This window comes from Capricornis sumatraensis, chromosome 2 (genome assembly GCF_032405125.1).
Source record: "Capricornis sumatraensis isolate serow.1 chromosome 2, serow.2, whole genome shotgun sequence".
NCBI classification, from domain to species: domain Eukaryota; kingdom Metazoa; phylum Chordata; class Mammalia; order Artiodactyla; family Bovidae; genus Capricornis; species Capricornis sumatraensis.
Genome location: NC_091070.1, coordinates 160,269,837 through 160,414,015, shown reverse-complemented (window position 1 = coordinate 160,414,015; position 144,179 = coordinate 160,269,837). Strand labels below are relative to the sequence as shown.

At 35.8% G+C, this 144,179-nt stretch overlaps 1 protein-coding gene across 1 annotated transcript; it reads left to right on the top strand.

Moving 5' to 3' along the window:
- Positions 1-59,911: 59,911 nt before the first annotated feature.
- Positions 59,912-143,150, top strand: PRKACB (protein kinase cAMP-activated catalytic subunit beta). The gene is made up of 10 exons (XM_068963144.1): positions 59,912-60,095; positions 97,495-97,556; positions 99,676-99,804; positions 111,932-112,030; positions 113,028-113,110; positions 116,296-116,422; positions 117,329-117,424; positions 119,944-120,066; positions 132,496-132,660; positions 142,851-143,150. Exons 1-10 carry the CDS (start codon positions 59,912-59,914, stop codon positions 142,974-142,976), a joined length of 1,194 nt encoding a protein of 397 aa, XP_068819245.1. The 3' UTR covers positions 142,977-143,150.
- The last annotated feature ends 1,029 nt before the right edge of the window (positions 143,151-144,179 follow it).

The following is a 144,179-nucleotide window of genomic DNA, read 5'->3' as shown; positions in this document are numbered from 1 at the left end:
CAGTCCATGGGGTCGAAGAGTCTGACACAACTGAGCAACTAACACACTTCTAATGCTATTTACTCAACTTTCTGTGCAGGTATGGTGAAATATCACACCCACAACACAAAACTAAATGTGACTGGAAGGATGTGACATTATTGCGACGTTGTTGCATGCTGACGCAAACCTTACACCTAGTCCAAATCCTCCTCTACAATTTTTATATTACTTGGATTTAGTGGAAACCCAGAAAATGATATAATGAATTTCCCCAAGAAATAAACTCATTATGCCTGGATCTTTTCAAGTCAAGGGGATTTAAATGGAGAGAAAGCAATTTACCATAACATCCACATAACACTATGGATGAAAAGTCATACTTTGGAGCCCCATTACAGAGGTTCAAATCCTGCTTCCACAATATACTAGCTGTGTAATCTAGGGCATACTGCTTAACATATGTGTGCATCAGTTTGTTCATAAGTGAAATCATGATAATAAGACTCCATCTGTAGAGTTTTTAAGGATCCAATGAGTTGCTATCTGCATGGTAGTACTTGGAATACAGTACATGATATAAACCTTTGATAAATTAACAGAACTAGTTATTAGAAATAGTGGGAAGAACTTACTGAGAAATTTCTACAGTTACCACTCTGCTTTTGTCACTAATGAAAGCTATTTTAAAAAATTCTGAGAGATTTCCAATGCTGACTTTGAAATCTACAAGTATCCACTAAATATCTACTGTGCCTGGTGTCTTGGGGACACAAAATAAATTTATGTAGTCTCTGTGCCTCCGGAAGTTATTCTACACTAAATTTAGAATAAGGACTTGCCTGGTGATAGAATAAATGCTCACAGCGCAAAGTTCAAAGAAATATGCAACAGAAAACACTGGAGTGCCACATAAATTACTTGGTTACTATTCACAATTCAAGCGCTCTAAGATGTATACTAAGGAAAACGCCACTAGCAATTGGGAATACATTTATTATGACATCTACACAGACAGCTGCTAAATACAATGACTCACATCAAAAGACATTCTGCAGAAACAGCAATACTTTCCGTTTTTTCCGCCTGGGGTATCTGACAAAACCTGAGAGCAATCCCGCGAAACCACAGCGGATAAAAGTTGCACGGGAAACATCGAAGGGATAGTGACCGACGACCTAAAGAACCGGGAGGAAAACGTGGTGGGCTGGGCGAATACCTGGATCTGGGACGCAAAGAGAGGCTCCGAACCACGATCGGAATTAGGGACGAGGCTGTTCCCCTGGCTTGATACTGATCAGTCCACAAAGCCCGGAGGCGAGAACCAAGGGGTTTTCCCTCCTGTGCCATCTCCTCCCAGACCATGCGATCCTCTCGGACCGGTGGGGCTGTGGGGCCACGGAAGCTTCTGAGCGAGGAGCCGCCGCGATGCGAGGCACAAACAATGCAACCCAAACCGCTTTAAGGCCTCCTGCGGCCCCGCTCCAGGGCATGACCAACGCCACTCTAAGAGACGACAGGTTCCTGAAAGCTAACGGTCCCTACGCTGCCTCCCATTATCTCCGGGATGGGCATCCGAGAGTAAGCCCGGGCCACCACATCCCAGCCCCATGGGCCGCTGAGGTGTCAGCCCGGGTTACCCGGGGCCGAGACTCCCCTCAGCCCGTCGCCCGCGTCCCAGGCCGGCACGTCACTTCCGGCGCGCGCGCCCGCTGGCGAAGAGGGACAGGGTCCCGGGCCCGGGTGCGCGACTGCCCGGGGGCGCGCAGGGGGGGCGGGGCGGGGGAAGGGGGAGTGTCTGCCCGCCGCCGCCGCCACCGCCGCTGCCGCCGGGGCTGAGTTCGCTGAAGCCCTGGCTTCAGAACCTGCCCAGTCTTCCCGCCCGCATTCTGGGCGCCAGTCCCGGGGGCACTGACTGTTGTGACCGGTGTAGAAGCGGGAGCTGCCTTTGCCTGTGGAGCAGCGGGGACGGTGCCAGCCCCGCTTCCCTTCCCTCAACCCTTCCTCCCATCGCCCCAGTCATGGGGAACGCGGCGACCGCCAAGAAAGGCAGCGAGGTGGAGAGCGGTGAGTCAAGGGCCGGGTCTGGGGGCCCGCTGGGCGGGCTGACGCGGGGTCGGAGCCCGGAGGCCGCAGGCATGGTCCAGGCCTCAGCGGCCGCCGGGAACCACTCAAGGGGGCCCTGGGGACCAGCTGCCTTCCTCCTCCACTCCCTCCCCCCAGCTCCGGCGAGAGAGCTGAGCGTCGAGGGCCGGATGGAGAGGGCGAAGGAGGAGAGAGGTCCCCGTGACTCCCTTTTACACTAGAGTGGGGGGACTCCCAAGCTTAGACGCTTCCCCAAATATGGTCGGGATAAAGAAGTCTCTTGGACCATCCCAAGCTCTCTCCTTCCCCGCCGCCCGCCCCCGTCCCCCGCTTTGGGAGCCACAGGTAGTGTTGTCTCTTTTCCCTCCATCACTTGGGTCTAACCCAATTTTATCATCAGGTCAGGGACTGTTGCTCTGCTTCTCCGCAGGTGAGGTTAATCCTAAATGGGTAACTGTTTTAGAGATCCTCCATCTCTTCAGGTTAGGAGTTGAAAATAGAGTGAGCCGCAACTTTTCCCATTAGAGAAAAAAAGCAGGACAGATTTGCCTTGTCTTAAGACATTCAAAAATTTGCTACAATGTCTGTAAAACATTTCAGACAACTCGGACTGTTACTCCGAGTTGAAGTGCTTCCAGAATACCGTGGATTTCTTCTGAGTGCTGCAAGTGCAGGCACTCTGCACTTTACTGTATGGCCATAAGATTTTGTTTATTTATCTCTCAGTCTGTCTATTAGTCAGTCAGTAAATCTGGATGGTTTTTGCCTTTGCCCGGTACAACTCAGATCTTATAATTCAGAATGAACAGATAACAAGTATTTGTTTTGTTACTAGGAGTAAATGACATGTAAGCACTTGAGGCAATGCCAGATGAATAGGGGATACCTGATGATTTATTCCAATTTGTGTAAACAGTGTCTTTTAATGTTTCCGTGTTTGTAATGTGTTTTAAGTTAATTTCTAATTTAGTCTCCCTCCCACCCCAATATCAGGGCTTCCCTTATGGCTCAGCTGGTAAAGAATCCGCCTGCAATGCGGGAGACCTGGGTTCGATTCCTGGGTTGGGAAGATCCCCTGGAGAAGGGAAAGGCTACCCACTTCAGTATTCTGGCCTGGAGAATTCCATGGACCCTAAAGTCCATGGTGTTGCAGAGTCAGACCCAACTGATAGACTTTCACTTCACTTCACTTCCCCCATGTCAGTAAAGCAGGATCCATTTGGAAAGATCTAGTCATTCACTTTGTTTAATATAAATAGTTAGGTCAAATTATGTGGTTTGTGTTTCACCAATAAGGTTTTGGTGTTAATTTTCAGGAGCTCCAGAAAAGTTCAATGTCTTCAATATGTGAGATGGACATTTAAAAAAAAAAACAATGTAGAGGTGGAACTTCAGTGGTCTTTTTTCTTATAATTGCACAAATGTAGCAACTGTATAGAAAGTATTAAAAATGAGGGAAGTGTAAAGAATTGTTTCTGCCTTTTGTCATTTTCCTAATTTGAAGTTCTGTTAACATAAAGATGGAGAAGGCAATGGCACCCCACTCTAGTACTCTTGCCTGGAAAATCCCATGGATGGAGGAGCCTGGTAGGCTCCAGTTCATGGGGTCTCTGGGAGTCGGGCACAACTGAGCGACTTCACTTTTACTTTTCACTTTCATGCATTGGGGAAGGAAATGGCAACCCACTCCAGTATTCTTGCCTGGAGAATCCCAGGGACAGAGGAGCCTAGTGGGCTGCCGTCTGTGGGGTCTCACAGAGTCGGACACGACTGAAGCGACTTAGCAGCAGCAGCAACATAAAGATAAAATATGTACTAATGTATTACAAAGTGTGCTTGATAATTGAATCATATCAGTGATTTTTTTATTAACAAGTACTGGCCTGTACAGTGTTTATATTTTTAATAGTAATAGTAGACTCTTTTGTGATCTATATATTTCCATTATTAAGGTTATCAAACAAATTCTCCCCTAGACATTTGAAGCTTCTAGCTATGAGATAATCTTAGAATATTTACTGGAAACAGAATGGAAACTTTAAAAATGCTTGAGTAAATTATTTCATAAGCTTTAACTGTTAGTGACAGCCTAGTTCTTAAGTATGTTAGCCAGCTTTTTATAGAAGTTTATTTATGGAAACTGAAGGTCATTATAGTAGTTTGAATACATATTTTGAAGTGATAAGAGAAAATAACTGTCTCACTGGACAATCATTTGAAATGTCACATGTTGATTAGTTTGTAATTTCATTTGGAGCAATGTTATCATGTTGCTGCTGGTCTACCGTGGTGAACAAAGACATTTTTATCTATATATCTTAATATTTAATGAAAGAATAACTTATACCATTATATAGCTAACTGATTTGTATAGTTTTCTAAAAATTACTTTTGAAAATATATGGCTTTCAAAATTTGAATGTAGTTATTTAAACTTCAACATATGCCTTTCAGACTTTGAATGTAGTTATTTAAACCTGGCGGGCTGTCGTCCACAGGGCAGAGGGTAGGACACGACTGAGCGACTGAACTGAATTTAAACTTCAACCAATATATAAAAGTGTAAGCTTTTAGAAACGTAAGTGGTCCTAGAGATCAGCCTATGTAATCATTCCTTTTCAAAGAGAACTTGACCTCTGAAGAAGCAGGAGCTGAGATCATACTGTTAGTTATATCAGAGTAAGGAATTGAATCTGGTCCCCTGACTCTATTCTGCATCACTAACTAATCAAGTAACAAATATTTTCAAAGTGTCTACCAGGTGTATTAGTTTCATATGGAGACCCTGTAAGTAAAAGCTCAAGAAGTTTTACTATCTAATGTGAAAGAGAAAATGTACATATAAAAGTTAACTGAAAAGCAAAATATGACAAATGCTAACATTATGGAATATGAGATTAAAACTCGGAAAACTACCAATAGGAAAATGTTTGATTTGAAATGATTTAAAAATATCAGGTCAGATAGGATTTGAGGTTTGGCTCATGCCTTATACAGGTGACTCTGGACCTTAGTTCTAAAAATATTCCAGAACAATGAAGTTGGGCATAAAAATATTTGAGCAGGGTCTTAGTTAGCTTGGACCATCTGGTGCTTATGTTGTACTGTACTGAAGTCTGTACTCCAGTGCTTGCTGTTCTGCACTCAGTCATGTCCAACTCTTTGTGACCCCATGGGCTGTAGGCCACCAGACTCCTCTGTCCATGGAATTTTCCAGGCAAGAATACTGGAGTGGGTTGCTGTTTCCTTCTCCAGGTGATCTTCTCGACCCGGGGATTGAATGCATGTCTCTTTTGTGTCTTCCCCATTAGCAGGCAGATTCTTTACCACCGTGCTAGCTGGGAAGCCCAACATCAAGTTGGGTACCTATTCTACTGTGGTAAACTGGGAAATTGTATTGAGATGTCTTAAAACTTAATGAAAGAGCAACTCTTACATACCTGCTTGTTTTATATATTTAAAAAAAAATTACTCATAAATATCAGTCAGTTCAGTCACTCAGTTGTGTCCAGCTCTTTGTGACCCAATGGACTGTAGCACACCAGGCTTCCCTGTCCATCACCAACTCCTGGAGCTTGGTCAAACACATGTCCATCGAATCAGTGATGCCATCCAACTGTTTCATCCTGTCATCCCCTTCTCCTAAATATAGTAAATAAATATAGGAGTCTTCTCATAAATATAGGGGTCTCAAAATTTGAATGTAATTATTTAAACCTCAGCTAATAGGCAGAAGTATAAATTTTAGAAAGCTAAGTGAACATATAATTCTCTGAGAAATTTTAAACTTGTCATTCAAATTGTTTCACTTATCCTGTCTTTCACTTTATTCACAGTCCCCAACATAAAAATCATGTCACCTATTTTAACCTGAAAGTTTTTTCTTAATTTCATGAAAAAAAAACCAAACCACACACACACAGTGGATTTCCGTTCCCCTTGCATGTTCCCTGTGGGTTCTGTGTATAACACTGTCAGAACCATGGTGCTGAGGCCTGTGGTTACAGTGTTGGTAGAGGTTTGGATGCACATTCTTCTGTGACTGCAAGTGGTAGAGCCACCAGTGTTCATACAATGATTTTTATTTTTATGTTTTCCAGAGTGTTTCTCTGTCTTAAGAACTTTTGAAGATGAATGGAAGCTAAAGAAAGTCACCCATTAGTAGACTAGGTTCAACCAAAATGCAGGTTTCATAAAAACTAGCATTTTTAAAGGGTTTACTATGTGCCAGATTCTGTTAAGTTTGCATGCATAATTTTCTTAATCTTTTCAGCTATGTAACATAGTTCAGTTATGCTCCATTTTATATTATAGATGAGAAAAAGGAGGCTCAGAGAGCCTAAATGACTTGCCTAAGGTTGCACAGCTAGTTCAGTGAAAGGGTAACATTTGAACTAAGCAGATTAACCTTAGAACCTGAAATCCTAACCACTGTGCAAACACCCTCTGTATGCAACAGAAAAGCTTATTCTGAGACACACAGAATAGTTTAGACTTCACTTTAATCAGTATTATTATAGGAAATTTTGGTTGTTTTCAATAGTGACTATTTGGATATCTTAAATGAAAGTTTTTTTTTTTTTTCTTGTGCTGTCTTCTAGATTCAATTTCTATAAATTGAGGATGAAGGATTAAATTACCTTGAAAGTCTTTTCAGATTTAATATGGTATAATTTCAGAGTCAGCCATAGAAAATTGATTTTATATACTTAAACCTTCATTAATATTTGTATTTAATTTTTTATTCTCATTCATATATGTATAGTTTCCCTGTCTGTGAAATAGCCAATTGAAAAATTACTTTTTGAACTTGTACTGCCATTTTAAAAGTATTTGGAAATTTGTATTTTATACCATGGTTTGCATAGTTTGGCACTATCCAATCAGACTTTCTGCTGTGATAGAAATGTTCCTATCTACATTGTCTTCTGTGGTTGCCACTAGCTGCCTGCAGCTATTGAGCACTTGAAATGTAACCAGGGAAACTGAGAAACTGAATTTTTAACTTACATGCAGCAGTTAGTGTTTGATATATTGGACAGCACAGGTTTAGAGCATAGCATAGTTTAGAGCATGGTGGTGGTGGTGATTTAGTCACTAAGTTGTGTCCGACTCTTGCGACCCCATGGACTATAGCCTGCCGGGTCCTCTATCCATGGGATTCTCCAGGCAAGAATACTGGAGTAGATTGCATTTCCTTCTCCAAGTTTAGAGCATAGCATGTAATAAAAACACCAACCTATCTTTCCATCATCTTTGTAATTTGTAGATCCTCACAAGTGTTCATAGATGACAAAATGCTGTATTTATCTTTTCTTGTACTAGAAATTGACTTATTTTTTCAGTTTTTCATCTGAATAAGCATTTACAAACCTAGTGAACATATTATTATAGTTTAGTAATTTGTATATAATCTGTAGAGTTAGATACAAAGTTAATTTCCTTATTGGACTCTACTAGAATTAGAATTTTTTTTAGTTTTTAATACTGGAACTCAGTGAATATATTTCAATGAAAGTTTTTATAGCTTTGAATAAGAACAAATTTAATGATCTCATATCTTATTCATGTCTTTAAACTTTCAGTTATTTTTTAAAGGAAAATTAGTAACATTCCATTTTGATATATTCTCAGAAGAATTTTGAAATAGTCTTCATTAGTTTAAAAAATAAAAAAAATCAAAACAATCACACTATTTGGATGATAAATACATTTTATTAATATCACATTCAGTTTCATGATTCTGTGATTCAATTTTGTGCAGATTATTTACTGTATAAAATTACCTCCTGTTCAGGAGCCATTTTTCCCATTCTCCTGGTCAGTGTCCTGCACTTAGGATATTGTTGCTTTTCATTGCCAGCAACAGGATAATTAGAGCCATGAAAGCTAGTTTAGAAAAGTAAGCCATGGCTGAGTGGCAGAAGCAGCACATGAAAAGATCCTAGGTAATTTAGCATATAGGTATTAAGATTCTTTCAGATAGTGTATGCTAAGTTACTTCAGTCATGTCCCACTCTTTGTGACCCTGTGGGCTGTAGCCTGCCAGGCTCCTCTGACCAGAGGATTCTCTAGGCAAGAATACTGGAATGGGTTGCCGTGCCCTCCTCCGGGGGTTGGAAAGGGATTGAACCTGCGTCTTTTACCTCTCCTGCATTGGCAGGTGGGTTCTTTCCCACTAGCCCCAGCTGGGAAGCCCAGATAGTCAGGAGTTGACCATAAATCATTCTGATATTCCATTAAATTAATAAAATAAGTAATTAGTATATTTATAAAATTGTCTGTATATTTATGTGATAATAAATGCTAGTACACATATATGTCCAAATTTCCTCAAAGGAATAAATCTTAGGTTTTTAATGGGGAAAGAAAAAAAAACAACTACGTTAAATAGAAAAATGTGGTATTTATGGGAGGTAAATATACCTAGGTCAGTACCATATTATATTGAGTATTTTTCTTAATTTAAAAAATATTCCTTCAAGAGTATGTTCTCTTGTTTTTTTCTTTGTTCATTCAGTCATGCTTTCATTTATTCATTCTAACATATTGAACGCCTAAAACGTGACAGACTTCATGCAAGTCTGTGGGAAAAAAGATTGAATAGGACCCAGTACCTGCTCCAGAATGCCCGTATTTTGGAAGAGGGAGACAGACATGTCAACAACTTAATATAAAAAACCTGTTAAAAATGGCTTCTTGAGTTCACTGGGGGAACCAGTAGAAAGTATAGTCATTTCCACTGATGTGGGTGGGGGATGAAGTCCAAAAAGGACTTCAAAGAAGAGGTGAGCCCTGGGTTGAGCATTGAAAACGGTAAATGTTCAACAGTAGAATTACAGGAAGAAGTGTGTTCTGAGAAGATGGAACACACAGAGTGAGCAAAGATCCAGAGGGTTGAAACAGCATGACATATTCCAGGAAGAAAGTAAGTTGTTCATTATGACTAAAAAGGACGGGGTTGGTGGTAGGGAAGAGGGGAGATTGTACAATGAAAGATGAGACTCAAGAAATGGACAGAGTCTGAATTTCATCCTATGGGATAAAACTATCAAAGCTATTGTGGACTCTGAAATAAGAGAAAGATATGATGAAATTTGGATTTTAGAGAGATTACTTAGATGGTGATGTGAAGATGGCATATGGAACAAGTGAAGTGGAGGCAGGAAATCTATTAGAAGACTCTCTCTCTCAAGTGAGGGACTTTGAGGGTCTGGATCAAGATGGTAAAGGTAGGGATACAGGAAGGACCTAAAATGTCAGAAATTTGGAAACTAAAAATGAGCAGACTATGCTTTACTGATTGCATTTGGGAAATGAGGTAAAGGAGGGATTGGGAATAACTCCCAAGTTTTTAGCTTCTTTGCCTTGGTGGGTGGGTTGTGATGCCATTAATGGAGTCAGGAAATGAACATAAGGGAAGGAACAGATTTGGGGGGGGGGTGCATGTTGAACTTAGGGTGCCTATGGTATTTCTGAGAAATGATATCTGATTGGTTATTTCATATGTGGATTGTCTATAATTCTCTCAACTATGGGGGAAAAATGACCTTGGATGATCGGACGCTCTTTTCCACATTGCATCTCAGTTTGCTCCCTTCTAAGGCTAGCTGTTTAGAATCTATAGAACTATGTATGACATCTGATGTAGCTTCTATAAATTAAGAACTGTAGCCACTAAAAGTTTAGCTTTTTTTGTTTGTTTTGAAAAAAGTAAAAGCCAGAGCACTGATGAGAACAGTGTAACTTTTAAAGAAACAAAATTAAAGTCAGATAAAATGTGTTACTTTCATTATTAAAGTATGCATCCTGTAAGCTATTGAGCTTTGTAGAGTCATGTGGAGTAGCAGGAAAACATGTAAAATATTGTACCAACATATATTGTACTAAGTATCAATATTCTTCTCCTAGAGATCTTTAAAATAGATATTAAAAACTTAAAGTGTGATTTAGTAGTAAGAGTGTGAACTCAGAATAAGAAAAATCTAAATTCTATTTTCTAATTCTTTCCATTAGTTCACTTTAGATAAGTGTTTTAATACCTCCAAGCTGTACTATAAAATTAAGAAGGACAAATTTGTTAGAGAGGTTATGGTCTTTTCTGGCCTTATAGTTCAGTGATTTCCATACATGTTTATTAAAAGAAAGAAGGTTTATTTTTAAAGTAGCAAGACTTGAGAATTAAAGACTATCACAAAACTATGTGGGTAAATTGGCAAATGAGCCTTAGTGTAAGCAAATATACAGTAATATATTTGGGAGAAATTTTTTGATCCGTACTTAAAGAATTATAGTTTCTGAATTTTGGCCTAAGAAACAAATTTTGAATCACTGTATTGATCTTTGAAGATATTCTCATGTTCTACTGTAGGTAAAGAGACCATCTAAATATTGGTCATCAGGGGAGTAGATTCAAAACAAGACATAAAACATTCTATTCTTAGTGAAAAACCCTTAGCATGTTATGTGTAGTATTGATGTTTTGTGTATAGCAGAAGCTATACACAAAAGTTAAAATCAGGGACAGCTAATAGGAGCAAGAGAATTGAACGTCTATTGTTTGAGGATAAACTGAAAAACAAAACAAAACAAACCTGGAACTCTTTATTCTGTAATAGGTCTACATGATTGAAGTATATAAACCAAATGTATAGGTAGAGAAAATTGTTCACCTGAATTTAAAACACTAGAACTTACAAGCAAGCTATTCCTCAAAACTTATAAAAGCTAGTTGTATAGCAATAAAAGAAGTATAGTGAAACCTTCATAAACTTGGCTTAGAGAATAAATATATTTAACTGATTATTTGTGTTTAAAGGTAAAAGCATTTGTTTTGATAAATTCAGCTAGTATCTTTAGTAACTTAAAAATTGCTGGAAAACATTGATGCTTTTTTTACTTTTTTTCTTTTTTTGTAGATTTTGTAACCCTTTCAGTCCCTTACAGCTTCAAAAATGCTCATTAATAGTAACAAATAGCCCTCTTTCTTGTTAATATTGAGGTTTGCAAATAATAAATTATTTCCCCTGATATGAAGATGTAACTTAAATTGCTCAAATAAAAATGAGATATAGATTAAATTTTTATATTTTAATGTATTATAATTCATCTCTTCATTTATATATTTTTTTATTTTGGAGGAGGGTCATGAAGGAGATAGAGAGTTGCCTTCTTGTTGCTCATAGTATAGTGCAAGCTTTAAATAAGTAAATGTACAAACATGAGAATTTTGTTGGAAGTACAGTATAGGGTATTTCCTGTGGTAATTATTTGGTTGTTCAGTTTTTGATTATAATATAAATAGATTCAGTAATGTTCTGTATCTTTGTGGATAGTTTTCTGAACTAAATTTGGGACTCCTTTAGAGAAATGAACTAATTGACAGTTCACAGTGAGGGCCGATTCTGTGGTACATTTGCCATTAGGACTGCCTCTCAAAATCCAGTGTAAATTCCCTATCTTTAGCTGACTTGCTATTAAAAGGTATAAAGTCCCAGGCTTTATGGCCATTGTTTTAAGGTTGTATTCCCTGTTGCCTACTGTTCGTATAATGTTAACTTTTCAATGACTTCAAACTTTTGTTTTCTAGTAAAACAACTGTTGAATCTAAACCTGTAAGTCCTTGCCAAATCTGTATTATCCATCTGGACCTTGACTCAAAAAATTAAAGATATTGTGTTGAGATCTCATTATTTTGGGGTCCTACTTAATAAGTATTCAATTTCTGTACCACTTATTCGATTAGAAGACTATAGAGCATCAGCAGACCACTGTGGTATGTTAGCCACAAAATTGAGAGAACATGTTTGTACAGATGTTACTTAGCTTCTTTTGTAAGAGTCGGTTCTGTTTATAATTTAGCTCCTCCTATCCTAGCTCAGCTTGCTAGATGTATCATGGATAGTAAGTAGTCAAGCTGGAATTTGAACCTAGGCAGTGTGGCTCTAGAATCTGTGTTCTTAACCACCATGTCATATTAGGTACTTCATTAAAAATTTATAAATGCTTTAGTTATCTCTTTCATAATAATCTTACCAGTGCTAGAAAACTCAGTCCTATATCAGCAATGGTTCTGCCAGAGAAACATTGTTAATAGGCTATATGCTAAGTCACTTCAGTCGTGTCCGAATCTGTGTGACACCATAGACGGCAGCCCACCAGGCTCCCCCGTCCCTGGGATTCTCCAAGCAAGAACACTGGAGTGGGCTGCCATTTCCTTCTACAGTGTATGAAAGTGAAAAGTGAAAGTGAAGTTGCTCAATCGTGTCCGACTCTTGGCGACCCCATGGACTGCAGCCTACCGGGCTCCTCTGTCCATGGGATTTTCCAGGCAAGAGTACTGGAGTGGGGTGCCATTGCCTTCTCCAATAGGCTATATATTAAGAGCTATATTGCAAGTTGGGGGCTGGCTGGGCAAGTCTGAAATCCATGGGGTAGATTGTCAGGAAGAGCATGCTGAACTTTCAGATATAGGCTGAAGCTGCAGTCCACAGGCTGACTTCAGGGAGGCTTCAGTTCTGCTCTTCCAAGACCTTTCAGTTGATTGAATCAGACCCAGTCAGTTTATGTATGATAATCTTCTTTACTTCAAGTGACCTGATTATGGACTTCTCATCACATCTACAAAATACCTTCACAGCAACACATAGATTAGTGTTTGATTGAGTATCTGAAGACTGTACCCTAGCCAGATTTATCTCAGACATCTTTTTCTTTTTTAACCCTGAGCTAGAGGGTGGGGGAAGCTTTTCATTTTCCTAAGCCAGAAATGGAACTTTCTATTTTATTGTCGATCTTCATTTATTTATTAATCACTCTTGGACCTCCTCAACATCAGTGCCCCCAGTCCCCCTTAATATTACCACAGCTAAAGATTTCAAGTGTTTTGCTAGAGAAGGCATTTATATGAACCATGTTATCTTTAAAGTAAAATTTAAAAAAATAAACAGGAGTCTCAAAATAAAAGGCAGAGAAAGATTGAACCAGAAAACTGATAGTGAGATTAGTTACTATATTTGAGCATAAAATTTAGCACTTTTTACATGGCAAGGGAGTTACACAGTATAGAACCTCTTTTGAATTCACTGAAATTCTAACAGGAACTCAGTGTTGAATTCTAACAGAAATTTAATCTATCAAAAAACAAGGAGCTTTGGTCTACATAATTCAAAAATTAACTATTGTTTAATAAAAGAAATCTGTCTAGAATCCTAGATGCAAGAAGGAGGGTTTCAGAAAGTTGCCTGCAGTTATTACTACTTTGGGGGGAGTAATTCTTTTTTGGGGGTAATAATAATAGTGTAGTACTTTTATAATGTGCCAGACACTGTCATAAGTGCTTTAATCCCATTTATTTTATTTGATCCACCTTACAGCCCAAGGTGGTCTGTAATTTCATTAACACCATTTGCAGGTGAAGAAACTGAAGCAGTTAAGTAATTTGCCCAATAGCATATACACTGGGATTCAAATTCAAGTAGTCTTTGCCTGCTCAGTCACTTCAGTTGTGTCTGACTCTTAATAATCCTATGTAGCCTGCCAGGTTCCTCTGTCCATGGGATTCTCCAGGCAAGAATATTGAAGTGGGTTGCCGTGCCCTCCTCCAGGGGATCTTCCTGACTCAGGGATTGAACCCATATCTCTTATGTCTCCTGCATTGGCAGGTGGGTTCTTTACTACTAGTGCCACTTGGGAAGGCCAAGTAGTCTTTAGAACCTGCAATTTTAACCATTACCTAATCTGCCATCTATGGTATACATTGTACTTTTTTCATTTTTATGTCATGAATTTTCCCATATAGTCTGATGTTATTCTGTAGGGAATTTTTAACATTCAGTGTGTTAAATTTATTAAAATAATAACATTTATAGAACTAATTTTTTAACTCTTCAATAGTAACCATTCTCCCTACTTCCAATAGCATTGATTAGTTTTGGTTACTTTATAAATGTAATCATACAGTGAGTAATCTTTTGTGTCTGATTCATCCCTACTGTTGAGTATAATTAGAAACTGTCCATTCTCTTGGCTGTATTATATTCTGTTGTTTGAGTATATCACAATTTACTCATTCTATTGTTGCTATATGTTAAGTTTCTATTTGAAGGCTATTGTAATGGTGCTCCTCTAAACATTCTGGTACATGTATACAGGTGAACATATGTATGAATTTCTATTGAGTATATTCAGTTTTAATAAATATGGTTAATAGTTTTCTGAAGTTGTGGTGCCAGTTTGCATTTCTGTCAGCATTGTATGAGCCTTCTCATGTTCTACAATCTCAACAACTTTGGGGTTTTCTTTCCTTTTTTACTTTAGCAAAATCCTTGTGTTCATTGTATGATTATGTACTATCTTTTTAAAAAGGCAACTCCTGTTGTTGGGCATTTAAGTTGTTTTCATCTTTTTTGAAAAGTGTTGAGACTAATATTATTGTAGATTTATTTTTTAAGACTTTTTATTTTTTTTGATATATGTTTTCTATGCACATAAACGTACAAAACCATGAGGGTTTGTTCCATTGAAATATAAGAATGTTACTATAACTTTTAGATTTTTAGTTACTCAGCATGAAATAGCATCTCATACTTTTAAGTTGATTTTATTGCTAACCAAAGTTGAACTTTATTTTTTTTAGTAATTTTTGTATTTTTAATGAGTAACCGACTCGATGGACGTGAGTCTGAGTGAACTCCAGGAGATGGTGATGAACAGGGAGGCCTGGCGTGCTGCGATTCATGGGGTCGCAAAGAGTCGGACACGACTGAGCGACTGAACTGAACTGAACTGAGCTGAATGAGTAACCTGTGGTTATATTTCAGTTGAAATATTTGAGTGTCTTATTATTAACCTTTTTCTGGCTCTGTGTTATAAACTTTTCCTATTTATCTTTCAGCTTTACAAAAATTTAAATTTTTATGTAATCAAAAGTATGTTTTACAGTTTTTAACTTTGGTATCATGCTTTAAAAGACCTACTCATATTTTCGACTATTCCACTCTCTTCTTCCCCTTTATGTATGTATATGTGTACACATGTACATGTATTTGTACTGTAAACATATATATGTATATTCAAGTTTTACCATTTGAAAAATAATATGAAAATGTAAACTTTCTTCCTCTATGCTGTATTCTCTCGTTTTTATCAAATCAAAACCAAACTTTTTAGTAGGCTGATTTCACAGTTTCTACCTTCTTTCCTTTTATACTTCAAATCCTAAGGTTGCTCTCTATTCCTGCCTGCTTTGGCAAGTATCATCAGTAATCCTCTTTTTGACCTTTTTCCTTTAGTTTCTCTGTTCTGCAGTGTTTCCCCAGTGAGTCATCCACTCAAGTTACTTCAGGTACTGCCACTTCCTATTGCTGTCTTTGTGCTAGTAGATATCTTTCTTCAGTTCTCCAGTCATGTTTAATTTTTACTTGGCTATGTGACCGGGAAAGTCAAGTTGAGGAAATTATCTTTTCCCTAAATCTGTATCCCCTATTTTGGTGAAAATGGAGAAATAAGTCATGTAAGCCAGAAATCTGGGAGTCATTTTAGATTGTTTCCTTTTCCTTTTCCCCTACCTCTCATTGGTGACTGGGTCTTGTCAGTGATTTGTCCTCTTATTTCTCCTTATAGTGCTCCTATCTTAGTTCAGTTCTTTATCATCCCTTTCCAGGATATCTAAAAAAATATTTGCTTCATCAATCTCCTTACCTTTGGTTTTCTTATGTGTACATGTGCATTTGTGCTAAGTTGTGTCTGATTCTTTGTGACCCTATGTACTGAAGGCTGCCATACTTCTCTGTCCGTGGAATTTTTCAGGCAAGAATACTGGAATGAGTCACCATTTCCTCCTCCAAGGGATCTTCCCTACCCAGGGATCGAGCCCTCATCTTTTGTTGCATCTCCTGCATTGACAGGTGGATTCTTTACCACTGTGCCACCTGGGGAGCCCTCAGTTTTCTTAGCTATCTCCCAAATCTGTTCTGGTTGCTCCCTACTTAAGTCATTTTTATTTTACTCCATTGAATGTACAATAGAATCTATTCTTAGCATGGCATGTAATGCCTGTCATAATTTGACCCTTGTATCTTGTTTGACTTCCTTCGTATCACTTCTTATAGCACATTTTAAGATACAATAAGACATTGTTATTAGTATGATTACCTTGGCATTGTTACTGACTTTAACACCCAGAGCTGTAGTATTTAGAAACATACCCCAAATGCAAAATGATTGTTTTGCTAGCTAATGTTTATTAATATATTACAAATAATTAGTTTGAGCAAATCAAATCAGTCTACTATGGGAAAAATGTATTGGGTTAATTCAAAACTAAAGCAAAATAATTTTGTCTGCTATTTCTTGCTTAAGATTATATTAATATCTCCCATTAGTATGGATTATTGAAAATTTACTGTGCCAAATATCTTCTTCCATTGTCTGATTTTATATAAACCTCTCAAAAGAGAATTGTGCATGTCTCAGATGGTAAAGAATCTGCCTGCAATGCAGGAGACCTGGGTTCGATCCCTGAGTTGGGAAGATCCCCTGGAGAAGGGAATGACAGCCCACTCCAGTATTCTTGCCTGGAGAATTCTGTGGAGAGAGGAGCCTCTCAAAGGAATTAACCAAAGATATAAATAGTACCTATACATAGTTACTGATTTCCTGAAAATTAAAAAATGCCCTTTTTAAGTTATAATTTCTGAAATTCACCCTGTTATTTTTCTTTTATAAGACCTTTACCCATACTGTTTCTTGTCTGAAAGTCTTTTTTTCTCTTTTCCTTTCACCTTATTAACTCTTTATCACATCCTTCATATTTTATTTCAATTATTATGCTTTCAGGAAGATGTTCTCTGATTTTCCCACACTAGATTAAGGTCTCCTGTTATATATTTTCATGGAATCATGCCATTTTTTTTAATAGTACAATTTTCCCCACTAAATTATAATGTCAGTTTTTGCTGTTGACTGAAATCTATCACATGGTGATATGCTCAGCACACAGTAGAGACTCAAGAAATATTTGGTGAATAGATGAATACAGTTTCTTGATAGACAGAAGAGGATAAACTGACAGTGTTTTTTTCTGAGAGATGCTTGTTTTTAATATAGTCATAACAATCGGTATATCTAAAAATTACTGTAAAAATATATACCGATCCTATAGACTGATGTGCCAACTGATGCTTATAGTTTTTATTTTATATTTATTTCCAATATAAGATTGGAGAGATAGCCATCAAAATCCTTCTACTGGGTGGTAGAGAAGACTAATTATGTTCCTTGAAATAATTATATCTTTGTAGTTGAATCTGCCTGCAATGCAGGAGACCCTGGTTTGGTTCCTGGGTTGGGAAGATCCCCTGCAGAAGGGAAAGGCCACTCACTCCAGTATTATGGCCTGGAGAATTCCATGGACTGTATAATCCATGGTTGCAAAGAGTCAGACATGACTGAGCCACTTTCACTTTTACTTGAACTTCAGGCCTGGTTTACTTGTTATATTAGAAGCAATGTCTTAACAAGAAACTAATATTGCAAGTGAGTCTTGTGAGCTTGACTCAAAAACAGAAGATCAAATGGAGATTTATTTTGCAGAATTGAGAATATAGTGGTGTAGCAATGAATATCCATTGATGGCATTGCCATCAGATTGGAGGTTGAGTATCTGTTTCATAATAGACAGTATATTCAGTGCTTCTTGTTGTTCAGTCACAAAGTTGTGTCTGACTCTTTGCTACCTCAGGGACTGTAACACACCAGGCTCCTTTGTCCTCCACTGTTACCTGGACTTTGCTCAGATTCATGTCCATTGAGTCTGTGATGCCATCTAACCATCTCATTCTCTGCTGTCCCCTTCTCCTTTGGCCTTCAATCTTTTCTGCCATCAGGGTCTTTTCCAGTGAGTCAGCTCTTTGCATCAGGTGACCAAAGTGTTGGAGCTTCAGCTTCAGCAACAGTCCTTCCAATGAATATTCAGGGTTGACTTCCTTTAGGATTGAGTGGTTTGATTTCCTTGCAGTCCAAGGGACTCTCAAGAGTACTCTCCAATACCAAAGTTTGAAAGCATCAGTTCTTTGGTGCTCAGCCTTCTTCTTCACATCTGTATATGACTACTGGAAAAACCATAGCTTTGAATATACAGACCTTTGTCAGCAAAGTGATGTCTCTGGTTTTTAATATGCTGTCTTAGGTTTGTCATAGCTTTCCTTCCAAGGAGCAAGAGTCTTTTAATTTCATCAGCCACCACCCACAAGGATTTTGGAGCCCAAGAAAATAAAATCTGTCACTGCTTCCACTTTTTCTCCTTTTATTTTCCATGAAGTGATGGGGCTAGATACCATGAGCATAGGTTTTTTTGGATGTTGAGTTTCAAGCCAGCATTTTCACTCTCCTCTTTCACCCTCATCAAGAGGCTCTTTAGTTCCTCTGCATTTTCTGTCTTTAGAGTGGTATCTGCATATTTGTGGTTGTTAATATTTCTCCTGGCAATCTTGATTCTAACTTGTGTTTTATCCAGCCTGGCATTTTGTATCCATATACTCTGCTTGTAAGTTAAATAAGTACAGTAACAATATACAGGCTTGCCAAACACCTTTCCCAGTTTTGAGCCTGTCAATTCTGTGTCCGATTCTAACCGTTGCTTCTTGACTTGCATGCAGGTTTCTCAAGAAACCAGTTAAAGTGGTCTGGTTTTCCCATCTCTTCAAGAATTTTCCATAGTTCGTTGTGATCCGTACAGTCAAAGTCTCCAGCATAGTCCATGAAGTAGAAGTAGATATTTTTCTGGAACTCCCTTGCTTTCTCCATAATCCAGCAAATGTTGGCAATTTGATCTTTGGTCCTTCTGCCTCTTCGAAACCCAGCTTGTACATCTGGAAGTTCTCACTTCATATACTGCTGAAGTCTAGCTTGAAGGATTTTAAATATAACCTTGCTAGCATGTGAAATGAGTGCAATTGTACAATAGTTTGGCATTGTCCTTCTTTGGGATTGGAATGAAAACTGGACCTTTTCCAGTTCTGTGGCCACTGTTGAGTTTTCCAAATTTTCTGACATATTGAGTATAGCACATCTTTTAGGATTTTAAATAGCTCAGCTGGAATTCCATCATTTTTGAGATTGTACCTAAATATTGCATTTTGGACCCTTTTGTTGACTATGAGGGCTACTCTTCTTCTAAGGGATCCCTGCCCACAGTAGTAGATACGGTGGTCATCTGAATTAAATTCACCCATTCCTATTTATTTTAGTTCACTGATTCCTAAGATGTTGATGTTCAATTGTGCCCTCTCCTGCTTGACCACATCCAGTTTACCTTGATTCATGGACCTAACATTCCAGGTTCCTATGGAATGTTGTTCTTTATAGCATCAGACTTTCACCAGATGCATCCACTATTGAGCATCATTTCTGCTTTGGCCCAGCCACTTCATTCTTTCTGGAGCTATTAGTAATTGCCCTCTGCTCTTCCCCAGTAGCATATTGGACACCTTCTGACCTGGGGTGGGGGGCAATCTTCCAGTGTCATATCTTTCGGCCTTTTCATACTGTCCATGGGGTTCTCCAGGCAAGAATATTGGAGTGGGTTGCCTTTTCCTCCTTCAGTGGACCGCATTTTGTCAGAACTCTTCACTAGGACGCATCTTAGGTGGCCTTGCATCGTATGGCTCATAGCTTCATTGAGTTATGCAAGCCCCTTTGCCATGACGCAGCTGTGATCCATGAAGGGGGTCTTAAATGCATTGCTTCTCAATTGTGACTTACCTCCTTTAGTGCCTGCCTTAATCTGATGTTGTTTCCCTAACCATTCTATACTCTACCCATTTAATGAATTCCTTTTTTTTTTCTTAAAATACTAATATCAGTTTTTATGTTGTTGTTTGCTTTTGTTTTTTTAACAACCTGACTAGTACATGTCCAAAAGTAGCCTTATTCATTTGTCCTCCCAGGAAAGGAGTTAGAGGTCTTATTTGTATGCATATTTCATAGGACTTCCGGGGCAACAATGAAATGTACTCTTAGCATAGATAGTTAAGTTCTTAGTCACAGGAATCAAGGAGCATAAGACTGTAATTGATAGTAGTTGGGAGAAATGTTTTGCATAGAACTCTGAAAGATGTTACTCCAAATTTCTTAAGAGATTGAGAGGAAATATTTTTAATGCATAAAACTGACAGGGTTAATATCCAGAATAAAAATCATTTTATAAGTCAACAAAAAGATATATAAATGAAAGAAAAATACAGTAAAGGATATGAATAGGTACATTACTGAAGATGAAATCAGTTGATCAATTGACATATGAAAGGTATTTGACTTCAGTATTAATCAGTGAAGTGTGATTTAAAATGAGATGTCTTTTTTCATTCATCAGGTTAGCAGAGATGAACAGGTCACACAGTATTATGTACAGCAAGCATGTTGAGTGTAAACTGAACTAGCCCCTCCTGAGATGATATGGTTCTAACTATTACAACTGAAAATGGGTATAAACAATAATCCAGGAATTCCTCTTTTCAGTATCTTCTTGATGGAAACACTTACACATGTACAAAAATAAATTTGTATTTTTAATAAAGACAAGTATTGGCAAAAGTGTGAAGAAATTGGATCCTCATCCACTTCCAGTGGAAATGTAAGATGGTGCAGCCACTTTGGAAACTGTTTATCAGTTTCTCAAAATGTTAAGCACCAAATTACCATACCTAGCAGTTTTTACTCTTAGAAATTTATCCAGGAGATTTAAAAACATATGTCTACCCAACAACTTGTACATGAATGTTCATAGCAGCGTTATTTGTAATAGCCATGAAGTGGAAACAACTGGTGAAGCAGAATGTGGTGTATCTGTACAATGGAATGCTTTCAGCAAGAAAACTTAGCAAAGTATATCACATGCTACTACATGGATGAACCTCAGAAACATTATGCTAGGTGGAAGAAGTGAGACACAAAAGACTGTGTATTGTATAATTTTGTTTATATGAAAGTGAAAAAATCTATAGAGATAGAAAGTAGGATAGTGGTTGCTCAGGGCATGTGGTGGAAATGGAGAATGACTGCAAATGGGCATGAGGTTCCTTTTGGGGTGATGGATATCTAAAATTTAGTAGTGGAGTTGGTTGTACAACTATAAGTTTACTTTAAAAACCCCACTGAATGTACACTTCAGTTCAGTTCAGTCTCTCAGTCGTGTCCGACTCTTTGCGACCCTATGGATTGCAGCACGCCAGACCTCCCTGTCCATCACCAACTCCTGGAGTTCACTCAGACTTGCTTCCATCGAGTCAGTGATGCCATCCAGCCATCTCATCCTCTGTCGTCCCCTTCCTCTCCTGCCCCCAATCCCTCCCAGCATCAAAGTCTTTTCCAGTGAGTCAACTCTTCGCATGAGGTGGCCAAAGTACTGGAGTTTCAGCTTTAGCATCATTCCTTCCAAAGAAATCCCAGGGTTGATCTCCTTTCAGAATGGATTGGTTGGATCTCCTTGCAGTCCAAGGGACTCTCAAGAGTCTTCTCCAGCACCACAGTTCACTGGTTAATTTATGGTATGTAAATTATATCTCATTAAAACTGTTAAAAATTATTACTAGCTGAGGACTTTATAAACATTATAACCTAAGATGGTAGGCAAACACTTGCATGAAGGATTGTGGAAAAAATCAAGAACAGAGGTATAGCATGTCTTTTATTAGGAGAAATAAAATGAGAAACAGAGGGAAGAGATGAGGGGGAGAGGAAGATAGAGAGAGGAGAGGGAAGAGGAGAGGGAAGAGGGAAGAATACAAATGTTCCGTACACTTTGTTTGTAACAATGGAAACTGAATAACCTGAAGGCATCAATAGAGAAACAGCTAAGTAAAATATGATGCATTTGAAATAAGTAACTTGCAAAAAGTTATGCAGATCATGATACCATTCAGGTGTATTAGAAATTAGTATATATGATATTTATGGAAATTACATATGTAAAAATATAAAAAAAGAAACTTTAAGGCTACAAAAAAATTTAGAATAGCGGTTGCTTCTAAGGAGCAGAGCAGGAGAATTAGGATAGGGTGGAAATCAAGAGGGCCTTTAGTACTGTAATAATCTAATTTCTAAATAAATACTACAATCAAAATAGTATTTTTTACAGTATAAACAGAAAAAATTGACTTTAAGCAAATATTCTAAAATATAAATAGCAGTGTTTCTGGATAGTCAAAACTGTGGTTTTTGCAGTAGTCATGTAGAGATGTGAAAGTTGGACCATAATGAAGACTGAGTACTGAAGAACTGATGCTGTGTAATTATGCTGGAGAAGACTCTTGAGAATTCCTTGGACTGCAGGGAGATCAAACTAGTCAGCACGAAAGGAAATCAACCCTGAATATTCATTGGAAGAACTGATGCTGAAGCTCCAGTACTTTGGCCATTTGATGTGAAGAGCTGACTCATTGGAAAAGACCCTGATTCTCAGAAAGATTGAGGAGAGAAGAAGGTGGCAGAGGATGAGATGGTTGGATAGTATCACCAAGTCAAAGCACATGAATTTGAGTGAATTCCTGGAGATAGTGGAGGACAGAGGAGCCTGCTTTGCTACAGTCCATGAGATCACAAAGAGTTGGGCACAACAACTGAGCAACATTTCTGGATGGTGGAAATAAGGATGAGGTGAGAACTAAATCTAAGAAACAAATATAAAAGAGCATCCTTCTTTTTAATTAGCTATTGTAGAGCTGTAGAAAAATACTGAAAATGTAAAAGTGAAAAAAAAGTCTGAGAAGTGGCACTGATAACCCCGCAAGCCCAAACACAGGCAACCTGAGGAGGAGGAGGAGGAGCAGAGCAACAGCTTACCGTCAAGGTCAATGAGTCTTGGGACAGAACATCATTTCAGTCAATCGCTCAGTCGTGTCTGACGCTTTGTGACCCCATGAACCGCAGCACTCCAGGCCTCCCTGTCCATCACCAACTCCTGGAGTCTACCCAAACCCATGTCCGTTGAGTCACTGATGCCATCCAACCATCTCATCCTCTGTTGTCCCCTTCTCCTCCTGCCCTCAATCTTTCCCAGCATTAGGGTCTTTTCAAATGAGTCAGCTCTTTGCATCAGGTGGCCAAAGTATTGGAGTTTCAGCTTCAACATCAGTCCTTCCAGTGAACACCCAGGACTGATCTTTAGGATGGACTGGTCGGATCTCCTTGCAGTCCAAGGGACTCTCAGGAGTCTTCTCCAACACCACAGTTCCAAAGCATCAATTCTTCAGTGCTCAGCTTTCTTTATAGTCCAACTCTAACATCCATACATGACCACTGGAAAAACCATAACCTTGACTAGACGGACCTTTGTTGACAAAGTAATGTCTCTGCTTTTTAATATAATGTCTAGGTTGGTCATAACTTTCCTTCCAAGGAGTAAGTGTCTTTTAATTTCATGGCTGCAATCACCATCTGCAGTGATTTTGGAGCCCCACAAAATAAAGTCTCTCACTGTTTCCCCTGAAGAGATGGGACCAGATGCCATGATCTTAGTTTTCTGAATGTTGAGCTTTAAGCCAACTTTTTCACTCTCCTCTTTCACTTTCATCAAGAGGCTCTTTAGTTCTTCTTCACTTTCTGCCATAAGGGTGGTGACATCTGCATATCTGAGGTTATTGATATTTCTCCCATCAATCTTCATTCCAACTTGTGCTTCCTTCAGCCCAGCATTTCTCATGATGTACTCTGCATATAAGTTAAATAAGCAGGGTGACTCCTTTTCCTATTTGGAGCCAGTCTGTTGTTTCATGTCCAGTTCTAACTGTTGCTTCTTGACTTGCATACAGGTTTCTCAAGAGGCAGGTCAGGTGGTCTGATATTCCCATCTCTTTCAGAATTTTCCACAGTATATTGTGATCCACACAGTCAAAGGCTTTAGCATAGTCAATAAACCAGAAGTAGATGTTTTTCTGGAAGTCTCTTCCTTTTTCCATGATCCAGCGGATGTTGGCAATTTGATCTCTGGTTCCTCTGCCTTTTCTAAAACCAGGTTGAACATTTGGAAGTTCACGGTTCACGTATTGCTGAAGCCTGGCTTGGAGAATTTTAAGCATCACTTTATTAGCGTGTGAGATGAGTGCAATTGTGTGGTAGTTTAAGCGTTCTTTGGCATTGCCTTTCTTTGGGATTGGAATGAAAACTGACTCTTTCCATTTACCACAGCAGGAGAACCTAGGATTCTTTCTGGAAACAGAGGGAATTTAGGGATCATGGTATTTTATTGGCAAGGGCCATTATAATCCATAGTATAATACTTTGAACATTTATAGCCACATGTGACACACTCGCCATTCTCCTGTATTTTTTATTCAGCAATAATCTTGCTTATAAAATTTGATAGTGTTTTTCAAATCACTGTAACATTATTCACTTTTTCAGTTCAGGAAGTTTGGGAACTTGCTTCTCATTACCTAGCTGCTCTTAAAATGAGTTTATATATAGAAAATTGTTGATTTTTGTAAGAGTGGGATAATCAAAAAATTATACTTATTTTCATAATATGTATTAAATGAGTGTCTTTCAATTGCAAGAAGCAGAAACCAATTCAAACTGATTGAAACAAAGAATATTCTAAAGTAATTTGAAAGTTCAGAAGATAATCTGGCTTTAGGTATTGCAGAATATAGGACCTCAAATGATTCTATTAGATTTATCTGTCTCCCTGATTTTTTATATGGTATAGTATTGATAGAATTTTGTTCATGGGCAGAAGCTGGATGTCATGGAATCACTGTTTCTGGGAAACCTTATTTTCATGACCATGATTGCCATCAGAAAAATACAAAAAAGGGTTCCATTTCTACCTTCCAAATATCTTAGAAGGACATCTAGTGGGAAAAATACTATTTGCTTCCCAAACTTTAGGAATAGGAAGTCCAGGAGGTATATTTTATAGCCTTTCAACCTCTCCTACTATTATCAATGGAAGATAGAAAAAAGCTTATCCATTTTATAGCTTTTCAGCCTTGTCTGAATGGAAAGTATGTTACATGAGCCAGTTTGCAGCATGTAATAAAGTCCACTTTGCTGTTTATCACCTTACATATACCCTTCTACTGACATTCCCATACATAATGGCAATTGCAATATGCTACATCTAACTTAATGTTACTTTGCCAATGAAAGTCCATCTGGTCAAAGCTATGGTTTTTTTCTTAGGAGGGAGAGAGTTAAAATTCCATCAATTCTTGTGTCAGTCTCTGGATGATACTCATCTCAGTTAGCCATGATATCACTGTAATTTTCTCCTGCCCTGTGCTACATTGTAAAGTCTACCACCTCTATCATAACTTACATAAAATTACTCAGGAAAGGGGAGAAGGATATTAATGTGTTAGATATATGCACATACACATATACATACACATAGCAGAGCAAGGTGGTATTTATAAGTAGCTGTTACTGTCCTTGTTATTCTGTCTAGAAATTGGGATGGGGGTGTGTGTGTGTAAATATATATATATATGTAACATCTTCACAGCACCTTCATTGTTATTCCCTCTGCCAGCATATAAAGTAGCAGGGGTTCTGTTTCAAGATAGTTGTTCAAAATTGTAATTCAGACCATCATTCTTGAGTTATTGACACCTTGATAGTGTTTCCTATAGTGGATTGTGAAGTATCCTAGCCTTTTCGCCACTCAGTATAGAAATTATAAGAATGTACTCCCACAAGATCTCCTGGGTTCCAGTCTTGTTCTTTCCTGCATACCTTTTGTAGCAGGAATGTATATCTTACAGATAACCAAAACTAAATACCTAAACAAAAATAATAACTCCCTTTTTTTTGCCTCTTCTCTTTAAGAAATACAAAAATTGTAACAAAGCATAATGTTGTAATTTAATTGTTCCACTTTCTTTCTTGGTGGCACATAAAATAATGAGTCTTACAATGGTAGTCTTAGATTCAGTGAAATAAATGTGAGGTCTGCCGCTCTCAGCTCTATTCCAGTGGTTCCCACATCTGTGTCTTCTGGTTGAAGAAGCACCACCACCATATACTGGTGACTGACATTTCTTTTGTATATGAGTTGTAAGATTTCAGGAAACTTCAGGTTTTCTTGGCGGTAATTTTAAGTTTGAACTAACAGTGTGTGTTTATCATTTTTTTCTTTGGTGTCCTTATGGTACTGGCTATTGGGGGTTTTTTGTATCTCCATCATTGTTAGAATTTTGTGTCAAATCAGCAAGAAACTTAAAAATATTTCATTCTGTTTGTTAATTTGATTATGAAATAATCCAGGTGCGTAATCATTATTTTACTTAGAATTAAAAAAAAATAATTTAGTTCTTTTGTTTGATCTAGAAAATTTTTATGATTTACTTTTCTAAATAAGAATAATTTTTATTTATTCAAAGGTCTTTTTCATCTTCTATTATGTGTGTATATTCCATTATGTTTTATCTAAGTTTTATCTTTTTTACGGAGAAGGCAGTGGCACCCCACTCTAGTAGCAGTATCTTTTTTAAAAAATACATTAATTTAAAGATTAAAAAAGCCAAGGTACTTTTCAAATATGTTCAAATCATGAGTCTGTAATTTCTTTTTTTATTGAAAAATTCTCAAATTTCTTCCCGATTGCAGCTAGAATGACATATTCCTATCTCAGTTTTACTTTAGCTAAGTCTCTAAAATGCTTTCAGCCATTCCTGACATAATAGGAAGTATAAAAGAGGGATGGTTGGAATGAAGAGAACAGTTTGAACAGATTGTAGTTAAAATATCTTTGCAAATTTTACAAAATCATATATCTTTGTGAACACAATACTAGTCTCTCTCCTAGGGTGTTAGAATTTCCTCTGCACCTGAGGGTTTCTGAATTTTACGCTTCTTTAGCTTCACAGTATACCTGCTGTGGATCTTAGGTTTTAGCTCTGTTGCAGGAAGGGGGACCCCTTCCAGGGCCTGGAAGTGGGCTCTTGTCTAACACTCGGAAATGAATTGTCCAAGGAGACACATGTACTGACCATGCAAAAGGCTTTGTTGGGAAGGGGAGCCAGGCAGACAGCAGTAGGGTAAGGGAACCCAGGAGAACTGCGGAGACTGTCTCAGGTTCCGTGGTGATGGGATTAGCTTCCGAGTTGTCTTTGGCCAATCATTCTGACTCAGAGTCCTTCCTGGTAGCACACACATTGCTCCACCAAGATAGATCCCAGCGAGAAGGATTCTGGGAGGTGGTTGGACATGTGGTGTTCCCTTTTGACCTTTCCTGAACCCTTCCGGTTGGTGGTGGCTTATTAGTTCCATGTTCCTTACCAGGACCTCGTGTTGTGAAACAACTCATGCAAATGGTTACTATGATGTCTGGCCAGGGTGGGTGGTTTCAGTCAGTGTACTTCCCCTAACAGTTCCCTTTATGAGGGAATGCCTCTCCTCTGCTTGACCACTTATGACTGCCTTCCTCACCCTCCTTTTTCTGAGATCCAAAAGACAGAGATGCATTTTCCCTGCCATTGCAAAGGGAGTTCTGACAAGTCGTTAGTCACCACTGGGCTTAGGTGGCTTCATCCACCATTAAGTATCTACATTTAATACATTTGGTGAGTCCCTGTAACAGCCCCTAACTACTGTCAACTCTTGAGAATGTCAAATCTTTGAGTGGTTCCCTCGAAGCACCTCATTTGATTTGAGGTGAAGGTGAAACACCTTTTCTCCTAAATGATGTTGCCTGTCTCACAACTTAATCAACTACAGTTGTCTCCCAGACTCTTCAGCATCTATCTGTGATGTAAATTGGCTAATGTTAACATATCTGGTTTTATGATCTGTTAGTTTGTAAGTAGCCTAGTCCTTAATTGAGAGGAATTAGTACCTATTGTTTTGTGCTCTGTTTGAGGGCTGGTCACCTGATGGAAAAATAAAGAAAACAGATTGATATCTCAGGTATCTGCTTCACTGCTTTTAGCCTTCTGTTTTCTCCTTGAGACCCTGCTTATGTGTTCTAGGTCCTACGATAAGTACCATGACAACGGTAAACAGTCTAGTGCATGTGTGTTTAGTTGCTCAGTTGTGTCCGACTCTCTGCAGCCCCATGAACTGTAGGCTGCCAGGCTCCTCTGTCCATGGGATTTCCAAGGCAAGAATACTGGAGCAAGTTTCCATTTCCTACTCCAGGGCTCTTCCCAACCCAGGGATTGAACCCATATCTTTTGTGTCTCCTGCAGTAGCGGGTGGATTGTTTACCACTGGCTCCACCTAGGAAACCCTTTGTGAACATTCAAATACAATATGAAGAATAATGTGGTTCACCTGCCATATGTTAAACCATAGTGCTTAAACCCCATTTTAAAAACCCAGTGTAAAAACAACTGTTTTATTTGAAGTTTTATGAGATTTTACAGATTTCACTTTTCCACATTGACTTAAAAATAATCATAACCTAAAAGTTAAAAGTTATGTCTTATTTGGTGGGAATTTTTAGGACTTCAAGCCTGGGAGAAAGCATCTCAAGTAACCCTGAGAGAACTGCTCTCAGGAGGCAAGGGGAGGAGCCCGATTATATGAAAGTTTTACAACAAAGAGCAGGTAGTCTGAGCATCAAAAGATTATTGTTAATTAAAAAAAAAACAGATAGCCCTAAAAGGAATTTAGCACTTTTCTATGTATGGGAAGATTCAAGAGTCTGGGCTCGCAGAAATCACTCCTTTTATGTTTCTCAGTTATCCTGGGGCCAATGTCCTGTCTTTTTCACATCCTGAGCTTCCTTGGGGCTCACCATAGGGAGTGGCTGAAGTCTGAAGGCTGCAAGATCACAGGTATTATTCTCCTTCCTGTGTGCCCCAGGGCCCACCAGGCCACACTGGAGGCCTGCAAGCGTTGATAACTATGACATCCTTGCTTACTGATGCAAGAAATATTCCATTTCTTAGCAGCTATTAGTAACTATGATTGAACTTATGAAATTAAATATATTACATAATAAAACATTTAGTAGTAGTTCTTCATCAGATTGTTAGTGAATTCAGATGTGATATTGGAATAATATGGGTGATTTTGAAAGTCAAAGTCGCTCAGTTGTGTCTGACTCTTTGCGACCCCATGGACTGTACAGTCCATGAAATTCTCCAGGTCAGAATGCTGGAGTGGGTAGCTTTTCCCTTCTCCAGGGGATCTTCCCCAACCCAGGGATTGAACCCAGGTTTCCCACATTGCAGGCAGATTCTTTACCAGCTGAGCCACATGGAAAGCATGGGTTACTTTGGAGGGCTTCATTTTTCCATAGTGTGAAAATAGGGAAAACCTATCAAGGGGGGAGAATGAGGATTCATTTCTAATATGGTTGTCTAAGTGGGAGATTTATAGTTTGCTTTCTATACATGAAATAATACTTTTGCATATATCTAGTACATAAAATTCTTACTTATATAACGATCTAAAATTGTGATTTTTGTGTACTGTTAAAACCTAAGATAATGACAACAAAAGATTTTTCTGGATTTGTATGTGAGCGTAAGTGGCCTCATTCTGCCACCTTCTGGCTAACTCCATGTCCTATAGTGCTATGAATTTAGTGTCATCTAACTAACTGTTTCTGTTGTGGCTGGCATCGGATCATCTATTTGGGGACCCCGAGATTTCAGTTATAGTCTAGTTAAGCTGTAACATGGTTCTTGTGCTTTAGGCTCATGTTTATTTCTTAATTCTAAAACGTCAGAGATTATTGAAATAGGGTACCGCATGATGATGTGTTGGGTTATTTCCTCTAACATTATATATTTACAACTACTATTGCTTTTCCATCGATATTAAAACTACATCAAGTTTGTTAGATGTTTCTCATGGTCAAAATAAGAAAAATATTTGGAGAATGAGAGAGAAATCAAAGTTGCTGAAATTGCTGCAAAGTTCTTATAGAGAAACTAATGTCACATTCAGTAATCACTTATCAAAGTTCTAAAAGGAAAAATGTGTGTGTTAATGAAATCTTGGTATTTTATACACTAGGTTTTATGACTCTAAAGTCTACTTTCATTTATTCCAAAAGATTTCGGTAAAGGCTTAAAACTTAAAAATGTAATTCATTTTTTTAAAGTATGATATTCTTCCTGGGGGAAGGTAGGAAGTAAGAATTAATATAGAAGATTGCAGTCTTGTCACTTTTTACAACCTGCTTTACCTCTCTGTACCTCTGGGAAATTAAATAATAAGACTCAGTTAGAGGTGAGTTGTGAGGAATAAATGTTATTTCGTATAAAGTGCTTGAGAACAATACCTAACATACTAAAAGTTAACATAATCAACAATTTTACAACATTCAGAATATATTACATATTTTATATAATTTATAAGTAAATAGATTCCAAAATATCCTAGACAGTAAATTTTGTATTTTCCTATAGTTTTATAGCCAATATTTTTTAAAAATAGAAAAATTGAAGATAGTGGAAATAGCGTAGAAATATATGTGATGTACTGTAGCCTAATGAAGGCCCTCTATTTCCATGTACAGGGCTTCTCAAGGTAAAGAACCTTCCTGCCAATGCAGGAGACAAAAGCAACTCACATTTGATCCCTGGGTCAGAAAGATCCCCTGGAGGAGGGCATGGCAACCCACTCCAGTATTCTTGCCTGGAGAATCCCATAGACAGAGGAGCCTGGTTGGCCACAGTCCATAGGGCTGCAAAGAGTCAGACATGACTGAAGCGAATTAGCACGCACACATGCATTTCCATGTACAACTCATCTTTGACTTGAGAAACCTAAAATTGTCCCCAAAAGAGATATGGTGCTCTAAAAATTTAATCAATTCAAAAACATTTATTATGTGGTTACTATTGTATTAGATTCTAGAAGTAGAAAATTATGGAAGAATCTCATAAAAGAGAAGTATAAGCATATAATTATTGTACAATGTGTGATACAATAATGTGGGTGTTAATACACTTTAGGAGGAGCTAGAATAGAGGAAGTAACATTTAAATAGACTTTAAGTAACAGCTGAGAATTTGGTGGGAAAAAATCATCTTACATAAATAAAACTTTTAGGTTGATTTTTTTTTTGAGTACTGATTTTTCTGTACATTCTAAAATTTCAAAATAGTGCTACTTTACTTGGGGCTTCCAGGTGGCTCACTGGTAAAGAATCTGCATGCTAATGCAGAAGACACAGGTTCGATCCCAGGGTTGGGAAAATCCCCTGGAGAAGGAAATGACAATCCATTCCAGTATCTTGCCTTGGAAATCCTATGGACAGAAGAGCCTGGCAGGCTATAGTCCATGAGATCTCAAAAGAGTCAAGCACATCCTAGTGACTTAAAAACTATACTAAAATGGCTTTTCATATCCACATTCCCTCAAGAGTGAAGTTTTCAAGTATTTGTATTTTAATAGGGAAGACTGGACTTCCATCATAGTAATTCTAGGTAAAGATGAACTGTATTTTTCTGGGCAGACATTTGCGGTGTTGCTCTCTGAGCCAGTAGCTCCCTCCATTCACTCCCTGTTCTTGGAGCCAGACCTACCATGCTGGCAGTCAGGTGCTTAAGGCCTAGAACTTGCCCTTGTCTACACTGATGAGGACACTCATGTGGGTGAAAAGAGTGACTCCATTTGAATAGTGGTGGTGGGAGTTGAGAGGATAATTTTCATCTTTGTTTCTGTTCCAGGTATTTAGAAAGTCCTTAAGAGGAAATTTAGATATGCGGCTGCCTGTACTTTATCTTGGGTAATGTGTCAGTAGTGGTCAATGGTAAAGTGCTAATCACCATGAAGAACTAAAGGGCTAGAGGGAGAGAGTACCTGTCAACCATGATTGGAAGTTTTATATTTTCATACTTCATATAGTTTGGTACTCTGGAAATAGAATCCCACTTTTGCCATCCTTGTCACCTCATTACATTTAGATCTGGTATTTTCTATTGCTGCCATAACAAATTACCATAAATTTAAAAGTTAAAAGCAATACCCATTTTATTATCTCACAAGTCTATAAGTCAGAATTCTGACAGGCTCTTATCTGGGGTTTCTGGGGAAGAATCCACTTCCAAGCTCATTCATATTTTGGCATAATTCAGTTTCTAGTGATTATAGGATCAAGGTCTCTGTTTCTTTGCTCTGTGTCACCTTGGGACTGCCCTTATCTCCTAGAGGCCTCTCTCTGGTCTTTACACATGGACCCTAATATTTTAGAACCAGGAGTGGTGCAGTGAATCATTTTCATCCATGGAATCTGGCAATTTCTTGCCTAGGCTCTTTTCTGCTTCAAGCTGGAGAAAGTTCTCCACTTTTAAGAGCATATGTGATTAGATTGGGCCCACCTAGATAATCCACCAGGATCTATTTTAAAGTGATTCATTAGTAACCTTAACTGTACCTGCAGCATTTCTTTAGCCATGTATTGTAGCATATTTACAGGTTCCAGGCAATAGATAAGACAAGTTGGGGGAGAGGAGGGGATTTTTGCATATCATAAGTCTGTTAGCTTTCAAGTATGGTTTTTGAACCAAATTGGAGATTGTTTATGTAAATGCACAGAGTTAAGGAAAGGGTAAGAAATGTTCTCAAGAAATGGATGTTAATTTGGTACTATTATTGTTGAGATATAAACTGATAAAATGGAGCTAATTGGAGATCTGTTGAAGATTCCCAAAGGTCCTGGATTAATATGCTAGGAGTTGGGATATTTTAGGCCATGGGAAGTCAATTTGAGTTTGTTTTCCTTGGGAATGACATGGAATCATGTATGACAAATATGATGAGAATCAGATCTAAGATGTTGGGAGTTTGGAGAGAAGAGGAAGTACAGAGAGACTGACCTTTGGAATGCATGTCAGACTCACAGTCACCTTGAAAGGAGGATCTATTTAGTAGTTAAAAGTAAAATTATTTCCCTGAATAACCAGAAATGTAGAACGGTTGATAACAGATATGCTGTCAGTTCAGTTCAGTTCAGTTCAGTCGCTGAGTCGTGTCTGATTCTTTGCGACCCCATGAATCGCAGCACGCCAGGCCTCCCTGTCCATCACCAACTCCCAGAGTTCACTCAGATGCGCATCCATCGAGTCAGTGATGCTGTAGGTATAATAAAACTTAGAAAACAATGATGTATTCTAGACTCATATCCTGCTCTCTTTTTGGAATCTCCAATTTGATGTCTAATAAATGTGTTTAACAAAATCTTTCTTTATTAGAACATCCTTCCAACCTCTTCCTTCTTCACCCTTCCTCCTCTTAGTAATCGGCATCACTGTTTACCCAGATACTCAAGCCAAAAACATAGGTAATATTTTTTGATAACGTCCTTTTATTCATTCCATCTATCAGCAAATCCCCTCATTACTCCAAAATATATATAAAATGTGTCCATTTTTCTCTCTCCCACCAGTATCTCAGTTCAAGTGGCTATCTCTTATTTGGACTGTTAACAGTACTCTCAGTGGTTTTCTCTGCATCTACTCTTCCTCTCAACTTAGGCTGTTTCACAGTCCATTCTCAGCCCAGTAGCTATACTGTTTCTGCCTCATTTTTCTTTAAAAATATTTAATTCATTGTTCCTTCTGCCTGATGTACTCTTTTTCCATCTTCCCTCAACTTTCTCCTTTTAATAATACTTCAGATCTTACAATGCAAAAATGTCATGTTATTCTGACATTTCTTCTCTTATTTTCTTTTTTATGTTTCTTAATGTGAAAAAGAGAGTAAATGGGGAGAATATAGTGTGTCATTCTTGCCTTTATTCATATATTTTTATCTTCTTGAATTACACTTTTTACTTTTTCTGGCCTATCTAAATTCTACCTGTTCTCCGAGACCCTTCTCAAATTTCATGTATTCCATTGCATTTTCCTCAATACCTAGTATATACGGAACTTACCTTTCTAAAGAAAGCTCCTTTCTTTGTGGAGCTTTAAAGTTTCCTTAGTCCTTTAAAGCCCCTTAAATTGAACATACTAATGGTCAGGGGTGTTAGAGTTCTAAAATTATCAAACTTTATATTTGCTATAATGTCTTCCATACAAATCTAGTGGCTGGAGTTCCTTGATATGTCAGAAGTTATTTCACAAATTTGTTGGTTTTAGTGTATCATTAGAGTTACTTTGTTAAAAATTATTCAAGAACAAATGTTTAATTATCCCTAGTATATTACTAGTGTACTGTATCTGACTGTGATATAAGTGAAAATTTTGTGGTTTTTTCTTATATTTGATAGCCATACGCAGCAAATTTAGTCCCTGTTGGACTCTGACTCTTGAAGATATTTTAATAACACACTGAGTTGTCTGTATTGGCTGTTTTTATCCGGAGATTTATTAGTTTTCAAAGTACTTCCAGTGAAAGCATTTTGTGTTTTGAATAAAACATAAAATTTGCTATTTTTATATCATAGAATTGTATTAAAGATAAATATATATCACTGAGAGTTTTTATTTTAAGAAAACTGATTTGCAAAGTTTTTCATTATGCAAACAAAAGGCTTTGCCCAGAACTGTTGAGAATCTAATCTATTTTTCATTAAAATTATTTTCATAACATAGGTGCCTTCTAAAAAGCATGATTTTAGAAAGGATGTCTTGATATATAAGGATGTATTAGACAGTATGGGACACAGAAAATTGACACCTCTCATATTTTAAGAGCAATTCGTTTGCCAACAAACGTCTGTCTAGTCAAGGCTATGGTTTTTCCAGTAGTCATGTAGGGATGTGAGAGTTGGACCATAAAGAAAGCTGAAGAATTGATGTTTAACTGTGGTGTTGGAGAAGACTCTTGAGAGTCCCTTGGACTGCAAGGAGGTCCAACCAGTCCATCCTAAAGGAAATCAGTCCTGAATGTTCATTGGATGGACTGATGTTGAAGCTGAAACTCCAATACTTTGGCCACCTGATGTGAAGAGCTGACTCATTTGAAAAGACCCTGATGCTGGGAAAGATTGAGGGCAGGAGGAGAAGGGGATGACAGACGATGAGATGGTTGGATGGCATCACCAACTCAATGGAAATGAGTTTGAGTAAACTCCGGGAGTTGGTGATGGACAGGGAGGCCTGGTGTTTTGCGGTCCATGGGGTCACAAAGAGTCGGACACGACTGAGTGACTGAACTGAACTGAACCGATTGTCTTGATGTCATTGGACAGTGTTCTGTCCAGACTGCCTAAATTGACTGCTATGGCACACCAACCGCTTTCTTATTTGTTGTTGTTCAGTTGATAAATCATGTCTGAATCTTTGCGAGCCCCAAAGATTGCATGCAGCATGCCAGGCTTCCCTGTACTCCACTATGTCCTGGAGTTTGTTCAAACTTATGTCCACTGAATCAGTAATGCTATCCAACCATCTCATCTTTTGCCACCATCTTGTCTTTTTGCCTTCAAATCTTTCCCAGCATCAGGGTCTTTTCCAATAAGCTGGCCAAGCATTGGAGCTTCAACTGCAGCATTAGTCCCTCCAATGAGTATTCAGGGTTGATTTTTTTTAGGATTGACTGGTTTGATCTCCTTGCTGTCCAAGGGACTCTCAAGAGTCTTCTCTAGCACCACATTTCGAAAGCATCGGTTCTTCGGCACTCTGCCAACTGTCACATCTCTACATGACTACTGGAAAAACCATAGCTTTGACTAGACAGACCTTTGTTGGCAAAGTAATGTCTCTGCTTTTTTATATGCTGTCTAGGTTTGTTATATTTTTGCTTCCAAGAAGCAAGCATCTTCTAATTTCATGGCTGCAGACCATCCTCAGTGATTTTGGAGCCCAAGAAAATAGTCTGTCACTGTTTCCATTGTTTCCCCATCTATTTGCCTTGAAGTGGTGGAACTGGATTCCATGATCTTAGTTTTCTGAATGTTGAGTTTTAAGCTGACTTTTTCACTCTCCTTTTTCTCTCTCATCAAGAGGTTCTTTAATTCCTCTTTATTTTCATTACAATATTACAACACAATAGTTTCAAAAAAACCTTACTTGTACATTTTGGTGTTTGAATGCTTCCAGCATCTAGACATTAAAAGATGATACTAAAATATACTTTGACCTTCCTTAATCAGGTATAAGTAAATAATTGCCATATATTATAAACCAAATATGTTAATGTAATACCAGTCTGTATTTTTATAATATTACAAAACCATTTCACTTACATCATCTTATTTGAGTCACACATAAAACCAATGATATAGTCAGATAAGGTATTAATGATCTTGTTTTGGTGAAGAGGAAACCAAGAATTGTAGAAAAAACTGACTAGTTTAAAATGTCATAAACCCATCTCTCAGCAAACATAACAAATCCTAGGTTCTTTAAAATACTCAACGTGAAAGGAGCCAGTTAATTCATAGAAATAACTAATCCTGGTCTCCATAGTTCTTCCCATCTATAGTATTCTCTTCAAATATTCTATTCAGAATGCTTACAAAAAGTAATATCTATCAGCGGTTTTAAAAAATATTATCAAGATGTTTATGGTTATTCAGTGATTAAGTGGATAATCAGTGCAGATAATAAGATTTTCAACATCTTTTTTCCTGTATCCTTTGATCCTGGGTATTTAATCAAATATGTTTTGTTATTATGTTTGTTTCTATTTCTAGTACAGATGGACCCCTGACTTATGATAGTTTGACTTATTAATTTTTCAGCTTTGTGATGGTGTAAAAGCATTCACTAGAAACTGTACTTCCAAGTTTTCATATTTTCCCAGCATGGCAATATGCAAATACATATGCGAATACAATACTCTGTCATCATGCTGGCCACCAGCAAGCTGCAGCTCCCAATCAGCCACACTATTGTGAGGGAAAACAACTGATGCACTTACATCTATTTTGTGCCCATATAACCATTCTGTTTTTTACTTTCAATACCATATTCAAGAAATTACCTGAGATATTCAATACTTTACTATACAGCAGGCTTTGTGTTAGATGGTTTTGCTTAACTCTAAGTAAATGTAAGTATTCTGAGCACCTTTAAGGTAGGCTAGACTAAGCTATGATGGTTGGTAGGATAAGTGTATTGAATGCATTTTCAGCTTACAGTGGGTTTATTGCAGTGTAACCCTAGTTAGTTGAGGAAGATCTATTATAAAATTCTATTGTAAAATTTAAGTGATTTTAATGTCATTTAATAGTTTATTTAATTATTTAATAAGTCAAGCCTTGACTCAAACATATGGCTTGATGAAATCACAGGTTTAAATAAATCATAATGTGCAGTAAGTCCTGAAAATAATTCCAATGGGAAATTCAAAAATAAGTTTATATTTAAAATATAATAGTTTAAAATTCTTTTCACCAGAAGCATAAACTAGTAACGGCTCACAGAGTTCTGGCCTATGGATATCTCAGGAACTGTGCCTCCATAAAATTCTGAATGTTTCTATTGCCCAGTTCTGTCTAATAAAACTTTCTCAGATGATGAAAACGTTCTATATCTACATTATTTAAAAGGCAACCACTAATCAAATACGGCTATTCAGCATTTGATGTATAACTAGTGTAATTGAAAACTAGAGTTCAATTTTGTTGAATTTTGGTGAATTTTAATTTAGACAGCCACTTGTTGTGACTACCATATTGGACAGTGTATTCTAGACTCAAAAGTCTGAATAAAGTAGTTTAAAATCTTGAAAAAGAAATTATAGAATATTTCTCTTTTAATGTAAAAAATATGCTTTTTGAGCAATTATATGTTCTTATATTAATATTTCAAGATTCATATAATGTGGATTGTAGATTCAAATGTGGAATCAAATCCTCATTTGATGTGGATTAGTAAAATACTATCTTTGTGTCTTGTACTAATTTATCTTATTGCTTACCATTTAGCAAGATTATAAACTTCTTTAGATTGTTACACACTGAGATTAATGTGCTATTTTTAGGTGTTATGGGTAGCTTAAGAATGAAAATATGGAGTATGACCATGAAATTTTGTTTATTTTTTTAAATTTGTTAATTTTAATTGGAGGCTAATTACTTTACAATATTGTAGTGGTTTTTGCCATACATTGACATGAATCAGCCATGGGTGTACATGTGTTCCACATCCTGAATCCCCCTCCCACCTCCCTCCTCATCCCATCCCTCTGGGTCATCCCAGTGCACCAGCCCTGAGCACCCTGTCTCATGCATCGAACCTAGACTGACGATCCATTTCACATATGATGATATACATGTTTCAATGCTATTCACTCAGATCATCCCACCCTCACCCTCTCCCACAGAATCCAAAAGACTATTGTATACTTCTGTGTCTCCTTCGCTGTCCTGCCTATAGAGTTATCATTACCATCTTTCTAAATTCCATATATATGTGTTAGTATACTGCATTAGTGTTTTTCTTCCTGGCTTACTTCACTCTGTATAATAGGCTCCAGTTTCATCCACCTCATTAGAACTGATTCAAATGTATTCTTTTTAATGGCTGAGTAATACTCCATTGTGTATATGTACCACAGCTTTCTTATCCATTTGTCTGCCAATGGACATCTAGGTTGCTTCCATGTCCTGGCTGTTGTAAACAGTGCTGTGATGAACACTGGGGTACATGTGTCACTTTTGATTCTGGTTTCCTCGGTGTGTATGCCCAGCAGTGGGATTGCTGGGTCATATGGCAGTTCTGTTTCCAGTTTTTTAAGGAATCTCCACACTGTTCTCCATAGTGGCTGTACTAGTTTGCATTCCCACCAACTGTGTAAGAGGGTTCCCTTTTCTCCACACCCTCTCCAGCATTTTAATTGTTTGTAGATTTTTGGATAGCAGCCATTCTGACCAGCGTGAGATGGTACCTCATTGTGGTTTTGATTTGCATTTCTCTGATAATGAGTGATGTTGAGCATCTTTTCATGTGTTTGTTAGCCATGTGCATGTCTTCCTTGGAGAAATGTCTGTTTAGTTCTTTGGCCCATTTTTTGATTGGGTCATTTATTTTTCTGGAATTGAGCTGCAGGAGTTGCTTGTATATTTTTGTGATTAATTCTTTGCCAGTTGCTTCATTTGCTATTATTTTCTCCCATTCCGAAGGCTGTATTTTCACCTTGCTTATAGTTTCCTTCATTGTGCAAAAGCTTTTAAGTTTAATTAGGTCCCATTTGTTTATTTTTGCTTTTATTTCCATTACTCTTGGAGGTGGGTCATAGAGGATCCTGCTGTGATTTATGTCAGAGAGTGTTTTGCCTGTTTCCTCTAGGAGTTTTATAGTTTCTGGTCTTTTGTTTAGATCTTTAATCCATTTTGAGTTTATTTTTGTGTATGGTGTTAGAAACTGTTCTAGTTTCACTCTTTTACAAGTGGTTGGCCAGTTTTCCCAGCACCACTTGTTAAAGAGATTGTCTTTTCTCCAGAAATTTTGTTCATATATTTGAAATGTATCAATTTTCCAGGCATGTAAGTTAATTCCATATTAATAATGGTACCATCTTTGTTATTAGTAAATTTTATATGCTATATTTTTCAAAGAAATGTATGCATTTCACTTTTTTGTCACATGAAGTACAGTAGCAAAATACTACAGTGTTATTGTGGGTTTATTTAGAGAATATATTTGTTAATTTTACACTGATCAAGGTGGAGCATATTGAAAGTTCAATTGTATCCTTTACCTTTTTTATTTATAAATTACTATTAAAATGAAAAGTGGTGAAATTGCATGCTAGTTCCAATTTAAGTGGTATAAGCATATATAACCCTGTCTATCCTACTGATTACATCTAAAATCATTGAACATAACATGTTGTGTAGTTATGGGAAGATGAAAATAGTAGTAAGCAGATGGGAATGGAAATCCAAATTTGAAGAAAGTTACAGTAGTGAATTTCCTTGTTTTTCTGTTTCCTCTCACATATTGCTGTTTAGATTAAAGGTAGACTGCATCTCAGAACTGAAGCTTTTTCAGGAAGTAACATGTGAGGAAAAATGTTTTTTCCATATCCTGTCTCTAAGTAACACTGCACTCCTGTGGCAGTGGTGGGAACAACAGCCACTGTACAGCTGCCTAAAGCTGAGAGAGAATGAGATGACAGAGAATTAGTATAGAAGGTCCGAAGAATTTTTTAAATGTAAATAACAGAAAATCAATAATTTTAAAAGAGCAGAGCTTTAGAAACTGTGGGACAATAGAAAAATATTTAATATACATGTTACTTGGTGACTGAAAGATATGCACAACCTATAAGTTTAGAATTATGTCTTATTTGGCAGACAAAACTGAGGACTTAAATCGGGGACAAGGCTCTCAGATAGCTCTGAGAGACTGCTCTGTAGAGGTAAGGGAGGAGCCAGGACATATAAGAATTTTTGCAACAAAGAACAGGCAGTAGGAACATCAAAAGATTACTGTCAATTAAAGAAAACCAGGCATCCCTAGTTAATCATCTAGTGCTTTTCTATGTATGTGAAGATGAAAAGTCTGGGCTTATTAAATCATTCCTTTGATATACACCTCAGCTATCTGGGGCCTGTGCTGTCTTCTCAGGGTTCACCACTGGAGGGTGGTTATAATGGCTCATGGCTTGGTGGCAGGCATCTTGTTTCCATCTGAGTTTCCTCAGGGCTCACTGGAGGGGCAGCTAGATGTGATGGCTTGATGGCTGCAATATCCTTTGTGTACTGAGGTGGCAGGCAAAATTTTTTCGTTGACACATTAAAATTATAGTAGGAGAGGAAAAAGATTAATGCAGAAAAAAATGAAGAAATATGTCTTAAAATTCCCCAAATTTGGCAAAACATAATTTACAAATTTAAGAAGCTCAAGAAAATCACACCCAAATACATCGTAATTAAGTTACTAAAACTGAGGATAATTTTTCACCAGAAGTTTTGCTCTAAAAGAAATGGTAGAGGAAGTTATTCAGGCAGAAGAGAAATGCTACCAGAGAAAAATTTGGAACTTCATGAAAGAACAAGGAGCAACAGAAATGGTAAATATCTGGATAAATGTAACAGACTGTTCTTCTCTTGGGTTGATTAAAATATGATGGTTGAAATAAAAAATTGTACTGTCTTATGGGATTTGATTTAGGTCATACCTAAATGGTCTAGTGGTTTTCCCTACTTTCTTCAATTTAAGTCTGAATTTGTCAATGAGGAGCTCATGATCTGAGCCACAGTCAGCTCCTGGTCTTGTTTTTGCTGACTGTATAGAGCTTCTCCATCTTTAGCTGCAAAGAATATAATCAGTCTGATTTTGGGGTAGACCATCTGGTGATGTCCATGTGTAGAGTCTTCTCTTGTGTTGTTGGAAGAGGGTGTTTGCTATGACCAGTGTGTTCTCTTGGCAAAACTCTATTAGCCTTTGCCCTGCTTCATTCCATATTCCAAGGCAAAATTTGCCTGTTACTCCAGGTGTTTCTTGACTTCCTACTTTTGCATTCCAGTCCCCTATAATGAAAAGGACCTCTTTTTGGGGTGTTAGTTCTAAAAGGTCTTATAGGTCTTCATAGAACCATTCAACTTCAGCTTCTTCAGCCTTACTGGTTGGGGCACAGACTTGGATAACTGTGATATTGAATGGTTTGCCTTGGACTCGAACAGAGATCATTCTGTCATTTTTGAGATTGCATCCCAGTACTGCATTTCATACTCTTTTGTTGACCATGATGGCTACTCCATTTCTTCTAAGGGATTCCTGCCCACAGTAGTAGATATAATTGTGAAAGTGCTGCACTCAATATGCCAGCAAATTTGGAAAACTCAGCAGTGGCCACAGGACTGGAAAAGGTCAGTTTTCATTCCAATCACAAAGAAAGGCAATGCCAAAGAATGTTCAAATGACCGGACAGTTGGCACTCATCTCACACGCTAGTAAAGTAATGCTCAAAATTCTCCAAGCCAGGCTTCAGCAATACATGAACCGTGAACTTCCAGATGTTCAAGCTTGTTTTAGAAAAGGCAGAGGAACCAGAGATCAAATTGCCAACATCCGCTGGATCATGGAAAAAGCAAGAGAATTCCAGAAAAACATCTATTTCTGCTTTTACTGACTATGCCAAAGTCTTTGACTGTGTGGATCACAATAAACTGTGGAAAATTTCTGAGAGGTGGGAATACCAGACCACCTGACCTGCCTCTTGAGAAACCTATATGCAGGTCAGGGAGCAACAGTTAGAAGTGGGCATGGAACAATAGACTGGTTCCAAATAGGAAAAGGAGTACGTCAAGGCTGTATACTGTCACCCTGCTTATTTAACTTATATGCAGAGTACATCATGAGAAACAGTGGGCTGGAAGAAGCACAAGCTGGAGTCAAAATTGCTGGGAGAAATATCAATAACCTCAGATATGCAGATGACACCACCCTTATGGCAGAAAGTGAAGAGGAACTAAAAAGCATCGTGATGAAAGTGAAAGAGGAGAGTGAAAAAGTTGGCTTAAAGCTCAACACTCAGAAAACTAAGGTCATGGCATCTGGTCCCATCACTTCATGGGAAATAGATGGGGAAACAGTGGAAACAGTGTCAGACTTTATTTTTTGGGGCTCCAAAATCACTGCAGATGGTGATTGCAGCCATGAAATTAAAAGGCGGTTACTCCTCGGAAGGAAAGTTATGACCAACCTAGATAGCATATTAAAAAGCAGAGACATTACTTTGCCAACAAAGGTCCATCTAGTCAAGGCTGTGGTTTTTCCTGTGGTCATGTATGGATGTGAGAGTTGGACTGTGAAGAAAGCTGAGCACCAAAGAATTGATGCTTTTGAAGTGTGGTGTTGGGAAAGACTCTTGAGAGTCCCTTGGACCGCAAGGAGATTCAACCAGTCCATTCTAAAGGAGATCAGTCCTGGGTGTTCATTGGAAGGAATGATGCTAAAGCTGATACTTCAGTACTTTGGCCACCTCATGCGAAAAGTTGACTCATTGGAAAAGACTCTGATGCTGGGAGGGATTGGGGTAGGAGGAGAAGGGGATGACAGAGGATGAGATGGCTGGATGGCATCACCGACTCGATGGACGTGAGTTTGAGTGAACTCCAGGAATTGGTGATGGACAGGGAGGCCTGCGGTGCTGCGATTCATGGGGTCGCAAAGAGTCGGACATGACTGAGTGACTGAACTGAACTGAACTGAATGTCTTATGGGATCTCCAATGTATGTTGATGTATAAACATGACAACTGCAATATAAAGGAAGCATTTAAAGGAAACCAAATGTTTATAAGGCTCACTTGAAGTAAAATTTTAATCTAAGTAGACTATGAGAAGTGAAGTATGTATATTGTAATCTGTAGAAAAACACCAAAAAAACCCCAACTATATAAATGTGCAGTATTCAAGTAAGAAAGAATGCAGGAACAAGGAAACAGGAATAAATGAGGAAGGAAAGAGACTTCTAGTTTCAGCTCTGATGATATAACAAAACTAGAAGTCATCACTCCTTTTTTTTTTTTTTTTAAAATATTTAAAGAGCTTTTATTTATTTATTTTTGGTTAGGCCACATGGCCTGTGAGATCTTAGTTCCTCAACCAGGGATCAAACCTATGCCCCCTGCAGTGGAAGCTCAGAGTCTTAACCAGTGAACCATCACTCCTGATCTTACAAGAGCTGCCACCAACCTGAAATCTGGAGTGAGGCAAATCCAGAGACTTGCAGCAAAGGTGAGCTTACAAAGTTGAGAGCAGAAGCCACTGGAGCCATACATCATTAGGACATTTAAATGATAATATTGTTAAGTTTCTGGAGGCTGAGTATGGACTTGCATGAGAGTGTAAAACTCGTGAGAGCAAGTCTTAGGAATCAAAAGAAAATGGTAAAAGTAAAGAAAAAAATACTGTAACAGAAATAAATATTTTGATGGGTTCATCAACAGATTGGACAGAACAGAGGAAAGTATCAATGAGGCTGAAGATAGGTCGATAGGAACTGTCTAAATTGAAATACAATGAGAAAAAAGAATGGAAAAAAACCCAGAATAGAACATCCAAGGATTATGGGACAGTTTTGAACAGTGTAACGTACAGCACAATTGGGATACCAGAAGGAGAAGTAAAAGGAGCAAAAGAAATTTTTGAAGTGATAATGGGAGAGAAAGTGTTACAAAATTAATGACAGATATCAAAATACAGGCCTAGGAAGCCTAGTTTGAAGGTTTCAAGCAAAATAAATACCAAAATAACTATACTTGGGCACATCATTAAATACTGCAGAAAACCAAAGACTAAAAGAGTCTTGAAGTCAGAGGAGATGGAAGAAAACTTACTTGAAGAGTCACAGAATAAGAATTATGGCAGGTTTCTCATCCCTATGCTAGCAAGAAGAGAGTACAGTAAAATATTTAAGAGGAGAAAGAAAAAAAACCCACTAACCTATAATTAATTTTGTATCCAGTGAAATTATCCTTCAAAAGTGAAAGACAGAGACCCTCTCAGACAAACAATAATGAAGGCTATTCATTGCCAGCAGATCTGTCCTGCAAAAATTGTAAAAGTTCTTCATGGAGAACGAAAATTACATAGGTTAGAATTTGGATGTACATAAAGAAAGGAAAAGTATTGGATAAAAAGTAAAGGTAAAATAAACATCTTCTCTTATTCATCATTGCTCTAAAAGGTAACTGTTTAATAATGGTAACAATATTCAGCGTGATTATAGCATATGGCTAAGGGAGATGAATGACAGCAGTGTCATAAGGGATAAGAGAAAGGACTTGGGAATACACTGTTATAAGGTAGCAGCACTACAAATGAAGCAATATATTGTTATTTAAAGATGGACTTAATTCAGTTAAAAATGTGTATTGCAAACACTAGGACAACCACTAAAAAGTTCTGAAAAGAAGTATAATTGATGTGTTGAGAGGAGATTAAAATTGTATAAAATGTCAAATAAAATCAGAGGAAGCAGAAAAATAGGGGGGAAAAAGTGCTACAAGAAGTAGGAAACAGTTACAAACAACAGTGAATATTAATCTATTTCAACAGTCACTTTAAATATGAATGGTATAAATACATCAAAAGAGATTGTCAGTGGATTAAAAAAACAAGACCCTCATATATAAAAAAAGAAGACCCAGCTATGTGTTGCTTGTAAGAAATTCACTTTAAATACAAGGAATCAGGTAAAAAGTGTCAGGTTGTTATATTTATCTCTCTTGGATCTTGTCTCCTCCTAACAAAGATTTGGAAGGCTGGACCACTTGTAGCTCAAACAGGCAGGAATTTATTAAGCGGGCAGTAGGCTGTGTTCATAGGACAAGCTAGTTACGGCTTAGTTACAGGTAAAGTGGGCAGCATGCTACCAAGAGGCAAGGGCACAGGGGCCCAGGAGGCAGCTCTGTGTCTTCTTGGCTCCCTCTTTTCTACTTTTTGTCTCCTCCCCATGGTTCCTGATTGGTTATACTGTATGCAAAATAGGGGATGGGTACCAGTGTTCACCTGATTGACTACAGCCAGGACCAGTCACGGGAGAGGGTGTGTTTTCCCAGTTTAGATCCTATGCAAATAGGGGTTGGTACCAGCATTCACCTGACTGATTATACCCATAACCAGAGGTTCTCATTTAGGTTCTTGATTTCCCCCTTTATAGGCTTGTTCTCCATTTGTGTGACTCCACTATCTTGGACTCCCTTTTTTTTCTAACTACCTGACAAAAGAAAATGAAAGGAGAAAAGATATGCCATGTTATCCTAACCAAAAGTTACTTGGATTACCTATATTAATTTTAGACAAAGCATATTTTAGAACAATGAAAATTATGAGGAATACAAAGGGACTTTATATAATGATTTGGTGGTCAGTTCTCCAAGTTTTAACAATTCTAAAAATTAGCTTTTAACAACAGAGTGTCAAAATACATGAAGCAAAAGCAGCTAGAATTGAAAGGAAAAATAGACAGATCCACTATTACAGTTGGAGACTTCAAGATCCCTGTTCTGATAGTTGATATGCCAACCAGGCATAAAATCAGTAAGTATGTTGATGACCTGAACAACACTATCAATTAGTCAACTTGATCTAATAACATGTATAGAATATGCCAACAGCATATTTAACAGAATGTAGATTTTGTTGTTTCAACAGAATCTACATTCTTCTCCAACTTGCATGGAAAATTCACCAGGATAGAGCACATTATGGGCTGTATACTACACCTTGAAAGTTTAAAAAATAGTACTCATGCAAAGTATATTTGTAGATCACAGTGGAACTAAATGAAAAACTGATTATAAAAAGTAAGTTAGAAAAATTTCCAAATACTTGAAAGTTAATAACATACTTCTTGAAAGTTAAGACCATACTTCTAAATAACACATGGGTCAAAAGACGAGGTCTTGAGAAATTTTAAAAAAACTTTTGAACTAATTTTTTATTATGAAAATACAACATAACAAAATGTGGGGGATTTAGAAAAAGCAGTACTTAGAAGGCAATTTATAACTTTGAATACATGCACTGGAAAAAATAATCATCTGCATTCACTAAAGATGGCATATAAGCATATGAAAAGATGCTTAACTTTATTGGTTACTAAGGATTTGAAAGTTAAAACAACAATGAGATACCACTGTACATCTTTTAGAATTAGAATGATTAAACACACACACACACACACACACACACATACACACACATACAAAACTGCAAGTTCCTGAGAAGGATTCAGAGCAATGGGAACTTTTTAGTGCTTCGGTTCAGTTCAGTCGCTCAGTCGTGTCTGACTCTTTGCGGCCCCATGGATCGGAGCACGCCAGGCCTCCCTGTGCATCACCAACTCCCGGAGTTTACCCAAACTCATGTCCGTTGAGTCGATGATGCCATCCAACCATCTCATCCTCTGTCATCCCTTTCTCCTCCTGCCCTCAATCTTTCCCAGCATCAGGGTCTTTTCCAATGAGTCAGTTCTTCACATCAGGTGGCCAAAGTTTTGGAGTTTCAGCTTCAACATCACTCCTTCCAATGAACACCCAGGACTGATCTCCTTTAGGATGGACTGGTTGGATCTTGCAGTCCAAGGAACTCTCAAGAGTCATCTCCAACACCACAGTACAAAAACATCAATTCTTCAGCACTCAGCTTTCTTTACAGTCCAACACTCACATCCTTATATGACTACTAGAGAAACCATAGCCTTGACTAGATGGACCTTTGTTTGCAAAATAATGTCTCTGCTTTTTAATATAATGTCTAGGTTGGTCATAACTTTCCTTCCAAGGAGCAAGCCTCTTTTAATTTCATGGCTGCAGTCACCATCTGCAGTGATTTTGGAGCCCCAAAAAATGAAGTCAGCCACTGTTTCCCCGTCTGTTTGCCATGAAGTGATGGGGCCAGATGCCATGATCTCAGTTTTCTGAATGTTGAGCTTTAAGCCAACTTTTTCACTCTCCTCTTTCACTTTCATCAAGAGGCTCTTTAGTTCTTCTTCACTTTCTGCCAGAAGGGTGGTGTCATTTGCATATCTGAGGTTATTGATGTTTCTCCCAGCAATCTTGATTCCAGCTTGTGCTTCTTTCAGCCCAGCGTTTCTCATGATGTACTCTGCATATAAATTAAATAAGCAGGATGGCAGTATACAGCCTGAAGTACTCCTTTTCCTATTTGGAACCATTCTGTTGTTCCATGTCCACTTCTAACTGTTGCTTCCTGACCTGCATACTGATTTCTCAACAGGCAGGTCAGGTGATCTGGTATACCCATCTCTTTCAGAATTTTCCACAGTTTATTGTGATCCACACAGTCAAAGGCTTTGGCATAGTCGATAAACCAGAAACAGATGTTTTTCTGGATGCTTCTTGCTTTTTTGATGATCCAGTGGATTTTGGCAATTTGATCTCTGGCTCCTCTGCCTTATGTAAAACCAGCTTGATCATCTGGAAGTTCATTTTTATTGCTAGTAGTAAATGAAAAGTGATATAGCCATTTTGGCAATTTCTTGCAAAGCTAAACATAGTTGTTCTACAATCTAGCAGTCACACTCCTGGGAATTTATTACAGAGTTTTAGATACTGTGTTCACACAACAACCTGCACATGAAAGATGGTGGCAGTGTTATTGATGATTGGTGAAAACTAGAAGCAACCGAAATATCCTTCAGTGGGTAAATGTATAAACAAGATGTGGTATATCCATATAATGGAAAATTATTCAATGATTATTAACAAGTGAACTATAAAGAAACAAAAAGATATGCACAAATTTTAAATGCATATTGCTAAGTGATAGCAGAATTCTGACAGAATGTGGTCCACTGGAGAAGGGAATGGCAAACCACTTCAGTATTCTTGCCTTGAGAACCCCAGGAACAGTACGAAAAGGCAAAATGATAGGATACTGAAAGAGGAACTCCCCAGGTCAGTAGGTACCCTATATGCTACTGGAGATCAGTGGAGAAATAACTGCAGAAAGAATGAAGGGATGGAGCCAAAGCAAAAACAATACCCGGTTGTGGATGTGACTGGTGATAGAAGCAAGGTCTGATGCTGTAAAGAGCAATATTGCATAGGAACCTGGAATGTCAGGTCCATGAATCAAGGCAAACTGGAAGTGGTCAAACAAGAGATGGCAAGAGTGAACGTCAACATTCTAGGAATCAGAGAACTAAAATGGACTGGAATGGGTGAATTTAACTTAGATGACCATTATATCTACTACTGCGGGCAGGAATCCCTTAGAAGAAATGGAGATCATGGCATCCGGTCCCATCACTTCATGGCAGATAGATGGGGAAACAGTGGCTGACTTTATTTTTCTGGGCTCCAAAATCACTGCAGATGGTGATTGTAGCCATGAAATTAAAAGACACTTACTCCTTGGAAGGAAAGTTATGACAAACCTAGACAGCATATTAAAAAGCAGAGACATTACTTTGCCAACAAAGGTCCGTCTAGTCAAGGCTATAGTTTTTCCAGTGGTCATGTAAGGATGTGAGAGTTGGACTATAAAAAAAGCTGAGAGCCAAACAATTGATGCTTTTGAAGTGTGGTGTTGGAGAAGACTCTTGAGAGTCCCTTGGACTGCAAAGAGATCCAACCAGTCCATCCTAAAGGAGACCAGTCCTGGGTGTTCATTGGAAACACTGATGTTGAAGCTGAAACTCCAAAACTTTGGCCACCTGATGTGAAGAACTGACTCATTGGAAAAGACCCTGATGCTGGGAAAGATTGAAGGCAGGAGGAGAAGGGGACGACAGAGGATGAGATGGTTGGATGGCATCATTGACTCAATGGACATGGGTTTGGATGGACTCCGGGAGTTGGTGATGGACAGGGAGGCCTGGTGTGCTGCATTTCATGGGGTTGCAAAGAGTCGGACATGACTGAGCAACTGAACTGAACTGAACTGAATTAGTTAGCAACAATAGAAGACATTTTGCAATTATACTTGGAACATTCACTATCAGAGACCATATCCTGGACCGTAAGACAAACCTTAATCATTTAAAACAATTAAAAGTGATACAAAATATGTTGTCTGACCGTAATGAGACTAACTAGATATCAATAACAAAGATATCAGGAAAATTCTCAGATACTAGTTAAACAACACTTCTAAATAATTCATGCTCCAAATAAAGTCTTAAGGGAAATTAGAAAATATTTTTTTTGAGTGAATGAAAATAAAAATACAGTGTGTCAGAATTTGTTGCTGCTGCTGCTGCTGCTTAGTCGCTTCAGTCGTGTCTGACTCTGTGTGACCCCATTTGTTAGATGTACCTAAGTCCTTGTTCACAGGGAAATGATCTAAACTTCCACAGTATGAAACTAGAAAAAGAATAAAATAAAGCCAAAGAAAGTAGAGAGCAGGGGAAAAAATAAGAGCAGGAGTTAACGACACTGGAAAAAATCATAGAGAAAAATGAATGAAAACAAAAGGTGATTCTTTGGAAAAATTAAAACTTAGAATCCTTTAGCCAAACTAGCGAAAAGAAAGAAGGCAAATTACCAATGTCATGAATAAAAGGGGGAAATAACTACAGATGCAACAGACATTTAAAGGCTAATAAGGGGATATTGGAAACAACTTTATTCATGTGAGTTTGACAATTTAGTGACATAGACCATTCATTGAAAGACACAAGCTACCAATATTCACTAAAGATGAAATAGAAAACAGAATAGTATGCTATCCATTCAATATGATAGTAATCCAAGTCTGTGTCCCAACAAGTAATGCTGAAGAAGCTGAAGTTGAATGATTCTATGAAGACCTACAAGACCTTCTAGAACTAACACCCAAAAAAGATGTCCTTTTCATTATAGGGGACTGGAATGCAAAAGTTGAAGTCAAGAGATACCTGGAGTACAGGCACCTGGAGTAACAGGCAAGTTTGTCTTGGAGTACAAAAGGAAGCAGGGCAAAGGCTAACAGAGTTTTGCATGACAATGCACTGGTCATAGCAAACACCCTCTTCCAATAACACAAGAGAAGACTCTACACATGGACATCACCAAATGGCCAACACCGAAATCAGACTGATTATATTCTTTGCAGCCAAAGATGGAAAAGCTCCAGTCAGTCAGCAAAAGCAAGACCTGGAGCTGACTGTGGCTCAGATCATGAACTCCTTATTGCAAAATTCAGACTTAAATTGAAGAAAGTAAAGAAAACCACTAGACCAAGCAGATATGACCTAAATCTAATCCTTTATGATTATATAGTGGAAGTGACAAATAGATTCAAGGGACTAGATCTGATAGACAGAGAGCCTGAAGAACTATGGAAACAGAGGTCCATGACGTGGTACAGGAGGCAGTGATCAAGATCATCCCCAAGAAAAAGAAATGCAAAAAGGCAGAATGGTTGTCTGAAAAAGCCTTACAAATAGCTGAGGAGAAGTGAAAGGCAAAGGAGGAAAGGAAAGATATATATCCATTTGAATGCAGAGTTCCAAAGAAGAACAAGGAGAGATAAGAAAGCCTTCCTCAGTGATCAGTGCAAACAAATAGAGGAAAATAATAGAATGGGAAAGACTACAGATCCCTTCAAGAAAATCAGAGATACCAAGAGAGCATTTCATGCAAAGATGGGCACAATAAAGGGCAGACATGGTATGGACCTAACAAAAGCAGAAGATATTAAGAAGTGGTGGCGAAAGAACTATACAAAAAAAGATCTTCATGACCCAGATAACCACACAACTAGGTGTGATCATTCACCTAGAGCCAGACATCCTGGAATGTGAAGTCAAGTGGGCCTTAGGAAGCATCACTATGAACAAAGCTAGTGGAGGAATGGATGGATGGAATTCCAGTTAAGCTATGATGCTGTGAAAGTGCTGCACCCAATATGCCAGCAAATTTGGAAAACTCAGCAGGGGCCACAGGACTGGAAAAGGTGTTTTCATTCCAATCCCAAAAAAGGCAGTGCCAAAGAATGCTCAAACTACCATATAGTTGCACTCATCTCACATGCAAGGAAGGAAAGTAATGCTCAAAATTCTCCAAGCCAGGTTTCAACAGTCCATGAACAATGAACTTCCAGATGTCAAACTGGATTTAGAAAAGATAGAGGAACCGGAGATCAAATTGTCAACATCCGTTGAATCATTGAAAAAGCAAGAGAATTCCAGAAAAACATCTACTTTATTGATTATGCAAAGGCTTTTGACTGTGTAGGTCACAACAAACTGTGGAAAATTCTTAGAGATGGGAATACTAGACCACCTGACCGGCCTCCTGAGAAATCTGTGTGCAGGTCAAGAAGCAACAGTTAGAACTGGACATGTAACAACATACTGGTTCCACATTCGCAAAGGAATACGTCAAGGCTGTATATTGTCACTCTGCTTACATTATGTGAAATGCCAGGCTGCATGAAGCACAAGCTGGAATTAAGATTGCTGGGAAAATATCAATATCCTTAGATATGCAGATAACACCAACCTTAATGGTAGAAAGTGAAGAAGAACTGAAGAGCCTCTTGATAAAAGTGAAAGAGGAGATTGAAAAAGCTCTCTTAAAACTCAACAGTCAATAAACTAAGACCATGGCATTCAGTCCCATCTTTTCATGGCATATAGATGGAGGAAACAGTGTAAACCGGGTAAACTGTGACAGACTTTATTTTCTTGGGCTCCAAAATCACTGCAGATGATGACTGCAACCATGAAATTAAAAGAGGCTTGCTCCTTGGGAGAAAAGCTATGACCAACCTAGACAGCATATTAAAAAACAGAGACGTTACTTTGCCAACAAAAGTCCATCTAGTCAAAGCTATTGTTTTTCCCATAGTCATGTACAGATATGAGAGTTGGACTATAAAGAAAGCTGAACACCAAAGAACTGTTGCTTTTGAACTGTGGTGTTGGAGAAGACACTTGAGAGTCCCTTGGACTGCAAGGAAATCAAACCAGTCCATCCTAAAGGAAATCAGTCTTGAATATTCATTGGAAGGACTGATGCTGAAGCTGAAACTCCAGTATTTTGGCCACCTGATGGGAAGAACTGACTCATTTGAAAAGACCCTGATGCTGGGAAAGATTGAAGGCAGGAGGAGAAGGGGACGACAGATCATGAGATGGTGGGATGGCTTCTCTGACTCAGTGGGCATGAGTTTGAACAAGCTTCAGAAGTTGGTGATGGACAGGGAAGACTGGCGTGCTACAGTCTATGGGGTTGCAAAGAGTCAGACACAACTGAATGACTTATTTAAAATCAATCTACTGGCCCAGATAGTTTTCCTGATAAATACTCCCAAAAATTTTAGGAGGAGATGATTTCAGTTCCCTCCAGTCATCTCCAGAAAGTAAAAGAATACTTCTCTTATAATGAGTGATGTTGAGCAGCACGATTTACAGTAGGTAGAACATGGAAACAATGTAGATGTCTACTGACAGATGAATGGATAAAGAAACCATGGTACATATTCAGTTCTGTTCAGTCTTTCAGTTGTGTCCGACTCTTTGCGACCCCATGAATTGCAGCATCCCAGGCCTCCCTGTCCATCACCAACTCCCGGAGTTCACTCAAACTCATGTCCATCGAATCAGTGATGCCATCCAGCCATCTCATCCTCTGTCATCCCCTTTTCCTCCTGCCCCCAATCCCTCCCAGCATCAGAGTCTTTTCTAATGAGTCGACTCTTCGCATGAGGTGGCCAAAGTACTGGAGTTTCAGCTTTAGCATCATTCCTTCCAAAGAACACCCAGGACTGATCTCCTTTAGAATGGACTGGTTGGATTTCCTTGCAGTCCAGGGGACTCTCAAGAGTCTTCTCCAACACCACACTTCAAAAGCATCAATTCTTCGGCACTCAGCTTTCTTCACAGTCCAACTCTCACATCCATACATGACTACTGGAAAAACTATAGCCTTGACTAGACGGACCTTTGTTGGCAAAGTAATGTCTCTGCTTTTTAATATGCTATCTAGTTTGGTCATAACTTTCCTTCCGAGGAGTAACCGCCTTTTAATTTCATGGCTGCAATCACCGTCTGCAGTGGATTTTGGAGCCCCCCCAAATAAAGTCTGACACTGTTTCCACTGTTTCCCCATCTATTTCCCATGAAGTGATGGGACCAGATGCCATGATCTTCATTTTCTGAATGTTGAGCTTTAAGCCAACTTTTTCACTCTCCTCTTTCACTTTCATCAAGAGGCTTTTTAGTTCCTCTTCACTTTCTGCCATAAGGGTGGTGTCATCTGCATATCTGAGGTTATTGATATTTCTGCTGGCACTCTTGATTCCAGCTTGTGCTTCTTCCAGCCTAGCATTTCTCATGATGTACTCTGCATATAAGCTAAATAAGCAGAGTGACAATATACAGCCTTGATGTACTCCTTTTCCTATTTGGAACCAGTTTCCATGGAACTGTTGTTCCATGTCCAGTTCTAACTGTTGCTTCCTGACCTGCATACAGGTTTCTCAAGAGGCAGGTCAGGTGGTCTGGTATTCCCATCTCTTTCAGAATTTTCCACAGTTTATTGTGATCCACACAAAGGCTTTGGAATAGTCAATAAAGCAGAAATAGATGTTTTTCTGGAACTCTTGCTTTTTCGATGATCCAGCGGATGTTGGCAATTTGATCTCTGGTTCCTCTGCCTTTTCGAAAACCAGCTTGAACATCTGGAAGTTCACGGTTCACGTATTGCTGAAGCCTGGCTTGGAGAATTTTGAGCATTAGTTTGCTAGCATGTGAGATGAGTGCAATTGTGTGGTAGTTTGAGCATTCTTTGGCATTGCCTCTCTTTGGGATTGGAATGAAAACTGACCTTTTCCAGTCCTGTGGCCACTGCTGAGTTTTCCAAATTTGCTGGCATATTGAGTGCAGCACTTTCACAGCATCATCTTTCAGGATTTGAAATAGCTCAACTGGAAATCCATCACCTCCCCTAGCTTTGTTCGTAGTGATGCTTTCTAAGGCCCACTTGACTTCCCATTCCAGGATATCTGGCTCTAGGTGAGTGATCACACCAATGTGATTATCTTACTCAGCCTTGAAAACGAACATATTTGAGTCAGTTCTAATGAGATGGACGAACTTATAGCCTATTATACAGAGGTGAAGTAAGTCAGAAAGAGAAGGATAAATATCGTATACTACTGCATATATATGGAATCTAATAAGATGGAATTGATGAATTTATTTGTAGCACAGCAATGGAGAAACAGACATAGAGAACAGACTTATGGACATGGGGAAGAGGGGAGGAAGAAGAGGGTGAAATATATGGAGAGAGTAACATGGAAAGTTACAATACCATAAATAAAATAGATATCTAATGGGACTTTGCTGTATGACTCAGGGAGCTCAAACAAGAACTCTGTAACAGTCTAGGGGGGTGTGATGGGGGAGGAGATGGGAAGGAAATTCAAAAGGGAGGGGACATATGTTAATATATGGCTGATTCATGTTGATATTTGGCAGAAAACAATTAAGTTCTCTAAATCAATTATCCTCCTAATAAAATAAGATCATAAAAATTAAATAAAAGAATCCTCTATTTTATGCAGCCTTCCTTAATCTGATGTCAAAATCATGCAATGACTGTACATAAAAATAAAACTTCAAAACAATATATCTTGTAAACATATACCAATCTTTAATAAAATATTAGTAAATTGAATTCAGCAATTTAGAAAAAGAATAGTACACCAAGACCAAGAGGTGTTTATGTTGGGAATTCAAGTCTGGTTTAATATTTGAAAATTAGTAACTGTGATCCACCATATTAGCAGACTAAAGAAGACTAAAACCATATGATCAAACCAAGAAATGTGAAAAAGCATTTGATAAAATTCATCCTTTTTATATAAAAGCATTCAGCTTCTAGGAATAAAAGTGAAGTTCTTTATCTCAGTACGGAGTATCTACAAAAAATTTCTACGGCTGACATCAAAATTAATGATGAGAAACTGAACCCTTTTTTCCTAAGATTGGGAATAAGGCAAGAATGTTCAGTCTTACCACTTGTTTAATGTGTTCCTGGAAGTCCTAGCCAGTACAGTATCACAAGAAAAGTAAATAACAAAGGAATTAAAAAGGAAAAATAAACCAAACTGTATCTGTTCAAAGGTAACAATTTTCTACAAAGAAAATCTCAAGCAATCTACAAAAAGGAAAGATTCCTAAAGCTTAAGAAGTGAGTTTAGCCAGGTTCCAGTACACAAGGTTAGCATACAAAAATAAGTCATATTTCTATATACTAGCAATGAACAGTTGCAAACATCTCTCAAAGTACTACTTATAATAGCTCCAATTAAAGAGCAGTAAGTACTTAGGTGTAAGACTGACAAAATATGTACAGGATCTGTATGCTGAAAAATATAAAACACTGATGAAGGAAATCAAAGGTCCTGAAAAATGAGATACGATATGATCATGGATTGAAAGACTCAAGCTATTGTTATCATTTCTCTCAATATTATCAGTCTCAATTAAGTTCTAGCAACATTATTTTTGTAGACATGGACAAACTTTTAAAATTTATATAGGGAAGAAACTATAATAGCCAAAACAATTTATAAAACAATGTTGAAAGATTCATACAACCAGTTTGAAGATTTAAAAGATACGTACGGTACTCAACACAGTATGCCAGTGATGAAAGAACTGGCATAGAGATCAGTAGAACAATGTAGAAAATCTAGAATAGACCTACACAGTTAATGGTTAACTGATTTTTGACAAAGGTGCCAAGGCAATTTGATTGTAAATGGATTTATAAATTGTGGTAAATCCATACAGAGGAGTACTAGTCAATAAAAAATTAGTAAGCTATTGAAAAACACTACGTGGATGAACCTCAGTTGCACGCTGTGCTAAATGCAATCAGCCAGTCTTAAATAGTTGAATTCACTTATAAAAGGTATGAATCCATTTTGGGAAAGGCAAAACTATTATTCTAAAACCTTTATTTGTATAGCAGGGGTCATGGTCATATCATTTGCCCTCTGCCTGCAGTAGATGTATTATTTACATGTCAAATATGCTTCTGTGTTTGTTTGTTTGTTTTTAATTTAACCGTCCAACTCTAAAGTATATAGTTCTACTTGGTCCCAATATGATTATAAACATAAATGTGGACAGTGAAATTGCATGGCTATAAGGTAACCATCTGAATGAACATTTTCTCGTGGCAGAATCTCAGACTCTGGAAACTATTTCCCGTCTCCTACTGGCCGTTAATCTTTACTTCCCTACCTTTGTTTGAAGTGGGAATCATTATTGTCAGTACAAATAGCCTTGATCTAGGAGGCGGAAGACATAGGTGACTTTTGGCAAGTCACTTAATATTTATGTTTGTTTTCTAATCTTAAAATAAGGATAATAATACCTCTCCTGTTTGCTTCTTTTGAAATCAGTGGAAACCATTTTATATGTTGTAAAATGTTTTTGTAAATGTAAGGTATCATCATTGCTATTATTAAACATCAGAAATAAAGCAATATTTTGTGATATGGCAATCAAAGGAGGTTCAACTCTGAAAATTATTATGAATTTTAGAATTAATGCAGAATGAATAATAAAGATTTTATAACTTCTAGGTTGATTACTCTCTAGTTTTATTATCATAGTGAAAGTGAAAGTGTTAGTCGCTTAGTCATGTCAGACTCTTTGTGACCCCATGATCTGTCCATGGGATTCTCCAGGCGAGAATGCTGGAGTGGTTTGCCTTCTCTTCTCCAGGAGATCTTCCCGACCCAGGGATCAAACCCAGGTCTCCAGCAATGCAGGCAGATTCTTTATCATCTGAGCTACCAGGGAAGCCCTGGTATAATTTATTATCATACATTATTTAAACTATTAATACAATATAAGATATGTTGTTACAGCAAGTTTTGGGTAAATGGCTAGACATCTTAGCACAAATTCAGGTTATGAAGATACTATCAGGGTAACAAGCAAAATACTTCTTAAGATTAATTTGAATTATGAAGAAATTCAGTTTTAGTTAAAGCTGTAGTTAATTCTTTCTAGCAGTAGATGACAGTAGAGTTCTTTGTAGTAAAAATCAAATTGCCTAAGTACTTATATAACAACAGCTTCCTGGTCACATTACCATATATAGAAATACTGCTGTAGGGACTAAAGATTTTACTTTCTATAAGGACTTTGTAACAGATAAAAAAGAGTTTTATTGAAGAAAAAGGATAAATTTTAAATGTTGAAGATTACTCCCTTCTCTGCTTCTTCCACCTCCTCCCCCTCCTTCCTATGGTAATTTTGTTATAAAGTATATACATTGCTTTAAATAAATTAATCTGAGTGTTATAATTAGAAATCTGGAATATTTGTACAAAACTCCAGCAATGTTGGATATGTCTAGCTAGACATGTGTTAAAAACAAATATTTTGGGCTGAAATATTAGAATTAGCTTGTACTTTTGGCAAGGGAATACTGTGAGTGTAATATTTTGGGGAGGTTCATATGTCAGAGATGAGTGATTGCAAGGAGTGGCTAGAAGAAGGGAAAAGAAGTTATTTTAGAAATCCACATTTGCACTAATAAAAATGAAACCCAAAGAATTAATAAAATTTTGTAACAGATTAAATAGAGAACTTAAATGACGTTACTTCCTTTTCTGTTGTCTCTATATATGAACAGCTAGGTGGTTGTTGGATAATTTACAAATATGATCCTATCATAAGTAAAATATTTTCAAGTGTTTGATTCTACTTAGACCTTTAACTTATTAGAAATGAATGAATACTTTTATATGTATATTTATTATGTAATATATGCATTGCACAATTTGAGACATAAATTTATAAACAAATTTTAACATAAAATTCCAAGATTATTGGAAACAGTGGAGAGAGCAGTTTATTTTTCCAGGCAATGTTTGGGAAACATTCCATGAAGAGGTGACATTTTTGCTGAGCCTTGAGGATGAATAGAATTTATCCCAAGAAAGCAAGTGAAAGATTCAGGAATTTTATCCACTTTATATCCGTAAAGAGACAGCTCATACTCTATAGATGTTTATTAAAGACTGTAGACACCTGTTGATGGTGTGTTTTGTATAAAGTCGGTTGTTAATAAAGAAATTATCTATTATATACACACATTTCTCAGAAAGCTACAATTTAAGAAATTTGGTCTTGTAGATACTGTTGCCTGTTTGTTTAGATTGATACTAATTTTATTGCACAAAATAAAGTGTACACAAATGAGCTCTTATTTGGCAAAATGCATTAGTCAATGTTTTCTTTGTATGCATGTGTGTGTGTGTGTGTGTGTGTGTGGTATCCTAATTTGATTACATTATTATTCCTTTTTATTCTACTTGTCATTGTTTCTATTTATTTTGTTTGTTAAGCAGTAGGCAGGAAATCATAAGATTTTTTGATAGATTACTTTTTTATAATTTATTTTTTAATTGAAGGATAATTGCTTTACAGAATTTTGTTGTTTTCTGTCAAACCTTGACATCAATCAGCCATAAGTATACACATGTTCCCTCCCTCTTGAATCTCCCTCCCATCTCCCATTAGATTTATTTTAAAAGATCTTTCTTTCCTTTCCCGCCTTCCTCCCTCCTTATCATCCTTTAATAAAAGTGTCACAAGCAAGTACCCAGAATCAGTTTTAAATGTCACAGGTCACATTTTTGTGTAAATGGACAGTTTACTTTTAACTGAAGGAGCTGTTTCAAAGTGAGATCCCTAAATGAAGAGATCAGGTAAGCAGCAATCCTCAGTGTCAAGTCTAGAAATTAACATATCTCAGTCAACTAGAAGGATTTTTTTCCTCTCAATTGAAATTTCTTCCTGTGACTGATTTTATATACTTTAAATCTTAATATTTTTTCAAATTATAGAATGTTTTAAAATGTACTGCTGATGTCCACTTGTCAGCAAATTATGTTTGGTAAGCAATACTACCATACTAAGTTTTTGTAGTTTCTGTACATATTAAATTTAAGTCAGTGAGTTTCCAATGTTGAGTTTTTTTTAATTACAGTTCACATTTTTTTCATTAAAAGTTATGTTTTTTTTTTAATGTTTTGTAATCTCTGTTCCATACCAGTTTTCAATGAAAAGTTAACTGTTTATAAGGATCTATAAAGTCTATACTAGTCTGTATTAGCTGATTTGCTGGGGGGAAAAACACACACAGCCTTTTAAACTTATTATATTTGGAGAGTAGTTTGACCTTCAGTTATTTGTATAGGGTTGTAATGCATGTTTAAATAGTTTTTCTTTTAAAAAATTTTTTCAGCTTATTATATTTAAAGCTTTATATTTAATGTTCTCATTAACCTCTGTATTAGTATTAAAACACTCAAACATAGACCCTTTTAGGATGATATTGCAAGTCTTTAAAATCTTCATCTCTAGTTGGACAGTTTTAAGACTCAGTAATGTGCTGTTTTATATTAACAGGAAACAGAACAGCAGTAGTGGTTTGAATACCCTGCAAACAGGAAGTTTGACACATGCATAGCTCTTAGCTTCTGTGTAAGTAGTTGTTGAGCTCCTTCTGGAAATATTTTCAGTTACGATAAGTTAAGTGTAAATACACATGAATGGCCGCTTATAGAGAAGTACCCTGTAACCAATATACAGGTACTACTGCTCTTCAGAAATTGGAAGGTTTTGCTAGCCGATTATTTCATAGACACTCCAAAGGTACTGCACATGATCAGAAAACAACTCTGGAAAATGACAGCCTTCATTTCTCTGAACATACTGCCTTATGGGACAGATCAAGTAAGTTTTGTTTTTGTTTTTTGATGATACATTGTAACTAGAAGCTAAAATACTAATTGGGGTTTTAGAATCACTCAGAGAACTGTGGGGGTGTTTTTTAGTTGTTGTCTTTTTTGTAATTTGCACAAATATATTTTGCAAGGTAAAGTTGAAAAAAATCCACAAAAACTTGATTATAAATTGAGCTGAATTACATAGCTCATGGTTTTAAATACAGTCAGTTAAATTGAGTATCAGTGGGAAAATTTTCTGCAAGATTCTTAATTTCTGGTATGTATTACAGTTTTGTTTGTATTTTTTTGTTTTTATGTAAAAGTGAAATGCCTACATTTAAGAGAGATAATCAGTTTATTTTTTTAAATGTCAAACATTTATAAGCCTTAAAATTCAAAAGGGGGTAAAAGAACTCTTGAATTTATAATTAAATTTTTATTATGTTTGCCGTATTATATTTTTAAATGCATGTGTAAAAGTTACTTTAGTTTAACAAGCAGGATTTATAATATGAAAGCATACTATGATTATTCTATGTATTCTATGTGAAATCTTACATTTATAATATTAAAAATATCAGAAGATTTCTTATAGTGGAGGGTACTTGTTTATGCATGCATCACATTCTTTCCAGACATGGTAAAATGTTTGGACTTACTACTTGGCTGGAATGGTGATACATAATGATTTTTTTGTGACATGCAATTTTTAAAGGATACATTTCAATTATAAACAATACCAGTGCTGCCATTCCACATCTCACCATGAACCTTCCTCAAAGTATTTTTGTCACTCTGATTAAAGGAACAATAGAATTACTCTTGGTACTTTTTAGTGTGTTTGATCACCAAATAGCACTAGGTTCTGCCTCTTTCTGTTTATATACTCCATAGCAGTTAAAGAGAAAAACTCAGCTAAAAAGGCAACAACAGAACAAGAATGGCTTGCAGAATCAATACCTTTGTTTATATAGTAGCTTCATAGTTCCACGGAAGCTTATTTGAATTTTTTTTAATCACATCAGAATTTTTTTTACCTTTAAGTTATATTAGGGGGAAAGTAAAAAACATGTATTTGTACTTTTTTTTTCCTTCTAGAGATTTTGATTATTTGTAATTAATCCTTACTATGTAACAAGTTGATAGATGAGAAATCGCAAATATCTTCAAGGTAATGAACTGTTGAATATTGACATAGGAGTACATTATTAAAATTTACCAAGCAACAAAAGTTTGCTGTTCATTCTCCTTGCCCTATTCTGTTAAATTTCAGTCTTCTAAGGCCTTTTGGAAATCATTTTTATGCATTTCAGGGATCTTTTAATTAAACATTCAATAAGGAATGAGGATAGCACTGGATTAGTACACTAGCCCCTATTTCTACAAACAGAGGGTATTTAGTAAATGTATCACAAATAATGAATGTCATGGGCTTTTAATAATGAAAAGTTGTGTTTGAGCTGTACCCTCAACATTTAAAAAAATGTGTGGGGCTTATAACATTTTCTGAGATGCATTTAAAATCTAGCAACTAAAGGTAATATCAGGAACTATGATTTCTTTTGGAGAAACAAATAAAATGCTGTTAACATATTTCTTTATTGTGATGTCACAAAATAAGTTAATAGGATCATAGTGCACAGTGAAATTAAGTACAAACTTTGTAGCCATTCAAATAATAGATGTGATATAAGACATAGTTAAAGAGTGACTGAATGTTCATTAATCAAGCATTCTTTCACTTTCTATTTCATATCCCAGAATATCACAGATAAAATAATTGTATATATGTAGTGATGAGTATGGAGTTCTGGTTTCCTATTATGAAATGTTTTGATGTAGAGGAGAAAATAAGGATACAACAGAAACAGAGGAATCCTTCTGTTTCAAAATTCCAAGGTTTATTTTTTGTGGTGGAAACACAAATTTTTATTCATTTATAGTGTAAGTTATGGAAGGCACTTTGACAGTATGAAGTTTTTATGCAAACTACATTCTTCATGCTACTTAGGACAATTTACTTGCATGATTTGTTTGATAAGAAAAAAGAATATAATATCTCCTACTGATGAGCTGAGTATGCTTGTTTCAAAAGTTCTATTTAGGAAATAAAATAAGCACAGAAACTACATTTAATTTTATTAAAAATTAGGTTTCTGAACTATTGAGTAAAGATTATAATGATCAATTTAGGCATATATGAAATGTAACAAGTTTAATACAAGTTTCTTTATTCTTCAGTGACATTAAATTTAAGAAGAAACAAAAAATAAAGGCCATATAGTGGTTTCCAGGTGTCTTAAATGTGTTTTATCTTTTACTACTAAAGTAACAGGAATTCCTGTTTGATAACATAAATATTTAACAGCTGATTCCATGAACATATAAGTACATGAAGTTCAAAACAAAAACATGAAGGAATTCTTTTTATTATGACTCAGAATGAAAGGGAATATTGACATTCCACTGAGTTTTCTTTCTAGCAAATTTGTTATGGTTAGCTTCTAAATCTTTCTTTGATCATAAATACTACGTTGAGTTATACAATGCTGAACTTGATGGAAGTTTTGCACATTTTAAATGTTGGACTTTATATATTTTATGTCTAATTGCAACAGTTTAAGCGCTGAATAGATGAATACCATCAAATACTTTACCTATTCTTTCCTGTGAATATATATATTCCTGTATATATACAATATACATATCCATATTAGTGAAGTTTAGATAAAAATACTGTATTGAACAAATGAGCAATTTTGTATATGGATGTTTTTCAGATAGAATCAGAGCTCAGTTCAGTTCAGTTGCTCAGTCATGTCCAACTCTTTGCGACCCCATGAACCATAGCACGCCAGGCCTCCCTGTCCACCAACTCCCAGAGTTTACCCAAATTCATGTCCATAGAGTTGGTGATAACCATCCAACCATCTCATCCTCTGTCATCCCCATCTCCTCCTGCCCTCAATCTTTCCCAGCATCAGGGTCTTTTCAAATGAGTCAGCTCTTTGCATCAGGTGGCCAAAGTATTGGAGTTTCAGCTTCAACATCAGTCCTTCCAGTGAACATTCAGGACTGATCTCCTTTAGGATGGACTGGTTGGATTTCCTTGCAGTCCAAGGGACTCTCAAGAGTCTTCTCCAACACCATAGTTCAAAAGCATCAATTCTTCAGTGCTCAGCCTTCTTCACAGTCCAACTCTCACATCCATACGTGACTACTGGAAAAGCCATAGCCTTGACTAGACAGACCTTTGTTGGCAAAGTAATGTCTCTGCTTCGTAATATGCTGTCTAGGTTGTCTAACTCTCCTTCCAAGGAGTGTCTTTTCATTTCATGGCTGCAGTCACCTTTTCCTCCTCTGAGTCTCAAAATTCATTCTTCCATATACTTGAAGCCTCCATCTTCTTCTTAATGCTAATTTCTTCTTTAGTGCTAAACTCCCACAGAAAGTTACTTATACATTTTTAAGCTTCTATTTCATTGTTCCTTGACTACTACATTGTTTCTATGTTTGCTCTTTCTTGTCTTGTTTTTGAGGGTAATAATTCAATATTATTTTTCCCATAGCCTAGTTTTCAGGCTATAATATTGTAAATCCTCTAAAAATCAATTACTACCAAGAAGTAGTGGAATATTGCAGATGCAAAAAGTAGATAAAGAGATAATGTGGGAGGTCTTTTAGCTTAGAAGTTACAAAGATACAGATATAGTACACTAAAGCAGCTGTCTCCAACCTTTTAGGCACCAGGGAAGACAGTTTTTCCTCAGACTGGGGGAAGGATGATTGAAGTCCATTACACTGATTGTGTACTTTATTTCTATTATTATTACATCAGCTCTACCTCAAATCATCATGCATTAGATCCTGGAGGTTGGAGACCTCTGCACTAAAGCATGGGAGTAAACTGCCTTAAAGACTGCATAAACTTTGGAAAGTTAAAACTGCCTAAACTGGTCTATTATAACTACTTTAGCCCTTTGCAGATTCTATTCCATTATCAAGATAATGGGGATAATTCCCTGTGCTGTACATTAAATCCTTGTTGCTTCTGTACTTTATATGTAGTAATTTGCATATGTTAATCTCATACCATTAATTTGTGCCTCACCCTTTCCCTCTCTGCTTTGGTAACCACATGTTTATTTTCAATGTCTGTGAGTTGGTTTTCTATGTCTGTGAGTCTGTTTCTGTCTGTGAGTCATATTTGTCTTTCTCTAACTTATTTCACTAAGCATAATATTATCTAGGGCCATCCACATTACTGAAAATGGCAGTATTTCATTATTTTTAGTAGCTGAATATTATGTATGTGTATATATATATATATTTATATACATATGTACACCTACATATATATACACACACATATATACACACATCTATATACCATACCTTCCAGTTGTCTATTGATGGACATTTGGGTTGCTTCCATGTCTTGGCTATTGTAAATAGTGCTGCTATGAAGGTTGGGGTGCATGTATCTTTTTGTATTATTGTTTTCTTTATTTTTTGGATATATGTAACCTAGAGTGGAATTGCTGGATCATATGGTAGTTACTGTTCCCCCTAGTGGCTGCACCAATTTACATGCCCATCAACAGTTTATGAGACTTTCCTTTTCTCCATATCTTCTCTAACATTTGTTATTTGTACATTTTGGTTGATAGCCATTCTGTGAGGCGTGAGGTGATAGCTTTGTGTGGTTTTGATTTTTGCATTTCTCTTAATAATTAGCTATGCAGAACTAACACTTTTGGCCACTATGTGAACATGATAATGAGTAGTCAGACAATGAAATCCCATTATAACAACAATGTAAGGTGTTTCTTCTACTTGGAATTTCCTACTACTGCCAGTGATGGGGATATATCCTACTTTAAGCCTCTGCTCACATACTATCTCTGTAACAAAATCACTGAAGCATTCTGTTCCTCTGACTTTTATCCTTTTTAGAATTCATGATCTTTTCCTGTGTTCTATAACATCTATACTCACTTCTGTTACACTTTATTATATAGTATTAAAATTATATTACATTAGTCCTCAAGTTACCTCTCTCCCCTGTTTGATTTTAAACTCCTAAAAGGCATAGAATTTGTCAGTTTGTTTTGTATTGCCAGCGTATTTCTCAATTAATGTTGAATTGTTTATTAGGCCAACATTAAATATCACTATAGTCTTACAGTAACAAGCTTTCTCTAAAAATTTGTTCTATTGTGAACTTTGTAATCTACATGGTTAGAGAAAGAAGACTGAGTATATAATATTATATAGTGTCTTGCTCAAGTTTCATCCCAGTTTAGTAGCATTAGCATCACTCAGGAGCCTGTTAAAAATCAGGCCCAGATCTAGATCTAGTGAGTCAGAATCTGAACTTTAACAAGATTATCCAGCTGATTGATATGCACATTAAAGTTTGAGAAACACTTTTTCCCTAATAACATTTTAATCTGATTACAAATATTATGCCTTCATTGGAGAAAATTCGCAAACTGTAGAAAAGAACAAAGTAAAAAAACACATGCAATCCCACCGAAAGATAACCTTGTTCTATGTATATCTGTTTTATGCATAGGTACACAAATTTCCACTGTAAATTAGAATCTCTCGATACAATATGTCATAACATTTTGCCTTATCATAGAGATTGTTCTACAGCACAAATGGCTTTTTTGTATTCAGTCTTAAGGATATACCACAATTTAAACCATCACTAGCCATCTAGACTTTTTAATTTTTTGCTGTTTTATAAAAAACTGCTGTGATAAACATCTTTGTAGCTAAATCTTTGTGCATATCATTATATTTATATTTTATAGAACAAACGTAGAGAAATGTTATAAGCATTTTAAGACTTTTGTATTAAATTCTGTCCCAGATACACATGTACTGTATTCTTTCAGAATTAAATTTGTTTCAAATCGGCTGCATCCCAATACAAAATAAAAAGTTTGAAGTTTATTTTAAAAAGTGCCTAATGCAAAGAAAGATTATTAAAAGCAGCAAAAGCAAAGCAACAGAAAACCCATACAATTAACAGTGGACCTTTCAGCGGAAACTCTGCAGGCCAGAAGGGAATGGCAAGATATATTTAAAGTACTGAAAGAAAAAAATCTACCACCAAGATTACTATACCTGGCAAAGATCTCATTCAAAATTGATGGAGAAATCAAAAGCTTTACAGACAAGCAAAAGTTAAGAAAACTCAGAACCACCAAACCAGCCTTGCAGCCTATACTAAAGGGACTTACATAGCCAGTAAACACAAGAGAAAGGAAAGAACTGCAAAAGCAAACCCAAAACAATTGAGAAAATGCCAATAGTAACATATATATCAATAATTATCTTAAATGTAAACAGATTAAATGCACCAACCAAAGATACAGACTGACTGAATGGACACAAAAATAAGACCCATATATATATATATACACACACACATATACCTATATACTGCCCACTGGAGACACACTTCAGAACTAGAGACACATACAGACTGAAAGTAAAAGGTTGGAAAAGATATTATATGCAAATGGAAAGCAAAAGAAAGCTGGAGTGACAATCCTTATTTCAGACAAATAGACTTTAAAATAAAGAATATTATAAGAAACAAAGAAGGACAGTACATAATGATCAGTCCAAGAAGAAGACATAACAATTGTAAATATTTATGCACCTAACATAGCACCTCAATACATAAGGGAAACACTAAAAGGCATAAGAGGGGAAATTGACAGTAACACAATAGTAGTGGACTTTAACACCCCACTTACACCATTGGACAGATCATCAAAACAAAGAATCAATAAGGAAACAGAAACATTAAATGAAACATTAGACCATATGGACCTAATGGATATCTTCAAGACTTTCCATCCAAATGCAGAAGAATACACTTTCTTCTGAAGTGCACATGGAATATTCTCCAGGAGAGACTGCATCTTGGGCCACAAATCAAGCCTCAATAAATTTAAGAAAATTGAAATTGTATCATATATCTTCTCTGACCACAATGCTGTGAGACTAGATATCAACTGCATGAAAAAAAAAAAGAAAACTGCAAAAAATACAAACTCATGGAGATTAAACAGTACATTACTAAAGGTTACTGAAGAAATAAGAAAGGAAATCAAAAGATTCCTAGAAACAAATGACAATGAAAACACGATGACCCAAAACTTACGGGATTCAGCAAAAGCAGTTCTAAGAGGGAAGTTCATAGCAATACAGTAATTCATTAAACAAGAAAAGCATTCAATAGACAAGCTAACTCCATCTAAAGCAGCTGGAAAAGGAAGAACAAAAAAATCCCAAAGTCAGCAGGAGGAAAGAAATCATAAAGATTAGAGCAGAAATAAATGAAAAAAAATGAATACCTAAAATCAACAGATAGCAAAGATTAATAAAACTAAAAGCTGTTTCTTGAGAAGATAAACAAAATTGACAAACCACTAGTCAGACTTATCAAGAAAAAAAAGGAGAAAGATCAACAAAATTAGAAATAAAAAAGGAGCGGTTACAAAAGAAAACACAGAAATACAACGGACCATAAGAAAATATGAGACAACCTAGAGGACAATCTAGAGGAAACGGACAGATTCTTAAAATAGGTCAGCCTCCCAAGACTGAACTGGGAAGGAAATAGAAATTATGAACAACCCAGTTACAAACACTGAAATCGAAACAGTGATCAAAAATCTCCCAAAAACAAAAGCCCAGGGCCAGATGGCTTCCCAGGGGAATTCTATCAACCATTGAGAGAAGAGTTAATGCCTATTTTTCTGAAACTATTCCAAAAAATTGCAGAGGAAGGAACATCTCCAGACTCATTCTATGAGGCCACTATCACCCTGATACCAAACCAGACAAAGACAACACAAAAAAAGAAAACTACAGGCCAATATCACTGATGAACATAGATGCAAAAATCCTCAACAAAATTCTAGCAAGCAGAATTCAGCGACACATTAAAAAGCTCATACACCATGATCAAGTCAGGTTTATTCCAGGGATGCAAGGATTCTTCAATATATGCAAATCAATCAATGTGATACACCATATTAGCAAATTCAAAGATAAAAACCATATGATCATCTCAATAGATGCAGGAAAGGCCTTCAACAAAATTCAGCATCCATTTATGATAAAAACGCTTCAAAAAATGGGCATAGAAGGAACCTGCTTCAACATAGTAAGGCCATATATGAAAAGCCCACAGCAAACATTATTCTCAATGGTGAAAAACAAAGCATTCCCTCTGAGATCAGGAACAAGACAAGGGTGTCCAGTCTCACCACTATTATTCAACATAGTTTTGGAAGTCCTAGCTATGGCAATTAGAGAAGAAAAAGAAATAAAAGGAGTCCATATCAGAAAAGAAGAAGTAAAACTCTCACTGTTTGCAGATGACATGATACTGTAAATAGAAACCCAACAGAAACTATCAGAAAATGACTAGAGCTAATCAGTGAATTCAGCAAAGTTGCAGGATACAAGCTCAATACACAGAAATCACTTGCATTCCTATATACTAACAATGAAAAATCAGAAAGAGAAATTAAGGAATCAATCCCATTCACCATTGCAACAAAAAGAATAAAATACCTAGGAATAAATCTACCTAAGGAGACAAAAGACCTGTATACAGAAAAATTATAAGACACTGATGAAAGAAATCAAAGATGACATAAACAGATGGAGAGATATTCCATGTTCCTGTGTAGGAAGAGTCAACATTATGAAGATGACTACACTACCAAATGCAGTCTACAGACTCAACGTGATCCCTATCAGATTACCGATGGCATTTTTCACAGAACTAGAACAAAAAATTTCACAGTTCACATGGAAACGCAAAAGACCCTGAATAGCCAAAGCAGTCTTGAGAAAGAAGAATGGAGCTGGAGGAATCAACTTTCCTGACTTCAGACTATACTACAAAGCTATAGTCATTAAGACAGTATGGTACTGGCACAAAAACAGAAATATAGACCAATGGAACAAGATAGAGAATCCAGAGATAAACCCATGCACTTATGGATATCTTATTTTTGACAAAGGAGACAAGAATATGCAATGAGGCAAAGACAGCATCTTCAGTAAGTGGTGCTGGGAAAACTGGACAGCTATGTACAAAAGAATGAAATTAGAACACTACCTAACATCACACACAAAGATAAACTCAAAATGGATTAAAGACCTACATGTATGACCAGAAACTATAAAACTCTTAGAGGAAAACATAGGTAGAACACTCGACGACATAAAGCAAGATGTTCTATGACCCACCTCCTATAGTAATGGAAATAAAAACAAAAATAAACAAGTGGGACCTAATTAAACTTAAAAGCTTTTGCAAAGCAAAGGAAACTACAAACAAGGTGAAAAGACAGCCCTCTTCTGGGAGAAAGTAATAGCAAAGGAAACAACTGACAAAGAATTAATTTCCAAAATATACAAGCAGCTCATACAACTCAATACCAGAAAAGCAAACAACCCAATCAAACAGTGGGAAAGGGACCTGAAGAGACATTTCTCCAAAGAAGACCTGTAGATGGCTAACAAACACATAAAAAGATGCTCAGCATCACTCATTATTACAGAAATGCAAATCAAAACTACAATGAGATACCATCTCACACCAGTCAGAATGGCCATCATCAAAAAATCTACAAACAATAAATGCTGGAGAGGATGCAAAGAAAAGGGAACATTCTTGCATTTCTGGTGGGAACGTAAAACAGCCACTATGGAAGATGGTATAGAGATTCCGTTAAAAGCTAGGAGTAAAACCGCCATATGACACAGCAATCCCACTTCTAGGCTTATAACCTGAGGAAACCAAAATTGAAAAAGACACAGGTACCCCCGTGTTCATTGCAGCACTATTTACAACAGCTAGAACAGGGAAGCAACCTAGATGTCTATTGACAGATGAATGGATAAAAAAGCAGTGGTACATATATACAATGAAGTGCTGCTGCTGCTGCTGCTGCTGCTGCTAAGTCGCTTCAGTCGTGTTCAACTCTGTGCGACCCCATAGACAGCAGCCCACCAGGCTTCCCCATCCCTGGGATTCTCCAGGCAAGAACACTGGAGTGGGTTGCCATTTCCTTCTCCAATGCATGTAAGTGAAAAATGAAAGTGAAGTCACTCAGACGTGTCCAACTCCCAGCAACCCCATGGACTGCAGCCTACTAGGCTCCTCTGTCCATGGGATTTTCCAGGCAAGAGTACTGGAATGGGGTGCCATTGCCTTCTCCGCAGTGAAGTACTACTCAGACATAAAAAGGAACACATCTGAGTCAGTTCTAACGAGGTGGATGAACCTAGAGCCTATTACACAGAGTGAAGTATACTGACATATATATGGACTCTAGAAACATGGTACTAATGAACTTATTTTCAGGGCAACAGTCGAAAAACATAGAGAACAGACCATGGACATGAGGGTAGGGGAGGAGGGAGAATAGGAGATATGTGGAGAGAATAACATGGAAATTTACAATACTATATGTAAAATAGATAGCCTGTGGGAATTTGCTGTATGACTTAGGGAACTCAAACAGGGACTCTGTGACAGGCTGAAGGTTGGGATGAAGAGGGAGATGGGAGAGAGGTTCAGGAGGGAGGGGACATGAGTGTACCTATGGCTCATTCTTGTTGATGTATGACAGAAAATGTAAAACAATAATCTTTCAATTAAAAAAAATTTTAATGCTAAATGACAAAAAATATTTTTTTCAGTATTCAGAGACATGTTTAAATTCTGTAGTATAATCTTCTGGTACATGGTGTGCTTTACTTTCTTTTTTATGTTAGTGTTTATCAAAAATTTTCCTCCTTTTCAAAATTGGTCAATTATTAGTAGCAAATGGTCTGAGAGACATGTTTTAGTTGTTGAATAGAGCATTATCTTTGGTAATCAACATATGATAATCTGCTTGGGTTGGAGATTCATTCGTATTATACAGTTTATTTTCTAGTTCTGATTGTGCAAAATAGCAGTCATTTATACCACTCCACTCCCACATTTCCAGGGTAGAATACTGTCATATACATTATCACATGCAACATTTATTTACTGTCAGGCATCATTCTAATCACATTGCATATATTAGTTTATGTAATGCTTTTAAAAAACCCAATAAAATAGATTCTATTATTATTAACATCTTACAGATGAAGACACTGAAACACATTGAGGTAAAGTAGTTTTCTCAAGGTAACATAACTAACAAGATAAAATCTGAACCCAGACAGTCTGAATCCAGGGCCCATATTCTTGATAACTGTTCTGTAAAATCTTTCTGTAAGTTTATAAGAAAAATGGTGTTTGGGTCCTATAGCAAAGATTTCTGTCTGAGTTTTTCTTTTAGTTGAAGAGACATAATGCATATTATGAAGACCAGAATACTAACAGGCTGGTCAGAGAACTTTGAAAATAAAATGTCATCCAGAAAGAGCTAATTATTTGAAACTAGAAAAATAATGCATTTTCTCAGGGAGTGGGTATTACTTGCAAGTCCTAAAAAATGGCTGCTTTTAGCACTGGGGTCTGGTTATGGTTGTATAATAAGTGTAGCCTACTTAGGATACAAATTAGGTCTCATCTTTGAAATATGCAAATTAATCACTGTATTCATCCCCTCACATTAGCAGAACTTCTAAATGGCTCCTTTTAGGATCTTCTTCCAGCCCCCTTCAAGTATGGCTAAACTTCTGAGAGTTTACTCATTCCAGAGAGACTAATCTTTCCAAAGGTTGGATGAAGAAAGAGATGGATATTTTGATTACTATATAAGCTAGTAATCTCATTTTTGGCTGCTATTGATTTTGCCACTGCTGCATATTTTCATGGTTTAAACTGGTCCCAAGAATTTGACATATCCTTGCTCTTGATGCGATGCCCTGATACTTATAGAGAAAATTCTCAATGGGATGATGTCTCTTTATGGAGACACTGATTCTTTTTTTAATATTTTAAGTTTTATTGTTATTTTACTATAATCATTAAGAAATCCTTATACTCATTGCTTTTAAATTTTTAAAATTTTATTGGAGTATAGTTAATTAGACACTGATTTTTCTGTTTTTTTAATGTATGTATCTTTCATTGAAGGATAATTGCTTTACAATATTATATTGGTTTCTGCCATACATCAACATGAATCACCCATAGGTATACATATGTCCCCTTCCTCTTGAACCTCCTTCCCACTTCCCATTCCATCCCACCCCTCTAGGCTGTCATAGAGCCCCAGTTTGATTTCCCTGAGTCATACAAAAAGGTAGTGTGTATGTTTCCATGCCACTTTCTCCATTTATCCCACTCTCTTCTTTCCCACCCCACCCCCCGGTTCCATAAGTCTGTTCTCTATGTTTGTATCTCCATAGCTGCCCTGCAAATAGGTTCATCAATACCATCTTTCTGGATTCCATATATATGTGTTAATATACAATATTTGTTTTTCTCTTTCTGACTTAACTTCACTCTGTATAATAGGCTCTAGATTCATCTACCTCATTAGCACTGACTCAAATGCATTCCTTTCTATGAGTGAGTAATATTCCATTGTATATATGTAACATGGCTTCTTTAGCCATTCATCTGTTGATGGACATCTAGGTTGCTTCCATGACCTAGATATTGTAAATAGTGCTGCAATGAACATTGGAGGACATGTGTCTTTTTCAGTTATGGTTTTCTCAGAGTATGTGCCCAGTAGTGGGATTATTGGGTCATGTGGTAGTTTTATTCCTGTTTTGTAAAAGAATCTCCATACGGTCTTCCATAGTGGCTATATCAATTTAAATTCCCAAGAACAGTGCAAGAGGGTTCCTTTTCTTTGCATCCTCTCCAGCATTTATTGTTTGTAGATATTTTGATGATGACCATTCTGACTGATGTGAAGTAGTATCTTATTGTAGTTTTGATTTGCATTTCTCTAATAATGAGTGATATGAGGATCTTTTCATGTGTTTATTAGCCAATCCATTTGAGACACTGATTCTTAATGGGAGGATCAACTCCCGCCCCCACCCCACCCCCTGCCCTTGCAGTGTTATACTCACTCAAGGCTTATACCCAGATTTAGTCTCTGGGTATACTTTATACTTATTTAATTTTATATACTTTAATTTATACTTACATGCTTAGTCATCCTGGCTTCGTGCCAGGTTGAATGTGTGAGAAGGTGCTTTTGACTCATCCCTACACGCACTAAAGTCAGCCTTCCTTTCTTGAACATCATTCCAGGGATACCAAACTGGTTGTCTGACCCAGATGTAGCTCACAGACTTGTTTGTTTAGTCCTCATGGCATTTTAAAATAATTGAATGTGACATCATTTTTTATATAAATATAAAATGCTGATTTTAAAATAAGATATTTTAGATTAATACCTAGACTTTCATATTCTTGAATCATTTGAAAAACTGATTTCAGTGCCTCTTGTTCCCATATGAGAACAAATGGGCAGTGCTGAAAACTGTCCTCTTGAGTCAGGATATATGCTGTCTTATTTGCTCTAGCCTTCACTGTTTCACTGCTTGTGTTGTTTTACCTTCCTGTCCTCCATAGGCACTTGAATGTGGCCTACAGGGCCCATAATGTCACCGTAAATCACCAGATACTCCTTTCTTCTTTGATAAAGCTTTTTTAGTGTGCCTTCTTACTCATGGGCCACAGATACTATCACTAAAATTGATGGAAGAATTTCTGGTAATTCTGAACCTTAGGAAAAATGGGGTCTGGGTTTTAAACCCTCCTTTTCAAATTCCTGTTCTATTTTTAAAGCAGATCTATTTAGCTTCCTTCCCTTTCCTTAGCTCTCTTTACCAGAGGGTATTGAGAGGAACAGCCTTTACAAAGCTCCAAAGGTCATTCTCACAAGGTAATGGATGCCAACCAGCCTTAAATTTAAATAAATAAATTCTCCACTGAAGAGATTCTTCCCACAGCAAAGTAGATCTGCTTCAGGCTCTCTCTCCTTAGGTACAGAAGCACTTGACAACTTAAAAAAAAGGAAATATAATTTACATGCTGTAAGACTCACTCATTATAAGAGTTTATGAGTACACTTACACAGTTTTAGCTTTAGAACATTTTCAGAACTGCCAACAGTTCTTTTGTACTCTGTTGCAATCAGCCGCACTTTCACCTCAGCCTCAGACAAATGCTGATCATGGGCTTCCCTCATAACTCAGTTGGTAAAGAATCCACCTGCAATGCAGGAGACCCCAGTTCAATTCCTGGGAAGATCTGCTGGAGAAGGGATAGGCTATCCTCTCCAGTATTCTTGGGCTTTCCTTGTGGCTCAGCTGGCAAGGAATCTGCCTGCCATGCGAGAGACATGGGTTTTACCCCTGGTTTGGAAGATCCCCTGGAGAAGGGAAAGGCTATCCACTCCAGTATTCTGGCTTGGAGAATTCCATGGACTATATAGTCCATAGGGTCCCAAAGAGTCAGACACAACTGTGTGACTTTCACTTTCATGGATTTCCTTTTCTGACTGTTTTATAAAAATGGAATTAGACAGTATATATAATCTATTGTTTCTGGTTTCTTAAACTTATAATAATGCTTTTGAGGTTTGTCCATGTTATGGAATATATCAATAGTTGGTTCCTTTTTATTTATGATACTGTGTTGTGTGGATAAAACATTTCTGTTTATCTGTTCAGCAACTGATGAACATTAGGACTGTTTTCAGTTTAGGGTTTATTTGGATAGTGTTGCTGTATCTATCTGCATGCAAGACTGGGTGGACATATGCTTTCATTCCTCTTGTGTTGATATCTAGAAGCATTACTGGGTTATATGGTAAATTTATGTTTATCTTTTTAAGAAAATTCTGAATTATTTTTCTAAGAAGCTTAATATTTTATATTCCCATCAATAATGTTAGGAGGGTTACAGTTTCTTCACATTATTATTAAAAACACTTGGTATTATCAGTCATTTTTATTTCAGCCATTCTGTTGTGTGTTAATTATGGTTTCAGTTTGTATTTTTCTAATGATTCATGATAATGAGCATTTTTTCATGTTCTTATAAATGACTGGTGTATCTACTTTGGAAAAATATATTTTCAAATCTGTTGCCCAATTGAGGGTGTTTTTCCCTATTTCAACTCTTTAAAGTTCTTTATAAATTCTAAACACAAGTTGTTTGCCAAACTTGCAATTATTTTCTCCTCACTGGTGGCATGTCTTAACTTCTTTTTTAAAAAAAAATATTTGCTTATCTTTTTGGCTGCTGGATTCTTAGTTGTGGCATGCAGGATCTTCTGTTGTGGTATATAGACTCTAGTTGTGGTGTACATGCTTAGCTGCTCTGAGGCATGTGGGACGCAGTTCCCTGACCAGGGATTGAATCCACATCCCCTGCATTGCAAGGCAGATTCTTTTTTTTTTTTATCTTCAAATATTTTTATTAAGTTTTAAACTTTCTGCCACCATATTTTAATTTCCTAAGTCTATTTTTATTTTTTATTTTTTTTAATTTTTATTTTTACTTTATTTTACTCTACAATACTGTATTGGTTTTGCCATACATTGACATGAATCCACCACGGGTGTACATGCGTTCCCAAACATGAACCCCCCTCCCACCTCTCTCCGCATAACATCCCTCTGGGTCATCCCCGTGCTCCATCCCCAAGCATGCTGTATCCTGCATCAGACATAGACTGGCAATTTGATTCTTACATGATAGTATACATGTTTCAATGGCAAGGCAGATTCTTAACCACTGGCCCATCAGGGAAATCCCCTTGTCTTACCTTCTTAAAAGATATCTTTGAAGAGCAAAAGTTTGTAATTTTAATGAAGTCCAGTTTATAATCTTTTCTCTTGATGGTACTGTTGGTACCAAATATTAAGAAATCTTTATCTAGCCCAAGGTAATAGAGATATTTTTTCTGTGTTTTCATTTGGAAATTCATTTTTTGAGTTGTTTTGTATATGATGTGAGCTATGGAGTAGAGTTTGGGGTTTTATTTTTCTTTTTTTTTACTCATATAAATATCCAATTTTTACTGCACCATTTGTTGAAAAGACTTTTTTCTCCATTAGTCTTCTTGGTACCTTTTATCAAAAGTCAATTGACCATAAATGGAGGGATTCACTTTTGAATTTTCAATGTTTTCCAAGTGATCAATATATATCTGTGCTATGCTGATATCACTGTCTTGGTTACTGTAACTTTAAAGAATGTTTTGGAATCAAGAAGTGTAGGTCCTCAAGCTTTGTTTTTCCAAAAATTTTTGGCTGTTCTGGGTCCTTTACATTTGCATATAAATTTTAATGTCGGCCTGTCAGTTTCTAAAGACCTGCTAGGATTTTCATAGACATTTCATTCAATCTGTGGATTAATTTGTGGAGAATCCGCTCTTAAAAATACTGAATCTTACAACCCATGAAAATGAAATAGCTGTCTATTTATTTAGAAGTTCTTTAATTTCTGTGAAATGTTTTCTTTTTAATTGTTTTTTTTTTTAGTGAACAAGTCATGTTAAAGTGGATTCCTAAATAGTTTTTTTCTGTTAATACCATTGTGAATGGAGCTGTTCTTTTAATTTCATTTTTGGATTATTTGTTCCTAGTATATTAAAATGCTATTGATTTTTATATATTATATCCTGTGATGTTGATTACCTTATTTATTAGTTCTTTATAGACTCTAAAGAATTTTGTACATATAAAATCATGTTATACACAAAAAAGACAGTTTTCTTTCTTGTCTATTTGTATACCTTTAGTATCTTTTTTTTTTTTTTTTGGAGAAGGCAATAGCACCCCATTCCAGTACTCTTGCCTGGAAAATCCCATGGGCAGAGGACCCTGGTGGGCTGCAGTCCATGGGGTCTCGAAGAGTCGGACATGACTGAGCGACTTCACTTTCACTTTTCACTTTCATGCATTGGGGAAAGAAATGGCAACCCACTTCAGTGTTCTTGCCTGGAGAATCCCAGGGAAGCCAGGGGGAGCCTGGTAGGCTGCAGTCTATGGGGTCGCACAGAGTCGGACACGACTGAAGCGGCTTAGCAGTAGCAGTATCTTTTTTCTTTAATATCTTTTTAAAATATCTTTTTCTTACCTTGTTGTACTGGCTAGAACCTTTAGTACAAAGTTGCATAGAAGTGGTGAGTTCAGACATCTTTGCTTTATACCCGTTCTTAGGAAAAACATTCCATCTTTCACATTTATCTTTCTTTATATATAATCTAAGCCATAGGGTTCCCCTCCCCACCTCACCCCCACACTCACCCTTTATCAGCTTGAGGAAATTCCCTTCTAGTCACAGTTTGTTGAGAGGTTTTATCACAGATATTGGATTTTGTGGAATGATTCTGCTATATACATTGAGATGTTATGTAGTTTTGTCTTTTATTCTATTATTATTTTATTCTATTCCATTAATTAATTTTCAGTATTGAAACAACTTTGTCCTCCTGGGATAAATCCTATATGGTCCTGGTGTATAGTCTTGTTTATATACTGCTGAATTAGGTTTGCTAAGTTTATGATAAAGATTTTTGTACTCTAATGGATATTGATTTGTAATTTTCTTTTGATCTTTGTCTAGTTTGGCATCAGGTTTCATAGAATAAGTTGGGAAGAGTTAGATTCTCCTTTATATTCTAAAAAAGTTTGTGTCAGGTTGGTATAGCTCTGAATGTTTCATAGAATTCCCCAGTAAAGCCATCTAGACCCGAGCTTTTCTTTGTGGGAAAAATTTTAATTACTGGTTTTTATTTGTTTCTGAGTATTTTTACATTTTCTATTTCTTCTTGAGTTAATTTTGGTAATTTGTTTCTTTCTGTGAATTTTTTCAGTTTGTCTAAATTATATAGTTTGCATGAAGTTGTTTATAGTATCCTCTTATAATCCTTTTAATTTCTCTGGCATCAATGGTGATGTCATCTTTTCATTCCTGACTTTGGAAATTAAGTATTTGTCTTGTTTTGTTTTATCTTTATTTTGGTCAGTCTAGGTAAAAGTTTATCAGTAAGACGTATGGTCTCTTCATTTTCTCTATTGTTTTCATGTTCCATTTCATTGAATTTTACTGTGATCTTTTTGGTTTTAGTTTAATTTGCTCACTGTTAAGTTTCTTAAAGTGGAAGCTTAAATTAAATTAAATTGATTTGAGACCTTTTTTTTTAATACAGGGGTTTAAAGTTGTAAATTTCCTTTTAAGCTATGCTTTATATCCTAAGCATGTTGATTTCTTGTAGGTTTTTTCCATTCAGTTCAAAATATTTTCTAATTCCAAACATACATATGTGTGTGTGTGTATATGTGTATATGTGTGTATTTCTGATTTCCTTTCAGATTTCTTTGTTATTTAAATCCAGTGTTGGTATTTGCAAAATTACTCTCTGTCGTTGATTCCTAATTTAATTCTGCTATAATGAAAGATCATATTTTCCTTTCCAATTATCTTGAGATTTGTTATATTGCTTAGCATATGATTAAATGGAGAATTTTCATGTCTACCTGAAAAGAATGTATTCTCCTGATGTTAGATGCTGTGTTTTATAAATGTCATTTTAATTATATAATTCATTTTCTATATTCCATTGATTCTTTTTTTTCCATGAATTATTGAGAGGAATATTTAAATTTTCAACTGTAATTGTTGAGTTACTCAGTTCTTTCAATTCTGTCATTTTTGTTTTAGCAGTTTGGAGACTCTTGTTCAATCATATACATTTTTAATTGTTAAATCTCCCAGAATTATTGGCCCTTTATTATGAAATTTCCTTTTTTTTTTTTTCTTTAGTAATATTTCTTGTCTTGAAGTCCATTTTGTCCGATACTGATACAGGTATTCCATCTGTCTTATGATTACTCCTTATATGGTATATCTTTTTCTCTCCTACCTTCATCCTGTTTTTATATTAAAATCTAAAGTGTGACCTTTGTAGACAGCATATATGTGCTTTTTATACAATCTGATAATTTCTGCCTTTGATCTCTTTATTCCATTCACTTTAATGTAGTTATTGATATGGTTGTATTTACATCTTCCATTGTGCTGTTTGTTTTCTATATGTCTTAGGACTTCTTGTATTATTGCTCCTCTCTTCCTTCTTTTGTGTAGAACAGATACTTGTAGGAGGCCATTTTAATTCCTCTTTGATTTTTAAACTATATTTTTAAAAGATATTTTCTTAATAGTTGATTTAGGGGTTAAATTACACATTTTGTCTTATCAGAATCTACTTAATAGGCTTAATTCTAGGAAAATGTAGCTACTCTGATGCAATATAGCTCCATTACTTCTCCAATATTGTATTAATGACTAATTCTAGTAAAATATAGCTGTGTGCTGTGCTTACTCGCTCAGTCATGTCCAATTCTTACGACCCCATAGACTGTAGCCTGCCAGGCACCTCTGTCCATGGGATTCTCCCAGCAAGAATATTAGAATGGGTTACCATTTTCTTCTCCAAGTAAAATATAGCTACTTTGATGCAGTATAGCTCCATTTTGTGGAGCTATAGTATTGACTTATTCTAGTAAAATATAGTTACTTTGATCCAGTATAGCTCCATTTCTTCAACTTTTTGTTATTATTTTCACATGTTGCATTTATATTTTTATGAACCTAGAAATGCAGTGTTACAATGATTGCTTCATACAATTTTAAGATCTTTAAAGAAATTAAGACAAGAAAGATAAATGTGTTTATATAGTTTTTTACCTATATATTTACCATTTCTAGTACTCTTTATTTCTTCCTGTCAATTTGAGTATTGTCCAGTGTCTTCTCCTTTCATCTGGGACAACTTCCGTTAACTATTTCTGCTAATAACACATATCCTCAATTGTTGTTTATCTGGAAATATCTTTATTTCACCTTTGTTTTTGTAAGATAGTGTTACTGAATAAAGAATTGTAAAAAGGTTTTTTCTTTTAGCACCTTGAATATGTTATTCCACTGCCTTCCGGCCTCTCTCATTTTTGTGAAGAAGTCAGCATTAATCATATTGCTTTCCCTTGTATATGATTAGTCATTTTATCTTGCTGCTTTCAAGATGTTTTCTTTGTCTTTTAACAACTTGAATATGAGGTGTCTCTGTATGAATTTCTTTGTGCTTACCATACTTGGCACTGTTTGAACTTCTTGAATTAAAGGTTAATGTTTTTCATCAGATTGGGACATTGTCAACCATTATTTCTGCAAATATGTTTTCTTTGCCCTTTGTCTCTCTCCTTCTAAGCTTCTTATTACATGTATGCTGATACTTTTTATATCCTACAGGATTCTGAGGCTCTGTTCAATTTTTTTTTCATATTTTTTGTTCTCTGTATTCTTCAGACTGGATGATTTCTATAGATTTATCTTCAAGTTCTGACTTAGTCTGAGTCTTTTGACCTCAACCTACTCTTGGGCTTAAGGAGTGAGTTTTAAAGTCTGAGTTATTGTACTTTCCAAGTCTATAATTTTTATATTTTAAATAGTTTCTCTTTCTATATTGAAATTCTCTTTGTTGTGTCATTGCCATCATATTTTCCTTTAATTCTTTAAATATAATTTCCTCTTATTCTTTTGACATATTTATAATAGCTGTTTTGAAGTCTTGTCTGCTAAATCTTATCTCTGGGCCCATTCAGAGGCATTTTCTATCTTTTTCCTTCATTATGGATTACATAATGTTTTTGTCAAAATTTTTACTTTTTAAAATAATATTTCATAGCAAGTCTGCACTCTGATTATTTTTTCTTGAGGATTGTTTTTATTTATATTGTTTTGTTTTCTCTTTTGGTTTTAATCTATGGACTGTTTCTGCCATATTGTCCGGCTGCTGATTTCTGTACTAAGGATTACACTGTGTCTGCATAGCTTAGTTATTATTCAGTGATTAATCAGAGGTTGTGCACAAACACCGTGATCCAGTCTATGCTGATGGGGCTGTTTGTGTGTTGAAGAGCATATTCAATATTCCGGCCATTTTCAAGTCTTCCGCAGTGAGTTTTAAACCTTGGGTTATTGTACTTTCAAGTCTGTATCTGCTTAAACTTCCCTTTGGGCCCTCTTGGATCTCTCCTATGGAATAGTTTCCTTGCCAACCTGGGATATATGAAGAGCTTATCTGGGCCTTCTTTGCCTCTCTCGTTTATGTTTTTTATATTCACTTTTTTGCTAGACCATCTGTCTACTCGTCACCCCTACTAAGGCCACAATTTCAGACTAGCAAAGCTGGATACTTTCCCTGATCATCCCCTACAGTTTGCTTTTTTTTTTTAATAGACAGTATCACTTATATGGGTTTTTTTTGGCTGCTTCTCCAAATCATGTCAACCCTCTCTGGCAATAAAGCTCCTGCTTGTCATGGAGCCACACCCTGCACTGACTGAGCTGTGGGGAAACAGGAGCAGCACTAAACAAGAACACCACACACTCCCACTGTGCTCATGCAGCACTTAGCAGTTTCTCGTGAATACATGCTTCTCAGATTGTTGTTTGTGATTATTAGATGTCCAGGACCATGAAGTTATTGCTTTTGATAATTTTGTCCAACTTCATAATTATTTCTTAGAAGATTTGCTGACTTACCTATTCTGTCATCACTGGAAGTCCTGTCTCCCTGGCAACTTTTAAAATGGCATGTTCACCTAAAAAGGAACCATTCTATAGATCCTTTGTACCATTTTGGTACAAATTTTCAGTCTCTGGAAATCAGAACAGTTGTTAACCATACCATCCAGCTTGCTGTACAATCTGTTATGTTAATCCTGTTTAAGGGATTTTATACTTCAACAATAATTTTTAGTAACTTTTTTGTGTACTCCCCTCTTTTGAAAACCACATAAACGGCATCTGACTCTGATGCTGAATTAAATGGAAGTTTATAAATAAGTTGCTTTACAATTTTCCTTTAATAGTGAAGATATATATATATTATATTTGTCTTTTCCATAATACAGAATGTTTAAATGGTTAACATTTGTGCTGCAGTATAGCTTTCTGGCTCATGAAAAATGAAAGCTATCAGCGATCTGGGCAATAAGATTCATCGCCAATAGTCACTAGCAACAGCACACAGCATTTTAATATCAGTGAGGTCCACAGCTAGCAGTAAGAGCTGGTGTAATTGAAAGACGTTTAGGTGCAATCATTCTGCTGTTTGTTCCTTGCCAGGTTCAACATGGGATTGTGTGAGTATTTGAAGAAAACAGCAATTTAAAAAAAATCTTTGAAATGTAAAAAGGGTGGATGAGTGCTTAAATTTAAGATACGTTGTAATTTTTAAGTCATGTGGCTCTAAAATAAAAGGGATTTTATTTGTCTTGGTTGATTAAAGCTTTAGAAAAGCTACTCCTTGGTTACAAGTGAACCGATAATTCTGGTCTAATGTTGCCGTGGTAACAACTCATGCTGATATAATTGAGAACATCTTATACATCCTGGTTCGAACATTTTCTCCCTGCCATTTTGAGTTGTTCTAGTGGTATATGAAGGAGGCTAGAATAGCTTGAAAGAAATCAAATCTAGTTATACACATCTTTGGCATTAATCTGATGTTTACTAGTGATCTCTTGCACTGAACAGTTAAGCTTTGCTTCTAGAGGCTTTTCTTTTTAAAACAAAAGAAAGCTCTTTTCATTTTCTCTGTGCTGCATGCTCTAGTGTACGTGTTTACACCATCGGTTCTTCTACCTCTAGAGATTAGCATAACTCCCTTTGCTGTTGGATTGTTGTTTTGAGCAATATGTTTTGGAAAGGTTGATTTTCATCATGAGTGGTAAGTATGCTCTCTGAGACTCTGTAACTTTGTATTTTTAAAAAATATTTAACTGTAAGAGGGAAAAAAAATGTTTTTTAGAGGGGTAATTGTAAAGCCAGAGCTACAATGAGTTACATTTTCTCTTGATGTTTTTTCATTTAGGGCTTACAGTAATTTGCCTTTTAAATCCATTAAGAACTGTGAACAATTAATAGCACTATTAATAGTCAATACCAGGCATCAGTTTCTAGTCTATCTTATGGTTTAATTTATTATATTCACTAATATGTTGTTATTAATTGTGTTATAAATTAGGGAGTGAAAGATCCACTATGGTAAAAGGAATTTTTTTTTAGTATCTAATCCTGAAAATAATTAAACTTCCCATTTATTGGCTTTGTCATTCTAATATTAATTTTTATCAATTTCTTTTTGGTTATATAAAAAATACTCAATCTTGAATAAGATGTTGCCAAAATTTTATTGATTTATTGGTTGTTTTAAACTGTAATTCATTGAGAAATAGGGATTTAATGATGAAATAAATATATGCCTTTTGGTTTTGGAGGCTTGGTTAAAATTTTTAGGATAATTTTTGGGGAAATAATTTGTTAGAAAAAGTACTTTTGGGATAATTTCTTTTTTGTTTTGTAACATTTATTTTTTTCTAAACATTTCTAAAAAATGTTTTTTGAGAAAATATACTACAGTATATACTGCAGTTTATCAGAGGGTAAAAGCTGTTCACTTTAAGCCAAACCTGCAGCTAAAAATAGATACCCTGTTGTTAGAGTGAGTAATATTTGCTTAGAGCATAATTCATTAGCATCTTTTTGCTTAGCTAAAAAAAAAAAGAGGATGTTTATTAGGTTAACCTTTGAATCGGATGCATGTTTAGGAAAGGTATTATATGGTTATTCATAACCGTCTATAATCTATACTTAAAAGATTTGGATTGGAATTCAGAACCTGAGAGAGATGGAATTTTGCTGTATAGCGGTAGAATTCAAAATAAGTGAACCTTTTCTTCCATAATTGGAGACCACCTTATTGTTGCAAATAAACATTTTTTTATCTTGCTGCTGTATAATATACACGTCTTCAATGCTATTAGGTATTTATTTATAAAGTTATATTAGACATTAAAAGAACATTTTTACATGCAACATATTAAGAATTAATTGTTATTATTATCCTGTTATTTTTCTGTTAGATGTAGATGTTTCTGTTCTAGTGTGTTAAATTTGGGCTAATATTACAAAAGCAACATGTTAACATTTCTTAGGACTTCTTAGATATCAATCAAAACAGAATATACCTGGTTATCATACTTAAAATAATGGATTTCTTTGAATCCAGGCAGTGTGTTTTTCTCTTTGACAGTGTTTTAGAAGTTTTACAGTTGAATGTGTTGGTTCTAGCTGAAGAAAATTGTTACTGCTTCTCTATTGCTTGACTTTTCTTTCAAGAAAGCTGTGGATTTTTCAGATCAAGTTTGATATACTTGATCATATTGGTCTGCCTTTATAGCCTTTTATACCTCAGGAATTATAGTAGTGACATCTAAACATTCTGACTTTTTCAGAATTGTCCAATTTCAACTAATTTTGTTCATAAGTGGTTAAATGCCATTTCAAAAAATGGAAAATTTCAAGTGAAGCGTGGTTTTATTTGTAAAAGTAAGCAAGTGCCAGACCCTATTACCTCAGTCTTTAGCAATATATATATGTGATATTTATGTGTATGTAGTACTTTTCTAGTTAAGAAAAGATTTATTTTCTCCTTCCTTGCCTATTAAATATCAGCTTTGGGGGGAGGAATAGTTTTCTCTGGGAATCTATCTTTGGCCCTCTTTTAATGCTGCGTTCCCTCTGAAAGCTCTCATCCATGCCAGCATCTTCAGTAGTTACCTGAATGTTCAGTGCAAAGTGCATTTTCTCTTTCCATCCCACGGATCTGCTCCTTTTTCATTCGGTCTGATTTTTGTTAATGATCCCACTCCCCATGTAGGAACTTAAACAGAAACCTTGTAGTAACTCTGAACATGTGTCTTACTCCCCAGACCTGCACTCAGCCGTTAATTTCTATTGGTTCTACATTAGAAATGTCTCAAAAATCACTCAATTTATGTATTATCACTGACACTAAGAATGCCTTTAGATCAGGAACTCTGTATATTTTCAGTCTTATTGCAATAACAACTTCACTGGTCTCAGCTTCCAATTTTATATCTCTCTAGACCATTTTCCATGCTGCCATTTTAAAATTGCAGATATGTCCATTTCTTAATCCAACATTTTCAGTTACTCCTTATTGTCCCTCAGATAAAGGCTAAACTCCTTAGTGGGGCATACAAGATCAGTGGCCTGCCTTTCTAACTTTATCTGCATCATTCTCATAAAATTCAGATCTAGTTATATTATACTATGTATTATTCCTTGCTACCTTTCCATATTTATATCTTTTATCATAAAAATTCTGAAAACCAGCTATGCTTTTCAGTGCCTCCCTTATTGATTCTCTAGAGTTAGATGATTCCTCTGTACTCTCAAAGCAAACTTATAAACTATAACAATTACTTGTATTATACTGAATTTATGTACTTGAATATCAATTTCCAATATCCATCCTTTGAACTTCTTAAAAGTCAGGGACAGTTCAGTGTTCATCCATGTGTTTATAGCTGTTACCTTGGTACCCCAAACATAGCAATGAATTTTTAAATTCATGTGCGATAAATGGATGATTAAAACTTATCCATTTTTTACATATTTGAACACTTTTATTACATTATCGGTGAAGAATAAGAGTCACGTGTTTTGATTTTTTTGGTTCATGTGTTTATTGGAACATAACTAGCATCATGATACCAAAATCTCAAATAAAAACTGTTTGTCCTGCTGTAGTTGAGGGCAAATTTCTGAAAAAATTTTTTTGCTGTTTTGAATTACAGGAAAGTTACAGATTTGAGCAAAAGCATTTGATTAATTCCCCTTTTTAGATATATACTTTCTAGATTGAAAATTTAATAACACAGTACTGGGGAAGCAGTATATCAGTGGAGTTAAAGAAGGGTACTTGCCTGGAAATAAACAGTATTAGATTGAAGATTAGACACCAAAGGTAACAGTTTTATTTTGAGTGGCTTGCCTTCATGGAAAAGAAATAAAAATAGTTTCACTCTTATTAACTTGGATGGATAAGGCTTTTAAAAAGAAAGACTGTGGGAGAGAGGAGTGAAAGATCAACACTGCTGATTTCTTTCATTCTAAAACAGTTAATAGTGGGACAACTAGAAATTTGTTAGTCTACTCAAGTTGAGAAAAATGACTTTTCTTCCAGGTATAACAGAGCTCTTACCTGATGTAGTGGGCATCACAACCAGCAAAGAACCATATAGTCCTGGCTCCATTCGCATTTTTGAAAGTTACTGGATTTAAATGATAATATGAATATGTATATGTATCAACTAAAAGATCTGAAAAATTGATTTTAACATACCCAAATAGGAGACGGGAGGATCCAACTTTTTTTTGGGGGGGAGCATTTGTAAAGTTCTGAAAGGCTTCTCATTGTTCATGAATGAATAAACAAGAAATGCAACAGTGTGTAGCCTATAAAAGAGATAATGCTCAAGGATAAGTTCATAGCCTTCGAGAGGAAGAGAATGACCTTATGTTTAGAAAATGTTTGTGGGGAGGATTTAAAATAAGAACTTATAATAGCATCTATGTGGAGTTCTTAAAAATTTCAAGTAAACATGGATGTGAAAGAAAGATGAAACAGGAAACGGGGATGAGAGGAGAGCTGGGTGAGAGGCAGGAATAGGAAAGGAACAATAATGATATGGTAAGAGCAGATTATAAGAAAATGAACCTGGTATTTGTAGACTATAAAACTGCATTAGAAGCAGTAAAGAGTAAAATAATCACTGCACAAAGGTGAATTAATGACGTAGAGAACTAACTTGATAAAACTTACCAGAATGTAGGGAAAATGGATAGGATAAAAATTTTGAAGTGAAAAGTATGTTAGATAAAGTAGGAAACTCTACAAGTTGGATGATGGCATTCCCTCAGAACAGATAATGATGAATAGAACAGAAACAATAATAAAAATTAGGATTTAGGAAAACTTGGTTGAAAAAAAACTTAAATGTATAACTTGAAGCTCATTGTTTGTTGACAAAGTTTAACAAAAACACCAGCACCTAAATATATCCTGATGGGAGTTTTGAATTACATGGATAAAAATAATGAATTCCACTAAACATCCAGGTCTCTTTGCATCTTACAATGTAACACATAGTTTGTCTTATAAAGGAAAAATTTCATAAATTGGAGACTGGATAATTTGAAAATTCTTCTAGACCAAAAATTGACAAAGATACAAGAGCACATAGAAGAAAGTACTAAATAAAATGTAACAAGCATCCCTTTCAATGAATACCTGAACTTACAGGAATATAATAGAAATCCCCAGTGTGCAAAAAGTCAAATGGTGAGTGAAAAATCAGAGCTGTAATGGAGAGAATACTTTGACTACCCTGAGGAAATTTTTATACCTTGGTCACCAAGGGCTTTTGTTTTAAATAGCCTCACAGAGACAGAAGATAAGTTCTTTGATCCATTCAACTTGTGATATCTTAGATTCCTATATAAAGCCAGGATCCACAAAGGATCATAACCTCAGTGAAAGCATAGAATAAAAAATAAAATGTCTCCTCTGACACAGGGTGAGAATACGGAAGCTTGCATTTCCTGGCTTGGGTTCCTGGGGAACTGGGAGGGCCGTGTGTGCATGTGTATGGGATGCCTCTCCTGAGAAACTGCTTCTCCTCCTGTAGATTTCATGTTTTAATCTGTATTAATTGTGTGGTTTAATAATTTTAAATAAAATACCTTATAGTAACAGTGTCAGGCTGGTAACATCTATCAGATGCCAGGCAGAAGCTAATATGAAACATATCCTCAAATCAAACCCTGTGATTTTCTCACAGATAAAGGCCAACTAAACTTTGAACTCACTATCTAAAATCAAAGTAGATACACAACACATACACACACAATCTACAGCAAAAGATAGTCAGCAGGTACTATAGCATTAGATCCTACCAAGAATGTCAGAGAATAGAATTTTCACGTTCAGACTACTGTTCAAAATTAATAATCACATAAAAAGGAAATATGAGGAAAAAATTATATATGCCTCCCACAGAGCTTCAAAATACGTAAAATTGACCCATTTAGAAGGAAAAATTATAACCGTGTAATATTTATAGATATATATAAAGAATTGTCACCCAGTAATTGGAGAGTACACAGAAATATTTAGAACACTTACAAAATTTGACTACATATATTTGAAATACTTTAAAGAACTGAGATATTCTTTGGTCTCCGGGCTTCCCTGTTGGTTCAGATGGTAAAGAATATGCCTGCAATGCAGGAGACCTGGGTGCAATCCCTGGGTCAGGAAGATCCCCTGGAGAAGGGAATAGCAACCCACTGTAGCCATTTATTATTATTATTATTATTATTATTATTATTATTATTATTATTATTGCCTGGAGAATTCCATAGGCAGAGGAGCCTGGAGGACTATAGTTCATAGGGTCTCAGTGGGTTGGACAATCCTAAGTGACTAACACTTTCACTTTTTCTTCCACTGTGGTCTCTGACTGCAAAGCAGTAGAGTTTAATCAATTAAAAAAGACTAATTAAATAAGTAAACACAAATATTGTATTTGGGGATTTAAAAAATTCCAGTAACACACAGGTCAAGAAATAACTAATAAACTTAAAATTCAGTTATGTATCAGAACTTGTAGAGTACAGCTAAAGTGGATTTAGAGACAAATTTTTAAATGTGTATATTAGGAAAAGGGAAAGATATTTATGATAGAAGTGTGCAAGTAAAGTTAGGGAAAACACAGCATGGTTAATCAAAAGAAGAAAACTAATAGGGACATGAGCAAAAATCAGTGGAATAGAAAATAAAGATTCATCAGAGCCAAAGGTTAGTTCATGGAGAAGACTTTTTAAAAATTTGATTACAACCTATTTAAAAATTAATCATAGTTAAAATAAAAACTTAAAATTAGGACTGGACAGTTTTATAGTCAAGTTCAAAAAGAACAAAAATTTTGATCTTGTACAAAACTTTTCAAAGAATTAAAGAGGATATATTCTTAATTTCTTAAATCTGTGTATTCTAGTATAACTTTACAAGTAAAGTATGGGAAAGAAATCAATTAGAAACATGTTCTCTGAAGTTAGTAACAGGAATAGGATTCTCATTGTCTGTACAGTATTACACTGTGACTCAAAACTTGAACAGTAAGACAAAATGTTGGAGGAAACCAAAGTATCATTATTTATAGATATGTGATTATCTACATAGAAAATTCAAGAAACTCTACAAATGTTACTTTAGAATTGATAAGAGAGTCTGCCATGTAATAAGACCAGTATATAAACATCAATTGTGTGTTATACATCAGCAACAAACAGATGGTAATTTTTTTAAAAATCTCCTTTTTACAATAACCACCAGAGCTCTAAAGACCCTAGGAATAAATCTAATAAGAGAATAATAAGACCTTTAAGAGAAAAATTATAAAATTCTACTGAGATACTTATAATCTTTAATAAGCAGTTATAATTTCATACCCACTAGTATCAAAAATTGGAAAAAACAGTAATGCATTTTGTTGAGGTATGGATCATCAAGAATATGGTGGTAATATAAACTGGTACAACCATTTATTGAGCCATTTGTTATTATCTAGTTTAGTTGAAAACGTGCATACCGTATCAGCTAGGGATCCACTCCTAGCTCTATACTGTCCAGCAACAAAAGTATTTGAATTCAGAACCAAACGTAAAATCTTTAGCGTATATTGTGGTAGGTATGATATTCTCTGAGAAAAAGCTTTAGTGAACAGTTAAGCAAGTAAAGTGCATTTCAAAGAGCATTTCAAAAATTTTCTGGGTCATTTGTTTTATGACTATAAATTTAGTGATATTTATTATTACAAAATCCTATCGGGAACATCTTCAGTCAAACATGGTTTGGATGGTTAGAAAAAATCCGCAGCATTCCTAGATAGAAAGTTGGGAGAGAAGGCATATGTGTGTGATTAGTAGTGAATTAGTACACTGTGTGGATTCCTAGTGTATCCATCTGCCCATGATTGATAAATAGATACTAGTCAAGTAAGGTAGTGTGTTTGTCTATAGTTTGATCATTTATATATGTCTCACCGAAAGTTTTAAATTTTTTTAGCCATGTAGTGAAAGTGAGTCAATTATAATGTTCACTTGTAACCAAGACTTGATAAAGAATTAACTAATAAAAATCATAAGGAGAGGACAGAACAGTAAAAATTAGTATTGCAACACCAAGTATAGCCTTTATTGCCTATTAAATTTCCAACCACTCATCCATGTGTGACTTTGTGCAAGATTAATTAATATCTTAGAAAACAAAAGTAGGCATGGTCTCATCCCACTGAACTGCACAAATACAGTTGTAGTAGTTAGAGTTGTTTTTTATATCCATGCTCATTTTAAGGTTACAGTGAATTTGCTTTGAATAAACATGTTTGAATATGGTGAAGCAATGTGTCTCTTAAGCAAAGTGAACACAGTTGCTTTTCAGATTAAAAGGATAGAAATATGGTATTTCATTAATATATTTGCAGAGTAGGGTTTTAACTGGTTTTAAAAAAATATGTATCCAAAGAATTAATTGTAATCATTGTGTAAAACATTTTTGAATATGTGTTTTTCATTCTGTTCCTATTTGTGAATATCTAATGAACATACATGGATTGATAACTTCTTGTGTATATGTTATTTTGTGTTATTTAATCTATTCAATTTATTCTTTTTGATCAAGCACGCAAATCATCAGAAGCATCTGGTAGGAATCCAATTTTTACAGAATAATTCTGTTGGTTTATTGCTCTAAGTTAGATTTTTATGAGGTATTTTGTGACTAGAATATTTTATATATTAGCTTACTGAAATTTTTTGTACAGCATGTATGTGTGTGGGGGGTATACTTAAAAATAACAGATACAGAGCTCTAAAGAGGTGGGTGTTTGAAGTAGTGATGGCAAAAGACAAACTATTGCAGTTTACTTGATTTATATTTCCTCGAGGTTTTGAAAGGGATTGTACTGTTATTTGTTGATAGAACTTGGTATTTTCATAGGTAATTTACTTCATTCCCATCCTATTTTGTGCTTTCTGACATACACTGAATAACTCAAATAGAATAATGCTTTTATTTAGGTAAAGAATGAAAATGAAAATAATTTAATTATAAAGAGATTAGGGAGGGAGGTCCATGAATTATAATTTGCTCAGTAAAAAAATTTTTAACTTATTACACGAAAAGATACTAGTAAGAAACAATTGCTTATAGTACCAAATACTTAGTCTTTCCCTAATAGAAAATTTTAGAGGGACAGCTCCTTCCCTTATTCCCTAAATGTGTGCCATCAAGATTTAAAATATTCAGACCTGCAATCTCCACTGGTATTCCTGCTTACTCTATCTGGTTCCCCTCATTCTTTAGCAAGATATCTTGCCTCCTGTTTCCCAGAAGTAGAGTATAGCAATTGTGAATAACAGTTTATTCCTGTTCCTTCCCACACATTGTAAAGTATTGCTGTGGTGAACCTGCCTGATGGGGCACTTTCTTGCTATGCATTCACCTGCCACTGCTGCTGTACACCTTTACCCTGTCCTCAAGTCTGTTGCCATTTCCTGAGTAAACCATACTCTTTCCTCGATGCCTTTTATTCAATATCATCCAAGCCTGTCCTTCTCGGCGTTATCTGCCAGAGGAACTGTTTATCCTTCAAGATTCAGCACAAATGCCACATCATCTTTTATGACTTAACTTACTACCCAAGAATTTCCTCTTTTGCACTAGACTAGCACCTATCGATTTCTTAGTTGTGATCCTTGTCACATTCCAGTACAGTGGTTCATCTATCTCCCTTTTAGCTTCTCATCTGCTTAATAGTAGCGATATGTTTATGCTTTATTGTGTTCCCCAACTGTAACTCAGTTTCTGGTACCATTGAACAATGGTCTACAAATGTTAACAGGATGGTTACAACAGCACCAGTGAAGACACTGTTTGTCTGGAGGACATTATTTGTCTCTCAGAAGGGACTTAATGAAGTATTACAATTCAGTGTCTTTTCCTACAGTAAAGTTTTGAATAAAGAACAAAAGTCCAGAGATAGCACTGCAGTGGTTATAGCATGTATATTTAGAGTTAAACTTTTAGTTGTGATCTTAAGGAAAATTACAAAATTAGTATTGATGCTGGCACTAAACAGTAATTATTGATTTTATTTCCTTACCATTTAATCCTAAAATATTCTATTTGAATATATTCAGTCAAATAATTGTTTCTACATTAATGCTTTATTCTGTACAAAATATTCTGTATAGGTGATTGTGTATAGGTGATTTGTATTGTATTGTGTATAGGTGATTTCATGCTAATATGCTGTCCTGTAAGTGTCATTTAATCATTGTTTATTTTTCGGATACAAGCTTGCTCATCTTCAGAAGTATCTGGTAGGCAACTACTTTTAATAAAACAAATGTTACCTTTCAAGACTTTTTATTTGGTTGTTTGCAAATTGCTATGCTATTAGTAAAGTTATATTTTTATAAAATATTCTGAGTTAATAAAATATTTTAGTTGATGAAAGAAATGGCTTATTTAGTTTTGAGTTTTATCTACAGAAATGATTTATATTATAGTTTCTTATATGATATTTTAGAAACAACATATAGTAATGTGAAATAGTGTACATGGTACACTTTATATAGAGGGTAGCACAAAACTGACAAGCACACACCACTTAAATAACCCAGGTTAATGAAAGGTTTTTGGAAGATAATTATGCTATTGTAAATTTTGAAAAAAAAAAAAAACAGCTAATATTTTAAAAAATGGGTATGTACCCTAGGAAGTTTATATTCTATTTTGTCCTATTTTCTGTTTCTCTTCTCTTTTCTGACAGCCATTAAAAGAAGTTAAATAAAATTGTCTTTTTACTGTAAAAGAGGGAGGTGACATTATCTCATTACAAAGAAAACTGGAGAATTCACTATCTGGAGTAGTTGTAATTTGTACCATAATAGATTTCTAAACTTTTCTTATAAAATGTGAATGATAACCTCCTTTAAATGTTGCATAACAGCATACTGTAACTAACAACATGCTCTTTTTATAATAGGTAGCAATCTAGAATCTAGCAGCAACACAGAACCAAAAACTGCCTAATAAATAAATATACTACCTATAATTAGTGAAACATTGCAGAATTATCTGAACAACATAAAATATTTCATACTTGATTTTAATAACACAGAGTATTCCATACTTAAATTTTTAATAAATTTTCCTAATGTTTAAAATGAACTCAAATTTTTAACAATATCCTATGTGTAAATATATTCAAAAATACTTTGAGGGTGGTAAGAATTAAGTTTTTTTAAATGTACTTGTGGATGTTCATAAAAATTATCACTTTCTTCATCTCATGAATAGGGGTAAATATTTCTTCAAATCAACCCTAGGTCAACATATATATTCATTTGGTATGCTCACTTCTTAAACTGAAGAGAAAAACTTTATTTGGAAAATAAATATAATTGAAGTATATACTTCTGGGAAGAAATTGAGTTAATTTTTGGTGTCTTCATTTTTTTCACACCTAGCTTGCTCCATTATTGACCATTCCCAGGTAGGTCAGGTGGTAAAAAAATCCACCTGCAATGCAGGAAGCCCCAGTTCCATTCCTGGCTCAGGAAGTTCCCCTAGAGAAGGGATAGGCTACCTACTCCAGTATTCTTGGGCTTCTCTGGTGGCTCAGACCATAAAGAATCCGCCTGCAATGCGAGAGGATTGGATTCAGTCTCTCCATTGAGAAGATCCTCTGGAGGAGGGCCTGGCAACCCACTCCAGTATTCTTGCCTAGAGAATCCCCATGGATAGAGGAGCCTTGCTGGCTACTGTCCATGGGGTTGCAAAGAGTTGGACACGACTAAGCACAGCACACAGAACAAAATATGTTTGCAGAAAAATTTGTTGAGATGATTTTTCCTAAGAGCTAGGAATCACTGCGTTTTTAAATAGGTACTTATGATTACTAAGAAGTATTAGAACCAATTTTACAGCGCATATGTATGTCGTGTTAAGTCACTTCAGTTGTGTCTGACTCTTTGTGACCCTGTGGACCTTAGCCCTCCAGGCTTCTCTGTCCATGGCATTCTCCAGGTAAGAATACTGGAGTGGGTTGCCATGCCCACCTCCAAGGGATCTTTCCAACCCAGGGATTGAACCCACGTCTCTTGTGTCTCCTGTATTGGCAGGCAGATTCTTTTCTACTGCGCCACCTGGGAAGCCATAAGCCATATCTACATTTAAACTTAATTAAATCATTGTGATATCCTGCTACAGCCACAGGCTTTGGAGCTCAACACATGTGAGAGCTTCCCAGGTGGAGCTAATGGTAAAGAATCTGCCTACCAATACCAGGAGACACAAGAGATGTAGGTTTGATCCTAAGGGTTGAGAAAATCCTTTGGGGTAAGAAATGGCAACCCACTCCAGTATCCCCCGGAGAAGGGATACGCTACCCACTCCAGTATTCTTGGTCTTCCCTCGTGGCTCAGCTGGTGAAGAATCTGCCTGCAATGCAGGAGTCCAGGGTTCAATGCCTGGATTGGAAGATCCCCTGGAGAAGGGAAAGGCTACCCACTCCAGTATTCTGGCCTGGAGAATTCCATGGACTGTATAGTCCACGGGTTCGCAAAGAGTCTGACACGACTGAGTGACTTTCACTTTTCATTATTCGTGCCTGTAAAGTCTCATGGACAGTGGCAGGCTGCAGTCCATAGCGTCGCAAACAGGCCGAGCGACTGATGTGACCTAGCACACACACACCATCAGTGGATATAAGCTTTAAAAATAACTGGAGAAAAACATTTGGAAAGTTAAGTTTACCACTGTGTAAAAATAATAAAATACAAAGCAAATACATGTGGCTCTAGATTACCTATTGTTTTAGAATTATTCTTAATCTAGCATGTTGTGAAATATTTTTTGCTTATATTTATAAAATATATATTTTGGTTAACTAATACTTTTACAAAGAGTTAACTATGTCATTTTTGCATCTAAATAGTGCACATATAAACTAGAGATTTGTGTATGTGTATATATATACTTATGTGACAAAAAGTGTTTCAGGAACAAGATTTTCTTTGTGGAACTATCTAATGACATTGTAATTAAGGCTTATCCTTACTCTAAAAGGGAATCTTGTTATATGTTGAAATAATTTGTAAAATTCAACATCTTTAATTCACATAGTTTCTGATAATTTAAGGCCTTTATGAGAATTGTTATTTACCTTCTACAATATTACTTGACAGTAAACTCAGAACACTGATGAATACAGAGTATTTCAAAGATTTTCCTGAATATCCTATTACTGCATGAAATTAAGCAGTACTTAAACTTTCTCCTTTAGTTTATTCACCAAGCAGGAAAAAGGAAATTTTCCTTCAACTTACCATCTTTGGCAAAAACTGCCAGTCCTTCCTTTGACCAGTTACTTTTTTTAACTCAAGATCCAATTAGCAAAAAGTGACAGGAGAAGCTGAAACAGGATGTTAGGGATTCTTTTTTCTGATTTTCTTCCATGTCTCCAAATTATCTATACTCATGCAGGCATCTGGAGAGTTTATACTGCAATTTGATATGCAAAAGTTCTATAGATAGAAGATAACTAAAAATATTTTTCAAAAGAAATCAGGGGTTTATTTTGGGAATCACAAGTTGTTTCTTAAAAGCCACAGTTGCATTTAGCAATAAATTATGTTTTTAACTTATTTTGTAGCTGTCATTTCCAAGTCAATGCAATGTGCAGATATATCTGTTTCATGCAAAAAAGAAAAAAAAGAAAAATTTTCAAAACCATTCTTCTTCCATTGTAACTAGTACATTAAGTTTTAGAAGTAGGATGATTTGAACCTTCCTAAGGTCAAAGAAAATGCAATAATTTTCCACACCCCAAATCCACCCTTGGGAGAAATTAGATCATATTTGCATAATTAGGTACAGTTATTGGTTCATTGTTTTGGCGAATGAGATTTTTGTACAATGGATAGATTCTAATTCTAAAAATTAGTTTTCTCATTTCCTAAAATAGGCATTTTAGAGTACTTTACAGCAAAATACAAGTGACAGTTTATATAAAGTAGTAAAATACTATCTTCAGAAATGCACACTAGTGTTTTACAAAAACTAATGTCTGCTTTTGGTGCCTCTGAACACCATTTTGAAATCTCAAAGCAAATGTCAACAGGCCTCTTGATTAACAGTGTTTTGCCAAAGGTACTTCATCAGGGGAATGTATATCTTAAATATCTTACTTAAATAGTAGTTTAACACTACTATATCAGTAGATGATCTTACTAAATTATTTGTGAACCCCTCACTTGAACTTTTAATTTTGTCTTTTTATCATCCCCTTCATCATTCTTATAACTTCTGAAATAAATGCCAATGTGCCACTTTTTTGCCCTTTACTGTTTAAACACTGTTTAAATACTATTTTCTTGTTTCTTTATAGATTCAGATATCAGAGGAATATTGGGAACTCTCCCTTCCCAAAAAAAGAAAGACTGAAAGATTTACTTCTTTTGTAGTTATGTTTTTATCTCAAACTTAACTATGGGAACAATAATAAATTTTGTTAATGCCATTTTATATCTCTGGAATTTTTTCCGTATTTGTTTCTAAAACCCTGAAGTTCTTTTGTAAACGGAAGTCACTGTTAATAGCTTTGTGGGAAGACTATGAAAAAGAATTAAGTGTTTCATCATTTAGCAAATCTAAAACTTCAAACCACAGCTCAATATAATAATGTGACTATTCTTGATCACTATATAACCATCTGATTTTGAATTTATTTTAGTTTACATTATGAATTAAACATTCAGGCATTTAGTTTTGCTCCCAATTTAGAATGAGATTTTTAAGCTGTTTGGGGTTTTGGTTATTTTTAAGTCTTTGTGGCTATTTTTGTGTTAGTCTGTGGTTTTCCCTCTTTCTCTCTACCTTTCATAGAGAGGATACAAATCTAATAATGTAAATCCTTATGCCTGAAAACAGCCCTTTATCAAAGTCAATTATTTTTGAAATTCCATAAATCAATAAATTCACATTCTATAGAATTTTCACTTCTTATGTTTAAAGGCTCTGTTAATATCTGGTAGCTTTTTTTTTTCAATAAGTATTTTGCCCTGTATTCATTTCTAACATTTTTCATTATTTTCAGTATTTTTTCAGGAGCCATATTTTTATTACTAGATTATTATCAAAGTGACCTTCATATAGAACAGAATTAGATATTCTTAGAAACTTGAGAAAATGTTTGCTTCTTCTTTAAAGAAACTAAATGGCTCTCTAGTATACCATGGTTGTGAATATATGTTTCATGACAACCATAGTTAACCTAAGTCTATGTTTTTTAAGCAAGTATACTTATGTGTAATATATTTATATATGTAATATGAATATTCTTACAAATCAATTTTTTTAATATATTTTCAGTGAAAGAGTTTCTAGCCAAAGCCAAAGAAGACTTTTTAAAAAAATGGGAAAATCCTGCTCCGGTAAGGAACATTTAAAATTTTCTGTGATTTAAAATCTCGCTTTAAGTAAAATCATGATACTTGCCTAAATAACTTACTACTTTGGAAAGTTTAATTTCCAAGTAGCATCAATAAATATAAGCTGAATGTAAGAATTTTGTTATAACATTAGGTTTTGATTCATTACTAGTTTTATGTATACCTAAATTGGAAAAGGAACTAATTTCCAATATAATACTCGATGGTACATTTTGATACTAGTTCCAAGTTCCTACAAACTGTTTATAGTGTCTGATAGTAATTTTGATTTATGGTTTTGATAGAATATTTATTATTTTTATTAATTATGATAGTAGGGATCATATTGTATAGTTTTGAATTCTTAATCACAAATACTTAGCTATTGACAACATACGAAGTACACAAAGATTCTTTATAAATGTTTTGATGGGTTAAGTTCAATATAATTTAAGTACTTTAGATCTTAAGATCTAAAAACTATATATAAGAAAACCATCTATACTTTCCAAAAACTTTTTTTGAATCTGTTTTTATAAATAATTAATGACCTTTAGTAGCAGTTTAAATTTTAAAAACTTTATTCCTAACATAAAAATCCTTTTCAAATATTTTTTCACTAAAAAATATTTAATTCTAGATAAAATGTTATGTTTTAAGAAGATGCTATCATTACCAAGATGTAGAGCATGAGCCATAATTTAAAACACAGTCACTCTGATGATTAAAAGAAGTTAGATATTGTCTAATTTGAAACATTAAGGGAGGTGAGGAAGATGTCATATTTGTATGAAAAGCAATGACTGGCAGAAAGAGATAGTCTGTTGTCTATTAATAATGTTTATTTTCATTATTAATTTGGGAATTTTATTAAACATTTCAATCCATTGTTGATAAAACCAAAAATTAAATATTAATCCATAAAATTAATTAATTCAAACAGAATTATAAGGACTTTTTCTTTCTGTATTGATACAGAATCTCATAGCAATTTAAAATTGAGAAATAGGAATGAATACAAGTTTTATTTTTTTTACAAGTTTTATAAATAAAAACTTTGAATCACTTCCTTTCTCCTTAATGATTTACTAAGAAGCTCTGAGCAAAGGCAAGGTTTGATTTGCAAAAGATTAAGTTCAACTACAGTGTATTCCAGTAGCAATTCAAATTCCTTACTTATAAAAGAACCATATTGCATCATATATTTCTCAAGCTTAATGCTATACAGACTGGTCCTTGGAATTATTCTTTCCAAGATTTTCATGAAGATGTTTATAATGAAAACCTATTAAACAAATGGGTCAGCAATTACTATTTGATGCTATTAAGCACATAATTTGTTCCCTGTAATCTTCATTCTGTTGTGGCAGCAACAAATTCAGTAGATTGATGCCTCCAATTTTTTGCTTCTGTGCTATAGTTAAAGCCAAACAAAGACATTTTGCTTGTAACAAAGCATCTATTCAAGGAGAAAAAGAGACTGATTATTGTTCTGGGATTCTAACTTTTGGTTATCTTTGTGGGAGTGAGGAATTCTTTTTACCTTATTGTTACTTTTTAAGGTAATACAGGGTTATTATCACATCCAAGAGAGAAAATTATTTGGATCTCTCATGCGGTTATTATCTAGTTTATATAAGGATAGAAAGACATAGAAAGGATAGTAAGACAGTGCTTTCTTCAGAGGTAACTGGTGAAATGACTGATGCTCAGCTTATCTATTCATTACAATCTGTTTGCAAATGCCCTGTGTGGCTTCCATGATTGCATACTTCTGGTCACTTTGTAATTATCAAAATATGTATCTAATTTATTATAAATCCAGTACTATGAATTCATATCAGATTGTGACCTTTTATATTTCAACTCAGGATCTTATTTCCTCACATTGCTATTACTCTTTGTTTACAATATAAGTCTCTCCTCAAATGTAAGATCCTTTCTTATTCAAAGGGAAAAACAGAATCAATAAACTGGAATTTCTGTAGTCTTTTTATATTGTTTTTAAATGGATAGTTATAAATTATCAATTCTGATGATATATTATTAAGTCTATTATAGTTATCATATTCTTCTTATGAATATTTCTAATTATAAATTTTATTTTTTCCTGTATATTTAGAATAATGCTGGGCTGGAAGATTTTGAAAGGAAAAAAACCCTTGGAACAGGTTCATTTGGAAGAGTCATGTTGGTGAAACACAAAGCCACTGAACAGTATTATGCCATGAAGATCTTAGATAAGCAGAAGGTTAGTGTATTCATTAGTCTGGTTTGCTTTTGGAATTTTTAAAAAGTTTTTTAAATTTTAAATTGAAATACAGTGCTGTTACAATGTTGTGTTAACTTCAGGTATACAGCATAGTGATTCAGTTTTATATGTTATATATATATATATTTGTTTTTTAGATTCTTTTCCATTACAGGTTATTACAAGATATTGAGTATAGTTTCTTGTACTATACAGGTTCGTGTTGGTAATCTATTTTATATTTATTAGTGTGTATTTTTTAATCTCAAACTCTCAGTTTATCCCCCAGCTTTCCCCGTTGGTAACCATAAGTTTGTTTCCTATTTGCTTTCTATGTCTGTGAGCCTATTTCTGTTTTGTAAATAAATTCATTTGTATTATGTTTTTAGATTTCACAAGTAAGTGGTATAATGTGATATTTGTCTTTCTCTACCTTGCTTACTTCACTTAGTATGGTAACCTCTAGGCAGAACATAGGCAGAACACTCTTTAACATAAATTACATTAATATTTTTTGGCTACATCTCTTGGAGTATTGGAAATAAAGGCAAAAATAAACAAATGGGACTTATTTAAAGCATTTGTACAGCAAAGGAAACCATAAACAAAATAAAAAGACAACCTACAGAGTGGTAGAAAATATTTGCAAATGATGTTTGACTGCCAAAAGATTAATTTCCAAAATATACAAGTAGCTTATACAGCTCTCGCTCGCTCTCTCTCTCTCTCTCTCTCTCTCTCTCTCTATATATATATATATATATATATATATATATATAAAATCCTATCAAAAATGGGTGGAAATGTAAATAGATATTTCTCAAAAGAAGACATACAGATAGCCAATAGGCATGTGAAAGGATACTCAATATTTATAATTACATATTAGAGAAATGCAAATAAAAACTGCATTGAGGTATCACCTCACACTAGTCAGAATGACCATAATCAAAAGTCTACAAATAATAAGTGCTAGAGAAGATGTGGAGAAAAAGAATCCTGCTACATTGTTGATGCAGCCATTATGTGTAGAACAGTATTAAGGTTCCTTAAAAAACTAAAAATGGAGATTCCATATGATCCTGCAATCCTACTTCTGGGTATATATCCAGAGGAAACCATAATTTGAAAAGACAGATGCACCCCAATGTTCTTTGCAGCACTATTTACAGTAGCCAAGAAATGGAAGCAACCTAAATGTCCATCAGTAGATGAATAGATAAAGATGTGGTGTATATGTACATGATGGGATATTTACTGAGCCATGAAAGTAATGAAATAATGTCATTTGCAGCATCTAAGTCCAGGATGGACCTAGAGATTATCATACTAGTGAAATAAGTCAAACAGAGAAAGAAATATTATGTGATATTGTTTATATATGGAATACAAAGCAATGATATTAGTGCATTCATTGTTATTTACTTGAAGAGTAAATTTCAGTTTTATCAGTTGAATTATTAAACACATGCAATAGAATGACTTACATTGACACCAGGTTTCAACAGTACGTGAACTGTGAACTTCCAGAAATTCAAACTGGATTTAGAAAAGGCAGAGAAACCAGAGATCAAATTGCCAACATCCGCTGGATCATCGAAAAAGCAAGAGAGTTCCAGAAAAATAACTACTTCTGCTTTAGTGACTAAAGCCAAAGCCTTTGACTGTGTGGATCACAACAAACTGTGGAAAATTCTTAAAGAGATGGGAATGCCAGACCACCTTACATGCCTCCTGAGAAACCTGTATGCAGGTCAAGAAGCAACAGTTAGAACTGGACATGAAACAACAGTCTGTTTGCAGATCGGGAATGGAGTACGTCAAAGCTGTATATTGCCACCCTGCTTATTTAACTTATATGCAGAGTACATCATGAGAAACGCTGGACTGGATAAAGCGCAAGCTGGAATCATGATTGCCAGGAGAAATATCAATAACCTCAGATATGCAGATGACACCACCCTTATGGCAAAAAGTGAAGAACAAAAGAGCCTCTTGATGAAAGTGAAAGAGGAGAGTGAAAACGGCTTAAAACTCAACATTCAGAAAATGAAGATCATGACATCTGGTCCCATCACTTCATGGCAACTAGATGGGGAAACAGTAGAAACAGTGACAAGCTTTATTTTGGGGGCTCCAAAATCACTGCAGATGGTGACTGCGGCCATGAAATTAAAAGACACTTGCTCCTTGGAAGAAAAGTTATGACCAACCTAGACAGCATATTAAAAAGCAGAGACATTACTTTGCCGACAAAGGTCCGTCTAGTCAAAGCTATGGCTTTTCCAGTAGTTGTGTATGGATGTGAGAGTTGGACTGTAAACAAAGCTGAGCACCAAAAAATTGTTGCTTTTGAACTGTGGTGTTGGAGAAGCCTCTTGAGAGTCCCTTGGACTGCAAGGAGATCCAACCAGTCCATCCTAAAGGAAATCAGTCTGAATGTTCATTGGAAGGATTGATGCTGAAGCTGAAACTCCGATACTCTGGCCACCTGATGCAAAGAACTGACTCATTTGAAAGGACCCTGATGCTGGGAAGGATTGAAGGCAGGAGGAGAAGGGGTCGACAGAGGATGAGATGGTTGGATGGCATCACCGACTCAATGGACATGAGTTTGAGTAAGCTCCGGGAGTTGGTGATGGACAGGGAGGCCTGGCATGCTACAGTCCATGGGGTCACAAAGAGTTGGACACGACTGAGCAACTGAACTGAACTACACCTTCAGATGATTTTATTGTCACTTTTAATTTGCATTCCTATTACCACACAAAGGTAATAGTTTTAGTATATGTGGATTGTATTGCTGATCCTGTTCACACTGTTCACTGAACTCAGGGTAGGCAAGACTTTAGCTAAGAGGCTGGAAGAAGACATGAGGAGCTGTAAGAATTGCAGACACATTTATTCTCTCCTGGCTCACACAGTGGCCATAACAAAGCCTCTCCTCTGGCTGACGCAGCAGCCATAGCAGTAGCCACAACATAACCATAATGTATCCATAATGTAGCCAGAACATAATCTCACATAACATAATCATGATGCTGCCCCGGAGTAGCCCCAAAGCAGCAGCAGCCAGCACTTTCATGTGAAGCTCATACAGACACACCACACAAAACTGCTGGTGACCATCAGGTATCTTATAACATGTGTGAGCAGTGCTATAAGTGATCTCAGCTGTTATTTAGTGGTGCAAAGTCATTGTTTACAGATCATAGGGCGAGAGAGCTAGAGAGCATGGGGTGAGAGAGCCTGACTGGTGCCATCTTGTTAATTTCCCCACAGGGATACATTATTATTTCAATAATAATTTATACATAATAGGTTTGTATATATTTTCTAACAAAATACTGAATTCTATATGTAAAGAACAAGCATCTCTATTATATTTTGTCTTGTGGAGAAATTCAAGGACGAATTACTTGATTCTTAGATTGAGGTAACAGAAATTTAGTGATTTATTTTGACTTATTTTAATTGACAGTTGAAGCCTTGTTGTTTAACATGATTGAGTTGTTTAATTTAAAATGTTAATTAAGCAGGGAAAAATTTGAAAACCTGTATACTGTAACAAATATCAAGTCTTTATATTGTACATGTCAAACTAATAATGTTATATATCAGTTATAGCTAAAAAAATAATTAAAAATTAAATTTGAATATTTATAATATATTGCTACTACCTAATGAATTCGAAGGGCTTCCCAGGTGGCTAAGTAGTAAAGAATCTTCCTGAGATGTAGGAGATGTTGGTTCAATCCCTAGTATAGGAATATCCCCTGGAGTAGGAAATAGCAATCCTCTGCAGTATTATTGCCTGGAAAATTCCATGGACAGAGGAGCCTGGTGGGCCACAGTCCATGGGATTGCAAAGAATTGGACATGACTGAGCACGCACAAATGAATCAGAATATCTGAATTATTCATGCTTTAAATATTAAGCTCCTGTTTTTCTGGTAATCATGATTGAAGGAAGTAAAAGAAAAATGGCAAATCTTGATCTGTTATCTTACAGACATTATGTACCCAAGAATGACATTTTGGCTTATTGGAGTATAGATAGGAATATGTGGAGGAAACAGTACTTAGCTAGTAATCAGCGTTTTAGATGGTGGCTAAAACTAGTAGTAGTCAATAGAAATACAATGTGAGGCACATATGTCATTTTAAGGTTTTTAGTAGCTCCATTTTTTAAAAAGTAAAAATTAATCTTAATTAATAGAACTTTATTTAGCCCGAGGTATCTAAAATATTATCATTGCCATATGTAATTAACATAAAAATTACTAAGGTGTTTCGTATTCTTTTTTTCATATCAAGTTCCAAAATCTGATGTTTATTTTACACTAACAGTGCATTTCCCTTCAACTTGGCACCTTTCAAGTGTTAAATAACCTCATGTGGCTAGTGGCTACCATGTTGGACAGCACAACATTAGACTGGTTTGAGGTTTCAGTCCAACCTCTACTTTAAAACAAAAACAAAACTAACTTCTAACATGAAAAGGAGTAATGACTTAAGTCTCTAAAATTAAATCACTCATACACACATTTGTGCATCTTTGTCTACTGCCCTCTTTCACATCTCTTTTCTAGCTATGCTTCTTGAAAAAATAGTTTAATCACCCTGCCCACTAACCCACTTCCTTTTAATCTTTAACCCCCAACAATTTGGCTGCCTCCTTTTTTATCTCCTACTTCTTGCTACTCTACTGAAATAACATTACCGTGGGTCACCAATCCAGTGACTTAATCACCAAGTCCAGTGGACTCTTTTTGCTCATCTTATGTGACTTTTTTAGAGCCTATGACTGTACAGACTGCTTTCTTAAAACTGTCTTGTCCCTGGACTTCTGGAACCCTATGCTCCTGATTATACTGTTTTCTCTCTGGGCTCTTCTTTTTCATGTGCTTTTTCATATTTTGTTTTATTTTTTTCTTCTGCCTTATCTGTAAAGATTGCTAATCTCAACCTCTAGACTATCCACTCTTCCTTTTTTTTTTTTTTTTAGTTTTTTTTAATTTATTTATTTATTTATTTTTTAATTTTAAAATCTTAAATTCTTACTCTTTCTATTTCATGTTCTGTATGCTTTCCCTGTATGCTGTTGTCCAAGCTTCAACTCATCCTTGAACTTTCTGCTCCTGATTTGTATAATCTGAGCATGGAGCTCTTAAGAGATCTATCTCAACTAGTTCTTAAACTAATTATCTAGATGAGATAATTGGATCTGAGAAAGGATAAGTGACTAGTATACTTGCATTGCTAGCACAACAATAAAATGTTTCAAATCTGTTTGTTTGAAGCATAATAGACCTAAAATACTATATTAGTTACAGGTGTACAACATAATGATTTGATATTTGTATACACTATAAAATGATGACTACAATAAATCTAATTACCATCTGTCACTGCACAAAGTTATCATAATATTACTGATTATAGGTGGCTCAGTGGTAAAGAATCCACCTGCCAATGCAGGAGATGCAGGTTCAATCCCTGGCTCAGAAAGATCCCCTAGAGGAGGAAATGATAACCCACTCCAGTATTATTGCCTGGAAAATCCCATGGACAGAGGAGCCTGGTGGGCTACAGTCCATGGGGTCGCAAAGATCTGGACACAATTGACGAACCAAGCACAGCACAATGAGCACATTTTCCCTATGGTGTACTTTATACTGTGACTCATTTATTTTGTAACTCTTTCTTTTGTAAGCTCTTAAAGTTTGTATCTCTTAATCTCCCTTACCTGTATCACTCATCCACCAAACCCCCTCCACTCTGAGTTCTCTGTATCTATGAGTCTGTTTCTGTTTTGTTATGTTTGTTCATTTGTTTTTTAGATTTAACATATAAGAGACATCATAATGGTACTTTTCTTTGTCTGTCTGACTTATTTTACTAAGCATAATACCCTCATACCCTCTAAGTCCACCTATGTTGTCACCAATGGCAAGATTTCCTTCTTTTTTTATGGCTGAGTCAATGCCATTTTATTCCATCTTCTTTAATAATCCATCTATTAATGGACACTTAGGTTACTTCCATATTTTGGCTATTATAAATAACACCACAGTTAGCATAGAGGTACATATATCTTTTTGAATTAGTGTTTTTGTGTTCTTTAGAAAAATACTCTGAAGTGGAATTGCTGGATCATGTAATAGTTCTAATTTTTTGCGGAACCCCATTACTGTTTTCCATAGTGACTTTACCAATTTATCTTCCCATCAGCAGTACCGGAGGGTTCCATTTTCTCCACGTCCTTGCCAACAGTTGTTATTTGTGTCTTTTTGATAATAGACATTCTAATAGGTATATGGTGTTAGCTCATTGTGATTGTGATTTGCATTTCCCTTTTGGGCTCCAAAATCACTGCAGATGGTGATTGCAGCCATGAAGTCCGAAGACACTTGCTCCTTGGAAGGAAAGTTATGACCAACCTAGATAGTATATTGAAAAGCAGTGATATTACTTTGCCAACAAAGGTCCATCTAGTCAAGGCTATGGTTTTTCCAGTGGTCATGTATGGATGTGAGAGTTGGACTGTGAAGAAAGCTGAGCACCGAAGAATTGATGCTTTTGAACTGTGGTGCTGGAGAAGACTCTTGAGAGTCCCTTGGACTGCAAGGAGATCCAACCAGTTCATTCTAAAGGAGATCAGTCCTGAGTGTTCATTGGAAGGATTGATGCTGAAGCTGAACTCCAGTACTTTGGCCACCTCATGCGAAGAATTGACTCATTGGAAAAGACCCTGATGCTGGGAGGGATTGAGGGCAGGAGGAGAAGGGGACGACAGAAGATGAGATGGCTGGATGGCATCACTGACTCGATGCACATGAATGTGAGTGAACTCTGGGAGTTGGTGATGGACAGGGACAGGTGGATGGACAGGTGATGGACAGCCTGGCGTGCTGTGATTCACGGGTTGCAAAGGGTCAGACACAACTGAGCAACTGAACCGTACTGAACTGATAATAACTGATACTGAACAGTTTTTCATGTGCCTGTTGACCTTCTGTATGTCATCTTTGGAAAAATGTGTTTTTGAGTCCTCTGCCCATTTTTCAATCTGGTTGTTTTTTGATATTCAGTTGTATGAGTTTTTTGTATATTTTGGATATTAATCCTTTACTAGATAATTGTTTGCAGAAATTTTCCTCATCTAGTTGGCTGTCTTCTTGTTTCGTTCATAGCTTCCTTTACTGTGCAGCAGCTTTTCAGTTTGATGTAGTCCCATATGTTTATTTTTGTTTTTGCTTCCCTTGCTTGAGGAGACATATCCAAAAAAATTATTTCTAAGACAAGTATCAAGAGCATACTTTCTGTGTTTTCTTCTACGTGTTTTATAGTTTCAGGTCTTACAATAGTCTTTAATCTATTTTGAGTTTATTTTTGTATATGGTATGAAAAAATAATCCAGTTTGATTCTTTTGCTTATAGCTGTTCAATTTTCCCAACAGTATTTATTGAAGAGACTGTCTTTTTCCCCATTGTAGATTCTTGCCTTGTTCATTGGTAGATTAATTGACCATATAAGTATGGGTTTATTTCTGAGCTTTCTATTCTGTTTCGTTGGTCTGTCTTTCTTTATACCAGTACCATACTGCTTTGTTTACTATAGCTTTGTAGTATACTTTGAAATCAGGAAACATACCTGCAGCTTTATTCTTCTTTTGCAAGATTGTTTTGGCTATTCAGGGCTGTGTTTACAAATAAATTTTAGAATTATTTATTCTAGTTCTGTGAAAAACACCACTGGTATTTTGAAAAGAGATTGCATTGAATCTGTAAATTACTGTGGGTAGTATGGCCATTTTAACAATATTAAGTTTCCAATCCATGAGCACAGTGTGTCTTCCCATTTGTTTGTGTCATTTGTAATTTATTTCATCAATGTGTTTTCATTTTCCAAGTACAGGTTTTTATCTCCTTGGTTAGATTTATCTGGATGTTTTGCTTTTTTTTTTGATACAGTTGTAAGTGGGACTGTTTTGATTTCTCTTTGTGATAGTTTATTTTTAGTGTATTAAAACACAAAATATTCTTATATATTTTATATTGTGAAACCTTACTGAAATAATTTATTAGTTTTAATAGGTCTTTTGTGGCATCTAAAAACATTAAATGTTTAGCAGGGGGAAGTAAAAATGTAGGATTGTTAGAATGTGTTAAAATTTAAGAGATGATCGATTTAAATAACCATATATATAGATTGCTATATATAAACTACTTGTATCCACAAACCAAAAATCTATAATACATACACACAAAAAAGAGGAAAGAATCCAAACATAACCTTAAAGATAGACATCAAATCACAAGGGAACTTAGCAAAAGAAGAAAGGAACAAAATAAAACCTGAAAACAGTTACCCAAATGGCAATAAGTACATACCTATCAATAATTACTTCAAGTGTAAATGGACTAAAAGCTGAATAGATTAAAAGACAAAACAAAACCTATGTATATGTTGCCTACAAGAGACTCACTACAAATCTTAAAGACACACAGAGACTGTAAGTGAAGGGATGGTTAAAAAAAAAAAAAAAATATGCCATGCAAATGGAAATGAAAAGAAAGCTGGAATAGGAATGTTTATATTAAGACAAAATAGATTATAAAACAATGACTACAATAAGAGGCAAAGAGGGAATTACATAATGAAAAAGGGGGCTAATCCAACAAGAAGTAATGACAATTATAAATGTATATGTACCTACCATCGGAGTGGAGAAGGAAATGGCACCCCACTCCAGTACTCTTGCCTGGGAAATCCCTTGGACAGAGGAGCCTGGCGGGCTGCAGTCCATGGGGTTGCAAAGAGTCAGACACAACTGAGTGACTGCAAAACCATAGGAGCAGCCGAATACACATAGCAAGTATTAACAAACATAAAGGAAGAAATTGATTGTAACATATTAATAGTAGGGGACTCTAATATCTCACTTATATCACTCAATTGGAGTGAGACAAAATCAATAAAGAAACACTGGTGTGAACTGATACGTTATACTAGATGAATTTAATACCTATATATCAAAAATTCTACCCCAAAGTAACAGAATACACATTCTTTTCAAGCGCACATGGAAATTCTCCAGGATAGATTAATACTGTTGCTGCTAAGTCGCTTCAGTCATGTCCGACTCTGTGCGACCCCATAGACGGCAGCCCACCAGGCTCCCCCATCCCTGGGATTCTCCAGGCAAGAACACTGGAGTGGGTTGCCATTTCCTTCTCCAATGCATGAAAGTGAAAAGTGAAAGTGAAGTCGCTCAGTCATGTCTGCCTCCCAGCGACCCCATGGACTGCAGCCCACCAGGCTCCTCCGCCATGGAATTTTCCAGGCAAGAGTACTGGAGTGGGTTGCCATCGCCTTCTCCAAGGATAGATTAATGCTAGGCTACAGAACAAATCTTAATAAATATAAGAATGTTGAAATCATATCAGGCACCTTTTTTGACTACAATTATATGAAATGAGAAATCAACTACAAAAAAAAGTGCAAAAAACACAAACAACATGGAAGCTAAACAATGTGCTACTAAACAACCACTGGGTTACTGAAGAAATCAAAGTGGAGAGAAAATACCTGGAAACAATGAAAATGAAACACAATGATCCAGAATCTGTGGGACACAGCAGAAGCATTTCTAAGAAGGAAGTTCATAGTGATACAAGCCTGCCTCAGGAAACAAGAAAAAAATTTCAGACAACCTAATCTTACACCTAAAGGAACTAGAAAAAGAAAAATAAACAAATCCCAAACTTAGTAGAAGGTAAAGAAATCATAAAGATCAGAACAGAAATAAATGAAATAGAGACTAAAAAAAAAAAAACCACGGTAGAAAAGATTACTGAAACCAAGAGCTGATTCTTTAAAAGATAAACAAAATTAATAAGAACCTTTAACCAGACTCATCAAGTAAAAAAGAGAGGACTCAAATAAAATCAGAAATGAAAAAGAAGTTACAACTGTCACCACAGAAATACAGAGTATCACAAGAGATTACTATGCTAATAAAATGGACAAACTATAAGAAATGGATATTTCCTAGAAAAGTACACTCTCTCAAGCTTGAAATAGGAAGAAATAGAGAATATGAACATACCAATTACCAGTAATGAATCAGTAAAAAAAAAAAAAAAAAAACTTCCAACAAACAAAAGTTCAGGACCAAATGTCCTCACAGATGAATTCTACCAAATATTCAAGTAAGAGTTTTCATCCATCCTTCTCATGCTATTCCAAAAAATCATAGAGGAGGGAATGCTTGTGACTTCTTTGAATGAGGCCAGCATCACCCTGATATCAAAACCAGTGAAACTACTCTGTATATTATAATGGTGGGTACATGTCATTACACATTTGTTCAAACCCATAGAATGTACAACACCAAGAGTGAACCTTGATCAATGGGGATAATAATGGGTCAGTATAGGTTCATTGGTTGTAACAAATGTGCACTCTGGTGAAGAATGTTGATAATAGGGGCGGCTAGGCATGTGTGGGGGCAAAAGATACATGGGAAATCTTGTACTTTTTTATGTTTGATTCTGCTGTGAACCTGAAGCTGCTTTAAAAAAATATAAAATCAGTCTATGAATAAAAAGTAAACACAAAGCAACAATAATTCTCCAGCTAATGTTATATAATTTATTGTAATAAGTATGGACTAATAATGATTCAGCCACTTCATATTTTCAGGTAGGAAAAAACAGCAAGTTGAAATATCGCCAGTGTCACAAAGCTGGTTGAATAGAAAGTCTAGATTAAAACACAGGCCTTCTGACTCTCATTCAATTATTCTTTACTTAGCATTATTTTTATACTGTAATTTTATATCCTAATAATGGACAGTGTCTTTGATTACCTTTTTTTATACAAAGATTTTAAAGAATTTTTTATTTTTGGCTGTGCTAGGTCTTTGTTGCTGTACTCGGGCTTTCTCTAGTTGTAGTATTTGGGGCCTGTTGTCTAGTTGTGATGCGTGGGCTTCCCGTTGCCGTGACTTCTCATTTCGGAACACAGGCTCTAGAGTTGTGGCACATGTGATTAGTTGCTCCAAGGCATGTGCAATCTTCCTGGACCAGGGATCATAGCGTGTCTTCTGCATTGCAAGGCAGATTCTTAACCACTGGACCACCAGCGAAGCCCTTTAATTACCTGTCTTATTAATGTTCAACTTTTTGAGTTCTGTGACTAACCCACACTGAAAATAAGCCTCTATCAAGAAAAGATGCCACTGCCTAAGGACTTACACAAGACAATTTATGTTTCCCTACAGTCACCTTGTCTTAAATTCAGAATAGAACCTCTTTTGATATAAAATAACAGTCTTCATGAGGTCGAGATAAGTTGCTTTCCTTGCTATGGACCTGATTAATTAGACTATCCAAAGGAATTGATCAATTGATCAATCCTAAATGACCAATTTGTTATAAAGACCGTCATTTTTGTCAATAGTTTGTGGCTGTACAAATTGAAGTTTTAGAATTTGTTCTTGTATTTATTGAGATATAATGATATTAACAGATTGTTCATTGTTACCCACTTTTAAAAAATCATTGACTTTTCCTTAATCTTTAATTTTCTTGCTTATCTTCTCAAGATTTAAAATCAATACCTACTTATTACAGTTATTTGTGCCAGTTCTTTTAGTGGCCAATAAGTCATTAAGACCCAAGTATTGTCATATATTAACTTTTTAGGTAATTTATTATGAACCTCTTTCTTCATAGCTCTTGCTTCTTAACTGAAAATTATATTTGACATTCTGAAGACTAAATTTTAAACCTCTGTTAGATATTTCATTTGAGTCTGATAATTCTCTTTGGTAGTTATTATTATTATTTGTATTTAAGTTGGCAATCCTGCTTATGCAAGTTCATTATTATATGGAAAACTTTCTTCTTTTAAAATTATAGCAACTTTTTCTGAAACCCCCTCCCACCTCCCTCTCCACCCCATCCTTCTGAGTTGTCCCAGACCTGTATTCTTGTCGATGTATGGCAAAACCACCACAATATTGTAATTAGTCTCCAATTAAAATAAATAAAAAATTATAGCAACTTTTAAATTTTGTTTGAATACATTAAATATATCTTTTCCTCTCAATTACAGGTTGTTAAACTGAAGCAAATAGAGCATACTTTGAATGAGAAAAGAATATTACAGGCAGTGAATTTTCCTTTTCTTGTTCGACTGGAATATGCTTTTAAGGTAAATTTTACTTCTATCCAAATAAAATATTTTCAACTTCACATTTTTTAAAATATGAAACTGTAATAGGATTCTAATCTATATGATAAAGCTGGAAAATATGGATAAACAAAAAAGTAATATATTTAGATTTTATGTAAGTCCTGTTGTGCTTAAAAACTTAGCTGACATTTGAAAAGGTTTTGATTGTTCTTGAGGAACTTGTTAAAGATAATATGTAATTTTTCATGAAATAGTATTATAAGATCAAATATTTCAGTTTATTAAAATTCATAGTGACATCTTATGAAGCATATCTTACACTCATACAAGTGGGTACACCCACATAACTTCTCCTCTTGAACCTTTTCTACTGCAGTCTCACCGTCTTCTTTTACTTGTAATTTGTGTTCTAGCCTCTTCATTTATTTGAAGCAAAATAGTCTTTGGCCCTCTACTCAAGCACCTTATAAAGTTGCAAAAGATTTATTCTTTAGTTGGCAGCTTTTCAGCTATTTGGGGTGATACTTGGCATCTCTCTACCAGTAGATTAATATGGAACATTTTAACCTTTCTCCTTTGTCCTCTTTTATTCGTTAAATCAAGTTGAAGACCTGTGTATTTAGAATGATGTTCAAAATTATTAATCTCTCTGACCTTATTTAGTGCATAAAATGTAAATATTCTTTTTCAAATATTTTTAAACTTTTGCTTACACTATAGCATTAAGTCATTACCACAGTGTTTAATTGTTCAAGAGTTAAGTGTTTCCTGTAAGAGCAGGAACAGCAAAAATCCCAGACCAATCTGTGGCAAGAGTACCAGGAAGAAAAATAAGTGCTCCAATGTCAAAAGTTAGAGCATGTTCCATTTATTCTCTATTTACTGATGTTAATAATCTATCAGATTTTTAATTTGTCTTTTTCTAATTGTACATGGTATCATCTTAAAATATTTTCATGAGAAATAATCTAGGTTTCATAGTTTTGATTTATTTATTCTTTTTACTTGTTCATAGGATAATTCTAATTTATACATGGTTATGGAATATGTTCCTGGTGGTGAAATGTTTTCACATCTAAGAAGAATTGGAAGGTTCAGGTAACTAATACTTTATGCTTCTCAAATATTTATATGCTGTGTGTTTGTTTTAAACCAAGTAAGTTTTTGTCAATGCTAAAAATTTATTTCATTTAAATTAGTAATATTTTAGCTATACAAACATTACTGAGTTTTAAAAGTTAACTAAAAACACCGTCATAGCAGTATAAATATTCTAGCACTAGTAGGTATCATGAGGGCCCATTATTTGAAGAATTTCCAGATACTATAAAAATTAATTTAATTTAAACTAATATTTAGTGAATAAATATTAGTAATATATCTCTGAGAAAGAGGCTTATGTAAGTATGAAGACAAGTAAGAAATATATTAATAAATATATAGAAAAGATAATCATAGTGGTAAAATTATGAAAGTTCGTTTTGCACAAATTTATTCTCCTAATGTTGCCATGTTGAGTTTTAAACATATGTATGTAACTTACACATATCTATATGTATAAATATGTAACAAACATATGTATGTACATAAACATATGTATGTTTTAAACATATGTATCAGTTTTAAACATATGTATGTAATTTTTTTAAAAAGCAGTAACTTATCATTAAGTTATTGCTAATAAGGTCACACAGTTATTAAAATAGTTTTTAGATTCTGTTAGCTTTACCTGTGCATAATACTTTGTAAGCTCCTACTATTCATTAATAATCACTTTTAGAATTAGGCTAAAACCAAGAGCAAGTTCAACTTCATTCAATATACTATATATTGATATAATTAAAACATCATTATGAATTCAGATGACTGAAGATGAAACTTCATATTATAAAAATATGAATTGAGATTACCATGAAATTATATTCATAATAGGCCAATATGAGAGTTATTTTAGTTTCCTGAGGCCTAAACCACAATTCATTTATTAACCTAATATATAGGGCATCCAATATGTGTCAAGCACTGAGCTAATGCAGAGTAACTTCTATTTAATGATTTTTGTTTTAACTCCCTGTTGTCCTGTCGTACACTCCTTGTCCAGGCAGTCCAGAATTGCCCTATGATAATTTAAAGTTTAACACTGAATTACCATACCTAAGCCTGTCTTCAAAAACTATTTTATCCATTTTCTGTGACTACTTCCTTTCTTTGCAACTCCCCACACTCTTCTTTCTTTAACACTTGATAAAGAGGAAAGCAAGTGGTTGGCATAATTCACGCAGAGACACTATCTTTCTAACCTTTCACACATTATTTATACACTTGAAAGGTTGTTAACTCCAGCCTTAGAAACTTTGAGACAACAAGAAGACTGAATTGTTGTTGAGCATAGCACTAATCAAAATCAATGGAGTCATTACAATTCTCTACTTAGGTAGTAGCTGTCTAGACTTAAAGCTCCTACAGCATTAAACTATCCTTATAGAATATTTTGCTCTTACCTTTCAACAATTTGATTAAAGGTCTATGTAATGTTTATGTACCTCCAATCAAACATTAATATGGACATAAATATAAAATGCTGAGTGCATCTTATGTTTAGGATGATATATATAAGATAAAAGTACATCTTATACAAACAGGGATATAAAGAAAATAGGAAGGGACTTCCTAGGTCAAACATTTCCAGAATTGGGGATAAATGTTTCAATGACCAGGGTGATTCTTCCAGTCTCCTTTACAGTATTCTCATTTCTTGTCATAAGACATGTGTTGTAGCTTGTTGCAGTGTTGTAGCTTGTTGCAGTGTTGTGATAGGGCTGGAGATGGAAGGATATTATAAAATATTGCCACAGAAAAGTTTTTCTTCTCATATGCATTCATTAATTTAACAAATATTTACTGAACACGTGGTATGTATCAGGCTAGGACCTTGGAAATGTAGTACATGACAAGCAAAAGGAACAGCATATATAATCTTTTTTTTAGAATTCCTATTTCTGGTGCTACCAAATCAAACTCATATGAACCATCTTGAGGGAAATTCTATTCATAGTTAAGGTTGTTCATTGAGGACACAAATCTGAAAGTCATTGCAGTATACTAGGAAGATTAGCAGAATTCAAATGAAGACAAACCAGAAACTCAAACTGGAAAATCAGTACATCCTTTTGGAATAATACTTAGAATGTGGCATCAAGATTACCCTAATCTGTCAGTTAATCTGTGCTTCCCTGGCAGCTCAGTGGTTAAGAATTCACCTGCCGATGCAGGAGACTTCCCTGATAGCTCAGTTGGTAAAGAATCCACCTGCAATTCAGGAGACCCCAATTTGATCCCTGGTTTGGGAAGATCCCCTAGAGAAGGGAAAGGCTACCCACTCCAGTATTCTGGCCTGGAGTATAGTCCATGGGGTTGCAAAGAGTTGGACACGACTGAGCAACTTTCACACACACACATCAGTTCGATCCCTGGGTCAGGAAGATCCCCTGGAGAAAGAAATGGCAACCCACACCAGTATTCATGCCTGGAAAACCTCATGGACAGAGAAGCCTGGTGGGCTATTGTCCATGGAGTTGCAAAAGAGCTGGATATGACTGAGTGACTAAACAACAGAAGCAGCAACAAATCAGTTAATCTAATCTATGCATCCAGAATTGTGTGTATTTATGTAAATATACAGATTATACCTATGTTTAGATATTTTTAGAAACATGCACAGTGAAAGATTTGGAAATTCAAACACCAGGATTGAATCTGGTTTCTGAATGAGATTATTAGTATCTTTATTCTTCATTAATATTTTATGGCTTTTTTTCTATAATGAGCATATGTCCCTTTTGTAATAATAACAGCATGGGTAAAATGGCTTAAATCTGCAGATAAAAGCAGAAATTCTTTAAGTACTAGAAATTTATGGGAAAGGTATATGGAGCTTATTAACAACAGCAATGGCCCTGATAAAACAATCTAACTGGTGCTTTTCAGTCATTCTTAGTACCTTCTAATATGGCCAACAATAATTTGAATTACAATGGCAATCTGAGAGTTATTGTTTTCTTCAACATATGCTGCTCACTAAGCATATAAAAGCATTATTTGAAGATTGATTTATAGATTTAAAAATATTTGGAAACTAACAAGATTCTTTACATATGTTTAAAAGAAAAAAAGTATTTTTTTGCTCCCAAAATGCCTCTACCTCATGTTATTTTTTTGTATAATCTACTAGTTACTATATGTTAACCCATTTTACCAAAAATCAATGTTTTGTTTCTTCGTAGTGAACCCCATGCACGGTTCTATGCAGCTCAGATAGTGCTAACATTCGAGTACCTCCATTCACTAGACCTCATCTACAGAGATCTAAAACCTGAAAATCTCTTAATTGACCACCAAGGTTATATCCAGGTATGACTTGAACACGTGATGTGTAATTTATTTGAGAACATACTAGGTAAGAAGTTACATATATTTAACCACAACTACCAAGATTGGATTTTTTTTTTCCTTTGAGGGAGACAGTTCTTCCTAATAGCTTAAATTGAGTTAACAGTTCTATTGCTATTACAGAGGACCAAAAGTTCCATCAAAGATAGTGCCTGTTTATATCTCCTTTAGCTGTGAACTGTGCACAGGTTGTGCACAGGTTGTGCACAGGCTCCTGCCTAAAGAAAGAATAGCCAAATTTGTGAGTATTCACTTAGTGCCAGGCAGTGTTCTAAGTGTTTACGTGTGTCACCTCTTTTGATTTTGATAACAGTATGAAATGTAAATACTATTGTTGTTCTCATTTTAAGGTTAATGAAACTAAGATACTGCAAGGTCACGCAGGTGGAGCATAATTTAAATCCCATCAGCTTGTCCTGAGACTATGCTTTTTAACTCTACAGTGCAGTTAGCAGAGGAGCCCCAGCTACCCATACTGGACTGGTGGCAGTGTTTCCTTTCCGTTTCTACTCTCCTTTTTACACAGTTATTAAGAGCCTCCCAATGATGCTTTTGCACCTTCTGATGGTATAATTAAGGGCAGAAGACAGTGTTGGACTTCAGGAACACTTCTGGCACTGCTTCATATTTATTGAAACTTCTTTTTGGTTTATTTGTTTCGTTGAGTCAGGGAACGGTTTTCCACATTGGTGTTGCTTTAATCTTTATTCACTAAATAGTGGCCTTAATGGATTAGTCTCAATTACACTGACTTAATTTTTTTTTCAAGGTGTTAATTTTAACCCTGATTTTTAACTTTCAACTTAGGTACAGTAAATACATTTATTATGAAATAACAAATGTTTATAGGCTTTTTGTCTTTTATAGGTCACAGACTTTGGGTTTGCCAAAAGAGTTAAAGGCAGAACTTGGACATTATGTGGCACTCCAGAATATTTGGCTCCAGAAATAATTCTCAGCAAGGTATATTTATAGTATCATTATGTAAGAAGTAAAAATACAAGGCATGCATCACTGTGGACTTTTTTTTTTTAAAGTTATGATCTAATTTTACATGTTTATTTAATCTAAATATGAATTTAAATCTTTGTGTATAATTACTAAAAATCAATTATTTAGAGTCTCCCACTAATCTCATAAGCTGTTGATTTTAACTCTAGAGCTGAGAGAATTAGTTTAAATAAATACGGTCTTTAGATCCATGTTTTGAAACCAGAAGCATAGCCTTTTCATAATTATTCCCTTTTTTTTTTTTTTTTTTAACTACCCTCTGAATTGAAATTTGGCTAGCTGCTGAAGTGTTAGAATAAGAGAATTCTTTCAGCTTTCCTTTTATTATCTTTCATAATTTAAATCATCTATAACTTTTAATCTTTTATAATTAAATGTCATTGCCACTAACATTTCCTTAAGTACATTTAACAGATAATGTAATGCCACTGTAAACACCAAAACTTGAAAAAATGTGTGTGTGTGTGTGTGTGTGTGTGTGTGTGTGTGTGTGTGTATAGAAATAGATATTCATTGTCTGAAATTTGGGAAATATAGAAAACTATAAAGAAAGAATGAAAAAACTTTCAATCCCACTACCCAGAGGTAGCCTTTTTAAAAAACATTTCAATATATTTTTCTATGCATGTTTCAGTGAATGTACAATTTTGTATTCAGCTTTTCTCACTTGAGTAATAATTATCCTGCAAATGTGATTTAATTGCTTATTTTAAAATGCACCATTTTGTATTTTGTCATTCTTCTGTTGTTGAGTAGTCAACTTGTTTCCCTTTTTTTCTTTTGTAAATGACTGTGATAAATGTCTTTGTCCATAAAGCTTTTTTCTGTATTTTAAATTATTTTTAGGATAGATTCCTAAAAGTGAAATTACAGGGTCAGAGAATATGAACATTTTTAAGGTTTTCAATACATATTGCCAAAGGACTTTCCAAAAAGATTGTAACATTTTACACTTCTCAGCAATGTTTGAGGAGTATCTGTTTCACCACACTTTCTCCAGCATTGGGTATTCTTGTTTTAAAAGATCATTATTAATTTGATAGATAGTAACTGATATCTAATTATTTTAAGTCTCATGACTTTGATGATTACATTTTTTAATGCTTAATAACCATTTGGTATTGCTTTGTGTGTATGTCTGAGTCATTAGTTCACGTCCTTTGCCCATTTATCTATTATAATTTAGTTTTTCTTATTGATTTAATTTTCTTTAGGGTATTAAAAGCACCTGGCATACTTATTATAAACGTTAGCACACATCTAAAACATAGAAATCAGAACTTCGCAAAAGGATCTACTTTATATGCTTTCGTTATAGCAAAAAACATTGTAATTACATTATTAGTGAGTTGCATTTAAAGAAAAGCATAGTTAATGCCCATTTCTATTAGCAAAACAAAGTGTTATCCCTATTTTACTAGTCTCTCTCTCTTTAAAAACATAGAAGCAAGAAATAAAAAGACAAATAGAATCTCTATATTATTATATTTTAACCAGTAATTTGAAAATAAAATTATTTGTAAAGCTAAAATTTTAACGAAAAGTTGGAATAGTGGGAATGGTGAAGGTAATTAAGTGGGTAGACCAAAAGATCTAGCAAGAACTCAGCTCATTTCTCTCCATGATAAAGTTGTATTTTTTTTCGCCCATAATCTTTTATGCCAGTTGACACTGATTATAGTTTATCAAACTTTATATAAACATATTAATTTTTTTCTTATTTTCTTATCAATACTTCTAGATCTTCATTTTAGTAAGTTTAACATGAAAAGAAAAACCCAATTAAGAATAACCTTAGAATTGTGCATTTGGTTTATAACACACTTTTATATTCATTATTTCCTTTCACTTGTAGTCCCCATAAAACTCCATGAATTAGTTATCTTTCCTGTATACCTTTTAGAGATGAGAAACAAAAACAGTGGATGGATAAAGTTTACTTAAATATTTACATTCATTAGGTTCCACATTAAGCTTTTAGTTTTAATAAGATCTGACGGGATTATCCCTAATATATTCACCCTCCTAAACCCACCAATATATTTTGATAAATACTGTAGCATTTATCATGAAGTACAATATCTACTCTCATTTCAAAACTTTTGACCTTTCTTAAGTATTTCCTAGAAAATCTGATTCATAATATTACACAATAGATTAGGCTTTAAGAGGTAATTTCATCCAATTCCCTTCCTAATGTTGAACAAAAACTAAATTATCCCAATTAAATAGGGCATATTTTATTGTCTCTAATATTCTTAATGATTTTAGGAAGAAGATTTAATAGTATTTCTTAATATTCAGTTTCAATATCTGGAATATATTTTCTTTTTTATTTTATCCTGAATAACTGCTCAGCAACTGCCTTTTTAAAAATTTCATATGCTTGAAGATCATTTTGAAATAATTTGACTTCATTCTCCTCTGAGTGAATTAAGTAATGATTGCCATTTGGTGTTGGTTTATCTTAGGGCTACAATAAGGCAGTGGATTGGTGGGCATTAGGAGTGTTAATCTATGAAATGGCGGCTGGCTACCCCCCATTCTTTGCAGACCAACCCATTCAAATTTATGAAAAAATTGTTTCTGGAAAGGTAAGTAATATATTTTATTATTCCTTAATTATTTATTATCTCTCTACATGAGTTTTAAGCATTATAGATTGAAACTATTTGATACCATCTGGATATTACCCTAAATTGGGAAAAATATAGAAATATCCATAGAGTCTGCCCTTATATCTAGCACTCATTTAAGATACAGTAAATATTGAATCACTGAAGTCTTTTAGGTAAAAAAAGGGCAATTTTACAAATAATAACAAAATAATAAAGCAATTTCCATCATTATTATTATTATCAGTTATAAAATATAGGATCATAGCCATAGTTCTTCTATCTCTCTTCAGATAAATAAAAATTGTTAGTTACTTCATGTTGATATCTGCTTGGAGAGAAGTTTTAGGGGCTGTTTTTATATACCCTTGCTTTTTTAGAAGAGACTTGTTTAAATTATGTGAAACAACACAAAATTGAAAATAATTATAAAATGTGTGTGCTACATCATTTCAGTCGTGTCCGACTCTGCAACCCCATGGACTGTAGCCCTCCAGGCTCCTTTTGTCCATGGAATTCTCCAGGCGAGAATACTGGAGTAGGTCGCCATGCCCTTTTCCAGGGGATCTTCTGGGCCCAGACATCAAACCTGCGTCTCTTATGTCTCCTGCAGTGGCAGGCGGGTTCTTTACCACTCGCTCCACCTGGGAAGCCCCAATTTTAGAATAGATAAGCCTTTTAAGATGAGAATTCAAAGAAATGATGTTAATGGTTTTTCACATTAATATGATTATAATTGCCATTGATCTTTAGCAAATGAGGAAATAACATTAGTTTTTCTTGAATATGAGTAGATATACTATAAGTTGGAGTATCTTACATTTTGAAGTACTATACTAACCTTTCTTCTTTTGCATTTATAATTCCTAATTTTGTTTTCCAAAAATATTTTGTTTAAAGTCAGCCATAGACTCTTGTCTTAACTCATACCTCTGGTCCTTTTTAAAAATACTGCTGTCAGTTTAAGTAGAGATGAGCCTGATTCTTCCCACCACGACAAAAAGAAACTAAGCTTTCAAAAATTCCTGGAAGACCTTCTATACATTTTTTACAGAATTCATGGGAAGGAAGTTTCCTCCTTTTTCTTATTCCTCCATGTGGTATGCTCTATTAGTTTTTGTTCATTTGCTTGCTTGCTTTTGATCATATAACATCAATCTTGACATGACATTACCTTGAGATGTGATTCAGTTGGCTGTTTTGTATGTTGTGACTTTCTAAACTTCCCTGGTGGCTCAGATGGTAAAGAATCTGCCTGCAATGCTGGAGACCCAGGTTCTAATCCTTGGGCTTGGAAGATCCTCTGGAGAAGGGGATGGCTACCCACTCCAGTATTCTTGCCTGGGAAATCCCATGGACAGAGGAGCCTGGTGGGCCCAAGTCCATGGGGTTGCAAAGAGTTAGATATATCTAAGTGAATAAACAACAACAATATCAAGGTGGAAATTAATTTGATCAAACTGTTAAAGAATCTGGAAAGTGATAGAAAAAAATCTCTATTTCTATGTATCTCAACCAGATTCATCCTCTATATTTAGTATGAAAGTTAGCATTCATGAACTTAAAATTTATAATGTCGGCTATTCAAAAGGTACCCTGATTATTCATAATGTAGTTATTTTTTTTTACCAAGACTCAAATTTAAATTATGGATGCTGCATAGCTAGAGCTTTAGGGATAAGACACAAATAGGATGAGTCTCTCCAGCCACCTAGAACCCACATCTCAACACAGTATTGTTCCATATGTCATAGTGTATATGCAGTCAACAGAGATCACAAGATTTTCAGTTCTATTTTACTGCATTTTAAGGGGGAAAGTTCTATGTTGTGACAGTGTTCACAAACTAGGGGACTTACTAAAGAGCACATACTTAAACTATGTCTAAGGTAAAAAATGAATACCTCTTACAGATAATTAAGCTAGGTATTGAAAGATTTACACTAAAGTAATATAGAAGGCAGAATGAAATATTTAGGTAATTAAGTATTACTCCTGTCCTTGCTACACTTGTAGATCTCTAGGCTTCCAATCTTTTATCTTTGTAATTGCTTTCACCCAAAAGAATATTAAAAGTCAAAAGAACTTTTGAGATTAACAAAAATATCAAGAAACATTAATAGACAAAGCAGTGATTTATTTTTTTAAGAATTTGAGAAGTAATTATGTAACATCTCAAGAGAAAATAAAGACCAAAGGCTATATACTAAAATACTTTTAAATAACTAAATGGGAGAAGTGTATTTTACTAATACAAAGACTAAGAGTGCAGAAATTGGAGTAATATTTCCAAATAATTTATTTACAGTTGATTACAAAGTTCCTGCTTAAACATCTTTAACTTCATAGTGAAAGTGGCTTAGTTGTGTCTAACTCTTTGCAACCCCATGGACTGTAGCCTGTCAGGCTCCTCTGTCCATGGAATTCTCTAGGCAAGAATATTGGAGTGGGTAGCCATTCCCTTCTCCAGGGGATCTTCCCAACGCAGAGATCAAACCCAGGTCTCCTGCATTGCAGGCAGATTCTTTACCATCTGAGCCTCCAGGGAAACTTCATAGGAGAAGTCAAATTTTCTGACAAGGATGCTATTGTCATAACTAAATTTTATTCACTTAGGAAAACTACTTTCATTAAAACAAGTGTATCTTCATCTGTGTGAATAGGCCTCTTTTTGTCAATCATTGTACACTGTAAAATTTTTTTGTCTATTTATGAATATGTTCATATCAAACTTTAACATTTAGGATCCAATGTTAGCATAAAATTTAAATCTGCATATATTCTAAAATTATAACAGTTTAAATCCTGGTCATCTTAGAAGAGTAGGAACATAAAATTTTAAATCACAATATCTGACTTTTCTTTTTTATTAAATATGATAAGGTGTTTTGGTGTACTGCTGTTTTTAACTAAAGGTACCAGATTATCTCTCCCCATAATGGATATAGAGTTGTTTTCATTTCTTATTTTCTTTTCTCATCTAAAGTAGAATTCATGAAAATAAAATATTATTATTAAGTGATCTCTAGGATCTGTATTTAAATATGAAATCATGTTCACATTTTCCACTAAAACCATCTGTTTCAGCACTTAGATTCAAACTAGAAGTTGTCCCTATCCACATTATAAAGCATTATTGTCTCTCTGTTTAGCAGCTAGAAGTCAAATTGGAGATTAACTTGTTTTCAAATTTTTTAATTGTTCAGGTCATTGATAATCCAGTTTTGGTCTTACAGATCCTATATTTGTATTTAAAATTTCTTAATGGTTTTAGTGATGTCAAATATTTAAAGACATACTTTTCATTCAGAATTTTTCTGATTTTTTTTAAAAAGCATGTTATTTTATGCAACAGTATTTTATGATGAGTATATTTTTGAAACCATGTTATTAATATAAAGATTATAGGAATCATTGACTTATAAAAGTTCAAATAAGTTTAATAAAATGATTAGTTCACTAACATATATATATTTGAACATTAGATTGTTACATTCTTTCTCTATTTACAGTATTTTAGCTCAAACTGATATTTTTCAATGCACGGAAAGATGATCAATCAGCTTGTTAGATTCTCTCCTACGCATATTTTGCCTTTAATAAAAAACAGAGTAGGTGGTATTTAAATATCAAATTATTCATACAGTATTAAGATTCAGGTTTAGAAATGCCTAGTTAACAGAAAACTCTTATAATTCCCACATTGACTATGCCTCATCCTAGCAATACATATGCTGAGTTTCTGTATATAGTCTTTAAATTTAATACTTCAGTGCCATATACGCTATAACAAGAATCAGTGATGGTTTCCACAGCAACTCTATCTGGCTTCATTACTCTTAGAAATGCAAAAGTTAACACTGTACTGAAAAATGATATTTGCAAATAAGGTGGCAAGTGAGTAATAGCTGTGTGAAAACCAAGAATTTTTTATTTATGTAATTAAAAAAAAATTCTTAGCTCCTAAAGTATTATTCCATTTTTAATGACCACCAAATATGTACAAGAAGACACTATACAAAATATCAAGTTAGAAACCTAAGTATCCACAGAATAACCAAAAAGAATTGCTTAATTTTTTTTCCTGAAGGGCCATCCACATTCACATGAAGTGAAGTATGGTTGATTAGCAGCCAAATGACTATTCCCTTTTGTGTCTAGGGTCCCCAAGATGACCCCCAGGTTAAGTGATTCACTAGGAAGATTCACAAAGTTCATCATATAGGGGTAGTCAGGGAATGAATATCTTACATTGTAATAAGTACCTTCATTGTAAGCTATCTTACAAGAAAGTTTATAAAGTGAAATCAACAAAGGGAAAAGACGTTTATGGTAATGTCCAGAGGAAACCAGCACAAACTTTCGAGTCCTTGCCCAAAGGGGTCAAAAGGCAAACTTTATTTCTCCAGCAATGAATTTTGGCAGCATGGATAAAATGTTGTCTACTGGGGAAGTACAGTAAAGCCTCAAAGCCCAAGGATTTTATTGAAATCACATATACATCTTCTATTTGGCACATACCAGAATCTGAGATTCCCACAACAAAAGCGAATGTTCAGCATAACCCATATCGTTTGTAGTACATCTAGGTGCAGTGTGCCACTCGTGTCACTTAGGGAAATTTCTTTTCAGTTTCTGGAACTGTGACCATTCCAATTCGCAGATACCCGCCAAGGGCCAAACTTGCTGACAGGCCTTCCTCAAGGGTAGCATTCTCAAGCCTGCTATATTATCTCTTTTCTGTATATTCCTAAATAACATACACATATGCAGATATACCACTACGCTTTTTCGGAGGCTCCACTGCTAATACTTTTTTGAGAAATTAAAATGCCATTTTTTATTTGACCATGGCTATAGTCAAAGACACTTATAGTACTCAGTAGTTATTTTCATAAAATACAAAAGCAGTTACACTATATGCATAAAATCCAGGGCAGTTTTTTAACACCTTGCTGTGAACATTTAAAATTCCTAATACCTGCTGTGAGACAGTCCTTACCTTAGGAGTCCTGTGGGCAAATGATTGCATTTCTGCAACCATCTGAATTCATTATATCTATGCACTGTTTCTGCATAGGTGAGAACAGATCAGAGAGCCCACAATCATGGTACTAATATAAGTATTTTGTTAATGTCCTAGATGTTTCTTTTTATGTATATAGGATCCAGTCCTGTGAGACTGAGTCCTATGAGATAGTGTGGAACTTAGCACCATATCTGCTAGAAAGTATGTATGAAAAGTTATGTGTTCTAAAATTTAAAAAGAGTGAATTTAAATCATCCTGTTTGGATGGATACTATAATAACATGCACTGATTTTCTTCTTGGATATAACTTCCTCTTAAATTTTTAGAAGGTAATAGTTATTCCTAAAACCAAAATGCACAAGACTTTATAATTGATATTACAGCTGAACAAATATTCGGTTGTTTGCTCAGTTCAAAATTAATTTCATAGTTATTTTAACACATTGTGTAATATAATTTTACAAAGTTAAGAAGGTATCAGCTATATTCATAATTTTGTCCTTATAAAACAATGCTTTAGTTGTCTATTTGCTCCCTCACTCTATCAAATTTAAGTGCCTTAAGAGAATTTGTTTGTTGTACAAATTTAAAAGGTGGAGCATGAGAAAAGAAGAAAAGAGGAACTTATTATACTCTGCAGTGACTTTTCTAGTACACTCTGTCCTTGAGTAGACTGGAAACATAATAATAAATATTGCTGACTTCTAGGTTCCTTTTTTGAATCGGAAATTCAGCTTCAGATCATTAAGATATTACTCTAAAATGAAACATGTATTGAATTAGTGCCTATAAGATACTAGGCCAGTTTCATAGGGAATTCCCTGGCAGTGCACTGGGTAGGACTTGGTGATTTCACTGCCGTAGTACTCAATCGCTCAGTCATGTCTGACTATGTGATCACATGGACTGTAGTCCACCAGGCTCCTCTGCCCATGGGATTTTCTAGGCAAGAATACTGGAGTGGGTTGCCATTTCCTTCTCCGTCACTGCCATAGACCCAGGTTCAATTCCTAGTCATGGAACTAAGATCTCACAAGACATACAGCATGGCCGGAAAAAGAAAAGGCAGTTTCATAAAAGTTACCTAATTTCTTTTCATACCTGCCAGATGAAATATACTTTTATCATTTTACGGATGATAAGTGAGATAACCTCACTTATCTCACTTATCAGAAAGGTAAAAGTTTGCCTAAAGTATAAAGAACCGGAGTTGGGATTGGAACCCAGGTATTCCTTCTACCAAAGAAATAGCTTAGTAGAATTCTTGAGATGACAAGAATGTTCCATTTGATTTAGTTTAACTCCCTTATTCTATATGTAGGTAAATCAGGGCTCTGAATAGCCCAAAGATAAAAGCTGCTGCTGCTGCTAAGTTGCTTCAGTCGTGTATGACTCTGTGCAACCCTATGGAGAGCAGCCCACCAGGCTCCTCCATCCACAGGATTCTCTAGGCAAGAATACTGGAGTGGGTTGCCATTTCCTTCTCCAAGATAAAAGCCAGTTAGTGGCAAAGCAAGAAATAGAATCTAGTTCAGTGGTTTTTTCATTACTCCTTCATTTGGCTTCAGTGACTCTTCATGATCTTAGCTTTATTCCTGAATTACTCATGTTTCCTTTTTTTTTAAATTGGCTTAAAAAAACATAATTCTCATGAAACTCTTTAAAAAGGGGATGCTAGTATGCTTGGATTTATATCCTCATTCTTTTTCTTTTAATTTTTTAAATTTATTTTAATGGGAGTATAATTGCTTTGGCCACCTCATTCAAAGAGTTGACTCATTGGAAAAGACCCTGATGCTGGGAGGGATTGAGGGCAGGAAGAGAAGGGGATGATATACGATGAGATGGCTGAATGGCATCACCAACTCTATGGACATGAATTTGAGTGAACTCTGGGAGTTGGTGATGGACAGGGAGGCCAGGCGTGCTGCGATTCATGGGGTCGCAAAGAGTCAGACACGACTGAGCGACTGAACTGAACTGACTGAATTGCTTTACAATGTTGTGTTAGTTTCTGCTGTACAGCAACGTGAATCAGCTATATATGTACATATATCACTACCCTCTACTCATCTTTCCTTCTAAATCTCTTTGGCTTGATCTTCTTTTTTGCACATCTTTCATTGGTGGTCACATCCTCTGTATAACTTTTAATACTAGCTATAAAGAAAGAAAGTGAAGTCACTCAGTTGTATCTGACTCTTTGTGACCCCATGAACTGTAGCCTACCAGGCTCCTCCATCCATGGAATTTTCCAGACAAGAGTACTGGAGTGGGTTGCCATTTCCTTCTCCAGGGGATCTTCCCAATGCAGGGATCGAACCCAGGGCTCCCGCATTGCAGACAGACCGTCTGAGCCACCAGGGAAGCTTAATACTAGCTATACGTGACTCGTAAGTTACATAATTTTGTATCCAACTTCCTGAGATCTCCACTCAGAGGTCTAATAAATATCTCAAATTCAACCTGTCTAAAACTGACAGATTTTTGTTTTCCTTAGCAAATCTCTTCCTCCCACCATCTTTCCCATCTCATTTGATGGCAGCATCATCCTTTCAGTTACTTTCAGCTACTCAGGCCAAAACACCCCAACGTTCTCAATCCATGTTTGATGCATAGGAAAACCATATTGCCTCTATCTTTAGAATATGCACAGAATTCAGCTACTTTTACCACCTCCACTGATACTGCTCTCTTTTGAGTCACTAGAGTGGTTCTTTAAAAAACATTGTCAGATCTTGTTACTCCTTTCAGAACCTTGCAATGACCCCCATTTTCTTCAGAGTAAAAATTTAAAGACCTTAAAAAGAAAGGTTTTGCCAGGAATGATGGATGACAACATTTTTAGAAGGTCACATTTGTTGCTAAGTTTCTTTCTCACTAGAATGTGAACACTGTGGAGGCAGGAATCTTTGCCTTACTTTGGTTTTTCTACTATACCCCAAGCACATCTGTGCCTAGCATATAGATGGTATTGAATCAGTGTTTGTTGAATTTAAGTCCATGCATTTGTTGGATATTTATTAAGCTCATAGTATATGAGCAGTGCTAGATACAGCAAATCAGTTGCAGCCTCTGCCTTCATGAAGCTTTCATGAAATAGATGCCCACTCTCAGAGGTACCAGTTCAGTTGGTCTTCTGTGTATTCCAATTATATGTATATTTTTTAAATTATTTCAGATGATTTTCATGCACATCATGTATTGAAAGCTTATGTGTGTGTACCTCACCACAGAAGTAGATTTATTCTTAAGAATATATCATTAGGAAACTCAGAACTAACTTGGTCTCTAAAGGTTGAAAAATAATCCTAAACAGGAAATATTAGAGGAAAAACATCCAGTGAACACTTTAAGGAGCACATACTGCACAAAGCCCTCTTTCATGTTAAATGATCCTAGTTTCCAATAACTTCACCACTTAGATCCACGGTTTAACGGGGTTAGACTGTCTCTTTTCCAAATCTATCTCTTTACAGCTGCTTTCACATTTTTTGCCCTATCACATATTTTGTGCTATCCTGGCCTGAAGAAAGATGTAGGAGTCAAGAGAATCAAGTTATTTTCCCAACAATGAAACTGAGTTGATAGTCTCACTGGAGCTCAGGTTCCTTATTTTTATTTCTTCTAATAAAGTTCCTTATCTTTAAAATGAAGCTTTAGACTAAATTAAACTCGGAAAAGGCAATGGCACCCCACTCCAGTACTCTTGCCTGGAAAATCCCATGGACGGAGGAGCCTGGTGGGCTGCAGTCCGTGGGGTCGCTGAGAGTTGGACGCGACTGAGCGACTTCCCTTTCACTTCTCACTTTCATGCATTGAAGAAGGGAATGGCAACCCACTCCAGTGTTCTTGCCTGGAGAATCCCAGGGATGGGGGAGCCTGGTGGGCTGCCATCTATGGGGTCGCACAGAGTCGGACACAACTGAAGCGACTTAGCAGCAGCAAACTTCCTCTAGCTGCAGTATTCTAGAATGCTGATTTTACTTTCTATATCTACATATGTTAGAGTTGATAATAAAGAAACAATGCATATCAGAATTTGATACAATTTTGAAGGAAGAGTTCATCATTTTTCCCATTATAGAAGTCTCTGGTGTTTCCAGGTTAGCATACTATAAATAAAAGTCTTCCACTTAAAACATCAGTCAGTTCAGTTCAGTTCAGTCTCTCAGTCACGTCCGACTCTTTGCGACCCCATGAACCACAGCATGCCAGGACTCCCTGTCCATCACCAACTCCCGGAGCCTACCCAAACTCATGTAAAGGATATGACAGATACCCATCATTAATACACGACTGAGTGATTTCACTTTCACTTTTCACTTTCATGCATTGGAGAAGGAAATGGCAACCCACTCCAGTGTTCTTGCCCGGAGAATCCCAGGGATGGGGGAGCCTGCTAGGCTGCCGTCTATGGGGTCGCACAGAGTCGGACACGACTGAAGTGACTTAGCAGTACCCATCATTAATATGGCTTACTGTGGGAGTGTGGACTACCTATCATAATCTCTGAGGGAAAAGAAGGTGTGATGTGGAAGTGAGGAGAACACGTATAGAATTTCAGTTTCCCAAATGATTCTGATATCTACCATCACAACCCTCTACCACTACTTCCCACTTGAGAAACACTGTTCTGAGGATTAAACGAATAAACATGCTCATTAAGTAATTCAGGACCATCACTGTATTTGCATTCCAAGTAAGGAACTGTTTTATTTAGGTGTCTGTATTGTTTTTCCACTTCATTGCAAATTACCTGAATTCAAAAGATTTATTTGTAGTATATCACTGTCTACCATTCTGAACATCATGAAGGGGAGAATAACTGGCACATTTCATTGAACAATTCATGAAACCTCTATTCTAAATGAAGATAAGTCTACTTCAAATAAGTTATTTCTTAAGAATCTAAACAAAATAAGAATATAATCATTTTATAAATAATTGTGGTATTTTTCAAGTGGATGGGGTGCCTTGGAATACCTTGTATTCTCTAGTTTTTACTCCAAGTAGGATAAAGAAATGTGCAGATATTTTTAAGATAAAATTTCAGTCTTTTATAAGGTTCCTGACAGTAACCTGAAGTTAAAGAATATACCCTGAAGTCAGAGTCCTGGTTTGCTATTATAGCTCTGCCACTTACTAGCTCTGTAATCTTGAGCAAATTGCTTAATCCCTATAGGTCTTAGTTGCATCAGGTTTAACGGGGGCAATCATACTTACTGAGCTGTTATATTTTGGATTTTATGAGCCAGTGCATGTAAAGTGTTTGGCACAGTGCCTAACTTCTAATAAGCCATTGTGTCAAAAGCAGGAACTAGAGAGAGTGGTAGTTCACATGTCGTTTTTTTTTTTTTCAATATATAACCTCATAATCTGTACTCATACAAGCTTTGCAAAAATGACATTTTTTAGTCGCTAATATGAGTTGACGCCAAACTTTCAACTTTCAAATAGTCTTTGGTTACTTGACACAAGTACTAGTTTTCCTCTGTTATGATGGTGATTTTAGTTTATTATTTATACTAAAATTGTTTTTCTGCTTTGAGAACATGAGAATCTATGTCAAGTATGTTGAACTTTTTCAAAGTCAGAATATAATAAATTAAGTTCTATACGTTTGAAGTGTAATAAAGAGTAAAATTCATGGGGCTGAAAGCTGTAAGACTACGTTTCTAGTCTAGTTCTGCTGCTTTCTGGTGTGATGATTGGGTAAGGCGTATAATGTCTCTGAATCTTAGTTTCTCTGTATTTATTAATAGAATGTAGGTAATACTGTATTCATCAAGAATTTCATATTGGACTAGGATGTAAGTGCCAAGAAATCAGAGACTCGTTTTCGCTCACTGTTGTGCATCCAGCACCTAGAATACTACCCGGCTCATAGTAGGTTATCAATACACTATTGTCAGATGGGTGAACTGTCTTATTTGAAGTGATCTAATAAATCCTGGAACTACAAACACAAAAATGACACAGTGTCTTCCCTCCGGAAGTTCACAGTCTGGGTGAGACATATATGCACGAATGCTGCAGCATAGTTAGATGAATGAGTGCTTGGTGAAGACCACCTGTGGTAATGTCGTGATACACAATGCACATTCTAGGTGCCGATGGCACTGGTAGAGAACCAAAGAAAGAATGCAGGTTCAGAAATGCATCTATTACCCCTTTAAAGCACTTCTTCAAGATTTATGGTCAGTTTGAAGTTAAGGCCATGATAGTCCAGAGAATGGTGTTTGTGTTTAGCGAAGGTGGGAGCATGAAATTGGGCACACAACAGGAAAATGGGATTAAAATGAAAGTGCATGTGTTCACACACATGTAGCTATATGCATACATACGTGTGTGTTTGATGGGGAAGAGAGCAGTGGAAATGAGTGAACACAGTTACATAGGACAATGCAGAAAAGGTAATAATGAAAGAAAATAGTAAGGAGGCATAGATATAGCTATTCATTCTAAAATCATCCCTTAATAGTACCCATTTTAATTTTTCAGTACTCATATTAATAATAGGGTGAGAACTGAGAGTTAGGTTGGAATAGAGAGTTAGAGGAGAAGAGTGTTTAAACAAAACAAAGTTGACCTAGGTCTCCAATGACTGGTAGTTTATTTTATTGATTACCTGATATATAACATCTTCACTTATTTGGAGTTTTTTTTCTTTGTTTTTAAGGCTGGAGGCCAATCAACTAATTTTAAAATCTTCACAATATAGAAAGTGGAAACTGCTTTTAAACCAACCTAAATCATTTTTGTACTATTGCATAATAGCAGAATTATGCTTAAAAGTCACCCACTAGTGAAAGAAAAGTGGTTTCCTATGCTATGAAAGGCAGTGTGGGTTTTTATCATCATTTTTAGACTGCTTTTTTGATCATCTCTTTAAAAAATGTGCATACTGATATCTTTCATATGCTGCTTTTTCTATTTAAATTACAGGTTTAAATTTGTTTCTAAGACAAAAGTTTATAATATGGGATCCAAGGGGTCTTTCTTGAAGATGGGTAAACCTTCTGACATTGCTGGAAAAGTTCCATAATTATGAACATTTTTCTGGAGAGGGGTCCATTTTTCTGGAGTAAAAGTGAAAGTGTTAGTCACTCAGTCATGTCCCATTCTTTGCCACGTAAACAGTAGCTCCAAAGTTTATGACCAAAGCAAGATCTTAAGAGAACAGTTTTAATTCATTCACTTAAATCATTATCTTTTTTAAGGACTACTATGGAGACTGAAGTATGTAGTTAAGAGTATTTGAAAGTCATCACTACATATTTTTGTTTATATAATGATCTAACACATTTTAAAAAATACCTTTCAGAAATATCTTGAATCTTAGAATGTGTGTCTTATCACATGGTCTGTCTTGCAGGTTCGATTCCCTTCTCACTTCAGTTCAGATCTCAAGGACCTTCTAAGGAACCTGCTGCAGGTAGACTTAACAAAGCGGTTTGGAAATCTAAAGAATGGTGTGAGTGATATAAAAACTCACAAGTGGTTTGCTACAACAGATTGGATTGCTATTTACCAGAGAAAGGTGAGCCTGTTCTTTAATTTGAAAGCTTTTTAAGTTACTATTTAAATTATATGTAGTAGAGGTATCTTCAACTTAGCACAAAGTTTTAATATTTTTTACCTTTTGAATTAATCTTATGTAGGACTTAAAGAACCTGAATAGGGCTTCCTTGGTATCTCAGTGGTAAAGAATATGCCTGCTAATGCAGGAGACGTGGGTTTGATCCCTGGGTCAGGAAGATCCCTAGAGAAGGAAATGGCAGTCCACTCCAATGTTCTTGCCTGGGAAATCCCATGGATAAAGGAGATTGGCCAAGTACAGTCCATTGGGGTTGCAAAAGAGTCAGATATGACTTAGCGACTGAACAACAAAGAACCTTATAGCTCACAACTTAAATGAGTTTTCTCCTTGATAGAAGGGAAAGCATATAGTCTGTATAGATCATCAATTGGAAATATTTTCCTTGTCAAATTTTCCCTACCAATACCTTTTACTTTTCATATGCCATGGCAAGTACATATTAGTGTCCTAATAATCTGTACTTCAAAGCTGATGTAAAGTCACATTAGTAAGACAATATGTAAACAAATATACCCACCTACCCAGAAGCACACAGCCAGATTTAGTAACATTTAATTGTTGGATTCATTAAGATATTTTTCAATCATCATTACTTTACCTTTGGGATAAATTGAGACATTTAAGAAAAACTTTTGCTAGGCTAAGTTACCTTTATCTGTCCTTTTCCTTCTTAAATGCCCAGTTAAAGATAATTCATATGAATGAAGTATTTTCATCTTGAATATGTTAATTTTTTCTTTTTCTTTTCCTATAAAACCAAAACATCTAATGTCTCCAAAATTTGCCATATCTAATAATGCCATGAAGCCATCTGAGTGAATTTCCTTGGGGAAAAATATGTAAATGCTCTAATTGTAAATAGTTGTTTTTCTAATTTATATTCTTATAAAATATTTTTTTAACACTTGTAAAAAATTTAATTCAGTAAATAGGAAACATAGCAAGACCAAAGCAATGTGAGTCCAGTACAGCCTTTGTATCTCAAGAGGGCTTCAGATACTCTCTAACCATTAAATTCATGAAACATTGCTGTTAGCATTGTTATCTCAACTGAATGTGTTATGTTGTCAACAACAAAGTCCAGAGCAACTTAAAATAGATTTTAGATGTAGTGAATAAATAATGTGCTTTCATGCTGTCATGTCTGGCTCTTTACCACCTCATGGACTCCAGTCTCCTCTGTCCATGGGATTTTCCAGGCAAGGATACTGGAGTGGGTTGCCATTTCCTCCTCCAGGAATAAATAAACATATCATATTTTCCCTAAATTTTCCAGCACCCATGTAGTGCTTTAAAATTTATAAAAGCAACACTGTAATGTCTCATTTTAATCTTTGAAGTAATTCTATGGGATAGGTGATGCCATTTTCCTCAATTAACTGATAAGAAAATCAGCTTAGAAAGGTTATGCTTTAAATTGTTTGAGCTGTTAAATAACATCTATATTACCTTCCCTGGTGGCTCAGTGGTAAAAGAATCCACCTGTCAATACAGAAGACACAGGTTTAATCCCTGGGTCGAGAACATCCCCTGGAGAGGAAAATGGCAGCCCACTTCAGTATTTTTGCCTGGGAAATCCCATGGACTGAGGACCTTAGGGGGCCACATTCCTCGGGATGCAAAGACTTGGACTGGACTTAGCAACTAAATAACAACAACTTATTTAATTCTGGGTTCTTCAAATTCCCAATTCCTGGACCACATTAGCCCTTTCAGTTCAGTCACTCAGTCGAGTCCAACTCTTTGTGACCCCATGAACCGCAGCATGCCAGGCCTCCCTGTCCATCACCAACTCCCAGAGGTTACCCAAACTCATGGCCATCAACTCGGTGATGCCATCCAGCAATCTCATCCTCTGTCGTCCCTTTCTCCTCGTGCTCCCAATCCCTCCCAGGATCAGGGTCTTTTCAAATGAGTCAGTTCTTCACATCAGGTGGCCAAAGTATTGGAGTTTCAGCTTCAACATCAGTCCATCCAGTGAAGACCCAGGACTGATTTCCTTTAGGTTGGACTGGTTGCACTCCTTGCAGTCCAAGGGACACGCAAGAGTCTCCTCAACACCACAGTTCAAAAGCATCAATTCTTCGGCGCTCAGCTTTCTTTACAGTCCAACTCTCACATCCATACATGACTACTGGAAAAACCATAGCCTTGACTAAATGGACCTTTGTTGGCAAAGTAATGTCTCTGCTTTTTAATATGCTGTCTAGGTTGGTCATAACATTTCTTCCAAGGAGTAAGCATCTTTTTAATTTTATGGCTGCAATCACCATCTGCAGTGATTTGGAGCTCAAAAAAATAAAGTAAGCCACTGTTTCCACATCTGTTTGCCATGAAGCGATGGGACCGGAAGTGATAGGATCTTAGTTTTCTGAATGTTGAGCTTTAAGCCAACTTTTTCACTCTCCTCTTTCACTTTCATCATGAGGTTCTTTAGTTCTTCTTCACTTTCTGCCCTAAGGGTGGTGTCATCTGCATATCTGAGGTTATTGATATTTCTCCTGGCAATCTTGATTCCACCTCATGCTTCATCCAGCCCAGCGTTTCTCTTGATGTACTTTGCATATAAATAAGTAGTGTGACAATATACAGCCTTGACATATTCCTTTTCCTATTTGAAACCACTCTGTTGTTCCATGTCCAGTTCTAACTGTTGCTTCCTGACTTGCATATAGGTTTCTCAAGAGGCAGGTCAGGTGGTCTGGTATTCCCATCTCTTTCAGAATTTTCCACAGTTTATTGTGATCCACACAGTCAAAGGCTTTGGCATAGTCAATAAAGCAGAAATAGATGCTTTTCTGGAACTCTATTGCTTTTTCAATGATCCAGCGGGTGTTGGCCATTTGATCTCTGGTTCCTCTGCCTTTCTAAAACCAGCTTGAACATCTGGAAGTTCACGGTTCACATATTGCTGAAGCCTGGCTTGGGGAATTTTGAGCATTACTTTACTAGCGTGGGAGATGAGTGCAATTGTGCAGTAGTTTGAGCATTCTTTGGCATTGCCTTTCTTTGGAATTGGAATGAAAACTGACCTTTTCCAGTCCTGTGGCCACTGCTGAGTTTTTCAAATTTGCTGGCATATTAAGTGCAGCACTTTCACATCATCATCTTTCAGGATTTTAGACAGCTCAACTGGAATTCCATCACCTCCACTAGCTTTGTTCATAGTGATGCTTTCTAAGGCTCACTTGACTTCACATTCCAGAATGTCTGACTCTAGATTAGTGATAACACCATCGTGATTATCTTGGTCGTGAAGATCTTTTTTATACAGTTCTTCTGTGTATTCTTGCCACCTCTTCTTAATATATATCTTCTGCTTCTGTTAGGTCCATACCATTTCTGTCCTTTATTGAGCCCATCTTTACATGAAATGTTCCCTTGGTATCCCTAATTTTCTTAAAGAGATCTCTAGTCTTTCCCATTCTGTTGCTCTCCTCTATTTCTTTGCATTGATCGCTAAGGAAGGCTTTCTGATCTCTTCTTGCTATTCTTTGAAACTGCATTCAGATGCTTATATCTTTCCTTTTCTCCTTTGCTTTTCACCTCTCTTTTTTTCACAGCCATTTTGCTTTTTTGCATTTCTTTTCCATGGGGATGGTCTTGATCCCTGTCTCCTGTACAATGTCACAAGCCTCTGTCCATAGTTCATCAGGCACTCTATCAGGTCTGGTCCCTTAAATCTATTTCTCACTTCCACTGTATAATCATAAAGGATTTGATTTAGGTCATACCTGAATGGTCTAGTGGTTTTCCCTACTTTCTTCAATTTAAGTCTGAATTTGGCAATAAGGAGTTCATGATCTGAGCCACAGTCAGCTCCTGGTCTTGATTTTGCTGACTGTATAGAGCTTCTCCATCTTTGGCTGCAAAGAATATAATCAATCTGATTTCGGTGTTGACCATCTGGTGATGTCCATGTGTAGAGTCTTCTCTTGTATTGTTGGAAAAGGGTGTTTGCTATGACCAGTGTGTTCTCTTGGCAAAACTCTATTAGCCTTTTCCCTGCTTCATTCCGTATTCCAAGGCCAAATTTCCCTGTTACCCCAGGTGCTTCTTGACTTCCTACTTTTTCATTCCAGTCCCCTATAATGAAAATGACATCTTTTTTGGGTGTTAGTTCTAAAAAGTCTTGTAGGTCTTCATAAAACTGTTCAACTTCAGTTTCTTCAGCGTTACTGGTTGGGGCATAGACTTGGATTACTGTGATATTGATTGGTTTGCCTTGGAATCGAACAGAGATCATTCTGTTGTTTTTGCGATTGCATCCAAGTACTGCATTTCAGACTCTTTTGTTGACCATGATGGCTACTCCATTTCTTCTAAGGGATTCCTGCCCGCAGTAGTAGATATAATGGTCATCTGAGTTAAATTCACCTATTCCAGTCCATTTTAGTTTTCTGATTCTTGCAATATGACGTTCACTCTTGCCATCTCCTGTTTGACCACTTCCAATTTGCCTTGATTCATGGACCTCACATTCCAGGTTCCTACGCAATATTGCTCTTTACAGCATCGGACCTTGCTTCTATCACTAGTCACATCCACAACTGGGTACTGTTTTTGCTTTGGCTCCATCCCTTCATTCTTTCTGGAGTCATTTCTCCACTGATCTCCAGTAGCATATTGGGCACCTACTGACCTGGGGAGTTTTTCTTTCAGTATCCTATCATTTTGCCTTTTCAGACTGCCTCAGAAGGCTGTAAAGTGTGAGCGTGAACTCCGGGGTTAGGTAGACATTGATTTGCATCCCAGATCAGCCAACCATTAGGAGTGAGAGCACAAGCAAATTACTTAACTACTTTAAAGCATCAGATTTCTCATTCTCAACATTTAGGTTAAAGTAGAGAATGCAAAAGAAAGTAGTTTGGAGAGAAAAAGTAAATAGATTGGCTCTATTTTTCTTGCCGGTTGAGGTGTGTTTCATACAGTTGTCATGAGGTAATTTGTTAAGTAAATAAATTTTAAATCATCATAATCCCATCATTCAGACAGTACCTCTAACAGTTGGCATATTTCTTCCTTTTATATCTGTTCTTTTCCTCACTACAGTCCAACCACCTTCAATAGTAAATCTGCTTCCTCCAGACTTTCACTTTCCCCTCAACTTCTGACTGCATGTATACTTAGTCACGCTCAACTCTTTGCAACCTCATGAAAATGTAGCCTGCTAGGCTCCTCTGTCCATGGGACTTTTTAGGCACACTGGAGTGCGTTGCCATTCCCTCCTCCACGGGATCTTCCCCACCCAGAGATCAAACCCCAGTCTCCTGCAACTCCTGCAGTCTCCTGAGCCGTCAGGGAACCACCACATCATTTTATGTAGGTTTATGATGTGATTTTTTTCAATTTCCAAGGTATTTATATATTTAATGTGTGGAATTTTTATAAATATTTATGAAAAATGCATATTTCAGTTTTCTCCAGTTTTATTGTAGTAAAGTACATATAACATAAAATTTAATATGTTAACCAAATGTAAGTGTTCTGTTCAGGGACATTAAGTACATGCATACTGTTGGGCCGCCATCACTGCCATCCATCTCCAGAACTTCCTCCTGCAGAACTGAAAGTCTGTACCCAATAAGCAGTAATTCCTCTGTTTTGTTGGTCTTCCCAAATATTTATGTTGTATTGGGGGATCTTAATTGGGATTACGTGTATTAATTAGAAGAAAACCAAAATCTTGAAAATTCTTCATAATAAAACATGTTATATTTGTGCAGTTATTCAAACATTCTCTGTTATTTGGTAAGGTTTTAGAAACTCCTTACTTCATACAAGTCCAATTTCTTTCTCAAAGTTTTTCCTTAAATTTATATTTTGGTTGCTACTGTGAGTATGAGTATGGGGTAGAAAACATTTCTATGTTTATTATGATTGGCCACCTTACTAAGTAAATGCTGTTACTGATTTCCTTAGATTTCACTGGAAGATCATCACAGTGGGTAGAGGTGTCATTGGTCTTCTTTTTAATATCTTTTATTTCCATTTTGTTTTATTTGTATATGCTAGAATATCTAGAACAATATTTTAAAATAGTGGGCCTGTTGAACAGTCTTATCATGTTCTCTTTTGAATGGGAATGCTTTTTATGCTTTACCACCAGATATGATATTAGCCGTTTGTCTTGGATAAGTATTCTTGATCAGGTTAAGGAAATATCGTTGACTGCCAGTATATTGTATTTTATATTCTTTGACTTGTTAGTATAAAGAGTTATATTGGTGAGATATCCTAACATTCCTGAAATGAATATCCTTTAATCATGGGTATTATTATTTTAATATCTGCCTGAAATTAATTTGCTAAAGATTTATTTAGGGTTTTTACTTCTATAGTCTTAAATTTTATCAACCTATAGTTTTTGTTTTTCTGGAGTTGAAATTATATAGATTCATAAAATTAGGTTGGAAATTTTCTAAGTTTCTTTGGGAAATTTAAGAAAGACAGAAATTATATTTATACCTTGGAAATGAAAACAAATTAATTCTGTAGATATTGGCCTCTTCAAATTTTTGCCTATTATTAATTTTAGAATTTTATATTTTCCTATAAAATCATTTATATACCTTTGTAATTATCGCTATACTATATTGTTATAGTACTGTTAATTAATGCTATATTTAGATGGATCAATTAGATTTCCTTGAGGTTTGTCCTTATTAATATTCTAAAAATGTATGATGTATTTTAACTATTTTAAAACTTATATTTAGAAATAAACATTTCTGTTACTAAGCCAATATTTACTGTTCTATGCATACTATGTATTTTAAACAATTACTCCTAAAAGGTGTAGACCTGCTACTGCTCATCCAAATGATGAATCTAGGTTGAACAGCCTATCTGCTGAGAAGTAGCGCAGTATAACAGGTTATTGTATTGGGCGAATTGATTGATAGTAAATCCTGATGATTAACAGAAGTGAACTTGGGAATCTCTGAATAATTTACAAATAGAAATAATTCAGTACTTTAAATAGCCATTTGTTTTAGTATCATGTCAGTGATAAGTATGTAGATAAGTACAAAAATGATAGAAAGTTTGAATAGTTTTCATAGTCTTTATTCTTTGACCAAGTGCTCATGAACAAAAAATAGTCAAAGTCATCTGGCAGAAAGACAGAAAGGGAAGAAAATGGCCCGGACAGCTCACACTGTACAGTCATTTTCTAGAGATGATTGTCTCAATAGGTGTGATCCTAAATTACTGCCTGGCTAGACATGAAGCGACTGTCTGCTTAGCTCATTCTTCTGTGTCGTGCAGACCTGCAGGCCCCCATACAGGGCACACAAGGCAACCGGTTAAACTTCCCATTCCTACTTGTTTTTTACCTTATTTTTTTAGATGTCTTATTTGTTTGTATCTTGTAATAATTTAGCCATGTATGTAAATTATTTATAAATTAAAAATTGTATATTTATTGGTGATATATACTCAAAGATGTAAAGGCATATTAATCAAAACTCATTGAAAATCACCGGTATAAATATTAGAAACAGCTCTGGACTAAAAGTGAAGATTTATAAATTTGAAACCTACTTTAGCTACTTACTAGTCATACGAATTTGATCAACTTTCTGTTTTATAATCTGTAAAATGGGAATAAGGCTACCTGCCCTGCCTCTCTCACAGTGTTATTTTGAGAAAGAAATGAAACCACATGCATATAATTGTTTATAAACATTATAGATGCTGTGTAAATTGTGATGTTATTTTTTCAGCTTTTAAAATCTTTTCCTCAGACATATTCCATATGCAACATAATCTTTATAAAGACTTATTTTAAATAATGGAAAGACATTGTATTTTTAGGATCCAAAGAGAAAAATGTTCAGAATTTAACAATTTTGTAATTCTAAAAGACTTTTCAAATTTCCTAGAAAGTTTTGATAGCCAGATATTTTAAACAAAATAATCTTGGGAATTAAAAAAATAACCTAAAGAGGAAGGAATTAAGGAAAGGAGGATAGAAACATAGACTTCAGAAGTAAGAAACTGATAAAGGAAATCTAGAGTTCTGTAACTTTCAGTCCGGTTCAGTCGCTCAGTCGTGTCCGACTCTTTACGACCCCATGAACTGCAACATGCCAGGTCTCCCTGTCCATCACCAACTCCCAGAGCTTGCTCAAACTCACATCCATCAAGTCGGTGATGCCATCCAACCATCTCATCTTCTGTAACCTTAAGTACCAGCATTTTGATGGCAGCAGTGAATTATCCTAGAAATCTCAAGTTTGTTGGCCTGTACCATATTTTGAATGAAAATGTTGAGATTAATAGCAAACCTATAGTTAGTTTCTTCTTTTAATGTTGTTATCATTTAGGGACTTAAAGGCATTTAAAGATTGCCACTGCGTTAGTAATAATAAGAATTTATTGATTCCCCCAAAACCTTGGGGTTCAATTAATTTGCTAAACTGGCTCACAGAACTGAGAAAAGCTGCTTACTGGGTGACCAGTTTATTATAAACGGTGTAACTCAAGAATAGCCAGATGGAAGAGAGGCCTAGGACAGGGTGTGTAGAAAGGGGATCCTAGTTTCCTGCTCTTTCTAGGAATGCCATTCTCCCCAAGTCCCCACTGGTTCACCACCTCAGAAACTCTCCAAAATCCAAACTCTTTCCTTTTGGGGTTTCATGAAGGCCTCATTATACAGGCATAATTGACTCAGTTACTGCCCTTTGGTGTGAGTGTTCAGTTGCTCAGTCATGTCTGACTCTTTGCAACCCCAAGCACTATAGTCCTCCAGACTCCTCTGTCCCTAGGATTTCCCAGGCAAGAACACTGGAATGGGTTGCCATTTCCTCCTCCAGTGGATCCAGTGGATCTCTGAAGTTTTCAGAGATCGAACCGTTGTCTCCTGTGTCTCATGTATTGGCAGACAAATTGTTTACCACTGAGCCACCAGGGGAGTCTAATTGAACTCAATCTCCAGCCCCTCTTCCCTCTCAGATCAGGTTGTGGTTTTAGTTGCTCAGTCATGTCCAACTCTTTACAACCCCAAGGACTGCAACACCCTGTCCTTCACTATCTCCTGGAGTTTGCTCTAACTCCTGTCCATTGAGTTGGTAAAGCCATCCAACCATCTGGTCCTCTGTCATCCCCTTCACCTTCTGCCTTCAATTTTTCCCATCATCAGGGTCTTTTCCAATGAGTTGGCTCTTCACATCAGGTATCCAAAGTACTAGAGCTTCAGCTTCAGCATCAGTCCTTCCAATGAATATTCAGGATTGATTTCCTCTAGGATTAACTGGTTTGATCTCCTTGCTGTCCAAGGGACTCTCAAGAGCCTTCTCCAGCACCACAGTTTGAAAGAATCAGTTCTTCAGCACTCAGCCTTCTTTATGGTCCAGCTCTCACATCAATACATGACTGCTGGAAAAACCATAGCTTTGACGAGATGGATCTATGTCATCAAAGTAATGTCTCTGCTTTTTCATATGCTATCCAGGTTTGTCATAGCTTTTCTTCCAAGGAGCAAGCGTCTTTTAATTTCATGGCTGCAGTCACCGTCCACAGCGGTTTTGGAGCCCAAGAAAATATAGTCTGTCACTGTTTTCATTGTTTCCCCATCTACTTGCCATGAAGTGATGGGACCAGATGCCATGATCTTAGTTTTCTGCATGTTGAGTTTTAAACCAGCTTTTTCACTCTCCTCTTTCATCTTCATCAAGAGGCTCTTTAGTTCCTCTTCACTTTCTGCCGTAAGGGTCGTGTCATCTGCATATCTGAGGTTGTTGATAGTTCTCCCAGCAGTCTTGATTCCAGCTTGTGCTTCATCTAGCATGGCATTTTGCATGATGTACTCTGCATATAAGTTAAATAAGTAGGGTGACAGTATACAACCTTGATGTACTCCTTCCCCAGGTCAGGTAGTGAACTGAAAGTTCCAACCTTCTAATCACAGTGTTGGGTACCCTGGCAACCAGCCACCCTACTTAAGTTACCTATGGGCTTTCCCAAAGACACCTCATTAACATAAAAAAGACACCTTTGCCATGCTCAACTCAGGAGATCCAAAGGCTTTAGGAGCTTGTGCCAGGAACTGACACTAAGACCAAATATATATATTTCTTATAATAAATCATAATATCATTCTTGTTTTCTCTGTTTCTCAATTACAGGTTGAAGCTCCATTCATACCAAAGTTCAGAGGCTCTGGAGATACCAGCAACTTTGATGACTATGAAGAAGAAGATATCCGTGTCTCTATAACAGAAAAATGTGGGAAAGAATTTTGTGAATTTTAGAGCAACAAGATGACATCGGAGCTCACACTCAGTCTTTGCACTCTGTTAAGAGATCAGGTAGAGCTGAGACCGTCCTTGTCAAAGCAGTTACCGAGTTCCTTCATTCCAGCGACTGAGTGAGGTCTCTATTCCCGTCATCCGTGTGTGCACTCTGCATCCACCTCTGTAACAAGGCACCGCTAAGCAAGCATTGTCTGTGCCGTAACACAGAACTAGACACTCTCCCGCTTCCCTTTGGTTCGTCATTCTTCTCCTCTTCTACATCCATTCCGTCCTGTTTCATTTCCATTAATTTTTCTGCAAATAGTGCTCATTTTATTTTCTTGGTGTTTCAAATAGGCAGTGTTATGGCTATGTGACTTTGGAAGGGAAGGATAAATGTTGCTTTTAGTAACTCTTAACCAATATTTGTGTTGGTCAGTTGCTTGAGGATATGCTTTCTAATTATTTTTACTTTGAATAGCTCATACTCAGTTTTTGCCGAAACGCTGGACAGTTTTTGAAGATAGAATGTCTTTTCACCAAGGACATTTACACAAATAAAACATTAACTTTCCTAGAACTCACTAATGCAGAGTAGCTAGACCCAGCAGTTTGGATTCACACAGATCAGAAGCTCTGTGTCACTTCACTGCCTTTTCTGTCATCCTCCCCTTGAGTAAATACGTGGCCAACCTGTGCAGTGTGACAATTGTGTCTCATTTGCAGGAAAAGCTAATAACATGGATCATAATCATCCAGATTCTCTCGCTTGGTACCAGCACTTATGTAGGTATCAAGAGCAGAGTTCTAAGATTTATAAACTTTAACTTTCCATAAGGATTTTAGACAGTATTTTAATAGAACATGACTAATGAAAGTGACAAATTTGTAAGTTTCTCAAAGAGTCCCCATTGTAAACTTTTTAAAGGAAGAGAAATGAACTAAAAAGAACATTGATGTGAACAAACAGTCATCTAAGCCGAACAAATACTCATCTAAGCCAAACAAATGGCTGGATTCTTGTAAATGATATAGAGGCACTTTTGTTTAGAGGTATTTTGTTTGTTTGCTTTGCTTTGTTTTGTCACAATTAGAACAAAATTTGTTGCCAGGTGATTATGCTGGTGTACTGTATGTGTCAGCCTGAGATAGAGGCACTGCTGCAACTTCAGCTTTCGTCCTGTGCCTCGGCAGTGAGGAAAGGGGACAAAACTGCCACAG

Excerpts from the sequence above, each read along its gene's own strand:
- PRKACB (XM_068963144.1), top strand. The coding sequence starts at position 59,912 with ATGGCCGCTTATAGAGAAGTACCCTGTAACCAATATACAGGTACTACT. Across the intron at positions 112,031-113,027 it reads GACTGGAATATGCTTTTAAG|GATAATTCTAATTTATACAT; the intron begins GTAAATTTTACT and ends ACTTGTTCATAG. Across the intron at positions 132,661-142,850 it reads TTGCTATTTACCAGAGAAAG|GTTGAAGCTCCATTCATACC; the intron begins GTGAGCCTGTTC and ends TCTCAATTACAG.